The sequence below is a fragment of the Schistocerca gregaria genome, chromosome 1 (assembly GCF_023897955.1).
Source record: "Schistocerca gregaria isolate iqSchGreg1 chromosome 1, iqSchGreg1.2, whole genome shotgun sequence".
Taxonomy (NCBI): Eukaryota; Metazoa; Arthropoda; class Insecta; order Orthoptera; family Acrididae; genus Schistocerca; species Schistocerca gregaria.
In genome coordinates, this window is record NC_064920.1 from 159684489 (window position 1) to 159816205 (window position 131717).

Genomic DNA, 131717 nt, shown 5'->3' on the forward strand with positions numbered 1-131717 from the left:
TGGCTGTTAGAAACAGGCAACTCCTTAGCCGCCCTCAGTGTGGACTCTGAAGATTTTGATCCACTGTCGACAATCTGGCGCTCCCAGAGGTGGCTATTCAGCAGGCTTTCCTCTGTAAGCATCACTGTATCAGCATATCCTTCGATATAAGTAAGGCATATGATACTACATGGACAGTCTGTTTCTCACACAACTGCATCAATGGGGCTCTTGTGGGCACTTCCCCTTCTTCATAGGGTCTTTCTTGTCTCAGCGGTTTTTTAGGACCCACGTTAGTGACATGCTGTCTGATCGATATGAGCAGAAGAATGGTGTTCCTCAGGGCAGTGCTTTAAGCGTTACCCTCTTTGCCATAGCCATCAACAGTATCACATGTACAGTAAGGAGTGCTGTACATTGTTCCTTATTTGTAGACAATTTTGCTGTTTTCTGTTCTTCCTCCAGTGTTGCAACGGCGAGCTGTTAGTTGCAACTTATAGTGCAGTGGTTAGAGGAGTGGGCTGCAAAGATTGGTTTTCAGTTTTCTGCAGATAAGTGTGTGTGTGTGTGTGTGTGTTCATTTTAGTTGTTCTTGTTCTTGTTGCCATTTTAATTTGCCTGCCTTGAATATGGGGGCACCATCCTACGTTTTTAGGAACACAGTGCTGAGGCTCATTTTTTACTCCGATTGTCGTGCTTATCACACCTGCGAGACCTGAAAAAGCCAGAGCCCTGAAGGCACTGAACACCATCAAGTACCTTAGCCACAGGTCTTGGGGAGCGGACAGGGTGCGTCTCCTTCAGCTTTATCGGGCTTTTGTGCGTTCGTGGCTCGACTATGGTTGCACAGTGTATGGGTCAGTGAAGCCCTCTTAATTGCGTATCATTGACACTGTCCATCATGAGGGTATTTGGCTGGCCACGGTTGCTTATCGGACCAAGTCCCATACCTAGAACCTGTGCTGAGGTGGGGGACCGCCACTTACTATCCAGTGACAGCTTCTCATGGTGCATCAGGCGTGTATGTTCCTTAGAGCTCCAACTTCACCCGCACACCATACTGTTGCTCGTTCACCTTTGGAATGCCTTTTTTCAAATCGTCCACAAGCCATTTGGGATCCGCGTGCAGTGTGTGTGCTGGAATTGCTCGGTGTGGAGCCAGTATGATCCCAAATCCAGTGTTTTAACTGCCTGCCACCCTGGTTACTGGAAAGCCCCAGATTGATTTTAGACTTGGTGCAGTACAGGAGAGATTGCACTCCTGCTTTTTTTAATGTGATACTATCTGATATTTTATCTGAGTACCATGACTATGTAGCTATTTTTGCAGTTGGGTCTTAGCAGGTGACTCTGTTGGTTGCTCTGTCGTTTTCCCAAATCGTGTCCTCTAGGTCACACTGCCTCCAGAATTTACTGTCTTTGACACAGAATTGTATGTGATCTTGCGAGCACTGCAGCAGATGATATGTTCTCCTGGTGTTAGATTCCTCGTCGGATGCCCTCCTACAACTACGATGACTGGGGAAGAAGGTGTCTTTCTGTTGGATACCTGGGAACATTGGAACTGTGGGAAATGAAAGGGCAGATCGAGCAGCCAAGGAGGAGTGTCGTGATCCTCTGGTATTTTGGTGTGCTATCCCCCAGCATTCTGTCACCTTACTGTCGAGGTTCAAAGTCGTGTGTCTATGGGAAGACAAGTGGCTGGCAGTGACCAATAACGAGCTTCATGTCATCAAGACCAAACTCATCTTCTCATAGGCCACAGCCCTGTGACACATGGCTTCTTACTCCAGTGGGAGGACCCTCCATTGTGTGGGGCTTGTGGCGTGCAGATCACAGTGCACCACATTTTATTGGGCTGCATTTTATTTGCCAACCAGTGGACTGCGGCAGATTTGCTGACAGATCTGCCATCTATTGTATGTAATGCTCAAATGAATGTGGTTATGATTTTAAAGTTTTGTAAATTGTCCAACATTTTTAACAAGATTTTAGAGAGATGTTCTGAATATAAATAAAAGGGTGGCTAGCTGACCTTAGATTTTTGTAAGCTGTCAGCCAGTCACATTTCCCTGTGCTTTTCTTTTAGTTCTTCTGTGTTTTAATTTCTTGATTAGCTCTCTTCCTGCCACACTGGATTAGCCGTGCGGTCTAAGTCCCATAAGATTTCACACACATTTAGCTCTCTTCCCTCCTAATTGGTTTTAGTGCATGTGGTTCAGAGTGACTGCGTGTACAACACTTTTAGTTCATTTTGTTTTTACAAGCGTAATGGTGCTGATGGACTCACCGATGGATGCTCATCAGATCCAAAAACACACACACACACACACACACACACACACACACACACACACACACACACAGCCAAAAAAAAAAAAAAAAAAAAAAAAACCGATGGATGCTCATCAGATCCAAACACACACACACACACACACACACACACAGTCAAAAAAAAAAAAAAAAAAAAAAACTTTTACAGTAAATTTTTAGGTGTGACCCAGGACGTCACTTGTTCTAGAGATCCACTTATTAATAACAAAAGGAAACTTGATTAGTTTTTACAAATGCTGATGTTTACATTACAACCTCTCCCAATTAAGTTGTGCTGTGTCTCTTTGGAGCACTGCAGTCACACCTGCTGATGGTGAAGTTACCTCTTTCTCGAAGCCGTTGCATAATTGTGGCAAAAAAGGTATGCAATGGACTCAGACCTTGTGGATAGTGGTTTTCATAAAGGCAAAGAGCAGCTCTTCCATTACAGTGAGCTTCGCCATACAAATTAATCATGTTAGTGTATTCTTTTATTATTTATTTACTCATCAGGTTCCAATCTCCAAGGTCATGGAACATGAAATTACAACATAAACGTAATGACAGATAAAAATAAATGTTTATGAGCCTTAAAAAAGTCAATCCATAAGTTTAAGTAAATGCGATCAGCAATACAATAAAAATCAGCTTAATTTTTCAGGTAACTCCTTGACAGAATAGGAGGAGTGACCCATGAGGAAACTCTTCAGTTTCAATTTGAAAGCACATGGATTACTGCTAAGATTGTTGAATTCAAGTGGCAGCTTATTGAAAATGGATGCAGCAGGATACTGCACACCTTTTTGCACAAGAGTTAAGAAAGTCCGATCCAAATGCAGGTTTGATTTCTGCCGAGTATTAACCGAGTGAAAGCTGCTTATTCTTGGGAATAAACTAATATTGGTAACAAGAAACGACAATAAGGAATATATGTATTGAGAGGCCAAAGTCAAAATACCCAGACTCGTGAACAGAGGTCGACAAGAGGTTCGTGAACTCACACCACTTATAGCCCAAACCGCCCATTTATGAGCCAAAAATATACTTTTAGAATGGGAAGAGTTACCCCAAAATATAATACCATACGACAATAGCGAATGAAAATAAGCAAAGTAGACTAATTTTCGTGTCGAATGAAACTCACTTCTGATACCGTTCTAATTGTAAAAATGGCAGTATTAAGTCTTTGAACAAGATCCTCAACGTGGGCTTTCCACGACAGTTTAGTATCTATCTGAACACCTAGAAATTTGAACTGTTCAGTTTCACTTATCAAATGCCCGTTCTGTGAAATTAAAACGTCAGGTTTTGTTGAATTGTGTGTTAGAAACTGTAAAAACTGAGTCTTACTGTGATTTTGCGCTAGTTTATTTTCTACAAGCCATGAACTGAGGTCATTTGAAACCGAGCTAATGTTGCTCACAACATCCTTTACTACCAAGCTAGTGTCATCAACAAACAGAAATATTTTAGAGTTACACGTAATACTAGAGGGCATATCATTTATATAAATAAGGAACAGGAGTGGCCCCAACATTGATCCCTGGGGCACCCCCACATCACAGCCGTTATCAACATTGTGAATAATGACCTTTTGCTGCCTGATGCTAAAGTAAGAAGTGGACCAATTGTGAGCTACTCCCTGTATTCTGTAATGGTCCACCTTCTGGAGAGCAATATTTTGTGATCAACACAATCAAATGCCTTAGTTAAATCAAAAAATATGCCAAGCGTTCGAAACCTTTTGTTTAACCCATCCAGTACCTCACAGAGAAAAGAGAATATAGCATTTTCATTTGTTAAACGACTTCTAAAGCCGAATTGTACATTTGATAGCAAATTGTGTGATATAAAATGATCATTTACCCTTACATACACAGCTTTTTCAATAACCTTTGCAAACACTGAGAAATAGGTCTAAAATTATCTACATTATCCCTTTCTCCCTTTTTATAAAGTGGCTTTACTACTGAGTACTTTAATTCCTCAGAAAACTGACAATTCCTAAAGGAAAAATTACAAATATGGCTAAATATGGGGCTAACATGTGCAGCACGGTACTTTAATATTCTGGTAGACACTCCATCATAACCATGAGAGTCCTTAGTCTTCAGTGATTTAATTATTGACTCAATCTCCCTCTTGTCTGTATCACAGAGGAGTATTTCAGACATCAATCTCGGAAAGGCATTTGCCAAGAAAGTTATGTGGTTTCCTGAAGAAACTAAATTTTTATTTAATTCACCAGAAATGCTCAGAAAATGATTGTTAAATACTGTACATATATCTGATTTATCAGTAACAGAAATATTTTTACTACGAACTGACTATATATCATCGACCTTGTGCTGCTGACCAGACACTTCCTTTACAACTGCACAACTGACCATATGGTTTTAATTTTATCCTATGAATTGGCTATTCTATTTGCATACCACATACTCTTTGCCTTCCTAATAACAATACCTATCGCGGTGCAGGCCATGCCTAGTGAAACCTGATCTACTGATAGAGCCAACTGGCACCACTGAGATGTGATCCATGACCTCTGCCGTCAGTTCCCACCCCAGCCCCACATTAACGCACCTAACAGCTGCATTAAGGTGAGATCGATCATGACACTGAAACAGTTGCATGAAATGCACATTAGTGCCACCAGTTTGAGTAGCTGTCTTAACCAGGTCAACACCTACATCATATTCCCTGTTCCTATCAAGACTGTTCCCTGCTCCACCCACTATCACTACCTGATCCTCCTCAGTAAAATTCCTACATAACTCCCCTATGCTGTCAGTCACCTGAGCCAACCCTGCACTAGGCTTCACAATGCTGGTGACCTGGTACTCACTCCCCAACACTTCCTGCAACTACTGGCCCACACCTCTACCATGGGAACTACCTGGCAGCAGAACCTCCTCCTTTCTGCTAGACTTTGCGACTAACCTAGGCCTCCTAATTGCTGAGGACTGCTACATGTTTCCTACATCTACAGCTACACGAGGCTCCTCTCTACTCAACTCTGACAACTCCTCAAATCTATTACATGTACGCAAAGTAAAACTGTGTGAATACCACCTCTTCCTAGCTGCCTTTTTGCCAACTGCCAGTTCCCATTCCCCACCACCATTCACCCTCTTAAACCTATCTAGTTCATCCTTTGCGCATTGTAACTGCACCTGAAGGGCATAGATCTTATGCTCCTGCTCCTCTATCAACTTATTTCTACTACAGGTTCTGCATTCCCAGGAGAGGATCTCACTAAAATGACCACTGGCTTCCCCACTGCATTCCCCCAATGAAAATACTTTAAACAAATCCCACACCGTAACCCACTACTCACAAACCTATGACAGAGCTCACACTTCTCACTCATGGTAAAATTTTACAGTTACTGAAAAAACTATACATCTACATTACCAAAGTTCATTTAAGGACTAACAATAATGGTCTCAAAATTCTCTGCCTATTGAGAAAGCAACTACTCCTATTAATACTACTACACTACTGCTAATACCAATAACAATAAAACTTCACAAAATTATTAGCTAAAACCAAAAAATTCAAACGGCCACTGGAACACTTAGCAAAGCTAAAACACTGAATGAAAATTTTACTGAAATATTTCACTAGAAACAATAATAAACGTCATTTGAAACCTAAAGCACGAAATTTACTAAACAACTTCGACACACAGAAAACTAAAAAAACTGTGAGCGAACGATTACAAAAGTGTATTAAGTCGTTATTTCACCACAAACGGCACGCAACACTGCTGCAAAATATTAAATTTAATAACTGTATTACAGAGCACAAATAAGTCTGTCAGTACTTAGCTTTATAACCGCTAGAGCTGCAGTGCAAGCTGCAAAATGTAAACACACTACTGAGGTGCAAGGCTTAGATGAACAACGCAAGCACACTCATGAATAATAGACCACTCGAGTCAATAACACAGGAAGAAAGACTGAGATTAATGATTATTCTACAACCATGTTGCTCTAACACTCACAGACTTGTGGATGAAGCTTGAACCAAGTTAAAGAGGTATGACTGATGTCAAATGACTTCAACCAATCTGATGTGGGCACCCGTGCCCCCTCCCCACTGTAACTACCCTCTTGCATACCTGCCCCACAATCATGTTTTCAAATGGCTGTAGCATGGAAGCGGTACATTTTCAGAAATGGGTTCCAATTCAAAATATTGTCTACTCAATCACCTCTGACCATCTTAGAAGTTTGTAATGGGAATTTCTGAACACCCTGTATTGTGTCAGTACACCTGCAGTCTTTTCCCTTTCTCTCCTCCCCAACCCAGCACTGCACAGCTTCCCAAATCTGTACCTACTTGGGACACTTGATGAGTAATGCAACACTTTTTTTTCTCTGCCAATTTCTGTTGAAAAAATGTGGAATATTGTGAAATATTCCTGCTTGTCCATATAGTTTCTTGGAAGTTCCAGTAGGTAGTGGTGCTATACATAGCTTTCAAAATGAGGCCTGTAACAGAAATGTGTTCCAAGCATAGAGCTGTCATTGAGTTCCTTTTGACTGAATACCAGAGCATCACAGATATTCATAGGCACTTGCAGAATGTCTACAGAGACCTTGCAGTTAAGAAAAGCATGGTGAGTTGTTGGGTGATGTGTCAGTCGCCATCACAATAAGGTTGCACAAACATGTCCAATTTCCCGTGTGCCAGCCAGCTGCACACAGCATAACCCAAGCAATGTTGGACTGTGCGAACACTCTCATTCGTGGTGAATTATTGATCACAATCAAGCACTTTGCTGCACAACTGGACATCTCTGATGGTAAGGCTGGCACACTTTTCCAACAATTGGCGTATTCAAGAGTGTGTGCCTGCTGGGTTCCTCGCCGCCTAACAGAAGACCATAAAGAGCAATGAGGAACCATCTGTGCAGAATTGCTTGCGCATCGTGAGACTGCTTGTGATAATTTTTTATCGAACATCATGACAGGCTATGAAACACGGGTTCATCATCTCAAACTAGAAACAAAATGGCAAACTATGGAGTGGCACCACACTACTTCTGCTCCAGACAAAAAGTTCAAAGCTGCTCCCTCAGCTTGTAAAGTTATGGTGACAGTCTCCTGGGACTCTGGAGGGGTTGTTCTGTTTGATGTCCTCTTTCATGGCACAACAATCAACTCTGAAGTGTATTGTGTTACCATTAGGAAATTGAAGAAACACTTCAGCTTGTTCATTGCCGCAAAAATGCAAATGAACTTGTCTTTCTATATGACATTGCAAGGCATCACACAAGTTTGCTCACCCGAGAGGCACTCACAAAACTTTACTGGACTGTCCTTCCTCATCCACACTACATCTCGGGTGTCATAACTTCAGAGTTCCATCTGTTTGGCCCAATAAAGAAAACACACTGCAGAAAGCAGTACATGGGTAATGGAGGGGATATTGATGCAACAAGACATTGGCTCCACCATCGACCAGTAGAGTGGTACCATGTGGGCATACAGGCCTTCCCAGTAAGGTGCCGTAAGGACATCACATTGAACAGAAATTATATTGAAAAATAAGGTTTTGTAGTTAACAGAGTGGAAAATAATATGGTATGTTGGAACACTGGGTGATACCAACCTGCTCCCAGGAAAAAAAAAATGTGTTGCATTACTCATTGAACACTTTTCATAACAGTCCTATCTTGTCCTTACCACATCCATGCTCATCTTCACAGGTGGCATGCTCATCTTCACAGGTAGCACTTCATCTTCCCCCATCCATAATACGCTATCTGCCCCCTCTGCAGCCCATGCCGCCTTCATACCTACAGAACTTACCTCAGATTGCTGTTCATGCCACGCACACTGTCCAATGTGCGCGCGTATGTGTTTTCTTTGTGTTTCTGATGAAGTACAAAATACTTTTTTGCCCAATAGTTTAAATGTTTAGCAGTCTTCAGTGTGACTGTCTGTGACTCGATGCCTTCTACGATACCTTCTACATGGTGAGTAGCAATCTATCATTTGCAGAATATTATTAGTCTATCATGGACTTTCAGTTGTTAGAACTGACATCACTGTAATACACTCTTTGTGTAAAAAGCAATGCACAGAACAGACAGCAGTGTTCTTTTAATTTGATGAGACACAAAATCAGGTGGTACATCAGACCAACTGCTACAAGATCCACACATATCTTTTCTCTTCAGCAACATGTGCCAAAGACAGCCAGGTAATACTCTTGTGGTCAGTGCAGGGTATTATTCTCTGCTTCCCTGCCCCTGTGAAACATGCATTCTATTGCCATCTCTGGTGGACTTGATGGCTGGCACAGCCTTATAAATTGAGTTAAGAAATGCACATTTGCTGCATTTCCCAGCTCTGGTGGATGTGATGGCTGAGGAGATGTCAATAAATCCAGGAGGAGAGTCGCAGGGAACATCAGTCGTAATAAAGGAGGACTGGCCACACCATGCTACTTTATCTGCACTCCTTAATGCTTGAGTTAAAGCATACATAAAAATTTTTGCTGATATTTTCATTCAAATATGCCAATTTTGTATAAATGGAAATACCCTTCAAAACCTTATATTCAGGTCATGCAATTTACTGTTCTGATTGTATTGTAATAATCAGTTTCACTAAAATGCAGTAGTTCAAAAGTTATTGTAATTGTAAAATTTTCTAGATCCGGCTATCCATAAAACCATTGCGAGCTAATACATTAAATTCAAAGGAAAGACACCATTCACTACAAAGAGTAATTTCCCCTGATTTTGGTAATGTAATTATATTTGGCCAAACGTAATTAGTTTATCAGATATTTTTAATTAAAGGTTTCAATTAGCCAAACTTTTGGAACAGATTATGACCAAAGTACTGTAACATGTCAGGATTTAGTCACATACTTTCGTTGATCTGAAGTTCCTGCAACCAATGAAACCCATGTTATGTGACAACCTTCACTAATTAAGAATTACATAATTTCCAGTAACTAAATTTCATCATTCAGTATGGATGCCATACTTATAATCCAGTCAACCTCATTGTGTATACATAGTTTGGTTCTGTGGAATTTAATAGTTACTGCTCATATCCAGTATTTATGAAACCAAACTTGACCATAGTTGCAACTGCCATTTAGGATTGAACATTTTACCATTCTGGGATTTTCAAACTATAACTGAATAACCAAAATCACCTAATATTCTAGCATTAGTGTATAAGGCCAACTCTCATGCCGTGTCAGTCATTCTACTTTTAATCTTAGCTTTGACTTTATTTTGGACAGTTCATACTGAGTCTCAGCTTTGCTTTCACAAGTCTTAGCAGTGTCATTGGATTACTTTTGTTATTCCTTCAGCACCATTTTTCAGTTACAGAAAAGTATGCAATGTATCACAAATTTGTGTTTATTTACATCAGCCTCGGGAACCATTATATTGCAATATAATGTTGCATACGCAGTACTTTGTGAACTCAGTTGCAGGTTGTGTACAGTATCTGTTAGAAAGTGAGTAAAACTCTCTGAGTATATATACAATTATTGCCATTGTATGTTGTGAGAAGATTAATAATATTTAGTGTAACAGTGTGGCGTCTTCTGTCGTCGTCCAGCGTCGTGACATGCTTGGGTGTTTGAAAGTACAGTGCTGCTGCGAAACTTTCCCACTGGACGTCAGAGACGTTATACACAAGTAACATTTGTTCTGTGTTTTATTCTTTGATTGTTGATTTCTGCTGCACGTTCTACTCCGTGGCGAAAGTGTGAATCCAAGTGTGTTAGATACGGAATAATTTACCGTACTGAACTTTTCTCATGCCTTCGCACGAGTTATCGGTTGCAGTGTATTATTGTCTGTTCCGACCACAGAGTTTCATTAATAAATTATTCCATCAAGCTGAGGCAAGCCAACTTCTCTTATTCAGCTTACAAGCACACGCAGATGTTAAACCGTAGATCGCAGTAATTCAAACCGGTACCAACAAGGTGGTGACCCCAGCGTGATCTCCTCCTTGCAAGAAATTGAGATCGCGAATCCACCAGAGCCGACAAATACTTCTGTGGTGTGTCTAGAGGTGCGACTGCCACCCTTCTCCATCCCTGTGGTTTGCGTGAGTCAAGGCAAATTTTTCCTACACGGGTATCATGGTCGATGCCACGAAATTTGCACTGGTGGTCAGCCAACTAGATCACCAGTACACTGCTGAGGTTTAAGACATCATAATTAGCCTGCCGGGAACGAACAGCTACGACTGATTGAAAGCAGAAATAATTTGGTGCGTGTCTGCTTCGCTAGAAGAACGAATCCGGCAGGTGCTTACCCAATAGGACATCGGTGATAAGAAACCTTCACAGTACTTACGTGATCTGCGGAGTAAAGCAGACGCAGGTACAGTCCTGGGCAGCTTACTGCACACGATCTGGAGCAGGCAGTTACCACCATCAGTGAAGGCAATCATAGTGTCACAGACTGATGCATTTTTAGATGCAGTGGCCGAATTAGCTGATAAGATCCAAGAGAGAATGACACCGTCAATAGTTAGCTCTGCCACTGTGGCGTGCAACTGCACGGCGACAACTGTCTCAGGCACGGTTTATGATGTTCTTGCCAACAAAGTGGACTTATTATCACGGCAAATCAGTGAGCTGTTACACTGCCCACACGGACAACAGGAGCAGACATTGATTCCGTTGTTGCTCATGCAGCCAATCATCGACAGCCTTGACTATGACAGGGACAGAACAAACAGTCTGTTGGTACCATTGCAAGTTTGGTGAGCAAGCACTTAAGTGTACGACACCCTGTGCCTACCCAAACGGCAGTGGCGATCCGAAGTGAGCGCCTCCTCTGGTTGCTGTCCGACATCCAGGTGCCTGTTTGTGAGTGACCGATGCTCCACCTGGAAGCACTTAGTAGACACTGGTTCCAATTTGTCAATCTTTCCTCGAACCATGCTATATCAGAAGCGACCATCTATGCCCATTTGCCTCACTGCTGCTAATAACTCCCGGATTACGATGTATGGCGCTTGGAATTCGACCTTGGGTTGCAGCGCGCTTTCGTGTGGAACTTTACCATCATGCACATCTCCGAACCAATCATCGGAGCCGACTTCCTCGCCCATTACAACCTGCTGCCTGACATAAGGAACTCTCGGCTGATCGATAACACCACCAGCCTAATAACTTCCGGATTCCACAGCGATGCCGCTGTCCATACTGCCAGGGTAATTCAGGTAGCAGATGGTGAGTACACGGAACTGCTGCGAGTGTTTCCAGCCCTGATGCGACCACCCGGAGCACCTAAGGAGGTAAGACTGTCCATTATATTGAGACTACTGGAGGACCCCCTACCTCTTGTAGGCCGCAACATTTAGCCCCAGATCGCCTCAAAATAGCAAAGGCAGATTTTGACTGTATGTTGCGCGAAGGTGTAATCTGGCCTTCCCCAACAGCCCTTGGTCCTCACCATTACATCTAGTGCCAAAGGAGGAGGGTGCGTGGAGGCCATGCGGCGATTATAGAGCTCTGAACGCCTGTATAATGCCCGATCGTTATCCAGTACCCTTGTTGTGTGATTACAATCATGCATTGAGCGGTTCAGTAGTGATCACTGTGTTTGACTGTGCAAAGGCCTGCATGCAGATACCTGTAGCCGAATGTGACATTCCAAAGACAGCCATCATCACTCCTTTTGGTTTATTCGAGAGCATGTTCATGACTTTTGGACTGAGGAATGCCGCACAAACATGGCAGCACTTCATAGATTCTGTGCTACAGGGTTCACCTTTTGCGTTTGCACACCTGGAGGACATTTTAGTTTTTTTGGCGTCACCTGAGGAACATCGCCATCACCCAACCGAAGCAGTCAAGCGATTGGAACACTACGGAATCATGCTCAATACCTCAAAATGTGTCTTTAGTCAACCTGAAGTAGACTTTCTCAGACATAGAATTTCTGCAGCAGGATCGCTACCACTCCCTGAGAAGGTGGAAGCCATTTCATGCATTCCGAGGCCCGCTACAGCCAAGGAACTACGGCATTTCCTGGGGATGTTAAACTTTTTCCGTTGCCATTTGCCACACTCTGCTGAGCTACAGGAACCTTTAGTTGCAGCACTAACTGATTCGAAAGCCAAGGGTAACACGCCTATAACTTGGACTCACAAAATGACTGTCACATTTGAAGCGGTCAAGAAAAGCATCGCCAATGCAGCCCTGCTGGCACGCGCTAGCTATGGTAGTCTATGCTAGCCAGACCCCAGTTGGCGCTGTGTTGCAACAACAATGTAGTGACACGTGGGAGCCACTTGCATTTTTTTTCACGCAAGTTGACAACCTGACAAAGACTTTGGAGCCATTTACGAATCTGTCAAGTACTTCAGACCGCAACTAGAAGCACATGACTTTGTTATCTTTACGGATCACAAGCACGCATTCCGTCAGAACAACATGAACTGTTCCCCCAGACAACACAACCAGCTCATGTTTATTTCTCAGTTTACCACTGATATAAGTCATGTGTCTGGGATCAACAATGTAGTGGCCGTTTGTTTGTCCAGAGTCAACAGTATCGCCAATACGATAGATTATGTCAACCTCGCTGCAGCACAGCAAGCTGATGCGGAATTACAAGCAATTCTGTCAAATGGTGAATCAGCGCTGGACCTGCAGCTGGTAGACGTTCTTGGAAGCGACGTAAAGCTATACTGTGGCATGTCCACATCGAAGCTGAGACCCTTCCTACCTCTGGAATTTGGGAAGGACGCTTTCCATTCGCTGCACAACTTATGTCACCCAGGCACACGAGCTATGACACGATTAGTAACAACGCACTACGTGAGGCCTGGAATGTAAATTGACTGCCACGTATGGGCGAGATACTGCTTGAAATGCCAGCATAGCAAGATAAATCTCCACATCCACTCACCGGTAGAAAGCTTTCCAATCACGACAGCATGATTCAAGCATGTCCACCTTGACATTGTTGGCCCACTGTCATCATGTGATGGTCACTGTTACGTACTTACGATGATTGATTGGTACACTCAATGGCCAGAAGCTGCACCAGTGGACAATGTTATGGCAGAAACTATCGCATTCACCTTCATCACACACTGGGTGTCATGTTTTGGTTGCCCGCTGCACATTACGATGGACAGGGGACCTCAATTAGAGTTTGATTTGTTTTGAGAGTTGACAAAATTTTGTGGCACACTTTACCACCGGATGACGAGCTATCACCCTACCAGAAATGGTTTAATAGAATGATGGCACCATACCCTAAAAGCTGCCCTAATGTGTCATGACACTGGATGGACCAAAGAACTTCCTGTGGTATTACTTGGATTCCGAAGCACATTCAAGCCAGACATGGATGCTTCTTCAGCGAAATTGGTTTATGGTGAAGCATTACGCCTGCTGGGAGAATTCACGGTTACCTACACTCCGAAACCCTACGGGTGACCAGCCGGAATTTCTCCGATAACTGCAACAACATGTGGCTCGCCTCCGTCTGCAGCAACCTCACCGACACGGGACTTCTGCCACATTTGTCCATCGTGACCTATCCTTCTGCACACACGTCATGTTATGAACGGAATGTATTAAACCCTCACTCCAACCACACCGTGTCGTAATCAGAGGAAGCAAGACCTTGAACATCTTGATCAATGGGAAACCGACTACAGTCTCCATTGACCACGTGAAACTGGTGTACGTCTTTCTGGAAGCAATGACGCCTGCCCTACTACGACTTCTGCCTCACTCAGCAAACACTCCATCAATGTTGTCACCGACACAGACACAGCTGGGAGCCACAGTTGACCCACCACCACGCATCTCAAGATATGGATGACATGCCAATTTTCCAGAACGCTATTTGGAATGACGCTCCGCTTCCACCATGGGGGCAGACTTGGCATCTTCTGTCATCGTCCAGCACCTTGACATGCTCAGGTGTTTGGAAGTACAGTGCTGCGAAACTTTCCCGCTGGATGCCAGAGACGCTATACACAAGCAACATTTGTTCTGCGTTTTATTCTTTGAGTGATGATTTCTGTTTCACGTTCTACTCCGTGGCGAAAGCGTGAATCCAAGTGTGTTAGATATGGAATAATTTACCATACTGAACTTTTCTCATGCCTTTGCCCAAGTTATCGGTTGCAGTGTATTATTGTCTGTTCCGACTGCAAGGTTTCATAAATAAATTATTCCATCAACCTGAGACAAGCCTACGTCTCTTATTCAGCCTACAAGCACACGCAGATAATAAACCGTCGATCGCGGTAATTCAAATTGGTACCGACAACCTGTAATGTACTGGTACTTAAAAACTGCACACATCGTTGTTAATGACCTGCTATTACCACAATTAGTAAGAATTTGTAATAGTCACTTATGTACAGCAGAAGACCTGGCATTTAATAATCTTTTGCATAATTTGCAACATAACAGTTTCCCTTACCTGTTAGAAATGTTTAAACAGTATAAGACCTGGTCATCATGTGTAGAAAATCAGTGGCATAAATAAAAATTGGAAGAGTTTTCTATTTGAAACTATATGGTAGCTGTTAGACTTTTCATTTATTTAGACATAGAATAATGTTACATAAGTCTTCAGAAGGTGAACCCTTGTGAGTATAGCTACAAAGTGCAGAAACTTCTACAGGTAGGTGCCAGAATGTGACACAGTGACTAAGTAAACCAAGACAAATCAGCCGTACTGAGCACTGCTGCAAATATAATCATTAAATGAAGTACATTGAAACATACTGCGATTAAACACAGAGTTCCTGTACAGGACGCAATTCTTTAAGCTTACATCACATCTGCCAAAACTTAGAAACGTTGAGAGATTGTGTGGTTCACAGAATATCAGTGCAGGTTCTGATAAACAAAGAATTAAAGGGCACAGTGGGTGTTGGGGAGTCAAGTTATGTAGAAGACCAATAATTGTTGTCTGGTGGAGTCTAGGCAGCAACAACACAACAGCACAACCCACAGCAACTGAAAAAACAGTCAGGTCAGTTATCAAAATATTTAGCATAAAACAGAAACAGGGACTCAGATGAACTCTTGGAAGCACACCATTGATCAATCACACTACAAAAAATCTGAGATATCACAGAGAGAATGCTCAACATAACAGCATATAAAGTCATTTCTAAAAACAAACTACATACAGCAAACATATTGTGGGATATCTGCAAAAGCTGGTAAATATTAACACTTTCAGGTGTTTGTGACATTGATTACATATTGTTGACAGAAGAAGGTGGCCACTGTGTCTCTGTTTTTCCTGTCTGAGCTATGTAAGTATGTCCATGGAAGAAATATTCAGAAAGACTGGTATGTCATTGTAGAAGTTTCAAGTGAACAGTATAATGTAAACACATTTGGAGATATTTTCACTGTGTTGGAGCATTTTCAAGGTTCATTATTGTCTGCAGAACTGACCACTATGTAAGTTGTAGCAATATGAAGTTCTAAAAGAATTATGTTTAAAAATGTGCAACAGTGCAACACTGAAATGCAGTGGTCTGGGCCTGTTTTTCTTGTGTTTAAACTTGGACCCTTAGTTCTGATGAAAACATTTCATATAATATTGTGAACTGAAAATTGAACTGCTCTGCTGCATGGCTCAACCCGAACCCAACTTAACATCTTTGCAATGAAACAAGCCATTGGTGATTGGTGGTGTGTCTAACTCTTGCTCTGGAAAACCAGGTAACAGCTGGCTATTCATCATGATTTACAAAATGAGCAAGTTGGCCCAATGGTTAAGATTGGGCTTGTGTTGAGGAGGGAAATACCTCAAATTCATGTTTGACTAGCCACAAGAAGTCTGCTAGTATCAAGCACCAAATATCACAAATTGTTGCTCCTGGGGTGAGGAATTCTTTGCAGAGTGGGCACAGTCAAAAGGACTTACAAAATAGTGAAGTGACAGTTAAGAACACACGTATACTTTGTGGATGAGTGGAACTGAGGTTAGAGGGAAGTGGGAACTAAACTTCACTTCACAGTTGTGAAGTGTGTTGTAACTGTGACCGGGACGGTCGTGGGGTAGCAATGACGGAAAGCGCGGCAGGACCCGCGGTGAGGCCAGCGAACAGCAACACAACGGGACAGGATGGACACGACCAACAAAGGACAGAATCAATACAACAAGATCGAACAATGTAGGCACAAGGAAACAAACATGTCCACTTGTACACAGAACAAGAAAGTAAACTGTCTAACGTGAGGTGAGGTGTCAACCGACGTACGCGTGATTAGACTGGCTGGCTGAGCGAGAGGCAGGCGCTTAAGTACCTATCGGGGGCGCCGCTATTGGCCGCTGGAACCACGTGTTCCACTGTGGCACCCTCACACTAAAAGCGGGCAAGGAGGCACGCACCGCCACAGCTTACGGCCCGATGGTGCAGAGACCTCTATGGGTCTTTGACGTCCGTGACGTTTTGCGCGGATTCAAATTCCGTGGCGCGTGGTACCAGAAAGTGAACCGTAAAAACATTTCAAGTGACAAAAAGGGTGCCCAGATGGAGTAGGACCAAGTAAAGACTTTTTGTGATAGAATCAAAGTTTTATATGACACTGCACAACTTATGTGGAAGGAAGCAGATGCCATAATAGAGAGAACATCAACCAGTAGGAGGACGAGGGCATCCAGCACCATTTGCAGTAGGGCATAATAACTAATAGGTGCAGAGTCAACCTGTCTATGTAACATGACAGTGGAGAAATAAGAGTGGGTATCTACCAGGCAGCAATACTGATGGTAGCAACATTGTACATTGAGACAATAGAAAGTAAAGTGTTACTGTTGTTAATTGTGATCAAACATTTTTTTCAAAGTGAGTGACAGAGAGGAAAACAATGAAATGTTAATAGTTAGGGACAGGTAGTAAACATTAAGAAGGAAACTTGTGATGATTTTGTGAATGAACAGAATGTAATTGTTAACCCTTTCACTACTACAGATGTGCTCTTTGCATTCTGTGCTGAGGTGGCTTTTGTTATGGCTGTACTACTTGTTAAATGCTGAAACCTGTGCTGAGAGATTATTATCATCTAGTTTTTCAAAAACTATCAGGTGAAAAAGTTTGGTCTTTGCACATCTTAGAGTCTGATATCTTCACTCAATAAACAACTGAATTTCATTTCATAATCTGTCATACTTAATGTGCTGCATAAAATTAAGTAAAACAGTGCATAAAATTTTAAAGAGATTGCACAGGTAAAAACGCGTTGCATAAACTTTGCATATGGTTGATTTTATCTCATACATTGTAGTGAATGAAATGAAGATAAATCGATTTTTTAAAATTGAAATCAGAAGAATATCTCATCTTGTTCTTGAGTTATTGGGTTTTATATCTGCAGGACGGTTGCATGCAATGTGCCCATCATTATCATAAAAATCATAATAACCCATTAACGATTCAAGATATCGAAAGGAGCATTTTTGCAAATTATAGTGGACAATGAGCTACATATGTTGTATGATAAATACTTGAAACTTTTTTATTCACCAAGATAAGGAAGGAACTTGCCCACAGCAGTGAGAGGAGAGGTTGGCAGCTCAGAATGCATTCAGATGTCCATAGCACAGTAGGAAACTCCAAGTAGTGGGTGTATATATGTCCACAACGCCTGCAGAATGGTGTAGCAGGATATGTGTACACTTCCACAGCAGCAAAAGGGTTAGATTCGCAGAAGAGCTTCTGTAAAGTTTGGAAGGTAGGAGACGAGATACTGCCAGACGTAAAGCTGTGAGGACCGGGCGTGAGTCATGATTCGGTAGCTCAGATGGTAGAGCACTTGTCCGCGTTCGGTCGAGCACACAGTTTTAATCTGCCAGGACGTTTCATATCAGCGCACAGTCCGCTGCAGAGTGAAAATCTCATTCTGGAAACATCCCCCAGGCTGTGGCTAAGCCATGTCTCCGCAATATCTTTCTTTCAGGAGTGCTAGTTCGCAGAAGAACTTCTGTAAAGTTTGGCAGGTAGGAGACGAGATACTGGCAGAAGTAAAGCTGTGAGGACCAAGCGTGAGTCGTGCTTCGGTAGCTAAGATGGTAGAGCACTTGCCCGCGAAAGGCAAAGGTCCCCAGTTCGAGTCTCGGTCGGGCACACAGTTTTAATCTGCCAGGAAGTTTCATATCAGCGCACACTCCGCTGCAGAGTGAAAATCTCATTCTGGAATCTTGAATTGATATGAATTCCTGATGTTGCATGGGAATTGCATGAAGAAAATCAAGAGGTCCGAGAGCAGTCTGTAGCTGAGAACCTTAAGAAATTGTTGACAATAATAATGAACTTATGACAAAAATAAAGGGTCATTAAAAAAGGTGTTGGTGGTTCAAGAGCAGAAATGAATAAAAATGGTAGTGTCACTGGAAAAAAAAAACTTTGAAAAAAGACATTGTTAATTTGAGTGCCAAAATGGACAAAAATTTGATGTAATTAAAATTAATCTAAAAGATTTAAACATAAAGATGGACACATTGAAAATTGTTTTGAAAATAAGGAATTTTGGATCAAAATCAGATGTGTTTGGTACTGACAAGTTATTAAATGAAAATCTAATTAAGAAACCTCTGTAAGATGAGATTGCAAGTTGCTTGTTAAATTCTTGCCAGGATAAGTCAGAAGTAATAGTTATTTATTCTAATGGTGGTAATGATACTGTTTCTGGAACAACGCAAGTACATAAGGCTGATGTTGATTGGTTGGTGGTAGACCGAGAAAATGCAGAGCATGTAAATAGTGTTAACATTTGGGATCTGAGGACTGAGATGGAAGTTGTTGCTTTAAATGTTGTGTGTTTTATTTATTGTGCCTGTCTACCGGCGCTTTCCCGCTTGGTAAGTCTTGGAATCTTTGTTTTTAATATAATTAAATAATAAATTGGATGTTCAGAATGGAAGTTAAAGAGTGTTAAGTGCTAAGGTAGATTCACAAAGTAAAGACTTAAGTAATTTATGTGAAGGCACTGGAAATTTGAAAACTGAATGTGATGCTTTAACTACTAAAGTAGAAAATTTTAAAATAGATTTCAAAGGTGAACTTACTAGTTCTTTAAGCAGACAAATAAATCAACTGTTCACGGACTTATTCAGAAACAGAATGATCAATTTCAGGATTTAACAAAAAAGTTAGAATTTGATATTGAAGATAAATATAATAATGTAGAATCAAAACCTATTGAAAATTTAGAATCTTTAAAAGATGTGTACAATAATGAATACAATAATGTAAGACAAGGTTTAAGTACTTTGAAAGAGAGTGTAGATCAGCCTAAGGAATTAACGTCGATTATTCAATCGCAAATTATAGGTGTCAGTACGCAAGTTCTCAGTTCACGAGTAGGTAATGTAGAATGAATTTCAAAAAGAATATATCTGACTTTGATATTATAAATGTATGTATTTTGGAGAAACCATATGACGAAACGATGGGTCGAAGAGTTGCCGCGAGAGTAACCTCCAGAAACATTTCGACTATTGCTTCTTACAAACTTAATAATACCAGCAAGGTTACAGACAACTTGTGGATGGAATTCGAACTGATCCAAAACAAAGTAGAGAAAAGTGTATTGTCACCTAATGTTGTGTTACCTAGTGAAGTGTTGATGAGACTTTCAAACAAAATTTAACGAGAAGTACTAGTCTGCACTTGCTCAAGTGAACTTAATATCAAATCCATGGGATACGGGCAGAGTTATCTATCTCTCAGGGATATTAACCCTTGGTGTTAATGGGCGGAATGACGACCATTGGATCCCAAGTTGTTTTCGGTGTTTCTTCTGTAATAAAATTTTCCTGCACTGAATTCCCTTCAAATCTTAAATTATTCTGTAATCTATTCCTAAAATCATAAACTATGCTATACTGTTAGCACTTAGAAAACTGAATAAGACTGTAATATAAAGACTGGTTTAAGAGAATCACATATAAACAGTGATCTCTAGGTGAAATAAATGGAATAAGAATATTAAGTCTGTGTAAAATATAATGTAATGTGACAAAGTGAGCAACAGTTATACCGTAGTGTATAATTTTCTAGTTTGTATAGAATGTTTTATACCTTTTGTGAGATGTGATGTAGACGGGAGGATTTGTATTGATTTCAAAAGGAGTAAGTAGGGTAGGTAAAAGCATGATTTACACTAACAGATAAATTATGACAAACACAAAACACACATCACACCTTTCAAACAACCCTCACAAACAAGTGTGCCTGATTCTTCACCATTTGTTGTTTCCATAGCGCTGCTAAGATTTTCTTTGTGGGCCTCATGGGTGAAGGTGGGAATTTACGTTCTGTAGGAGACAATTTAACATCATACCTTCTCCAGCTTCTCACTCAAGTACTGGTGAGGTATGGATCGTGGGGAAGGCGGGTGGGAAGGATTTCCTGTCTTTGGGGCTGTCTTATTTCTCTTCTTCAATCTTAGCAACCACATCTACCTTTTTTCCTTTCTTACTTCTCGTTTGAGGACCTATCTATTTTTCCCTCTTTTCCTTATTCATCTACTAAGATTATAGAAGAAGAGAAGTGGAAGAGGACTCTTAAGGTATTAGAAGAGGTACTAAGAAGTGAGATTAAAGTGTAAAATTGATTTCATTTTACCAGGAAATATTTAATTATAGTGTACATAAAGATGTATACTAGGGCAATGAACCATGAGGCCTATTAATAAAGGATAAGGGGGACATACCCGGCATTTGCTAAGGATATAGGGCAGGCATACCTACAGAGAGATAGGATGACCTGTGGCATGATGAATAGGGATGTTTTATAAAGGGGCATACCTACCAGAGAGGAAGGAGGAAGTGCATTCATAGGGTCAAAAAATGTTCAAATGTGTGTGAAATCTTATGGGACTCAACTGCTAAGGACATCAGTCCCTAAGCTTACACACTACTTAACCTAAACTATCCTAAGGACAAACACACACACACACACCCATGCCCGAGGGAGGACTCGAACCTCCGCCGGGACCAGCCGCACCAAAGGGTCAACCCACATGTAAGGTATAGGTACTGATCCTAGGAGAAAAGAACAGTATTGTGACAAAAGTCACACATTTAATAGGAATTATTCTGGTAAGTTTGAATTCTATGTATCACTAGCCTTATTTTGTTTTATGTGAGTTTACAAAAGGCGAAAAGAAAACTTTCAGTTGCCCAGAATTCCTACAGACATAAACTACAAGCATCACTCCAAAAGAAATGCACACAACTTTTTTTTTTAAAAAAAAAAAAAAATCTGTATTTTATTCTACATGTTTGAAAGTTTTACAGTGTGTAGATACATCATTTAGGAACAATATTTTCATTTCTCTACATAATTTCCATCCTTCTCAACTGCCTTATGCCATCTTGGAACCAGCGCCTGTATACCCGCAAGGTAAAATTCTGGACCAACCTGTTGGAGCCACTGTTTGGCAGTGTGCACAAGGGAGTCATCATCTTCAAACCTTGTTCCATGACGAGAGTCTTTCAGTTTCCCAAAGAGATGATAGTCACATGGAGCCAGGTCAGGACTGTAAGGCGGCTGTTTCAGTGTTGTCAATCTCAGTGTTGTCAATCTGAGTTTTGTAAGCCACTGTCAACATCCTGGGAATTCACCTGGCACAAACCTTTTTAACGCTAACGCTTTCAGTATACTACAAACACTTCCTTTCCCTATCCCAACGTAGCTTGACAGTTCATTCACTGCGATGCGTCTGTCAGCAGTCACCAATTTGTGAGCTCTCCACATTGTCTGGAGTGTGTGTAGTATGAGGCCTGCGGCTCTAGTGCTTCGAGAATTTCCGCATAAATTCTAGAACCACTTGGCCTTCCTCCATCTCGAACACACAATATTTTAAATAGAAGTGTGAGAGAGATGAATCCGACCTATTGCGCATTGCATGTTTTTGTGTAAAACACTCACGAGCAAAATGTGGACACGGCGACCGACAAGTACCTGCTGCACAATCCATAGAGTTTCACTTTAGAGAAGAGCATGTGTTACTCTTTGCTGGTTTAGTGACTGTGATGATTGTTAAGGACAAATGAAGAAATGAGATTAGATTTTCATGTATTTCATGTGTTGGACTTGCTAGAAGCAAATATGTTCATATTTTCTGGTGGTTATGAAACCAACCCTGTTGTAAATGTATCTTAATAGAATCTAATGTTTGACGACTTGGTTGACTTGCATGAGATTGAATATTTATTTGAGAAATGGTGAATTTGTTTTGTGGAAGTTGAAATATACTATGACTGAACTAAAAGTATCCTTCAAGTACCAAATTATTTCTAGACTAGAGAGAGAGTCTGATAAATTCCCTTAACCAGCATTATACTTCGGAGAAATTTTTGGAGGTCGATGTGGCCGGCTCTTCAGAGAAGAAGATTAGCTGTGCATGCCAAGTAAGTCAACCTATGGAAGGGAGGTGGGAAGCTTGCAATCCAGCTTCACATTGCTTCTTGTCATCTAAAGCGTTAGAAGTTATAAGAGTCAAGGGGCATGAAAGGGAAGCAGTGCTTGGGAAGGGAGTGAGACAGGGTTGTAGCCTATCTCCGATGATATTCAATCTATATACTGAGCAAGCAGTAAAGGAAAACAAAAGAAAAGTTTGGAGTAGGAATTAAAATCCATGGAGAAGAAATAAAAACTTTGAGGTTCGCCAATGACATTGTAATTCTGTCAGAGATAGCAAAGGACCTGGAAGAGCAGTTGAACAGAATAGACAGTGTCCTGAATGGAGGATATAAGATGGACATCAACAAAAGCAAAAAGAGGATAATGGAATGTAGTCGAATTAGGTCGGGAGATGCTGAGGGTATTAGATTAGGAAAGGAGACACTTAAATTGGTAAATGAGTTCTGCTACTTTGGGAAGCAAAATAACTGATGATGTTCAATGTAGAGAGGATATAAAATGTAGACTGGCAATGGCAAGGAAAGCATTTCTGAAGAAGATAAATTTGTTAACATCGAGTATAGATTTATCTGTCAGGAAGTCTTTTCTGAAAGTATTTGTATGGAGTGTAGCCATGTATGGAAGTGAAACATGGACGATAAATAGTTTAGACACAAAGTGAATAGAATCTTTCAAAATGTGGTGCTACAGAAGAATGCTGAAGATTGGATGGTTAGATTACGAACTAATAGGGAGGTACTGAATAGAACTGGGGAGAAAGAGGAGTTTGTGGCACAACTTGATTAGAAGAAGGGATCAGTTGGTAGGACATGTCCTGAAGCATCAAGGGATCACCAATTTAGCATTGGGGGGCAGCGTGGAGGATAAAAATCGTAGAGGGAGACCAAGAGATGAATACACTAAGCAGATTCAGAAGGATGTAGGTTGCAGTAGGTACTGGGAGATGAAGAAGCTTGCACAAGATAGAGTAGCATGGAGAGCTGCATCAAACCAGTCTCAGGACTGAAGACAACAACAACAACAACAACAAGCAATACAAAAAAAATGACCAGAATTGTGGCAAAACCACTTGTGGAAATTGCATCACGGTAATGCTCTCACTCACACCTCAGTGCCTGTTCATGATTTTTAGGCAAAGAACAAAACTTTTAAGTTGTCTCAGTGATTGTATTTGTCAAACAAGGCCCCCTGTGGCTTCTTTCTATTCCTGAGGCGGCAGAAAACCATGAAAGGGCATTTTTATGCCACCACTGACGACACAAATCAGAATTACTGAAGGAGCTTAATGCCATAGTGAAAAGGTAGTTCCAGCAGCATTTCCAAGATTGTAAAAATTGCTGTTATCCAAGTGTTACATCTGAGGGGAATTACTTTGAAGGGGACAAAGTTGTTAATAAAAAAGATAGAGATAATTTTAGCAAAACAAAATTTCCCATTACTTTTTCAACTCGCTTCGTACATGTAGTGATGTTATGATGTGTCTAAGAGAGTGTGTTGCTTGAAGACAAGTCTGTGATTCTAAGCAGTCTCCTCATTGCTGGAATGAAAACTTTAGTATTCATCTCATGAAATTGGGCTTCCAGAGTAACAACACTGATCCATATCTTTTCATGAGACAGGTAAGCTTTAAGAAAATATTCTTTGCACTTTAGTTCAATGATGGTTTGATGGCAGATTGCAGTGAAGAGGAACTTCAAGAATTTGTCAGTGATTTAATCGAAGAATTCAAAATTACTTCAATACCTGCTTCTTTTTTCTTAGGTCTGGAAACTGGTCAACAAGAGGCTGGACCTGTATGCTTACATCAAACTCATTACACAAACAGCACTTCAACATGAGGAACTGTAATGCTATACCTACTCCTGCTATAAAAGACACTGATACAGAAGAAAATCTCATAATGCTTAATTTTCATAGAGACCAGCTGATGTTAGTTAAAAGGATCCTATGATACCTGAAAGGCAAACAAATTATGCACTTATTTCCAAAATCAGATCTAAAAATTTGATTTTGTAATGTTACAGTCATTCTGATCATGGTGGTACAGGGTGATTCATGAAGTTATGCAAATATTTCAGTATGTTACTCTATAAGTAAAACTAAAGGAAAAAATCCAACAAACATAGGTCCGCATCTTGTGAATCTAATAAAACATGTCCCACACATGTATCTGTAGTACTTTTTTCAGAACATTCAGGGAAGCAAAGAAGTAATTTCGTAAAATTTGTAATATATTAACTACTTGGACCAATTTTGTTGTAGACAATTTACTTTTGGAAAAATGATGGTAATAATGTTAACTGAAACTGTGTGAATGTGTTAGATAATCTGCTTTTATTAGTACCATAGCATAAGTGAATTCATGTTAAACCAGAAAAAACAAAGCTCATTGTTAAGGAAGTGGTATAGTGTACACACAGTATCACAATACATTCACAATAAATATTCAAAAATGTCTCCACTGAGTGCAATGCATTTAGCTGGACTTGTATGAACAGATTTTGTTGCTCATTTCAGTTTCAAAGAGTTCTTCTTAATTTTGTCTATTGTATTCAAAATGCAAGCAAGTAATGCCTCACGTGTATTGACTTTGTCCTCATAAACTATGTCTTTCATCCATCCCAATATACAAAAATCCATTGGATTGCCACGGACATGTAGTACCATGACCAATCCATTTCTGGGGAAAATGTTCATTTAGATGTGCAGTAGTGGCATTGGTGAAATGTGGAGGTGTTGAAAATACATTTCCAATCATCTAGCAAGTGGAACATCTTCGAGCAAGTGGGGCATTTCCTCTTGAAGGAATTGTATGTATGTCTGGCCAGTTAGATGTCCTGGGAAAATGAATGGTCCAATAAAGTGTGTGTTGATTATACTTCACCACACAGTTATCCTAAATCGGTGCTGGAAATTGTGTTGCACTGTTGCATGTGGGTTTGCTTCAGACCACACGTGCTCGTTAAGTAAACTGTTTATATCATCTCGAGTAAACTGCACCTCATCAGTAAATAAAATGTATTTGTGTAACTGCCAATTAGTATTTAACCAGTTGCACAACTCCAAGTGAAGGATGGATCTCCTGGATGTAGGTGATGCACTATCTGTTTATGGTAAGGATACAGATTATTGTACTTTAGTGTATGCCATGTCTTAGGTTGTGAAATGTCTAATTGTGTACTGGGACCCGGGCAACATTGAACAGCACCCATAATATCCTTATCATCGTCTTAATGTATTGAGAGCTCATGCTGATTATGAATGATAGGTAGAGCGTCTTTCTCCTGTAAAATTTGAAATACTCCCTTATTGGTTCATGCATTCAGAATCCTCTGGGTTGGATAAAGTACGTGGCATTTGTTAATTGCAGTTGTAGCATTACCATCACATTTGTCATAAATAAACACCATATTGGCATATTCTTCTGTCATATTTGAAAGGCATCCCTATTTCATAAATAATATACAAACTACAACTATGTGGTTTCACTTAAATACACTGATGTTATTATGTTCTTTAACTGAACAATACAAAAAACTAACTCATTTCAAGGTTAGGAAACGATTGAAATAACTCACTAATGGTTGCTAACAATGACAAAAAACGTTTCTACATTCGTAATGGAAAGTAAACAAATTTACTTGTATAATAATCTTTGCTTCTCTGGTGTTCTGGAAAACTACTGCAGATACACATCTGGGACATGTTTTGTAAGATTTACCTGATCAATAACAACAAAATAAATGGAAATCATGCTTTACCTTAACCTTGTACAGTTTTGCGATGCCTTCATATTAGCGAAGTTGCTAAATTTCAGGCAAAATATTTTATTAGCCATAACTCCATTAACTAAACATTCGCAGACCTATGTTTATAGGAACTTTTTTCTTTGGTTTTCCTTGTAGAATAGCATATTAAAATATTTGCATATCTTTGTGAATCACCCTACATATACAACACAGCCCAACTCCGATGCAGGCATACAAGCACTCACATTCATGCAAAGGATCAGTGAGGAATTTGTGCCTTTCTGATGCGTATGCAGTAAATGCAGAAACATGAAGTTGATGACATTGTTACCAAATGCATCCATACAGGACCAATGTGCTGTTATTCTTTTCTTGGCCAAAAGTCTAAGAGCAATAGACAGTCACTGGAGAATGAAGAATGGGTGTGGACCAGCTTGTATGTCAAAAAACACCACTGTGGAATGGCGCATGATGTGGGGTGCTACTGCTTCATGATAACGCATGTTCCCACATTGCAAATGTTGTAATGCAGAAGTCATACCAACTAAAGCAGGCAATATTCAAGCACCTGCCCTCCAGTCGTGATCTCTCCCTATGTGATTATCAACGCCTTTGGTCCCTTAAAAAGGGCCTTGGAGGGCTGATAATTCATGTCAGACAAGGATGTGCAGCAGGCAGTAACAGACTTTGTTACACAGCAAAACAAAGTGTTCTGCCAAACTGGTATCCTCAATCTGATGCATTGGTGGGGTGATTTCCTCAATGCTCATGGCAACGATTCTGGACTGCACGGCCTTCAAACAGAAACTTTTTGATCACCCTTTATGTGTATTTTACCTCTTTGGTGTTATTTAATAACTGAAGCCTGTGAATTACTTTTCCAGATGGCAAAGTTCTCACTATTTAATTGTTTGTTTATTTTGCTATCATTGTGTTAAGCCAGTAAATACTCCATTTAAATTCACATTCAAAGAAATAAACTCTCATACCCATGACAATATCTGATCAATATCTGATCATAATTTTTCTCTTTGCTTTTTGAAGCTTTATAGCAAGCTGGTGGCTATTATTTTCACATCTTTTTATTCTAAATGGTCAGAGTCCCTAATAACCATTACACACAAACCTTTGAGGAACCACATTTATTAATAGTGGTAATCATAGTGCCTTTAGCAATGAAAAGGTTGTGACAGAATTCATGAGCTTTTACCCAAAAGGCTGATTGAGTACTGTTATATGCACATTGCATATTTGACATAGTCACTTCAGAAGTGGGCCGGCCAAGAGCTTTTATGAATAATTGCTTACATTATCAAACCAAATGTCTAACTGTGGTGACATCCTTTGCAGCACCACCACAATATTCTTCAGCCTTTCATGAATGTGAGCTGGGGTTTCACCTTAAACATGCAGGAATGTTATCACTGCTAACTGTCTAATACATGTGCTGTGGTAGTACATCTAGGGGGAAAAATCATCTTTCATCTTTTCCTTATGATCAGGTGAGAGATGTTTGTGTAAAAACGTTATTCAGGAAGTTAGTATTTATAGAACTTCCCACTGAGCGCACTTTGTGTTGACATATGTACAGAGAGGATGAAAGAAGCATGGGCACGGGGCACCATCAAAGTGCAAAAGTGATCAAGCGTCTCCATCTGCTGTGAAAGGGTTACTTATGATTTGGCATCATTGCTTGATGGTGTTTTGGAAGGCAGAGAGAAAGAGGCATTGCCTACAATGTCAATGCCCAGAAACAATCAAACAAAGCAGAAGAGAAATGTCACTCTCTTCTGTGATGTTATGTGATTCACTTCAAAAATGTTGATCTAGTTAATATGAGATCTGCTTTGTATATAAATGTTTCACTAGAGCAACAAAATATAGAAGAATTCTTTAAAAGGCAGTTACGTCATTTTGCAGCTTGAATATTATACGGCTCTCTTACAGCTCTCTATTCTGTGCAAATAGAACGAAGTCACATGGCGAGAGTTGGTGGCACTGCATAACAAGCCCACAGCATCAAGAAACTATGAGAAGGCAACCGTAAGAAAATAGTCAAGGTAAACGTTCATGGGCAGCATCACGGGACAGATCGTTGAAATGTAACAGCTAACTGCTAACACACATGCCAATGTCACCCATCTCTTCTCAAGATGCCAGCATGTTATTGCCGCTGTGTAGAAACATTTATAAATTCCTTCATGATATCTTTAATGCAGTATACTGGCCACTTTTAAAGCTTGAAAGTCTAAGTATAACATTTTAAAATAGATCAGCAACCAAGAAACTCCTGTAAACAAAGCACCATTCTGTGATAAGATGCTGTGTTATTTGCAAAGAGAATCATTACCAGGACTGATTAGAAAGAGTCAACAATTTTTCCTTGAACTGTTGGAGGTGCATCTCTGAATAACTCTTTTTTCTGGTACACTATTTGACTTGTCAGATCTAAGAGCAAGAACATGGGTCATGAAGAGAGAGACATTCACTTCTGACTGTGTGCGGCAGTTAACATGTTAAATTATCGTTTTTACATGAGAGACTGTACTCTGTTTTATGTAATGTTTCATCAATGAAGAGTATTATGAAGGTGAAGTGTTCAGTTATACTGCACATAACTTTGACAAGGAGATAGGTTTAAAACACTAAATAATTTCTGTACATTTATTTAATGCATCAGAAGAATCATTTATATCTCATTCATTTCTCAACAATTTTTATGCCATCTATATATTTCTTGATTTATCTAATCATATAAATACCCTGAGAGAGTGTTCTCGAATGCCTGTCCTGTTATGATCCACTGTGATGAGCTGAAACATAGAACTGAAGTTCTTCATTCAAACATTTGCAAAGTATTCACAATTTTTATCAATTCTACTTGCATCATTTCATTCAAAAGTTACATATTTGCTAATTTATTACTCACAGAGTGATTATCAAAATCGTTCAAATTGAGGGGCATGAAAGGGAAAAAGTGGTTGGGAAGCAAGTGAGACAGGGTTGTAGCCTCTCCCCGATGTAATTCAATCTGTATATTGAGCAAGCACCGAAGGAAACAAAAGAAAAATTCGGAGTAGGTATTAAAATCCACGGAGGATAAATAAAAACCTTGAGGTGCGCCAATGACATTGTAATTCTGTCAGAGACAGCTATGACTTGGAAGAGCAGTTCAACGGAATGGATAGCGTCTTGAAAGGAGGATATAAGATGAACATCAACAAAAGCAAAACGAGGATAATGGAATGTAGTCGAATTAGGTCGGGAGATGCTGAGGGTATTATATTAGGAAATGAGACACTTAAAGTAGTAAAGGAGTTTTGCTATTTGGGTAGCAAAATAACTGATGATGGTTGAAGTAGAGAGGATATAAAATGTAGACTGGCAATGGCAAGGAAAGCGTTTCTGAAGAAGAGAAATTTGTTAACATCGAGTATAGATTTAAGTGTCAGGAAGTCATTTATGAAAGTATTTGTATGGAGTGTAGCCATGTATGGAAGTGAAACATGGACGATAAATAGTTTGAACAAGAAGAGAATAGAAGCTTTCGAAATGTGGTGCTACAAGAGAATGCTGAAGATTAGATGGGTAGTTCACATAACTAATGAGGAGATATTGAATAGGATTGAGGAGAAGAGAAGTTTGTGGCACAACTTGACTAGAAGGGATCGATTGGTAGGACATGTTCTGAGGCATCAAGGGATCATCAATATAGTATTGGAGGGCAGGGTGGAGGGTAAAAATCGTAGAGGGAGACCAAGAGATGAATACACTAAGCAGATTCAGAAGGATGTAGGTTGCAGTAGGTACTGGGAGATGAAGAAGCTTGCACAGGATAGAGCAGCATGGAGAGCTGCATCAAACCAGTCTCAGGACTGAAGACCACAACAACAATATTTTTTCTACTTACTTGTACTAAATTTCTCAAACATTTTGCACACAGAGGGCATTAAGTGGCTTAGCCACCTGTTTTTCTTCTGATGAGAAAACATTGTTGACAGCATTATGAGTATCTTTCTTTGTTCCCTTGAAGGGATACTCAGGATGGTTTTCAACCCTGAAATTGCACAGACTTATTAGAATTAGATCATAACATACAATGTTCATTGTTTAATGATTATAAATAATGAAAGGATTAAAAGTAACATCTCACCATACAGTTGAGATAATTAGTAGTCAATAAGCATACTGATAACATTGCTAATCTTTTGGGCAGGTCCTTCTTCAGAGCTAAGTAGTTAAGAATAAACATACACATACACTGATACATTAACAGTAGATTCAATAAGTTCATACCATTACATCTGGTGAACTGATTTTCAGTTCTTAACACAGCCACAGTAAAGTCTTGTATATGATTATAATGTCCTGAGCAGCTATATTGTACTGCACTTCAACTGGGGTGTGACATTAGTTAGTTAGTTAGTTAGTTACTTGTTTCATAGATCAAGTTCATGATAAATGTTATGATGTGTAATGTTTCAACAGAACAAATATAAAACACCTTGTTTGTAATAAAAAGAAGGACAAGACAGATTGTGATCATTGTTTACAGACTGGCAGATAGTGCCACATCTACAAAATGATTACACTTTCAACTCTAAAGGACCAATATGCACTGTGTCACAAAATGTTTATGTTAGCATAGCACCAGGTTGTGAATCCAAGCATTCAGATATTGCAGCATGGAGTTTTACAGATCTCAGATGCAGTCCTGTGATAATACAGCCCATGCTGCTCACACCTGAGCATGCAGTTGCTCCAGGTTGATGGATGGAGATGGAGTCCTGATGACACGCTTCATGTAACCCCCCCATTTTGCGATTGAGGGGAGAGTTGGTGATGTGAATGGTAATGGAAGAGTTTGCACAGCTGCCAAGATATGCTCAGGAAGTGGCAGAAATATGAGGACAAGCATTGTCCTGTTCAAATAGAGCATGGGGTGGGTGTTCACGAACAGCAAAGCCACCATTTGCAGGACCCCATCCATATACCGTCTGTCTGTCATGGAGCCCTTTAGGAACACTAATGGTGTAAAGCGAGCAACATGGGATGCACTATCACAGGATTACACTTGAGATCTGTATTAGTCAATGCTCTGATGTCTGCACACTTGTATTTACAACCACAGGGGCCTGACACCATACTAACATGAACGGGCACCATACGATATTGCTTCACACGCCATTGCATTAAGCTGGCAGGACCTGTGATGAGAGAGCACTCTTCGTGGTGCACCCCCACTGCACCTCCAGATGAAGACCTGCCTCTGAGGCATAAATGGGACTTCTCACTAAAGATGACCTGCTGTCAACCTGCAGGGGCCCATGCCCATTGTTGCTGATGACAGGTGTGTGTGTGCGCGGGTGGGTGGGGATGAGGGAATGTTAGGTGTGCTCAACAATGAGTTTATCAGCACCCACAATGAAATTTTTAGGAAGGAATTTGGGTGAAATTGAGAAAATGTCAGGAAAGAAATAAAAAATTATCTGAAGTAAAATGGTACTCACTCTCTCCCAATTGGCCGGTGAATACCCACACAACTACACTAGCTCACATATTGAAATTGTTAAGATGTTCTAAAACTGTTATGTGAATTGAAACAAGACAAGAGGAAAGCTACAATAAATACCCAGGACTATGTGGTGGGTGATCACTAAGAAGAAGCATGGATGAGCCAACCACCCCAATAACACCTTAAAAACATCACCTTGTAATTTTACGGAACAAGTGAAACAGTTCACGAAGGTTTCAAAACTTTAACACATTCATTTGATAGTTAGATAAAGTAGGGGTCAAATCTGTGGACAAATGAATTGCCCCCTTTGGTCTGGAAATAAAACACAGACTAGTAAAATGTGGCATCCTGAGATCTATACATCAAGGGCAACACACATTGGAGAGTTCTCTCACCAGAGCTAGAAGCCACACATCATACAGCTGTGGCCTATGTGAAGGTGAATGAGGAGGACCTAATCCTACCTGCATGACAGGAAGAAGGTACAACAGGACAGCATTGTGAACTTATAAGATGCAGCTTACTGTTGTCATTTACAAGTCACTATTCTTCTCATTGACGCATGACTCTGCAAGGTCATAACATGTAACGGCATCACACACTGAAGTATCTGAAGACACGACATGCCTCCTTGGCTGCTACATCCACTTTTTCATTCCCCATAGTACCCATGTGCCCTAGTACCCAACAGAAAGTCAGCTTCTTCCCCAGTCTGGTGACATCCTGGACTACTTTATCTGCTGGGTACAGGTGTTGTAGAGGGTGAAGGGCACTCTGAGAATATGAACAGACAAGGAATTTAGCACTCGAACCACGTTTCTTTTCCTCCAGCTCCTGCAAGATCATGCATAATTCTGCATAGCAGATAGTAAAGTCTTGAGACAGTTGAATCGTGAAGACATGATCAGGGAAAACAACAGAGCAACAAATGGAGTCCCATGTTTAGAGCCATCCATAAATGCAGCTACATAGTTATGGTTCTCAGCTAAAATGACATAAAATAATATATTAAAAAATATCCAGGAATGCAACCACACCACTACCGCAGTAAATCTAAAATTATTCTGGGCCTCTGCAGCTATCAGTATCTTGAGACGAGGCAAGTAGGGCACAACACTGTGGGAGTGTGTGTGACAGGCATCATAAGAATCAGCATGCAGCAAACCCTACTTCATGCAACCATCTACCAATGGTACTAGTGCTTATGGGATGTTGCATAGAAGGCAGGACAGAACACTGAATAGACTCCACCATAACTGTGGGATCTGTTTGAATGTGGTGCACAATCTGTTGGTCCTGCCTGCTTGTAGTGCATATTGGATGTCCAGATACTACATGTTATGTGTGCGTTGCTGACAACAGCCAGTGGTAGTGTCTGTACGATTGGCATGGCACACAACACAACAACAGGAATACTCAGCCTCTGCAGCCCCACTATACGGCCTATGTTTAACTCTTCTAGCTGGACAATCAGCTGTTGAATGTGTCGCCTGGTCACAGTGCATGTTCAGATGACGCAATAGTGATTCTACCCGCTGTCCTACAGGCTGGCATGGCTGTTTTGGGGCTGACAGATCATTGATTTTAAACCTCATGGGGCTGACAGATCATTGATTTTAAACCTCGTGGATTTTAAATCACTTGACACAGCTGGAAGTTCAAGAGAATTTTATTGGTATATATTTCTGCAAACGCATGTACATGTATAACCTGAGTTAATCATGCATTTCACAAGTGACTAAGAATGTTACAAGGTATAAAACTTTGCTTCCACAATTTGCCGATAGGTGGCGACAATGGTAAGTAGCGGTTGAAAGAAATAGATCGCAGACATCAGGCAGTTTGTTTAGATCTTGGTCAACACAACCTCATTCAAACATTAGTCAATTTGTCTCTGCATTATAAACTTGTTCTTGATTGAAAATGTTAGTTTACAGGCCTAATTCTCATCATTTGCAGGAAGTGTTACTGTTTTGTTTCAATATGAATAAACGGTGGCTGATTCCCATTGAATACACTCAAGTATGTACGGTAAGGACACTATTAGTGAAAGAACATGTTGTGAGTGGTTTCAATGCTTCAAGAACGGTGATTTTAACGTCATAAAACAGCATAGTGGTGGAAGAGAGAATGTTTTCGGTGATGCAGTATTGAAAACATTGCTGAGTGAAGACTCGCGTCAAACTCAAGAAGACTGGCATGATTAGTGGCAGTGACACAGAAAGCCATTTCAAAACGTCTCAAGGCTATGGGCATTATTCAGAAATAAGGAACTTGGATACCGTTTGAGCTGAAACCAAGAGACGTTGAATGGCATTTGTGTGTTTGTGAACAGTTGCTTCAGAGGCAAAAATGGAAGGGATTTCTGCATTGCTTTTTAACAGGAACGAAAAATGGGTTCATTACGATAACCCTAAACGCAAAAAATCATGGGTATATCCCATGCATGCTTCCACGTTGACGGCCAAACTGAATATTCACACTCCAAGATCGTACTCTGCATTTGGTGGGACCAATTCGGCATCGTGTACAATGAGGTGTTAAAACCAAGTGAAACAATCACAGGTGCTTGTTATTGAACACAATTAATGCATTTGAGCAAAGCATTAAGCAATACAGCGAGAGGCACAATAAAGGAATTTTGAAGCACAACAACACTCGACCCCACGTTGCAAAAGAGGTCAAAACGTACTTGGAAATGGTGAAAATGGGAAGTCCTACCCCACCTACCATATTCTTCAGACATTGCTCCTTCTGACTATCACCTGTTTAGATCAATGGTGCATCGCGTGGCTGACCAACACTTCCGATCTCATGAAGAAGTCACAAATTGGATGGATTCATGGATTGCTTCAAAAGAGGAACAATTTTTTCGACACGGGATTTGCACACCACCCGAAAAATGGGAGAAAGTAGTGGCCAGCAATGAAAAATACTTTGAATGATACATGTGTAACAAATTTGTTCCATTAAAGCCTCAAATGTTGAAAAAAAATGGTGGAAGCAAAGTTGTACACCTTATACATAATATAGAGCCATAACTTTTTAGTGTCTTATTGGAAATTTTGTGCTCCCTACATAAACTTTGTTTTTGGAGTGATTATGATCTCCCTTTTTTCAAATGGGGATGTGAGAATGTGAGGTTAATTTTTAATTCACTAAATGTCTTCTGCATTGCTTCATCAGTGCACTGTTTTACTGTCTTTTCTGGACTATTTGCACCAATTTTCTCACCTATTTTTAAAAAGTAATTATAAAAATATCTGCTACACATGAATCTCCCTTTACAACGTTACCACTCTCTTTTAAAGAAATATTACTTCTCTGTCTCACTTTTAACAGTACTCAATATTAATTTTATTATTTGAACTGTCAATTTCTGACAAGATGTGCATACTCCTGGACGTTTTTCTGCAATTTTCGTAATACATTACGGTACTGTTTATAAGTATTTTTGCATGATTAGCTGTTCTCAATATTTTGTGCATGTCATTTTTTTCCTTGTGAAGAGACTGTTATGTTCGTAGCAATCCTAGGTTTCTTCAGTGACTTGCCATCAATGCATTTAATTACCTCCTTGGGAAAACTACTTTCAAAAATGGATACCAACTTTTTAAGAAATATGTTTAATTTAGAGTTAGCATTAGACTCAGTGTAAACTTACTTCAGTCAGAATTCTTAAGCTTTCTTTAAAAATCTATAGTTCAGCCCTTAATCAGCTTCACTGTTTTCTTTGGGTGAACTACAAATAGAGCTAGCTGGTTGTGATCTGACAATCTGTTTACTACCAGCTAGGCACGTGTCACTTTAAATCCTACTTGTTGAATTAATACATTATGTACACTAAAGTGTCAAAGAAACTGGTATAGGCATGCATATTCAAATACAGAGATAAATAAACAGGCAGAATACAGCACTGCGGTTGGCAACACCTATATAAGACAACAAGCATCTGGCACAATTGTTAGGTCTGTTACTGCTACTACAATGGCAGGTTATAAACATTTAAGTGAGTTTTAATGTGGTGTTCTAGTCGGCGCATGAGTGATGGGACATAGCATCACCGAGATAGTGATGAAGTGGGAATTTTCCCATATGATCATTTCACGAGTGTACCATGAATACCCTGCAAGAACGGGACCAATGATGTGTGAAGAGAATCATTCAATGTGGACAGAAGTGCAACCCTTCTACAAATTGCTACAGATTTCAATACTGGGCCATCAACAAGTTTCAGTGAGTGAACCTTTCAATGAAACATCATTGATATGGGCTTTTGGAGCCAAAGGCCCACTTGTGTACCCTTATTCCGCCTCAGTTACACTATGTCGGCGATTGCTGCGCAAACAAGTTCTCCATGTAGGCATACACCATTACTCTACCACGCAAACATAGGGGTTACACTCGTCTGGTGTGAGATGTTCCCTGGGGGGTCCACCGGGGGCCGAGCCGCACAATAACACTGGGTTCAGTGTGGGGCAGCAGGGGGGTGAAGTAGACTGTGGTAGTCGTCGTGGGGTTGTGGACCACCACGGCGGGGACGGAGCCTCTCCGTTGTTTCTAGGTCCCTGATTAACATACCCTTGTTGACTGCACGACACAAAGCTTTATGCCTGTCAACACCAACATTGGACTTTTGATGACTGGAAACATGATGTCAGGTCAGATGAGCCTCATTTCAAATTGTATGGAGTGGATGGACGTGTACAGATACAATCCATGGACCCTGCACGTCAGCAGGGAACCATTCAAACTGATGGAGGCTCTGTAACAGCGTGGGGATTGTGCAGCTGGAGTCATATGGGATACCTGATGTGTCCAGACACAACTCTGAGAGGCAGGGGCCTTACACAATATTATGCAGGTGTACCAGTTTCTTTTGCTCTTCAGCATATAACGACAGTACTGACTGTCTTGAGCAACTTGCCTAGGGTAATTTATGACTGATATCAAATCTATAAGTGGCTAGAAGTACCTCTGGTTACTTTTCCTCTCAGATTCCTTCAAGAATCACCACAAATTAACACAACACCCCCCCCCCCCCCCCCCCCCGCCCCTCTTTCTGTCTGACACATTGTGTTGGATGGAGTGGGTGAGCGGAGAAAGGAAAGGAGGTGACAAGAAGCAGCAAGGGTTGGAGGGAAAGGTGGCTGATGGCTGAAGGGGATGGCAGGTGCGTGTGGCGCGTAGAGGAAACAAGTGAATGATGAGACTATGGGAGCAGAGAGCTCACCACAGAGTAAGCAGGAGTTGGATGTTGCAGGCAATGAAGTGAAAGAGTAAATTGAGAGGGGAAGATAGAACAGAGAAAGATGAAGTCTTTGTTGAGGAGAGTATGAGTGTAGAATATGTGAAGCATGTTGTATGGGGACAGTGTTGGAGGATGGTGTGGGACAAGATTTAGTAGAATTTGAGGCCAGGTGGTTTGCAGGATTGATGGATATGTCAGGACAATTCCCATTTATGTTATGTAGAGAAGCTGGTACTGGGGGCTTAGATCCACTCTTCAGATAATAGGTTGTGAATCAAACACTGATGTTAAGCGTTATGTGCTCAGCACCATGTTCCACCACTGGATGGTCGGTGATGGTCAATTTAGCTGTGATCATCAATAATCCATGCTATCTGCCCCCCCCCCTTTCCCAAAAGGAGTTTCTCTGTACTGCATGGATAGTAATTCTCATTACAACACATGCTTCAGTGCCACCACCCTGCTGGCCTCAGTCTCTGTAGCCCCATTCACATGTCCTCTTCCAGCCTGTCTACATGACACTGCCCTACCTGCTCCACACATTCTACACTCCCACACTCCTCTGTTTATTTCCCCCTCTTGATCTACTCCTCCACCTCATCACTTTATCATGGGCCACACACAACTCACCAAACTCGAACCAAGTGGAGCTTATGGATGCCACATTCAAAATTCCATTCCCTTGTGCCTTTCTCTCCTAGTACTCAGCCACCCTTCCCTTCATGCTCAAAGCCTCTTTTCTCCCATCGTCCAGTCCACCTGATACAACATGTCACCCAGATGAGCTACAGTCCCAATAAAGGGTGACCAGTGTATCCCTTTACAGATGCAATTATTGCATTGCAATTTTAATAACACCTACACTTATGCACACCACCATTATACCTATACAGCTTGATACATCTCCATGTCCTCACCACTTTAACAGCTAAGTCCATTTTCATGTGGAGTTGCAATGTGCTCCTGCTAATTCTAAGTTCTGGAACCCTCTTTCTAGTCAACTTACAAGGCGAATGCTTCACTGACACACCAACTTTAGCACATGGGGAGCATCCAAACCACATCCTAGGTGAAAAGATTTATTCTCTCACGTCATCGAAGTCCTATGACCTTGTGGCTCTTCACCAAACTGTTCACAAAACCTGTTGATTTTTGTCATACTGCTGTTCATGGGCCCATGTGCTTGTTACTGTTCGTGGACCCACATGCTTGTTACTACGTGCCTCCCCAAAAGTGAAGCCACTACTATCTGCCACTGTTCTTACCAAATACCGAAAGGTGAACAATGAACTAATCAGTGCAGAGACTTTATTCTCCTCCCTGGGCAGTTGTGTAGCATTTATGCGGCAATTACATTAAGATGGCGGTGAAAAAAGGTACGCGAAATTCGAGTTCCGTGAAAATCATGAAACAAAATGAGTTTCTATGCAACCAGTGCAGAAAAACTAGTTTAATCCAACCAGGGAAATGTTATTGCTGTAAGTTAAAAGTAAAAAACGTACATGAAAACATCACAAGATCGAAAGCAAGTGAAAAGACAGAAGCAAGTTCAGTGCACGACAAGTGTAAGCATTGTGACAACTTTCGTATTGTGATATCCGCAAGAAATAGTGAAATAGAAGAACTAAAAAGGACTGTAATCCAACTAGAGAAACAGTTGGAAAATCGGGACGGTAATAATTAAGAAGAATATTATTAACACAAGCTCCAAACAATATTGGACACCAGTAAAGTAAACGAAAAAAGTACAGCAGCCTCAAGCACAAAACTTGGACATATCAAAGTAAATGCTTAAAAAAAAAGAAAAAAAAGAAAAAAACTCCAAACAAATCTGGGAACAGTGTAGCTGAAAAACAAGTGAGTCCAGAAACTATTAAAAAACAGTAGGAGTCACGTTCTGTGAAATCTACTACTGTTTCAAAACATGACCAACACAAAAAAGACAAAAAAGTACTAATTTTTGCCAATAGTCAAGGCCGTCAACTGGCGGAAAAAGTGACACACACACAGTCAAACCTAAGTGTACAAGCCTTTATAAAGCCAGGGGCAGGAATGGAAGAAGTTACAAAGACTCTTGCAAAAACATGTGAAAACCTTGACTTTAATGACTGTGTCGTAATTTGTGCAGGCGCAAACGACGTTGCCAGAGATAAAGGTAAAATACTCATTACAGTTCTCGACAGTGTGCTGCCCAAATTAAACAAAACAAACGTAACTGTGGTAAATTAATCCCATAGGTATGACTTGCCCTGGTCATGTGTAAACAAACTGGCTCAAATGGCTCTGAGCACTATGGGACTCAACTGTTGTGGTCATTAGTCCCCTAGAACTTAGAACTACTTAAACCTGACTAACCTAAGGACATCACACACATCCATGCCCGAGGCAGAATTCGAACCTGCGATTGTAGCAGTCACACGGTTCTGGACTGCGTGCCTAGAACCGCGAGACCACCGCGGCCGGCAAACAAACTGATAGAAAGAGTGAACATTGAGATAAATGAACTGTGCAAAAAAATATCCTTCTGTGAATCTAATAGATGTCAGTACATTAAACAGAGACATGCATACCAGTCATAGCCTACATTTGAATTACTATGGCAAACAGTTCTTGGCTGAAGAAATCTGCCGTCTTGTAAACAAGAGTGACAAGAAGCACAAAAAGATTGCAAATCAGAGTACCTAGGAGAAATGGATTACTAGGGAAGGCTCATCTCGCCCAACTAGAAGAAACATCAAGCAGCCTCCTCATCTGAATGACTTTTTACTGTCAAAAGCAGTAGCTGCAAATTGCACAAACAAGAAACATTTAAACTGAAGGTAGGTAAAGATCTTTCACCAAAATGTTCAGTCCCTAAGGAATAAAATAGAAGAACCAAATATTTTATTAATGCATGAACTAGAGGATATTTTCGTAATGTGTCTTTCAGAACACTGGCTTAACGAGAACTTAATTAAATCTATTTGCCTACACAATTTCACTCTGACTGAGTACTATTGTAGACCTAGTGGTCACTATGGAGGTGTAGCCATATATGTAAAAGATAATACAGAGGTTACTAAAATAGATAATGTCACCTCCCTAAGTTGTGAAAAAGACTTTGAGATGACAGTGATAAAAATTCCAAAATTAGGTTTGAGAATAGCTACAGTGTACCAAAGTTTGAGGTATTTTTAGAAAAAATGGAAATTACCTTAAATAAGCTGCATAAAACAAGGTGTGATGTTGTAGTATGTGGTGACTTTAACATAATTTTCTTAGTAAATGTAAACAGAAAACCGCCCTTGGCAATCTCATTAAAACACATAACCTTACAGCCACAGTTAAATTTGCAACAAGAATAACACCAACCAGTCAGACAGGTTTAGATCAAATCCTGATTGATAAAGAGAAATTGGAGTGGTCAGTAAAAGTGTTTAACACAGGATACAGTGACCACAAAGCTCAAATACTTACCACCACAAAGGAAGGAAGACCGGTTAAGAATAACTTACTAAAGGTCAAGAGAAGGATCTACAGGCAGAAAAGCATTGACCACTTTAACTCACTATTGCATACTGAAGACTGGTCTGATGGCTACAAAAAGCAAAATCTGAATTCGAAATTCAATATTTTTCTAGAAAATATGGTAAAGCATTTTGATACAGTCTTCCCTCAAAAAATGGTAAATATAAGAGAGAAGACAAGAGGAAAGGGTTGGATTACTAAGGGAATCAGAACGTCTTGCCAGAAAAAAAGGGAGCTCCACAGAAGAAAATAATGCAACTGAGGAAATGCATACTCACTACAAAACATACACTAAAATCTTACAAAAGGTCTTTAAACAGGCAAAAAGAATGTACAATGATTACTACATAAATAATTCTACAAATAAAGTGAAAGCTATGTGGGACATCATTAAAAAAGAAACTGGCAAAAATAAGAGAACTGAGGAGAACATTGTCTTGATAAACAACAATAAAAAGAGTTTACAGCCTAGAGAAACAGCAAACATATTCAACAAATACTTCACTGGGATAGCTGAAAATTTATAAACTAATTTTAGTTCAACTCGCCATCAAGCGGTAAACAAGTGCAACAGTAATAAATTTTCAATGTTTGTGGACCAAGTAAGCAGGGAGGAGACATTGAAGGCTGTCAGACAACATACTCAGCAGGAATTGATGGTATACCGAACAGAATCCTAAAACTCTGTATCCCAAATATAACTGACCCCCTTACTCACTTATGCAACTGTTCCCTAGAGTCAGGCATCTTTCCAGATCATCTAAAAGCATCAAAAGTCATCCCTATTTTTCAAAGCTGGGGACAAAGATGAAGTAATAAACTATCGTCCCATTACATTAACACCCGGTTTCTCAAAAGTAATAGAAAAAATTATGAGTAAGTTGTTAAAGTTTACAAACAAAAATAGTGTGCTATCTAATACTCAACATGGCTTTAGAAGCAAGAAATCAATGGAGACAGCAATCTATGAATGCATATCTACTGTATTAAAAACAATAGATGAAAAGCAACAAACAACAGGTATATTTTTGGAACTAACCAAAGCCTTTGATATGGTAAACCACAAAACCCTATTGAAGAAGCTAGAGCACTATGGAATTAGGGGGTTGGCAAATGATTGGATTCATTCATTTCTCAGCGACCATAAACAAAAAGTATCCATCAGACATATAGATGATAAAGCACGAATAATCACAGAATATGTATCATCGGAAAGCCCAATCACTTACGGGGTACTGCAAGGATCAGTAATGGGACCCCTACTTTTCTTGTTATATATCAATGATTTGGATATACATATTGATTCCCACAAAGTAATACTGTTTGCTGACGACACAACAATACTGGTAAAAGCAGCAAAAAATTAAGATATACAAGAAGAAGTAAATACAGTTACAAAACATCTAAGTAATTGGACAGCAGAAAATCAGTTGATAATAAACAACAACAAAACAGTAGCCTTAAATTTCCATAACCACCAAAACACCACAGTGATATACCCAGAAATAAAAATCAATCAACATCCTATTGTAAATGATGAGGCTACAAAATTTCTCGGCAACTGGATACAAAGAGACTTAAAATGGGACAAACACATAGAACAAATTAATGTCAAGCTGAGCACGGGCTGTTATCTTCTTAGGGTTCTCAAACGATGCATAAATGAACAGGCACTATTGTGTGCCTATTATGCATACTTCAATGTCCATCTCAAGTATGGACTCACATTCTGAGGAAATTCCCCAGCAGCTCAAGGGACTTTCAGAACACAAAAAAAGAGCCATTAGCATTATGACAGGGAGTGGTGCTCAATAGTCCTGCAAACCAACATTTAAAGCACTGAATATACTACCTCTACCATGTATGTTTATTGTTGACACACTAATGTACGTAAAAAAGTATATGATTGGAAACGATGATAATACTTCAAAAAACAAAGATATACATGATTATAATACTCGAATAAAATATAACTTGCATGTACCCCAGCCAGTACCAGTTTGTATCAGAAAGGTACATGCTATCTGGGTATTAAACTCTATAATATCAAATAGTATAAAATGCTTACAAAATATTAGTGCTTTTGAAAGATCTGTCAGAGAATATCTACAGTACTGCTGTTTCTACTCAATAAAGGAATACTTGGACCAGAATAACTGTTAAGAACTAAGGCTACTGTAATTTGTAACATTGTATCATTGTAAGAACTACAACTATTGAAATTGGTATCATGTTGAAAAATGATTATTTAAATATGTATCATTTTGAAGTTAGTAATAAGTCCAATATTATCCTGTACATTGTACTACATACGATCAAAGGACCCAATAATTAAAAAATTAAAAAAAAAAACTTACTTGAAAACCACTGTTGCCATATCAGTGATCAGAATGAGCAGTTCAAATCTTAAATATATTGCTATCTCATCACGCCAGATACATTTAGTTCAGGTGCAAAAGGAATGTCGGGCCACATTTTACATTGTAGTCAGTCGAAATGAAATAGCTGTCAATGAGTATTTTGTAATAATAAGCTCTGAAAAATAACACTGTCCAAAAGTTTAGCAATGTTTTGTTTATGTGGCTGTTGTCTGTTCCATGCCTCCAGTTCTATAGCGCATTACTAGCCTGAATGGTCTCATGGTTATTGTACTATCACAGTGTTTCATAGTTGAGGAAGAACACTTTGAAATGGGGAACACCTTTCCAGATAAATATCATCAAAGAGATAAACAACTTTTATAGACAGCACTGATAACTAAAATTAATGATATTGTCTATACTCTATATAGGCTTAAAAGGCTGCATGCTAGCATAAAAGCTGCTGTCTCTTTACAGATAGGCTGTGACACTGTGTGATATTTGAAAAAGTTTTCACAATCAGGTACCGTAAAGACATACCCTTTGAAGAAGCCAAAATCCAAAATACGTCCTTGTTCTCCATGGTCCAAGTTGTTTAATATTTCCATCTCTTCTGGTGTTAACTCAAAATCGAATATCTGCAAAGGATAACATAAACCACAATAAGCCTTTGTTTAAGTAGGTAAAGTATAGCAATGTAAGTATAAATTTCAAGATAAATAGAAAAACAAAGTAGAGAATGTTAAAGATAAAAGTACAGTTAGTGATTACTGGTTGATATTAGAACATTTTCTCCTGAGCAAATATATTTTAAAAATTGTAGATACACTTCAGATAGTTTAGTTGATGGAGTTTTTCACTTTACTGGACTGAAAATGCTAGTATAATGCTTACAATCATTAAAGTTTCTATTAATGTTCCACACCAAAAAAACAACAGTCAGTGACTGAGACAGACTTGAAATGACAAAATTCTGTTAATTAGGGAAAGAATAGATTGCTGCCCACCATGTAGAGGAGAAGTAGTTGTGGACAGGCACAACAAAAGGACTGCTATACATTTTAGCTTTCAGTCAAAAGGCCTTCAAACGGCCTTCTTCTGAAGTAGAAAGCACACACATGTTCATACAACTACAACTCACACATGTGTGACCACAACCACTGCCTCTGGCCACAGCAGCCTGTGTGTGGAGCACTGAAGCCACCAAAATAAAAGGTGATTCATGTTTTGTATAGCTACCTTTCAATGAACTACTTATATTTTGCAAAAATGCAAAATTCACTAAAGTGTAGTAATGTGCATATTTTTTTACAATTATTGTCAGCAAACCATTATGAGATATAGTTTTAGAAACTAAAAATGGCAACTGAATAATGACTGCCTGATCTAAGACAATGGTATCATTAAATAAGAGATTCATCATGTGCAAGCGACGCAGAACATTTTGATGTATTAGAGAAGTTTATAGTGGTGGTATAATATTCACCAACTGATGTCGACCAATCACTACCAAACACATTGATTATGCATTTTATGAACTTTGCACGTACCAGACCAATCTGAATCAATAAACAGTATGCAAACCAGTCAATTAGCCCCAGAAAGTGGCTGGCACATAACCTACACAGTATCATAGTACAACTGCAGGCAGACTGCTTATGCATGCTGACTGACCAACTGGGGACTACATGGCTCCGGTTTTGCAAGATACAACTTCATCCTAACTTTTGTGCCAGTTTATTCTAGGACAGTATCTGACAAGTGACTGTGACGGCTGAGAGAGGTGCAGTGGACATCAAAGACAGTACCAGCTCGTGTAAATGTAACTAACAGATTTGTCCATAATGGGAAAAATATCAGTCCATATATAGAGAACAGGTTTGGCTGCCTTGATTAATAACTTGTACAAGAACACGAATAACAAATCTGAAAGCTTAAACAATGATTTAAACAAGGATGCTGTGGCATTGGATGAACAGTTTGAATATCTGAACCATGTGGCAAAAGAGTTCAGAGGAAACAAATTTTAATGATGCTGACAACAACCAAGAAGATGTGAACGGAGTGTTTCCTACAACAAGTACAAGAATAGAGAGGAAACTTAAACTATTGAATCATCCCATGTAGGCTTTCACGGCCGGCGTCTTCATCAGTAAACACTTCCGGGCTAAATTGCCGTGATCGATCTGTAGAACTTCTTCTCCCTGACGTTTCGTTCTCAACTACTGAGTTTCTAATAGCAAAAGACAATGGGAAGCAGCTGCATCCAGCTTCATAAAATTAAAGCAAAACAATGTATACTAATGATGCGAGAAAAGACAATTATATTGTTTAACAGGGACCATGTCTTTCAGCAACTAATAAAGAAACAGGAAAAAGTTGCAGAGTTGTCACTGCACAACGCAGCATTAGGAAGTAATGTTAATAGTAAGATGGTGGTAGCTGAATCAACACCCATTTCCATTGGGCTTGATGAAGGTGCACTGCGCAACAAAGTCCAAGATCTAATGACAGGATGAGGATACATATTTTTGTGATACAAGAACTTTCAATCGTGTTGGGCAAGAGGGATACACCATATGGAGCTGTAGAACAATAGAAACTTCAGGTTGGAATATCAACAATGCTAGGAAAACATAAGACTGCTACTTACCATAAAGATGACACATTAAGTTGCAGACAAGCACAATTAAAAGATACTTACCTTTAGCTTTTGGCCACAGCCTTCATCAGAAGAAGGAAGAGAAGCACACACACATTCATTCATGCAAGCAAGCACACGTCAAGCAATTATGACTGTCATCTCTGGCAGCTTGGACGAGAATGTAACTATTACATAGAATGGACTGCTTCTTCCATTCCACGTGACAGTTGCATTCTGGCCCAAGGTGCTGGAGTTGGCAGTCATATGTGCATGAGGTTTGCTGGCTTGTGTGAATCAATGTGCGTGTGTTTCACTTTCTTTTTCTGACAAATGCTTTGGCTGAAATCTAATGCCTAAAGGTCTTTTAACTGTGTCTGTATCCTACTTTACATGTCATCTTTATGCTAAGTAGCAATCTATCTTCTCTTTACATTTTAGATATACACGTAATCCTGTAAACTATTTAGTGATGAGAATAAGTGACAAGGAAATGGGAGCACGTAGCTTATCATGAAGAGTCGACAGCCTGAATACTAAGTTACTAGAATTTACACTGTAATGCAGGTATTGACCACTCTAGAGCAGAAAAAGTAAATGATCTTAGTGCCACAATTGGGTAATTATCATTTTTCCTTTCACAGCAATCTGTGCACCTGAGCAAAACATGCCACCACATGGTAACTACACAACAAATAGATCAAATGCCACAGCAATGCTTTAAGCCTCCATCTGAAATCTGTGTCCCACTGTAATGCAGTTTTGTTGTTCTTTCAGTTTAACATTCAACTTGGATTTGTATTTAGTGAAACTGATGTCCAAGCTTTCAGTTTAACAGGCAGTGAGAAGGACAAATGGAATAGGAAGCTGAATCATGAGTTACGAGTCTGTGGGGAGTCCTACACTACTCAATAAAAACCTATAACAAGAAAGCAGCAAAGTATGCACCAACAAACGAGGTTAACATAAATTTCTGTGACATCAGATCACATTTCAATTTAAAATGTCATAAATACTGCCAGGCCATCTCAAACCTAATCTCCAGGTTTTAGATATGGTAGGACAAATTTTTTCTGACTCTGACAGTGCTACAGAAAAATTAGTACACTTAGAGGCTTGCTATTAACCATGATTCATGACTGAATCACTAAAGAAGATACAAGAGTCATTTATTACAAGAAAAGCCATAGTGACATCCTTCAGAGGGAGAAGCAGTTTATTCTGAAATGAGGAATCACTCTCCATAAAGTGCAGTAAACATGCTCGCCTTCTGAAGTAACCTTGAGTGAAATGAAGAAAAAGGACATTTACTTTAGGTTTGAATTTTTAGGAATGAAAACTAGAGTTTTATAACAGCATTATAAGTGCCTAATAACTTTTATGGATTTCAAAACTCAACAAGATCACAAAATTTTTTTATGACTTTCAAAATTTGTAAAGTTATTCAATCTAAGTTTTTGAAAATTGTTACTTTACATGAGAATATGCATCATTCTCGACAGTTAACAAAAGAATAAATAAGGATCTTGTTTACAAAGCTTTTTCCATTCCATGAAAAAAAAATGTTTTTGGTATCTAGATAAATCAGGTTTTTCCACTATGCATTTACTCTCAGGTACCTCAATGAACAAAAACTTGTGGGAAACAAATGAGTTGGACTTGTACTAAAAGGGCAAGGAGGCGATAAGATAATAAAAGTTATTCTTCACATGTTTTAAACTGCACAGGATAAAAGACAAGAAAGATATGATAAAGACTTGTTTCAAGAAAGCAGATGCAGCTTCTGTATCTTTTGCCCAGTGTCATTCCATGTGAAATCAACCAATACAAAAATAAATTTTAATCTTGATGATATAGAATTTTGTAATATTCCCTTTTTCAGAAAAGTTCCAGGACAGGTCTTTTTTATTTTTGAGTTTGCAATGCTAAAAAGCAACAAATGTTGTTCCTATGTTACCTTCTATTGGGGGGGGGGGGGGGGGGGGGGAGGAGTCCTGAGGTGCAGATCAGTAACAGGGGCTTCTCATTCAAGGAAATTGAACGACCACTCAATGATTGCAAAGCTTCAATAGGAGGGGCTATAATCAATGCTCATCATAGTGAAGAGGATTTGACAACACAAACTGAATATGAAGGTCCTGCACTATCCTGCAGAGGGCTACTGACAAGATCTAAATCTAGTATGATGTAATTGGTTCCTATTTCTCCAGGAGAGGGGAGAAATATCATGAGTTATGCTGAATGTATAGTGGAGTACTTGGCATCACCACATGGTGTGCTACAGGTAGCCAGTTCAGCAAATAATTGTTACTTAGTATTTCTCATTTACAGAAAATTCTCAAAATTTCTTGTACTTGTAGTGCTTGCATATCCTGGAATACTTGAGTGTTGTATTTCATTGATGACTCTACTTTTGGATTTGGACTTGATTGTATATATAATGTGACAATATTACTCTTGTTACTTATCAAAAGTAATTAGTATTGTAACGTAAATTCTTTTTGACAGAGCTGAGAGTTTACAGCCTACAGATTATGAATGCTTAGAGATCGCACTTGTTGTTGTGATCTTCAGCCCAAAGACTGGTTTGATGCAGCTTTCCACACTGCTCTATCCTGTGCAAGCCTTCTTCATCTCCAAATATTTACTGCAAACTCCATCTTTCTGAATCTGCTTGCTGTACTTATCTCTTGGTATTTACCTCTTGGTCTCCCTCTACGATTTTTCCCCTCACTTTTCCCTCCAGCACCACACTGATGATTCCTTGGTATTTCAGAATGTGTCCTATCAACTGATACCTCCTTTTAGTCAAGTGTGCCACAAATTTCTTGCCTCCCCCATTTTATTCAGTACTTCCTCCTCATTAGTTCCATGATCGATCAATAATATTCAACACTCTTCTGTAGCACCACTTTTGAAAGCTTCTATTCTCTTTTTATCTAAACTGTTTTTTAGTGTCCATGTTTCACTATTACACATGCTATCAGGTGAAAAATAAGATGAGTATAAACAGAGGTCACGAAAGTAGATTAAAGGCAGATGCAAAGTTACTTAGACACACAAGGAGGCACTAATGCACCCTGTCGATAACCAATGCTAAATTTCAGTAGGGAAAGGATAAAGCTGGCTTCATGAATAAAAATAGCACAGGCGACCATGTGATTATACAGAATGTTTCAGTGGGTAGGAATTACCATTTTGCCTAGATTCAAAATTCTGACTGAGAAAGCTATTCACTCTGTCCCAACACAATCTATAATAACAGACCTTGAGAAAAAGGGATGATACAACTTATATTCACATACTGAATAATGTAGAGGCCTATATCAATACAATAACTTCCACTAGAATTCATAGGGAAAGTCAAAACTGAAAATGGAAATGTTGTACTAATGAATTTTTTAAATGCTCTCCTAATGAATTTTTCAAATCCGTAGTAAGTTATTTGTCAAAACTGTCAATGGAGATAACTTTTATAATTCAAGTCATGAACTGATAGGTTTAAAAAGTCAACATTTTTATCTTTGCTTTGGGATCAATTCCTTGGTCGTACAGTAATAATAAACTTTGTGAAAGAAGGCTAAAAAGGTGTTTTGTTTAGTTGCTACAATATAAAATGTTTAACCAAGAACTTACTATTACATCAGTTAAAATGGAAAGAGGAGTTAGGCAAGGGTATTCTGTATCACTGAAAAGTATTCTTGGCAGTCCTAGAGGAAGTTTCTAGATCCTTAAAGTGGAAAAACAAAGAATTTTTAATGAAATATAGACCATTAATGGGAAAACAATTCAAAACTGAGGGTTGCTCATGAAGCAATGGGACAGGGAACAGATGTGTGTGGAAGTTTTAATTATACCTACACAATAAAAAAAATGTAATGAAGTTAAGCAGAACAAGCAACCAGTGATTGAATTGTAGGTGGGCCAAGGAAGTTCATTGCTGTATTCCAATGGACTAAGATGAGATGAAGTACTGTATGTCAAATGATTATAGAAGAAAACTATTGAAATGAATGGGTCTTTAAACTATATAAAGTTTGTAGCAGCAGAAAGAAATTCAGACTTAAAAGTGGCAAAACCCCCACCACCAACTTCATTGGAAAGAGCTCCAGAAGTGTGATATTTTGTTGATAACAGGGCTTTGCTGGAACTGCTAAACATGAATTAAATTTTTTTATGAGAAATCTCTACAGAAACTGTGCAGAGTTTATTTTTCATTACTACTAGTCTTATATGTGAACCGAAAGACTTCTTTTGACAAAGTGACTAAGTATTTGTTAAATTTTGCTATGTTTTGTACTAAAAGCAGGAAGAGTAGCTTTCAAAACCCTGGCAATGATGCAGTCATTAGAGACTGAAGGATTTTACTGGAAAAAATTTTGGGTCTCGACCAGATTGTCCTTGGCAACATATCAATACTGATTTTGCTGGTACTTTATGGTCCATTATCATCGGCGTATACAGCAAATATCTTTTTCTTATTCCAATATACTCAACTACCAGTTCTAGAATTGTAGAAGTACTCATTTCCTTCTTTTGCTTAGAAGGTTTGCCATAGACAATTGTTTCAGAAAATGGTTCCCAATTTTCTTCATCAGAATTTCAACAATTCTACCAACAAAATGGGATATGTGATATACAAATGGCGCCATTGTGTTTTCAATCAAATGGTGAAGCAAAACATTCTGTTCACACATTAAAGGCTCAGATGTACAAATGTTGAGCTTTGCATTTGAGGGAAAATGCTTTGTTGTTGTTTCTGAACACCTATACTTGTTCATGACAATTTGCCAGCATAAATCTTACACGGCCGTCACCACTGCACTCTGCTGCATCTCTTTTACCCTTGCCATTTTGTTTCAGATCCTAACTTCATAATGAAGTTCCATACGAAAGACAAAGTTTTCTTTTGTATACGCTAAAAAACTTCGCAACTGGGAATCTGGCACTCAGACATCTGGTCGTGCTCATTATACCTTCACAATATGGTTGTCACCCGTTGATAGCACAAAGACCAATTTTGTTTCCATGATTATTATAGTGATCCTGCTGTAGATTTTCCTTTTTCAGACACACTGCCTGCAACCTAGCCTGCTGCTCCAAGCAGCCCTTACTGGTGTCTGATCCCGGGTGCATGGAGTCCCAATGATTCTGCATGGAGGTCAACCTCTTCGCATCTTCATGGCCATTGTCACTGCACCCATCGCCATTTGCAGTAACAGCAGTAAGGAACATCAAATCTGCATCAGCTGTCCAGCCTCTGATGTCCTCGGCAGCACCAATACTGCACCCACCTGTGCCAATGGATGGATGCCCTACCTCCAGTTTCCTGGCAGATGTTCTCAGTAGTTTTCAAAATGAATGTCAGGTTGCAGATTGGTTGGCATCATCTCCCATTAATTCCACAGGCAACCCTATCAGCAGCACCGTACCACAACTCCAACATCTGTCCCCCATTTATTGTCAACATCCTCACTATTCGCGTTTACAGTGTGCAATTATGGGGAGGGGAAGCAATGTAGTATTATAACCATCACCACCAACTAAACTCAACATGTTGCTCACAGCTATGTGACAGATGACACTTTGTAATCTACCATTAGTGTACGACTGGGTGAGGCTGTCCTTTTACTGATCGCTGTGTACAATGAGGGGTGTCATGCATACACACCACTAAAGGATGTAAATCATCTGCACACATCTCTGATTGGCTGGTGCATTGTTTTAAGCCACAATTTTGAGCTTGCCCCCGATTGATTTTGTCTACAGAACGTTAATGTGGAGGACTGCAGTGGGGAACACTGCATCAAAGTAGCAAAATACTACTAAGCATTACAAACATTCAAAAACTTATATACATGAATTAGCATTCGAGACTATTTCATTTTATTGAGTTAGCCCCTCTTCCCACTATAATCTATCATAGATTCTTATATGTGTGCCGGCCTGCCGTAATTTGCAAAGGTAACTGATAACTCTAAGGTTCTCCATTTGTGAGCCACTATGTCTTCCCTTTGTGTATGAAACACTTATCTCATTTTATGAATGGTGCAGATTACCAGCTTTTGCTATCACGAAATTCATTTTATGGTGTGAATCTAAGAAATCAAGTAGACGACTATTTTTAACTGTAGTCCAACTTCCTATTGGCAGTACACTGAATAGTCAGTCCTGTTCATCAGATTAGCTGTCAGTTAAAAGAAAAGGAACTCCAACAAAGAAAAACACAATGCTCAAAATAAGACCAAACTATCATTCAATAATAAAGTAAGAATCATTACCAACTTCATGTAGTAACTAACAACAGTAAGATACCTTAAGGTGATTGTTGGCTTCTTCCCAAAGACAGAAATGTACATTGCAACTAAAATGTAAAAATTACGATGACATTTAGAAAACTCTTTATAAATCTTCAACTTACCTTAAAGTTCTGCTTTATTCGCTCTGGACTGGTACTCTTTGGTATGACAACTATGTGTTGTTGCACAAGGTGCCTCAAGAGAACCTGGGCAGGTGTCCTTTCATGTGCATCTGCTATTTGCTGCACTGCTGGGTGACCCAGAAGATCAGGAAAATTTTCTGGGCTGCCACATATTTCCAAGTTAACAATGTTGGTTGCAATATGTAAATTATAGTTAAGTCTATTTAAAGTTATTAATTCTCAAATGACTGACACACTGGTTCCAAAATCTAACATTTGTGACTGCATCAAGGGAAATTTCACTTCACAAAACTATATGATTATAAGACAGATATCTGACCAATATCACAGGTTGAGAGGAACCCATCTCTTGCTGTCATCTAGATGGAGGCAAGGACTGGCAAACCATTCTATTCCATCCCTTCATAATTTTTGCTTGTGTCACTTCAAAAATAACAGAAGTTTTCATTATATATCTTCATGCATAAATTTGTAACTGAGTAAACCAATTCTGACGTCAGAGGAAGGCTAGGTCCTATAGCCTACAATAAGACAAGAAAATGTAAAGTACAACTGTTACAACTGCTTTGGTTATTATTCTTGACTAAGAGTTTATGCTGTGACGAGACCAGCATTATTAGCTCTGGAAATAATCAATCTTACCTATATTTCTCTAGTTAACACAAACAAATTTCCTATGTATTGCTTGATCAAACTGCATATGAAATTTTTGTATAGTTTATTGCCTGATTAGTGCTGGAATGTGGAGAAAAATTGTGTCACGAAATTTTAACCCTTGATAGCTGATGCCAGTAGGAATCAAAATAACTAATGTTGTGTAGGTCGACAATGCACAATTTTTTAGACTACGGAAACTTGGCACCTCGCTCTCTTGACTGGCTGCGGAACTGCCCTGTCAAAACATGACTGCGAATGCTTTGCCTGCCAGAGATCGCAATGTATCCAAGGCAGCCTGCATGCTCAGTGGTAGTGCGCCAGCCTTCAAATCTGGGGGGCAATCTTAGTGCGCCAGCCTTCAAATCTGGGGGGCAATCTCCTGGGGTCCCGACACTTTCATTGTAGTTTCATGATAAGACAATGTACTGGCGACAAACCCATCAACAGCTATTAGTCCATGTACAGAAATTATTTTACAAATTGTGTCGGCCCTGAAAAGGGCCTTTTTTGTAGCTAGGACATTATTTACTTAAAGCAGGTGCTGAAACTGACGACCCTCTGACACGACAAAACCTTGGTAATGTCAAACAGTGTTTTGCCGAATTCTTTCAAAGATTCCTGGCATTGCCCTAACATGATTGATGACACTTTGACTACATTAATTCCTCTTTGTTTCTAGGTGGTTTGCATCTGGGAGGTGAACTAGAACCTTGAAGAATACCCACAGGAAAAAGTCCAGTGGCGTGAGGTCTGGTGATCGCGTGGGCCATGTCCTACGGGCACCTCTGCCAATTACCCAGCTGTCAAAAAGTTCATTTAAGTATCCATACACAACACGACTGTTAAGTGCAGGTTCCCCGTCATGCTGCTATCACATGCATAACCGTATGTCCAGGGGAACACTTTCCAGCAGGCCGGTTACAGTTTCTTGCAAAAAGTGAAGGTAATTTGCCCTGGTAAGTTGAGGAGGTAGACGGACTGGTCCAATAGATGGTCACCCACAATGCCCGCCCAAATGTTGAGCGAAAAGCATTCCTGATGTCCATGGACATACATGACGTGAGGATTTCCTCTTGCCCAGTAATGAACATGTTGTGTTGTAAAGGCCACCCTGATGGAAGGTGCACTCGTTGGTAAACAACACAATGGCGGGGAAGTCGGAATCTCCTGCAACATGTCACAGAAACCACCAGCAAAACCCTACCTTGTGTTCATAGTTTGCCACAGGATTTAGGTCTTGGACAGGGTGAAACTAAATGGATGCTGTCCGTAATCCCTCAGAACCTCCCAGACCAACCAATGAGTAAACCCCCTGTCGTGTCCAACTGCTCGAGTACTTGTCACAGGTGCTTCTTCGAAGTGCTTGAGCACAGACTCTTCAAATTCAGCATTATGTTGTGTTCGAGGTCCTCCAGCATCACCATGGTATCCTACTAATGATCCTGTTTTGCCAAGTAGTCGGTGAATGAATGTAAACATTTGCAGGTGTGGGTGGCATCTTGCCGGGTGCCGTTCTCATACAACTGTCAAGCTCCATGCACATTACCGTCCGATAGTCCATAAACAATAACCATATCTCATTGTTCTTCAAACAAATACTGTGGTGCCATGTTGCTGTATGGCTAAATTGCAGGACATGTGTGTGGGCTCCGAAGTGAAGCTTACATATGAATGCCTCTGACGTGAGGTGGAGAGAAACAGCAAGTCCTATTCATGTGCGTATCATGTTGGGGCAGTGACAAGGTGAGCGACGTTTGTATGTGTGAATTGACAACCATAGTGCTGCCCATCTACCAACGAAGAGCACCAGGGATCCCATGGCCAATCAGAGTGCGTGGCGCCAAGTTACCGTAATTTTAAAATGGTGCAATGTCGACCTTTACAACTTTAGCAATTTTCGTTCCTACTGGCATCAGCTATCCAGGGTTAAAATTTCGTGACACAATTTTTCTCCACTCTGTGGGTCAAGTGCTCTACCATCCCAAGTATGAGTCATGAACTGTCCTCAGAGCTTTATGTCCACTAGTACCTCATCTCCCATCTTTCAAACTTCACAGAAGCTCTCCTTCAAAACCTGCAGGACTAACACTCCTGGAAGGAAGTATATTGCAGAGAAATGGCTTAGCCATAACTTGGGGGCTGTTTCCGGGATTAAATTTTCACTCTGCACTGAAATCAAATATATGACTATCGTTAACAGAAGTCTTAACTTCCTATCGGCAATGCACTGAACAGAAACAAATAGTACAGAAATTCACAACATTTTATATTCCAGTTGTCAAAGAAGGTACTTACAGCTTAGCTTATGGGAAATAAGATACGACTGTAGTTTCAACTTCATGCAAATGTTAAGATCAAAGCAATTTTTCATAGTGGAATCACCCTTACAGAATTTGTTTTTTTTTTTTTTTCATTTATTTTCTATAATTTCATATTACAATGGCTTCAGAAACATATTTCCCTGTCAAACAATGGATGTCTTACTTAAATTTATGCAGTGTTGTTTTATGCATGAAATTCTGACTGTCATCTTATTTTCTTGTAAGAAGTGAAAGACAGTAGCTAGCTCTCGGATAATGAAATTCTCTTCAAAGTTGCTTCAGGATTTTTCACATAGTTGGTGATAATAAACACTTTACAAAAGTCAATATGTGATACACACACTAGTGCTTGAGTGTATACAGGAAATTGACAGACTGCTATGAATGTATGACAAATTCTGTTTATCGTATGCACTTTCCCTTATATTTTATTTGTCTGTAATACACATCTTTCTCATTATTGCACGTAAATAAGAAAATATAGAGTTTTGGAGGTGCTGTAACAAAGGTGAAGAGTAAATCCCCGACTTGGAAAATACCGATAGCTACTGCTCTAATTAGAAAACATCTTTAAGTTTTTCTCATCTATTCGCCTATCAGCATTTTACCTTCTGTTGGTCTGGCCTTAAATACTTGTTTATGTTCCATCTGAACCTCCATTATAGTGAAAACTTTTATTGGGACCATTAGATTGAATTATGAGTTATAAATTTATAACCGCATGTAAAACTAAGATATGAAAATTTTTATTTGAAAAGTTTGCAATTCTTTTTCAAAAACTTTTTTTTTTACCTTTGTGATCGACTTCATTCTTCTTTATAAATTAAGATAAACTTTAACACAGAGATAGATTTGGAAACAGAAACAGCGAGAGAGAGAGAGAGAGAGAGAGAGAGAATGAGAGAGAGAGAGAGAGAGAGTGCATGGTCAGAATTGACATGAATATGGAGTATTGAGTGATAGTATGTGTAACTCCAGCAAATACTACTAGTGACCAATAGGACAGAGATACCTGATGCAATTGCAAGCAACTGAAAAAGGGTATATTTGTATTGTCTTAAAAGCATTATCACCACTATTGGGGGGAGGGGAGTCAATCTGAAACAAACTGCAACAATGAAAACCATAATCGTTTGTACAATGAATGACAATAAGTGAACATGAATATTTGTGAAAACCAAGATTATAAGTTTCATTGCTGCTCATTTCACTTGCAGCAATTTATGTTATGCTATTAGGTCCCCAATCTAACCACAACCTCTGAAATCATGACTTATTTTTAAAAAATGCCAAATATTTGTGAGAACAAAGATTTTTTTAATGAGCATTTCTCAATGGCTATCATAAATTATCATCTGATTGGCTATGACCATAAGTTCAATCTGTGCACTTTCCTTCCAAGGTCAACCATCCTGTCACCGTACACATTTTTTCCAACTATGTAAGGATGGAGAAAAAGTAGCTACTTCCAACAGGAGCAGACTGGTAATTTTGCATAAAGGGATGGTTTTTAGAACCTTGACACTATTTCTCTGTCCTTCTGAAGGAAGGAAGAGGATGCTAATCCAGGAGCCCTGGTTAAGTAATACCGCACAATAGGTTGAATTAGAAGTAGAAACAAAATGATAGACCAAAGATTGGAACAAACAAAATGAAAAGATAGCAGAGACAGAAAGGGCCTGCAATAAGTGAGTCGAGGCCTGAAGATGACTGTAAAATATTTGTGAAAAAAAAACCACACACACACACACACACAGATCCTTAACAAAGTGTTGTACACTAAGCTGTAATAACAAAAACAATCAATTACTGACAAAATAATTTTGACTCTATTCTGTAAGAAGGATTATTCAGTTTCAGGTGCAGACATACTGTCTGTATACACATTCCTATCACAGTTTTATGACTGAGAAAGAGAAGGCTGAACATTGATTATTATGATAAAGTGTCACAACTATCACTGTATAACTCTCCCTCTCACACAGACATATTATTGATGACAAAATATGTAAGATGGGGCATATATTCTCTTATTCTCTACTTATATTTGCTATGATTCTCAAACTTAAACTAATAGCTTGTTTTCCTTTTAGTTCTTCAGTGTCTCACAACAGAGGAAATACATCAAAACTTCATTCAGGTATCACTTGAAGCTCTTCTGCTTATCCTACTTTGAATCTATCAATTAGTTTTCCTGTTTTTTTTCCTGAGTTATGCAATGAAATTTTGCTCACATTACTAAGATTCTCCTTGTAATAACCTTTTGTCAATTTCATGAACATATCTTAAAAGTCCATTTTCATTCCCTATAAACTGCTTTAAAGAAGTTTTGCTCCATCTGCTTACCTGAGCAAATGTTTGGGCTTACATTTGAAGAAGTCAAGGAATTAAAGTAAAAGCCCTATGAAACTAAAAATTAACATTACCATGAAATTAAGAAAAAAGAACAAAACAGTAACCAAAATAAACACAATCCGTGCAAAAGTGCACATCCATAAATCAAAAACTGCTGCTGGGTTACATTCAGTACCATTTGCTCCACCTCACACTATTAACATGCTTAGATTGTTCTGAAAATGATGTTCTCAACATGTTTGTGATGTCACCTGTCGAGGCTGACACACTCTTTGATGATGAACCTTCTGAAGTCATTTAGGATGCAAAAAAGGTTCCTTCAATGATACACCACAAGTTACAACCCCATGCTTAATAGGATCATTCATGTCAGTAGATACTTCAGGCAATTCCATTTGAATGATTCCTGCTCCGGGGGAAAAGGTTCGACAATACTGGCACTGTGTGCTAGTATATCTTTGCCTAAAAAGGTGAACCTGTCACCAAAATGTTGGCTGTAGGGTTATACAATAGACAGGAGGCTCTTGTTCCAATGCAGCATAGGCTTCAAATTGTCCTCAATTGTGATGAGAGGTGTACAATGTCTGTACGTAAATGGCCTGTCCATCTGCTGGACCTGGGGAACCGATACCTGAGATGTGCCCCTACAATCAGCTGATGCCAGACAAATCATACAGTCATCATCAGTAAAGAGAATCTGATACTGCTTATCCACATTCAGTTTCAGACGGTCCCTTGTCAATCTGAGTTGACACAGCCTTCCCAGCTGCCTCCAAAATGGCAGCAAACAGACCTTTTGTGTTTTCCTTGGGTTGCTTACTAGCCATTAGTTGCAGGTTGATCATCAACTCCGATAGTTGACAGCAGGCAGTCACTACAAGTAAAATCTCAAATGTTTTTTGTCTCTCAATAACCCCCAAAACTTCAAATGATATCAATGTCGCAGGCACCAAATGCAACAAGAAACTTCCCTTGCTTACAAGCCTTGTTGCTATAAAGTGACAGAGCATGCATAGTCTAAGCCTGAAGTTACCCTTTGAAATACAATGACAGCCTAAACAGTGTATGCAAGCAGTGTCATCCCATTCATAATTGAACACAGTAGACACTACTGAACTGCACTGAGACTGTAGCTGGTCTTTCACCTGTGTTACACAGATGGCTGTGTATAGTGATTTCCTATGGTCAAAAGAATACTGAGAAAGAGATTTTGGAGCAAAATACACAAACTATTTAAGTCATGAGGCTGGTGCAAAATGTGTTTTGAGCAATTCAGTTCATCACTTGAAACTGCTGCTATTTTTAAAACCTGTCCTATATACACTTCTACGTAGTTATTCAACATCATCACTCATTTACTTCAGTGAAGGAAACAAATGATGTGAGTGAGGGTAGATTACAACATGGAGAGTCACAATGTCAAGATACTCCTTAAAATACCAGGATAGATTGCTATGAATCAAATAGAGGAGTTATTGAGTTGCAGACAGAAACAATGAAAAGACTGCTAAACATTTATGCTTGAAACAATGATGGACTGCAAATGAATGTCTCTTCTGTGTGGTGAGTAACAATGCACCCTTTTCACTTATATTGTTGTTATTCTGTATCCTTTTCATTTATGTTGTTGTTATTTCACCCAGGACTTCCTTCATTACCCTTTTTTCGCTTTTGTTCATATTCAGCTCATAAACTCTTTTTAAGCCACTATCCAGTGCTTTCAACAGCTCTTCTAAGCTCTTTGCCATCTCTGACAGAATTACAGTGTCATGCAAACTGCAAAGTTTTTATTTCTCCTCCCTGAACTTTAATTCCCTTTTCAAATTTCTCCTCTGTTTTCTTCACAGTTTTCTCAATGTAATGAGTGAAATAATATTGGAGACAGTCAACAAACCTGCCTCACTCCTTTCTCAACTATAGCTTACTTTTTATGTCCTTCAACTCTTACAGCTAGAGCCTGAATTTTAATGATAAATCATACTTTTTTTCCAGGACTTTAGGATTTTGTAAAGTGGAAAAAATTACTTTTATTGTGCATGTTAAGTCATATTTACACCTTTTTCAGTTAACAGGTCATATTTTAGTCAACTTCAGCAATAATAGGTCCTATTGGGGCCAACTTTTGCCAAAAATGCATGTATTTGTCATATATTTAAAGACATAAAAATAAAATTGTGAAAATGTTGCCCACATGACAAATTTCAACAAAGGTGGCTTCCAACATAACAAACACTGCACATGGCATAGCACTATTTAGTTTGCGTGCAAACTGTACTTTTACATCTACACTCTGCAAAACCACTGTGAAATGCATCACAGAGGGTACCTCCCTTTGTACCAGTTATTAGCATTTCTTCAAGTTCCATTCAAGTATGAAGTGCAGGAAGAATGACTGCTCCGATGCCTCTGTGTATGCTGCAATTATTCTACTCTTATCTGCAAAATCTCTATATGAGTGATACACATGGGGGTTGTAGTACAGCCCCAGAGTAGTCATTTAAAGACAGTTCTTGAAAATTTGTTTGTAGACTTTCTTAAGATAGCTGTCTGTCTGTCTTCAAGAGTCTACCAGTTCAGTCCGTTCAGTATCTCTGACACTCTTCCACAGATTAAACGAACTTGTGATCATTTGTGCTGCCCTTCTCTGTATATGTTCAATATGACCTATTAGTCCTATCTGGTATGGGTCCCACACATTTGAGCAATATTCTAGGATTGGTTGCATGAGTGATTTGTAAGTGATCTCTTTTTCTAGACTGATTGCACTACCCCAGTATTCTACCAATAAACCAAAACTCTACCACCTGCTTTACCCACAACTGAACCTATGTGATCATTCCATTTTCTATACCTACAAAGTGTTACACCCAGTATTTGTATGAGTCAACTAATGCCAACTGAGACTCATTGACATTATAGTCATATAATTTTACACTTCTGAACATTTAAAGCAAGTTGCCAATTTTTGGACCTCTTTGAAATGTTATCAAGATTTGATTGAATATTTATGCAGCGTCTTTCAGGCAATACTTCATTACAGATGACTGCACCACCTGCAAAAAGACTGTGACAACTATTATTTTTGTCTGCAAGATCATTAATATACAATGCGAACAGTAAGTGTCCCAACACATTTCCATGAGGCATATCTGAAGTTACTTCTACACCTGATGATGACGCTCCAACCAAAATAACATGTTGTGCCCTCCCTACCAAAAAGCTCTGAGTCCTGTCCCAAATTTCACTTCATACCACATAAGATCTTACTTTTGACAATAAGCATAGGTGTGGTGCTGAGTCAAATGATTTTCAAAAATCAAGAAATATTGCATCCATGCTGGTTGGGGTTGAGGAGGTCACTCTATTCAAGATATCTAATTATGTTAAACTCATAATGTATTCTAAGATTCTACAGCAAATTCAACAAATTGATATCAAAGTATTGGGAGGTAGTTTTGTGGATCACTTCTACTACCCTTGTAGTGGATGGGTAAGATCTGTGCTTTTTGCAAGAACTGGACACAGTGTTTTGTTTCAGGGTTCAATGATAGATTATAGCTAGAAGAGGGGATAACTCAGCTAAAATTCAATATAGAATCTGATCAGGATTCCAATGGAGCTTTGTTACATTTTAACCATTTCAGCTGTTTCTCAACACCTTGGACACTAATACTTATTTCACTCATCTTTTCAGTAGTATATTGGGGCGATTCCCCTGGGTTTTCCTTTGTAAATTAATATTTGAAAACAGAGTTAAGCATTTCAGCTTTTGCTAGGGATTGGACACAAACTTTGGTGCTACTAACAGACTTTACATACGATCAAAATTTGTTTGGGTTTTGTGAAATATCATTTGACAATATGTTGCAATGGTAGTCATTGGAGGTATCAACACACTGCCCTCTTGACAGCCAAATGTGTTTCATTCAGCATCTCTTTTTCTATAGCCCTACACTTTGTTTTCCACATATTAAGCAATAATCTGTTCTGGTTCCACATGCTGAAAGTAAAGTGCTCCTACAGCATAAAGTAGCTATGGTTTGTTTGTGATTTAGGAGGAAAGTTCTTCAGCACTGATGGGGGAATATTATTTTTTAAACTATGTAAGCTAGTTCAGAAAGGCACTTTACTGTGCAACAACACTGTAATTCCACCAAACACAACAGCTGTTTGAGTAGAACTGAAAATGATGGCAGATAAACTCTATTATTTGAGCAGACAGGTTCATCTTCAACCATACAATCATTTTTCAAGGACTTGTGTCAGATGGTGTCTTGCAGCATCCCATTGGAAAAGCCGAAGCATCCAGACTTTAGACAGTTCCTAGAGAAGTACACAACACATCCTATTTCAGTCTAATCTACACTGAGAAAGAACTACTTATCTATGTGATATAAGGAGGTTCTCAAGAAAAAATGACTTAGTGTCACTGACCAAAGGTCTGGGTATCAATAGATGAAACAACCGATGTGGGTGAGTGTTATGTTGAAAATCTTGTTGCTGGTGTTCTAAAAGTTGACCGGCCTGGAGAAATGTTCCTGCATGAATCTCTCTCGAGAGTAAACAACTTGACAAATGCCATTTTGTTTGACAAGTGTACGAAGTTACTGTGAGCAGATGGTGTGAAGAGAGGCAATGTTTTGCTGCTATTGAGAGATGATGTCTCAAACAGGCTAGTACAGCCAAGGGGCTGTAGATTCTGTACCCCGTTATGGTGTATGTCACTTGCCTTGTGCTTGCGTTACAGAGAGTTTAAGAAGAGTTGCAACCAGATTATCCTGATATGAACAAACTAATTTCCTGTGGCATGAAAATCCATGTGAAAGCTCTGCCAAGGATGCATCTATCATCGATCCCTGGAACAAACAGACATGCCCAGTTCTTGTAAAAAGGCACATGTCATGCCCATCTATAAGTAGGGTAGTAGAAGTGATCCACAAAACTAGTGTCCAGTATCCTTGACATTGATTTGTTGTAGAATCTTAGAACATATTCTGAGCTCAAACATAATGAGGTATGTTAAACAGAATGACCTCCTCAATCATAACTAACATGCATTTCGAAAACATCGATCATGTGAAACTCAACTCGCACTTTTCTAACATGACATACTGAAAACTTTGGATCAAAACAAGCAGGTAGATGCTATATTTCTTGACTTCTGAGAATGATTTGACTTAGTAGCACACCTATGCTTGTCCTCAAAAGTGCATTCACATGGGGTTTTGAGAAATTTATGACTCAATTGAGGACTTTTTGATAGGGCGGATGCAGCATGTTATCTTCGATGAAGAATCTTCGTCAGATGTAGAAGTAACTTCAGGTGTGCCCCAGGAAGTGTGTTGGGACCCTTGCTGTTCATGTCATATATTAGTGACCTTGCCGATAATATTAATGGTAAAAATCAGGAAATGTGCAAATGGTACAGTTATCTATAATGAAGTACAATCTGAAAAAAGCTGCACAAATATTCAGTCAGATCTTGATAAGACTTCGAAGTGCTGTAGAGTTTGGCAACTCACTTTAAATGTTTGGAAGTGTAAAATTATGCACTTCACAAAACAAAAAGATGTAGTATCCTATGACTATAATACCAAGCCAACTCATAAAAATACCTTTGTAGGTACCGGCATATGAAATGGAATGATCACATAGGTTCAGTCATGGGTAGAAGCAGGTGGTAGACTTTGGTTTATAGGTAGAACATTGGGGAACTGCAATCAGTCTACAAAGAGATTGCTTATGAATCACTTGAGTGACAAGTTCTAGAATATTGCTCAAGTGTGTGGTATCTGTACCAGTTAGGACTAACATGGGATATTGTTTGTATACAGAGAACAGCAGCATGAAAGTGTCAGTGATGATGAAATTTACTCTGTGTAAGAGGTGGCTTTCTCTTCCTTTCCTACCCCCAGTCCACGATCTCCTGCTATTTTTTCATTCTCTTCCTTTTCCTATTCTGAATCCAGTCATCCACCACAATTTTTTATCTTATAATACAGTCATTCAATCTCTCCATCATCTGTGGAGAAAGCTGTGTGGGTGTTGGCTTCATATCTAACTTGGCTGTGATAATATGTGCACTATATTGTTCATAGGAGCTTACCTGTATACCTATTTTCATATTCATTATTAGACTTATTATTGCATTACACATATTGGATTTTGTGTTGATAACTCTGTACACATCTGACCAGATGTGCTGTTCTTGTTGCCACTGTATTTCCCTAATTACCAACATATCTAACATCAGCCACTTCGGCCAGTCAATCTCCCTTTGTGTACACCGTGAGATCTGAATAGGGAACTAATTTATCACGAAAATATTCTAGCCGAGAGGATGCGGTCATCAGTATCCCATACAGTAAGCTGCATGCCTTTGGGGAAAAAATAATGGCTGCATACTCTAATTAAAAATACTTTGTGATTGACATTTCAGTGATCTGAGTGGCAGGAGCCAGGCATCAGCCAACTGCAGCTGTTTATCTGGTTCCACATGCTCACTGTGTTGCCTGATCTGTAAGCACAAACTTTGTGAGGTGATACAGGCTGAAGAGGCTGGGAGGGGGCCAGGCAGAGCTGGCTGCAAGGGTGGGGAGGAAGGGAAAGGACCACCAAATGTGTGGTGATTTTTGATTTGTGGCACTAGAGAAATATTTTTATGCCAATAAGGCAAAAACATTCCTGAATCACCAAGTACATTTTTGTACTTCAGGAATATAGAAATAGAAGTGACTTAAGATTGACATAAACAGGAAGTGCAGGGAAACTAAGGTGAAATGGCTACATAAAAAATGTGAAGAATCGACAAAGAAATGTTTGTCATAAGGATCGAATCAGTATATAGAAAACCCAAAACAGCTTTCAGTGAAATTAAAAGCAAGGACAATAACATTAAGAGAGCAATGGGAATCACACTGTTAAGTGCAGAGGAGAGGTGAATAGGTAGAAAAAGTACATTGAGGGTCTCTATGAGGAGAGGTGACGTTACAGTAGGAGAAACAGGAGGTGATAAAGAAGAGAGAAGGAATCCAATATTATAGTCAGAATTTCAATGAGCTTTGTAATGCTTAAAATCAAATAAGACAGAAGGGATAGATGACGTGACATCGGAATTTCTAAAATCATTGGGGAAGTGGCAACAAAACGATTATTTACCTTGATGTGTAGAATGCATGAGACTCGTGATATACCATCAGACTTTTGTAAAAACATCATCTACACAATTCCCATGACTACAGGAGCTACCAAGTGCAGTAACTATCAAAGATTCAGCTTAACAGCTCATGCATCCAAGTTGGTGACAAAAATAATATACAGAAGAATGGAAAAGGAAACTGAGGATCTGCTAGATCACAATCAGTTTGGGTTTAGGAAAGGTAAAGACATCAAAGAAGCAGTTCCGATGTTGTGGTTGATAATGGAAGTAAGACTGAAGAAAAATCAAGACACATTCATAGGATTTGTTGGTCTGGAACAGTAAGGGTGGAAGACAAAATCAAAGTGTTTGATTTAAAAATGGTGGAAAACAGGGATGTAGTCTTTCGCTCCTGCTGTTCAGTCTATATGTTGAAGAAGCAATGACATAAATAAAAGAGTCAGACTGAAATTCTCAATGTTAAGATTTGCTGGTGACACTGCTATCATCAGTGAAAGTGAAGAAGGATTACAGGATCTGTTGAATGGAATGAACAGTGTAATGAGTACAGAATATGGGTTGAGAGTAAATAGAATAAAGATGAAAGTAATGAGCAGTAGCAGAAATAAGAACAGCCAGAAACTTAACAACATAATTGGTGATCACAAAGTACATGAGGTTAGACAACAAAGTAACCCATGATGGACAGAGCAAAGAGGACATGAAAAGCAGACCAACACTGGCACAAAGAGGTATTCATTGCCAAGAGAAGTCTACTAGTATCGAACATAAGTCTTAATTCGAGGAAGAAATTTCTAAGAATGTATCTTTGGAGCACAGCATTGTATGCCAGTGAGACAAAGACTATGGGAAAAAACAGAACAGAATAGAATAAAAGCATTTGAGATGTGGCACTACAGAAGAATGTTGAAAATTAAGTGGACCGATAAGGTAATGAATGAGTATGTCCTCCAAGGAACTGGCAAAGAAAGAAAGAAATGGGAAACACTAACAAGAAGAAGGAACAGGGTGATAGAACATCTGTTATGAGATCAGGGAATAACTTCCATAGCACTAGAGAGAGCTGTAGAGGGGTAAAAACTGTAGAGGACAGAGATTGGGATACAGCCAGCAAATAATTGAGGATGTAGGTTGCAAGTACTACTCAGCAATGAAACAGTTGGCACAGGGGATGAGTTCATCATAAGTCTCATCAAACAAGTCAAAAGATTCATGACTAAAAAAGAGAGAGAAAGAGAGATAGATAAAGAGTGAGCGAGAGAGAGAGAGAGAGAGAGAGAGAGAGAGAGAGAGAGAGAGAGAGAGAGAGAGAATGCAAAAGTATGTCTGTTGCTGATGTTAGTCTTTGGTAAACGTTTTAGTTTCTGCACAAAAATATTGCAAAGAAGAATGTCAATTACACAATACAAAATCTTTCTCACACAATAATACTTAAACTGCTCGTATTTGGTTAAAAGCTTCGACTCTTTCACAGCTTATAGTCTCACATTGTAGCCTCTCTTTTAGTTGCCCTGAAAAACTTTAGTTCATATGTTGCTGTACACAAAATGCAGCCATCATGCTGAAATTGTTTTTAAGCATGGAAGGAGAGTCGTATCTCACTACAATGTAGAGTAAATGTAATAAGCTTACTGTTCTTTTTCTCTAAGAAAACTGTGTTCTCCTCTTAATGAGGTCATAAAATTAATAGCTCAAATATTAATATAATATTTTTATCAGTGTAGAAAACTTTTATTTTATTTCTACATCCATGAATGTATAAAAGCAGAGAATTTATATAAATCATTATTCCTTGGTTTTAGATGGTGATCGATGTACAGGGTGGTTATAATTAAACTTCTGCTACTTGAGAGGGCTCCCATGGAAACAAGTGACCATAGAATAATGAAACTTTATAGGGACATTTGTAAGGACATGCAGTAGAGAAATAACAAATAAACCTCACAAACATCACTCATTGTGATGACCATCTGCATCCATGACAGCCTGGAACCACACTAACATTTGCTCAACTGCTGCCCGAAACATTTCAGGTGAACCATTTCAGGTTCAGCTGTAACGGCACATCTCATGCACTGCTGGAAGATTGCATATTGTACCCAGAATTTTCAGCCATGGCAACAGTAACTTCTTCAAAAATTTGTGGCACTATTGGTTGCTGGCCTCTTCCCAAAGCAATTTCCAAATCACCAGTTAATTTGGACTTGTTTTTTAAACCCTAGGGGTTTAATTTGTCAATACTCATAAAGAGCAGCAGCATTTTTTTTCTGCTTATTGCTGTTATTTTGATGAGGCAGCTTTATGAGTAAAGCCCTGCTCACCTTGTCCAGACTTGTGTTGACTTTCTGCAACTGTAAGGCACACTGATGCTTGTGTTTTGACCCTCCATCTGTGTACCAGTAGTGGCACCTAACGGTAAGTCATGGGACTGACACTAATAACAATGCAAATCCTGCGGTGCACACTCTAAGCGTCATTCCTATAAGCTTTTGCAAGTCCATCCTTTCGACTGGAGGTCCTGGGGACCATGGCTGTTCACTTGAGTAAACCTACAGTAATAATTATGGGAAACACCTCATGTACTTCGTTTATCCTCCGTGAGGCACCTACAGTAGCTTTCAGAAACAGACATTATTGACTTGCTACAATAAAACATTCCCATACCAGACAACTGTAAAAACGATAAATTACTGCATCTTGTGGCTCAGAATAAACCTCTCAGTCTCTGTTGTAGATGAAGGGGCAGAAAGTATGGCCACAGAGTCCTCAATCCCCATCACATCACTGTCATTTCAATTGTATTGAACTTATGTGGGCTCGGCTCAAGCTAAGGGTTATGTGGCAAGGACCAACAAAAAATGTACATTGGTAGAAATAGAAAGACCGACAAAGGATTCTATAAACCAAACTTCATCATAGATGGGCACAGTGTTGTAAGAGACACAAAGGAATTAATGATTTAAGTACGAGAGAATGAATATGTAGTGGAAAAGAATGTAGAACAACTTATTGTTTCAGTAAATTCTGACAACAATGCTAGTGATTATATACGTGATAGTGAAATTGATTCCATTAGTGGTACATTGTGTTACCAAAAATTCAGTTGTTTTCACCCCTTACAATTTTTTCCATTTATTTAGATAATCTGTTACTCTGTCACGCATGTATGACTGAATGGTCATTTTATTGCTTTTATCTGTTTATAACAGATGATTACGGCATCTTAATACATCACCATTGCCACAGCAGCGGCGTCCCCCTCCCAAAGTCCTTTCTACAATCTACAAAACGTTGGTGGCAGTCAATAAAGTAGATAACTTGTTTGATTTTTGGTGCACATGCAACTATCAATTGCACGAGTATGTGGCCCACTGCATACAAGCCAGTGGCTCTGATCCTCAGGACTGCCACCTGGCAATCACAAACTAATTTCAATCAGAATATAGTTTCCCCTTGATTTTAGCCTAAAGATCTGCCCAATAAACTCTGAAACATTTTTAGAGTGATCTCCTTCCAGATCTTTGTATTTATAACACCTAGTTGTGATAGTGGTTGGGCTACCACTATACTGCCATGTTAAGAGCTTAAGTTCAACAGCAAGAGAGAGAGAGAGAGAGAGAGAGAGAGTGAGTGAAGGAGGAAGATCTGCACTGCAGCATACATGGTGGATGCTCCATTGTAATATCCTACTAACAATCTATTCGTACAGCTTAATGTGCAGTGCACCAACTTGCACGATAGACTCCCAAAATGAGTCTACAAGACTGACTAATAACCACTGATCTAATACCATCTGATCTCATTGTAGATGTTAATCAGTACACCACATTTATCGAAGGAGCTTCTCAGTTGGTTGCCAATCTCTTTATAATTTTCTATTTAACTGTCTTGATCACAAATATTTTTGAACAGTATTGCTGGTATCAGCTATACAAGAAACATCTTCAGAACCTCTCATTCTGCTGCACTGCAGCAAGTCATAACTGCATAGAAATAAAGTGAGTGCAGCAGAACGATAGATTCTGAAGATGGCTATTGTATAAACAAAACCATTTACCCTGTTCAAAAAACTTTGTGATTAAGATATTTAAGTAAAAATTATGTACACCATATGATCACTTTCTAAATTACCACTTGATGTCAAATTCTAACCAATATCTTCATCAGAAACAAAAATCACCAACACTCTCAGTATGTCTATGTTCAGAACAAAGTTTATATGAGTCATGGGAAGATGGTACACAGAGCTTTTCTTTGTTATGATATGTAATGTTCTTGACAACATAAAAGGCATCCAAGCACACAATTGCCAAACTGTTGCTGGACCACAGCCCAGCACAACTTCTTGTCACAGATAAGATGAACTCTGGAGAAAAGAAGAAGGGGAATAGCCTAGTTATCTCTTGGGTGCCATGACTTGAGTATGGGCTTGTTTTGCCCTGGAATAAAAAGGACAGCCAAACTATTTAATAAATCTACATATTGTCTGAATTTTAACATTTCCCTCTGCAACAGTATGTCAAACAGATTCAGCTCTTCAGTCTTTAAACATAGCCACCAAGAGTATGGGAGATGGATCAATTTCATTTAGTTGCCCCCAATGATAAAACCAACTTGTTTCAAAAGTAACTTTTCTGAAACAAACTTCTTTTGCAAATATAATTGACACGTAACAATTAATGCTGAAATAAACAACTAAACCATTTAATATAAATTAGGAAGTTTGTTTGCCGAGGCTCAGAAAGTTTACTTTCATTACAACAAAACTTTTTGCTAAAAGAAATTGTTGCATTACTCAATGCATCATCCTTATAATAATATTACAGTTGATAGTGATAGCCCATACCTGTAATTATATTTCTTCTGCCAATGTTGCTTAGCTCCTGGTGATCCCAGTGGTGAATATGCTGTGACCACAATTCCATTTGTTTCACAAAATATTCTTAACTCTTTTTGTTGCAAGTATGCGTGCATTTCCACCTGAAGATTAGCTGGATGGATACGAGAATTTACAATCAAACGTTCCATCTGAGAGATGTTGAAATTTGATATTCCTATAGCTTTGGTTTTACCAGCATCAACTTGTTCTTCCATGGCCTGCAGGAGGAAGAAGAAACAGAAAGAGATATTTGTTATATAGTGGACAGGCACAGACAAAGGAAACACCAAAAAATTAATTTTGAAGTTAAATAATTTATTTACAAAAAAGTAGTTCACTTGAGAATAAAATAAAGTTATGCCATGAAAAATTAGAAGACTTCTTCAGGATGAACGAACAATGAAATAAAAATAATAATAATCATATGCTGAAAGTCACTGGGAAGCAAACATTGTTGCATTATACAATTACATTTATAAGTGAACTACATAAAAAGAATTTACGACATTTGCCACAAACTTTCACCTATTTCACCATCTTCTTGAACAGTAAAACCTTTATTGTATTTCAATACCTATTTGAATAGCCTTCCTTCATGCCATGTGGCAGCCAGTCTATGACAATAGCTTGTATATCTCATCATCTGCAAAATGTTTAACAACCAGATGTTTCTTCGTCATTGTGTCAGGTGCAGTCTATATGATGATCACATTCCCTCTGGTGGCATTCATCATGCACCAATGTTGGTGTATGGATGGATGGATATGGTGTCATGGGACCAATGTTGGTGTCTATCTGGTGGAATGCAAGTACACTGTGTGATGGTTCAGTACAATGTTACATAAAAACCTGTCCATGTGGCAATTCTGCATGGATCACTAAAGATACCAAAATACCACCATCATCAATATTTATTGTTATTTTAAAGAGATCAATTATCAATTAATACAGCCACTTGATTATACCATCTGTTTCCAGATCCATCTATTTTTAGAATGAAGTAATTTATTCAATTTTATGTGGTTTTTTGGAGAATGATGTAAGGACACATTGTGGGCAACAATTTACTTCTCAAGATATAAACTTAATTCCATTTTTCATTTTCAGTGTTAAGTTTTGCCAATGAAAGCCCTACATAACTTTCACGAAAATATCTAAGCAACAGTTGTTCTTGCAGATAAATTTTCATACCTGGTATGCTCACAGTGAACAGTCAATTATTAATACAAACATCTAATGCCATTTTCATTCACAACTGTGTGCAATATTTCTGGGTACTGACATGAACTTAAATAATCACAAACATCTGCTTCAAAGACAGTGTCAAACTTTTTTTTTTCTGTGCACCTGCAATGGCAGCAGATCACCTCTGTTAATGCAAGAATATAAGTTTCACAACTACTAAACGCTAAGCAAAACTCACAGACCTGACATTCATAATATGTCGACTAAACAGTGCTACAATTCTTGAATGAGTGTCACCATATCCAACATTCACTGCATGCATTCTTGAATGAGTGTCACCATACCCAACATTTGCTGCATGCAATATCCGAATATTCCCTTTCACTCAATGATCACAAGGCCTGGAATTTGCTGTATTCCTTGTCACTGCTAAGTCTGGAGAATGTACTGTACAAGAATGACCTCTACACCTGCCAAACATAGACAATGAATCCAACAAACCTGCTGTACAGGAACTTCAATCAAATATTGTTCACTTTCTGAAGAGTCTTTGCAATATAGAGATGTTTTTGTGGTAACGTGTTGATCTTCAAAGGTTGACAGAGAGGATGTTTGTCAGCATGAGTAAATGTAGGAATATTTACATGAAATGTGCAAATATTCTTATGCCGTCAGACCGGCTTGTGCTAGTTCGAGGTTGTTTTGGTTTGTTGTCACACGATGTTCTGCCTTCATTAAACTGTCGCACCCACGATCGCACTTTTGCCACATCCATAACTCCATCACCACATATCTCCTTCAACTGTCGATGAATTTCAATTGGTTTCTCACCAAGCAAATTCAAAAAACGAATGACTGCACGCTGTTCAAGTAAGGAAAACGTCACCATTTTAAGTATTTAAAACAGTTCTTATTCTCGCCGCTGGCAGTAAAATTCCATCTGCCGTACGGTGTTGCCATCTTTGGGACATATTGACAATGAACACGGCCTCATTTTAAAACAATGCGCATGTTTCTATCTCTTTCCAGTCTGGAGAAAAAAAATCGGAGGCCTTAGAACTTGAATGCACCTCGTAGCTTAAGTCTGACAGGGGGAAGATAACCATATCATGAAACCAGTTGGGGAATCTGCTAACATGTAAGGACACATCATGCAGGGCTGGTAGCAATGAAGATATCCCAGAAAACATTCAACTGCAGAGGAACAATGAGAACTTTGTTAATGTGTTCATAAGCTTCACTGATTAAATAATAAACTATTAAATAATTTGAAAGCCAAGAATAATTAGATCAGGCATTTGACTATTTATGTTTGAAAGCAGTGTGCTGGTCCTGCTCCCCCCCTCCCTCCTCCACTCGCATGCTGCATCCAAATGAAATCATTACCAGAGGATGACACAGTGGCTAAGTATCACAAAATGGTTCTCAAGGGCAGGAACATAGAGTCAGTATTTGGCTATTTATGAGTGGTATTTGCCACCAGATTCTGCTAACAGCTGTTGTCATAAGCATGCAAACCACAACTTTCAATGGATCTTTCTCTAGGAAGAGCTCTCCACAGTTCACAAAGTAACTCGACACAGAGGAGCCTACATGGCATTAGTAGATGGGTAAAATTATAGTGAACAATAACAATAAATCTGTAACATTTGTTGAAAAGCAAAATAAATAGCAGAACAATTACAACAACCCTTCCTTTTTAAGCAGCAGTTTGGTAAGAGTTTATAGGGCAATCTAATGAGCATACTCGCCATACCTAGTTACTTAACACTTCATTCAATATGTAGCGTTCAATAATCAGCAAAGACTGAGCACAAAGCAAACTACCTGACATCTCCTTGATAAGGCATGCAGTGAGCTGCCTTCAAAATAAGTGAACCTATCACAAGAGCCATTACACTACATTGTCTGCCATGGAACTTGGTATATCCTGTGTCTGTGGCAAAAGTTATTCTTATTGCTTCTTTAATTTTAAAAAGTTTTTTCTGTCAGGTGACCCCTAGCTTGATAGAGTAACAGGAGTATGCGACAAGTTATTCATTTTGCGAAGAGGACACCATCTCTACAGTAGATACTACTGACCTGCCCTGTGGCGGCTGGCTGCATACCGACAAGTGTTTTCAACTCTCCAGTATTACTTAAAAGCCCTATTTTGTTGTGCTAGCAGCTATGAAAAGCTGTTTTAATTAACATGCCTTTATTAACAGGAAACAGATATGGGTGACATTTTTCCATGACAGACACTTGTTCTTGCTAAAGGGCTACAGCAGTAACCTATACTTGGAATACTCTCAACCTCCCACAGTAGCAAAGTTATATGGTCTCAAATGCTAAATCCATTTTCTCCAGCCTCACTTGTCAGTGACTGAATGACATAGCAAAACTACTTCATACGTTGTCTTAGTGATCAGGTATTTGTGTTTCATTCGTCTCGTAACATACATTTTATAGAATATCTGATCGTACTGCACAGGAGACAAAGTCAACTTTTGACATTTATAAAAGAATAAATCAAACCAATATAGAAAAGTGAATATTTAATTTTGCCATCAGCTTCCGTGCATTATTGAATACAAAGAAAAATAATCACTTTTAAACAAATTAGTGAGGGATGTGAGTACTATGAAGGAGGCAATACATTCATTGTAGGTGTATGGTGAATACTTTATGGCAAGTGTAATTATTCAGAGATGGACAAAAATGCTTATATTTACTAAAACTGGTGACCCTTTTAACCTAATGTATTACAGGGATCTGGAAACATAGATCACGTGATCACATGACTTCTATTGAGTTGTAAACCATAAGTTTTTAAGTTCTGGGAGATCTGTGATTTTTTGGTGCCATTTCTAAAAACTGAATTTTTTTTTCGTGTAAGGCATGTGCTCAACACATTTGAACTTTGACAAACAATAATAAAATGACAATAGGGCAGTTTTGATGATTGAGATGGGGCACGTGGTATCATAGTTTTAAAAACCTGAACACGAAGCAATATATGTTCATACAAAATATGTAATTGCAGTTTTCTGCAAAAAAGGAAAGGAATTTACTGTATATCTGTTGGCATAAAAGTCACAAGGATGAACATAAAATATGTAACAAAACTAAGATTACAGTATCATTCAATATAATAAAATTAATAACAAATAATTTTTAAACATATGTATGTCCAAAAATAGCATACCTTCCATACTGCATTATGATCTGTTTTAAGGTCCAGTACAAAACTTCCATCTGCATTTATAGCAGGGACATCACCAGTAGCATCAGGAATAAAGCCAAAAGGCATATGCACTAAATAAAGATCAATATAGCTCAGCTGCAATCGTTTCAATGATTTATCAAGGTACTTTGGTACATCACTAGCACGATTACCAATGTGTGGCAGCTAAATAGAAATAAATATTAGTTAACAAACATGAATTTATTTAAAAAAAAACACACAGACGGAATAATGATAATGAATGCTTTTATTTCTATCTGATTATATTTTTACTGTACGTATTGTTTAACTAACAGGTATTTAGTAACTGAAGTTTAATAAATATACTGCATATTGTCAAACTTTAGTCCTTTCTTAAATGATTACTTATTATAGAGCAATTGTGTAATAGCAGATTTGGCCAAGGAACAACTGAATGGCTGCAAACAATAATCTCAAGTGACTTATGATTGAAATTAAAAATATAGGCAAACATTCAGATGATACCTTTGGTCAATGCTTTATCCTCAGCATATCAGATTAGTTGAATATGTTGTGAAAAATGAAATCCACAAATCCTTTTCCAAGCTATCTCATCCCCAGTTTCATTTCTTGCTTTTGTAAGAGAATGTCATTGTTGCTATATGCCTTCTTCTACTAATTCAATGTATTTGCAGTTAGTTGTGTCATTAAACAGCTAATGGACATGGGGGCATGCAAAATTTTTCAACAGAGTCATATGTTTGATTTTGATCTGTTTGGAATTTTTCAGCTTTTAACTGATTTTGGGATCAATCCACTAAGGAGCTTTCATTTTATTACCTTGGAAACTTCTAAATAATTACCTTGTGTTAAAATAAATTGAGTCTTAATTATATATGGATAAAATCTCTATTTCTACCAGTATTAGTGGTAATAGAATTGAGAACATCACCTTGTGGTAAAAAAATCTCCAAAAATTCAACTTTTGTGGTCTGTACGACACAAGTCTATGACCTATCATTGTGTTCCTTTCTTTTTAAGAAGCACTCAATGGAAAGAAATGAGCAAAATTGACAGGGGACTTCAAATTTAGGTATTCTCTTATACAAGTTCTGTGATGTTACTGTGAAATGGAAACAACACGGAAACACTAACCCTAATAATTAATCTAGTAATCTATGGAGATTACATGATTAATTGAACAATTAATTACAAGATAAGAGGGCTAAACATTTCTTGCTAAGCTACTGCCCAGAAGCCACCGGATGAGTGATAGTAAAATGTCATTGGAGTGGTGTGAACTGGGAACAGTGAAAGGTTTGGTGGAATAATAAATAATGGTACATGGTGTGACACTCAGATGGGGTTGTGTGAAGGTGGTGGATCAGTATTTGTCCAAGTTTGTTGTTGCTAATGATATTCATGAAAAAGTTTTAGGTAATAACACTCTCATCTCACCATAACAACATCTGAAATCAGATTTTTAATGTATCTGCTTGAAAAACAACTTGTCAACAAAGAGGAATCTATTGCATCATGAATTGAAGAAAATCAAGTGGCACTGTCAGACTGGTCTGCTCAAAGCCATGCCCTAAGTCACCTAAGTCGCATCAAACACCATTAAAATGAATAAAAGTGCCAGTAATACATGTAATAAATTTGTCCAAAAACCCAGAAACAACTATTCACCATTTAATGGAAAGCATTTCCTAAAAATCAAAACCCATAAGAGTAGCAAACAAAAGGAGGACCAACATACATGGCATCTTGGGAAAAGCAATGAGTTATTGGAAATTTTGACTATGTAATCTAACCATGTGGCATCACCTTTACTCCTGAAACAGAGCTTCTTCCATCATTTACCTACCTGGCTCTATCAAACTACACTCATAAGGTTAAGGAAACGTGTAAGATCATGTAGGCGTCATGTGGGCTTTTAAAATATTTTAAGTAGCAGTATTTCCCAGCAACTATCAATAGCTTGACTCTTTTTCAGGCAGTGATCTATGGCATCCTCTTTACTGGGATTTCACTGATTTTGTATTGACCTCAGTATTAAGCCATATTACTTACATTTTTGGTAATTTATTGTGTGGACAGTCTTGTTTCGCACATTTACTAGATAATACATACAAGTCCAAAGTGAAAATGCATAATCTAGTGTAGAGGTGCTATTAATTCTCAGAAATCAAAATGAAATTAATTTCATGCTCTTGTGGCCACTCATGAGATTACATATACAAGCCTACAGAAAAACATTTGTTGTCTGTGAGGCTATGTTATGTGATACTTTGAGACAACAAATTTAAATTTTCTGTCACTGTGTTTACCAGTTAAGACAGCTTTTGTTTTCAGTTGCCAATAAGTACATGAATTTACTTCTTGGTAGAAGAGTTTAGTTGACAGTTACGATTCCAGTACAACTGTTTTTTCTGCATTTAACAAGATTGGGAGGATGTAGCACATTATCTTGGTTGGAGAGTCATTGAGTTGGTTGGAGAGTCATTTCCTGTCCCAGGAAAGTGTGTTAGGACCTTTGTTCTTCACATTTTATATTAATGACCTTGCAGATGATAATAATAGAAACCTCAGACTTTTTACAGATGATGCATTTATATCTAATGAGGTATTGTCCGAAAGAAGCTGCATAAATATTCAAATCTTGATAAGATTTCAGAGTGGTGCAAAGATTTGCAACTTGCTTTATACGTTCAAAAATATAAAATTGTGGACTTCACAAAACAAAATATATACTATCATGTAACTATAATATCAATGAGAATTGGCCAACTCATTCATACTTTAAAGGGATATGAAATGGAATGATCACATAGGCTCAGTTGTGGGTAAAGCAGGTCATGACTTTGGTTTATTGGTAGAATGCTGGGGAAGTGCAATCAGTCTACACAGGAGAATGATTACGAATTACTCATGTGACTGTTTCTAGAATATTGATCAAGTGTGGGGGAACCATACGAAATAGGACTAACAGAGGATAATTAACATATACAGAGAAGGGTAGCACAAATGGTCACAGGTTTGTTTGATCCATCGGAGAGTTTCACAGTGATACTCACAGAGATACTGAAGAAACTGAATTGGCAGACTCTTGAAGACCGACGTAAACTATACTGCGAAAGTCTACTAACAAAGTTTCAAGACATGGTTTTAAATGATGACTCTGGGAATATAGTACATTCCCCAATGTAAACCTCACACAGGGATTATTAGGATTAAATTAGAATAAGTGCAGCATTCACAGAGGCATTCAAACAATCATTCCTCCCACACTCCATACAAGAATGGAACAGGATGAAATCCTAACAGGTAGTACAATGGGATGCCATGGACTTCATGATGGTTTGCAGAGCTTAAATGTAGGTGTAGATGTAGAAACGGAGTCATTCCAACCAAAATCAGTTTCACACTGAGAAAGTCACTGGACATTGTATTTATGGAAGTACTGGATTTATCTTTAACTAAAGATGTCTGAAGAAAATTAGAGCAAGCTTTTGAGGGTGGTGAGTTAAACACAAAAGTGTCATTATTGATACCTTATTACCACTATTTTAGAATCATCTAGAAGAATTAATTATTATGTGAGCAAAATCATGTAAACTACTCATAGATTAATAGATATTAAATTTTTTGTCAATGATGTAGGGCTTGAGACATTCATATTTGTGGGTTTGTCTGAAACATACAAGTCAATGATAACGGGAATTAAAAGCTAAGGAATAAGAACCACTGCATACCTAATAATAACAAAGCTTTTAAGGTGCGCAAGTATAAAGTCAGAAGTGTTCAGCATTCTTCACCCAGAGAACACCTGTTCATGGAAAACTTGTGAATAAGGAAAAACACACCAAAAATAATAAGAGGCGGCAGTGCTTTAATTTCAACAGATGCAGTTACATTGCCAGAAGTTGCCACGTAATGAACAAAAAGACATCACTTCGCTTTCACTTAATTCAGATATATAGTATGTGGACTCAGGTGCCTCAATGTGCATAATAAATTAATGACGCGATGTGTGAAGTATGAGGTCCACCAGCATCTGACATAATTGTCAGAGAATCTACTTCCTGTAGGAAATGATGGGACTAGTCAACATGATTCTGAATGTTGATGAAAACAGAAGAATTCAGATAAAGATGTATTGTGTGTACCTAATCTTGATGCTGAGCATTTGTAAGTTAGTATTGTGGTTAAAAAGAACTGCAAAGTAAATTTTAGGCAGGATGTTTGTGATATATTCAACAAATAGGGTGCATTTGTTTGTTCAACAAAACTGATAAATAACTAGTGAAGCTGTCTGCTGTTGTATTGTAGCACTAGTGCAAGCAACAGATGTTAATATGTTACTAGAATGAGCCAAGGGAGGTACACTTGCCAAAGCAAAGAAAATCAGATTGTCAATCAATAATGGTTCAAAAATTCAATACCACTACAGTTGATTCACACTGAAATGTGTTCCTTGGAAGCTAAATCACTGGGAATTATAAATATTTAATTATTTTCACAGATAATTTATTTTCTAAATGTGCACATATATTTTATAACAGATAAACTCAGTATAGGGATTTCAGAGCTTACTAAAACCTAAGGGAAAATGAACTGGACAAGAAAATAAAAATCATTTGCTGAGGCAATGGTGAGAAGTGCTGTAAAAAAGATATTGAGAACTCCTGGAACAAACAGCACTGACCAGCACGAAAAACACAACACTTGAATTTCTTACAAAAACTAAAATTTATTTTAAATCTTTGACACTTTAATGACCCTAATCCGCTATCTTGTGATTGAATATTGTGGTACAGTCCCATCTAAGCGTCCAACAAAGAAAAAACAAAGACAATTGCACTACAGGCCATTAAAATTGTTACACCACGAAGATGACGTGCTACAGGTGCGAAATTTAACCGACAGGAAGATGTTATGATATGCAATGATTAGCTTTACAGAGCATTCATGAAAGTTTGGCATCAGTGGCGACACCTACAATGTGCTGACATGAAGAAAGTTTCCATACACAAAAAAGATTTCTCATACACAAACAGCAGTTGACCAGCATTGCCAGGTGAAATATTGTAGTGATGCCTTGTGTAAGGAGGAGAAATGCGTACCATCACGTTTCCGACTTTGATAAAGGTCAGATTGTAGCCTACCACGCTTTCGGTTTATCGTATCGTGACACTGCTGCTTGTGATGGTAGAGATTCAATTACTGTTAGCAGCATATGGAATCAGTGAGTTCAGGAGGCTAATACGCATCGCTGTGCTGGATGGCCTTGTATCACTAGCAGTCGAGATGACAGGCATCTTATCCGCATGGCTGAAACAGATTGTGCAACCTTGTCTCGATCCCTGAGTCAACAGATGGGGACTTTTGCAAGACAACGACCATCTGCACGAACAGTTCGATGACGTTTTGCAGCAGCATGGACTATCAGCTCGGAGACCATGGCTGTGGTTACCCTTGACGCTGCGTCACAGACAGGAGAGCCTGCGGTGGTGTACTCAACGATGAACCTGGGTGCACTAATGGCAAAATGCCATTTTTTCGCATTAATGCAGGTTCTGTTTACAGCATCATGATGGTCGCATCCGTGTTTGGTGACATGATGGTGAACGCACATTGGAAGCGTGTATTCGCCATCGCCAAACTGGCATATCACCCGGCATGATGGTATTGGGTGCCATTGGTTACACGTCTTGGTCACCTCTTGTTGACATTGACGTCACTTTGAACAGTGGACGTTACATTGCAGATGTGGCGACACCTACAACGTGCTGACATGAGGAAAGTTTCCAACCGATTTCTCATACACAAACAGCAGTCGACCGGCATTGCCTGGTGAAACATTGTTGTAATGCCGCGTGTAAGGAAGACAAATGCGTACCATCACATTTCCAACTTTGATAAAGGTCGGATTGTAGGCTATAGCACTTGCGGTTTATCGTATCGGGACATTGCTGCTCATGATGGTTGAGATCCAATTACTGTTAGCAGGAAATGGAATCTGTGGGTTCAGGAGGGTAATACGGATCACCGTGCTGGATCACAATGGCCTTGTATCACTAGCAGTCGAGATGACAGGCATCTTATCCGCATGGCTGAAACAGATCATGCAGCCATGTCTCAATCCCTGAGTCAACTGATGTGGATGTTTGCAGCAGCATGGACTATCAGCTAGGAGACCATGGCTGCGGTTACCCTTGACGCTGCATCACAGACAGGAGCGCCTGCGATGGTGTACTCAACGATGAACCTGGGTGCACTAATGGCAAAATGTCATTTTTTCGGATGAATCCAGGTTCTGTTTACAGCATCATGATGGTCGCATCCGTGTTCGGTGACATCATGGTAAATGCACATTGGAAGGGTGTATTCCTCATCGCCATACTGGCATATCACCCGGCGTGATGGTATGGGGTGCCATTGGTTACACATCTTGGTCACCTCTTGTTCGCATTGACAGCACTTTGAACAGTGGACTTTCCATTGCAGATGTGTTACGACCCATGCCCCTACCCTTCATTCGATTTTGCAAAACCCTATGTCTCAACAGGATAATACACTACTGCATGTTGCAGGTCCTGTACGGGCCTTTCTGGACATGGAAAATGTTCGACAGCTGCCCTGGCCAGCACATTCTCAAAATCTATCACCAATTGAAAACGTCTGGTCAATGGTGGATGAGCAACTGGCTCATCACAATACACCAGTCACTACTCTTGATGAACTGTGGTATTGTGTTGAAGCTGCATGGGCAGCTGTACCTGTACACGCCATCCAAGCTCTGTTCGACTCAATGTCCAGACGTATCAAGGCCTGTATTATGGCCAGAGGTGGTTGTTCTGGGTACTGATTTCTCAGGATCTATGCACCCAAATTGCATGAAAATATAATCACATGTCAGTTCTAGTACAATATATTTGTCCAATGAATACCCATTTATCATCTGCATTTCTTCTTGGTGTAGCAATTTTAATGGCCAGTAGTGTATGAACAAATTTAACAAATTAGACCAGGGATGCACTTCAAGGCAATTTTGAGTAAGCTGCTAAAGTTAATACATGTCTGTTTTGATGTTATACACTTCACACTTTACTTCACAGACCTCTGAGACGATCTTGAAGACCTCTGTTCGCATCTTCTAAAGTGTGTATTGCCAGCTCTTGCACCAATGATGGCATTCAATCTTCCAGGCATGATCCTGATTAATGTGGTGATGTCCTGTTGATGAATCATATCCCATTCTTCCAGGAGGGCATTTTGTAGATTCCATAGGGTCTTTGAATAGTGCCGGAGGGTTCTTCTCCACAGCTGGTACAAAAGATGCTCAATAGGATTCAAAACAGAGCTTAAAGTAGTTCAATCCATAGCATGAATCCCTGTTCATCCAATAACCCTTGCACAATTCTCATAACATGCAGGAGTGCACTGTCATGCATTAGAGCGGAATCATCATCAATAAATGGAGTGAAAGGCACAACATGGTTCAGAAGGATTTCCTCCACATACTGATGTGCAGTATGTCTCCAATGCTCCACAAAGACCAAACCCATCCTCAGAGCAGTATTGATTCCTGTCCACACCATCATAGAACCCCCCCTGAAAAGGCGTCCTGGATGAGAATGTGCAGGGATAATACCTGTCCCTGGCCTTCTTCAGACCCTCTCTCTTCCATCAGGTGATCAGAGGCCAAATAGTTACTCATCAGTGAACAGTTCTTTCACGAACAGGTGACACTTCGAAGGTGGTAGAGTCTATTTCGTACTTCAATAGTAGTGGTGTGGCAGTTGTGGAGAACTTAAAGTTCTAAGAAGTGGTCATCTCGTTTCGAAGTTGCTCTTCTTGGACCTGTTCCTGGTTTCTTTGCAAAGCCTCCAGTTCCCCTATACATGTGGTAGGAATACTGTGAACTGCAATGTAAGAAAATTGGCTGAATAGGGCACCTGGAATGAGACTGCAGACAAAAGTCTAATGGGGCAGGTGGGGATAGTAACCCACCATTAAACAATAATTACAGCTCCAGAGCCTAAACCTGACATTACCAGTAAAAATAAATACAATCAAAATTTGTGTACTGGTGTAATTTTGCTTAGACAGCTTCAATGGTGTCGAGTTTTGGTTTGGGTGATAAAAATTTCTAGTTTACTATGGAAGTTTTGTTTCGTATAGACAATAGTTACTGCACAATTTTAGGATTACATCTCTAGCTCGAACACTGCACCAGACTCAGCCTCGATCAGCACATGGTAGAACTTAATGGGATATCATTCCATTTGGGAGAAACAGCCAATTGTGCCACACTGCCATGCTGTTCATCTCTGGCATAAAGGAAGCCACTTAAGACCATGTGCACATCCACTAAGGATCACTTCGCAGGACAATATACCACAAGTTACATGAAAATTACTGTGTGTGAGTGTACAAACTAATTCATCAGTAAACATATTGTATGTGGTGGAGCAGCTATAGGAACACAGAAAATTGCAGAAGTGTTGAGCCTTTAGAAGGAGCTAGATGATGAGCAGATAGTGTCCATTAAGATACACAATCTTGGGTCTGTACATGTGAAATTGTCCACGGGATTTATGGTTGCCTGATTAGAGATCTTGCAGAAAGATTATTCAAATACAGCAAATTTGGCCCCAATCCTCAAGCAAGTTGTCAGGAGCAGTTATTGTTAGAATATGAGGATCAGCTTAATCCTTGTTGGCCTTTGACAGTGATCCCAGGGGCACAGCCTGGATTCCGAACTGGAAATGAACTGCCTCTATATCGTAAACCATAATGTATACCATATCACCTGCAACCAGTCTTATAACTGAAGTGTGAAGATGCATTCAGTGAGTTCAAAGAACTGTTTACGACTGAATTGGTATCAGATTTCCCAAATTAACAGAAGGAATTTTGTGCTGTTGTGTGAAGTGAGCAATCATGCACTCTGTTGTGTGTTAAATCAAGAAAAAGACATGGCAGAACTGTCAGTTTTCTATGCCTCACAACAGCTGATCAGAGTAGAAAACAATTGCTCAACAATGAAGAAAGAGCTCCTGAGTTTTATAATGGCATAACATATTTTACATGTTATTTGTGTGAGAGAAGATTTTGATGTAAAAATTGATTAGGACTTGTTTTGGGTTTAGCTCTGTATGAACAACATTCAAATGGAATTGGGATGACCAGTTTCACTGACATGCAGCATATGAATGTTAGCACAAAAGAATTAATGAAGCAAATAGATCATTAGAAATGAAGACTAGTGCAGTTGGAGAAAATGGGTAAAGCAACTGACCATAGTATGTTGAAGAAATCAGCCCCTAGTTTTTGTACCTTTTAAACATTTGTAGACTGTTTACGAAAAAATATTAGTACACTTCTATCTAGACCAGCAAATATAACTTCTGGCTTGAAAATTCATCTATCAGCTGGTGTCAACAAGCTGTTCACAACCGTTGGAGAAGATTCTGATTAATCTTCGATTTAAAGCAGCATAATCAGTTTCTCTTGCTCTGCAACTTGACACTAAGCAGCAGGATCAAAACATTAGGCGGCCATATTATTATCTGCTCGACTAACCCAATGCAATCTTTCATTTAAATGAACTTCAGAACCCTTAATTACATCCAAATAATTTCTCTGGCATGGACTTCTTATCAGGATTAACACCAGACCTCTCAATTATGGTCTGTTAGTTCAATAACGATACTGTTATGCCTCTATTTAGTTCCATGTGACGCACAGCTTGACTTCACATAATTGCAGAAAATTATAAGATTGTGATTTTTTGTCAACTACATCTGAGAGTATCCCTTACAAAAATTTTAGAAAAATGCACTGTATTTAACAGCATTCAGCAGAATATAACTACACCATTCTGTTGTCATTTCTACATTAGGCAAATGTGTTCTTCCAGAAGACCAAGTCCTGTGTAGATACTGCAAGATGTTCATTTCCTCTTTTGGTGGGCATGGTCACCAGATCTGACATCCATCAAGGATGCCTTCTCTAGTCTGCTTGATCATCTGTAACAACAGGTGGAAGCTGCATTGAAAATGTCCTAAGGGAACCATATACTGCATCTGTGGTCATCTCTATCAGTGGCTGCAGGAGAACGTTGTAGGTAAAAGCTATACTCAGTTATGAAAATGCTACCAGAGAGTTTGTCCATATGTGCCTGTTGGTTGATGATAGATCTCACACTCGGCGAATCATAAATTTCCGGACTTGTGTAAATGACTGCAGTATATTATAGAATTATTGTCAGATTTGTTACACACTTTATATGTTTTTGCACTCTGGTAAAAAAAAAAAAAAAAAACTGCCTATAAAAATTAGACAATTTCTGAACATTGTTAAGTCAAAAACACAAGTTATACAGATGCCTGTAGCTGAATGTGTAGTGTGGTGCTTTGGTAACAGAATAGGCCTAGTCTTGTTTGAACCTACTTTACAGTAATTTTTTATTTAAATTCTATATTTTTCATCACAGGGAAATTATAATAAATAAATACTTTATGTTATTTTCAATTAAGGTCATATGAAACAAAATTTGACACTGACATTTTAAATGACTTCTATAGGCCCACATTAATATCTGCAGTGGAGTGTGTGCTGAAATGAATTAGCCTTGCTGTGCTGGTACTGCGAACGGCTGAAAGCAAGGGGAAGCTACGGCCGTAATTTTTCCCGAGGGCATGCAGCTTTACTGTATGATTAAATGATGATAGCGTCCTCTTGGGTAAAACATTCCGGAGGTAAAATAGTCCCCCATTCGGATCTCCGGGCGGGGACTACTCAAGAGTATGCCGTTATCAGGAGAAAGAAAACTGGCGTTCTACGTATCGGAGCGTGGATTGTCAGATCCCTTAATCGGGCAGGTAGGTTAGAAAATTTAAAAAGTGAAACAGATAGGTTAAAGTTAGATATAGTGGGAATTAGTGAAGTTCGGTGCAGGAGGAACAAGACTTCTGGTTGAACGGCTGAAAGCAAGGGGAAGCTACGGCCGTAATTTTTCCTGAGGGCATGCAGCTTTACTGTATGATTAAATGATGATGGCGTCCTCTTGGGTAAAATATTCCAGAGGTAAAATAGTCCCCCATTTGGATCTCCGGGCGGGGACTACTCAAGAGTATGCCGTTATCAGGAGAAAGAAAACTGGCGTTCTATGGATCGGAGCATGGATTGTCAGATCCCTTAATCGGGCAGGTAGGTTAGAAAATTTAAAAAGTTAAATGGATAGGTTAAAGTTAGATATAGTGGGAATTAGTGAAGTTCGGTGCAGGAGGAACAAGACTTCTGGTCAGGTGACTACCAGGTTATAAACACAAAATAAATAGGGCTAATGCAGGAGTAGGTTTAATAATGAATAGGAAAATAGAAATGCGGGTAAGCTACTTCAAACAGCATAGTGAACGCATTATTGTGGCCAAGATAGATATGAAGCCCACACCTAATACAGTAGTACAAGTTTATACGCCAACTAGCTCTGCAGATGACGAAGAAATTGAAGAAATGTATGATGAAATAAAAGAAATTATTCAGATAGTGAAGGGAGACGAAAATTTAATAGTCATGGGTGACTGGAATTCGGTTGTAGGAAAAGGGAGAGAAGGAAACATAGTAGCTGAAGATGGATTGGGGCTAAGAAATGAAAGAGGAAGCCGCCTGGTAGAATTTTGCACAGAGCACTACTTAATCATAGCTAACACTTGGTTTCAGAATCATGAAAGGAGGTTGTATACATGGAAGAACCCTGGAGATACTAAAAGGTATCAGATAGATCATATAATGGTAAGACAGAGATTTAGGAACCAGGTTTTAAATTGTAAGACATTTCCAGGGGCAGATGTGGACTCTGACCACAATCTATTGGTTATGAACTGTAGATTAAAACTGGAGAAACTGCAAAAAGGAGGGAACTTAAGGAGATGGGACCTGGATAAACTGACTAAACCTGAGGTTGTACAGAGTTTCAGGGAGAGCATAAGGGAACAATTGACAGAAACAGGGGAAAGAAATACAGTAGATGAAGAATGGGTAGCTTTGAGGGATGAAGTAGTGAAGGCAGCAGGCGATCAAGTAGGTAAAAAGACGAGGGCTAGTAGAAATCCTTGGGTAACAGAAGAAATATTGAATTTAATTGATGAAAGAAGAAAATATAAAAATGCAGTAAATGAAGCAGGCAAAAAGGAATACAAACGTCTCAAAAATGAGATTGACAGGAAGTGCAAAATGGCTAAGCAGGGATGGCTAGAGGACAAATGTAAGGATGTAGAGGCTTATCTCACTAGGGGTAAGATAGATACTGCCTACAGGAAAATTAAAGAGACTTTTGGAGAAAAGAGGACCATTTGTATGAATATCAAGAGCTCAGATGGAAACCCAGTTCTAAGCAAAGAAGGGAAAGCAGAAAGGTGGAAGGAGTATATAGAGGGTCTATACAAGGGCGATGTACTTGAGGACAATATTATGGAAATGGAAGAGGATGTAGATGAAGATGAAATGGGAGATATGATACTGCGTGAAGAGTTTGACAGAGCACTGAAAGACCTGAGTCGAAACAAGGTCCCCGGAGTAGACAACATTCCATTAGAACTACTGACGGCCTTGGGAGAGCCAGTCATGACAAAACTCTACCAGCTGGTGAGCAAGATGTATGAGACAGGCGAAATACCCTCAGACTTCAAGAAGAATATAATAATTCCAATCCCAAAGAAAGCAGGTGCTGACAGATGTGAAAATTACCGAACTATCAGTTTAATAAGCCACAGCTGCAAAATACTAATGCGAATTCTTTACAGACGTATGGAAAAACAAGTAAGAAGCCGACTTCGGGGAAGGTCAGTTTGGATTCCGTAGAAATACTGGAACACGTGAGGCAACACTGACCTTACGACTTATCCTAGAAGAAAGATTAAGGAAAGGCAAACCTACGTTTCTAGCATTTGTAGACTTAGAGAAAGCTTTTGACAATGTTGACTGGAATACTCTCTTTCAAATTCTAAAGGTGGCAGGGGTAAAATACAGGGAGCGAAAGGCTATTTACAATTTTTACAGAAACCAGATGGCAGTTATAAGAGTCGAGGGGCATGAAAGGGAACCAGTGGTTGGGAAGGGAGTGAGACAGGGTTGTAGCCTCTCCCCGATGTTATTCAATCTGTATATTGAGCAAGCAGTAAAGGAAACAAAAGAATAATTCGGGGTAGGTATTAAAATCCATAGAGAAGAAATAAAAACTTTGAGGTTTGCCGATGACATTGTAATTCTGTAAGAGACAGCAAAGGACTTGGAAGAGCAGTTGAACGGAATGGACAGTTTCTTGAAAGGAGGATATAAGATGAACATCAACAAAAGCAAAACGAGAATAATGGAATGTAGTCGAATTAAGTCGGGTGATGCTGAGGGAATTAGATTAGGAAATGAGACTCTTAAAGTAGTAAAGGAGTTTTGCTATTTGGGGAGCAAAATAACTGATGATGGTCGAAGTAGAGAGGATATAAAATGTAGACTGGCAATGGCAAGGAAAGCGTTTCTGAAGAAGAGAAATTTGTTAACATCGAGTATAGATTTACGTCATTTCTGAAAGTGTTTGTATGGAATGTAGCCATGTATGGAAGTGAAACATGGACAATAAATAGTTTGGACTAGAAGAGAATAGAAGCTTTCAAAATGTGGTGCTACAGAAGAATGCTGAAGATTAGATGGGTAGATCACATAACTAATGAGGAAGTATTGAATAGGATTGGGGAGAAGAGAAGTTTGTGGCACAACTTCACCAGAAGAAGGGATCGGTTGGTAGGACATGTTCTGAGGCATCAAGGGATCACCAATTTAGTATTGGAGATGAATACACTAAGCAGATTCAGAAGGATGTAGGTTGCAGTAGGTGCTGGGAGATGAAGAAGCTTGCACAGGATAGAGTAGCATGGAGAGCTGCATCAAACCAGTCTCAGGACTGAAGACAACATTATTATATACCATACAAAAATTGGAACACTTTTTCGTTTTCTCAATAACTGCAAGCAACCTGGATGATAAAGTTCATATGTTATTGTTATGTTACCTTATGAAACTTTTCCTAACAGGAAAAAGAAAAAAACTCTCTTTTCCCAAGAAATAATGATTATTTCAATACACTTGTAAAACATAATAAAGAATCTCATATTTATATTTGAGTAACTGCAGAATACTAGCGGTTTAGAACATTGACGTACTAATGAAACTGATTTAAGAGAATTTGCAGAAGAATATTATACTATTTTGTGAAAATGGATTGAAAATCCCATTTTAACGTTTTTACAAAAATCTTCAGCTTTGCTCTTATATTGTACACTATTTGAAAGCAGCAGGAGAATTAAATTTTGTATTTTACGACCTTGAGATGGTACATTACCATATGCAAAGTTTCGTATTTATCAAGTACCTGCTTCTGGGGATACAAAACGCTAAATTTCACATTTTTTTTTTTTTTTTTCAAACAGCCGTTTACCAGGCAGATTTTACTTCAAATTATTGATATGAAAATTGCTCATGAAATCTTTTTTATTGTTATTTTAAGCAAGGCAGTGTAAAAAGTTGTACAAGGTAGCCTTCTCATTCTTTCAGGAAAATAATACCGACCGGGATCTCTGCCAATTGCCGGTAGCTCGGAGACGCACTGTTGAAAACTGTGTTATGGGATCAGACAAATAATACACCTCGGCAAATAATGAATTCGCGATCCCGAAGCTTTACCAATGTTTATTAGAAACGTATGCTTATGTCCACAAAAAATTTCAACGAAATACATGATGGTCATGTAAGATTCTCTAGGCCATGTGGCATGAAATGTCCCATGTACGACTAGTGATTTGATGAACATGATAAATGGCGTATATATTAATTGAATCAATGAAAGCAAATCATTATAAACACGCCGTTTCCGAATAAGTTAAAATACGGTACACCCTACTGTAACAACGAAATCGGAAGTGTTCAGCTTCCATTAAAAGAAAATGCTGAAGACAGTCCACCTGACTTAAATTTTTCGCAACATCTAATATCACTCAATTTAACATCGATTCCAGCAACATTTGATATTAATGCTTTCGTGCAATGAAAAAAATGCGTGAATCAATAAAACTACCATTATAAGCTTTCTGTGTTTTCAACAATGGACGTCTGACGTCAGAATTATAGCTCGTCGGCTGAACTATTAGCGTTCTACTGATAAGATTAAAGGCTGTTCAGAAGGAAGCATCGTAATTAAAAGTTTTTAAACAAATCCTCCATAATAATTTAAAATGTAACATTTTGCTGATAACGAGGTATTATTACCATCCACCAGTTCAGTGCGTCAGTGAAAGCATTAAGCGTCTGGCAGCTAAATGATCATAATACTGACGGACATTGACGCAAATCGGTAGTAGTTTGCTCTCTGCTGCTTGTACCTAAATAACACTGAAAAAAGTTTTCCTTTACCCTAATGATTATTATAATCGTTTTTCCAATTCTCAGCATGTCCGAACACATATTATTACAGGTTTTCGAATACAATTCGCAGTCGTATATATTTCTACACACGTTACTGTTCTCTATTAGTGCCACACGATGAACAACAACCCCAATTATTACAGAATGACCTCCAGTACCAGTGCCAGAAAATATGCAGTTAACATAGAATACTTAAGTAATTTTATATTGTGTTGTAGAGAAGTCTCAGAAACAGCAGTGCAATAGTGCAACAAAGCTAAATTAACGGTTACATTCACTTCAACTACCCAGTTCCCCTTTCCTTGATGTCAATGGGCCATCAGTGACATGTAGCTCATATACCTCTAGTACTGTTATAGACATTACTATTGAGCAAACAAATGATAGCGAGCATAAAAATTAAAACAACAAAGCAGAAAACACTAGGCGAATCCCTCGTTACATCAAGCTGATTCAGCAGTAATTGGAAATCGGCAAGCATAAATACTTATCGAATATATACATAATTACTAACCTTAGTCACAATAAACAAGTCTTCCCTTTTAACTTTTCCGGCCTCTATCCATCGTTTTAACGTATTACCAATAGCTTCCTCATTGTTGTAGTTAAATGCAGTGTCGAAAAGCCGGTAGCCGGCTTCGAGAGCAGCCTCGACAGCCCGTTCAACTTCTTCAGGAGCAGCCTATGGGCAAAATCTATATGTCAATTTCATTTCTTGTGCGGATCGTAAACTAACCTATGTCAACGGAATATTATGCGTTCCGTGCTAAGCCTTAGTGCATCTCATCTGCGACCGTCAGCAAGCAGTAAATCTGTTATTTACCTGCCACGTTCCCAAGCCAACCAAGGGCATTCGCTGTCCAGTTCGTAAAACTACAGATCCCATGGTTAAATTTAAGAAAGTCCAACTGCACCCCAGCTACGACAACATCTAGTTTGCGCACCACACAACGGTTAGCTATTTTCAGAACCTTCGGGTTTTTTTCCTCTGCGTCGGTGGCGCTAGGTGAGCGCTCGGCGAATCGATTTCGGGTGACCTGCCTCAAGCGCCTGTACGTTGCGGAATACGCGGGTTACTTAAATTTCGTTTTTGCTAAGATAACAATGTTGCCGAAATGCGTTATGTCTTTGTTTAGCCATCAGATAATTTGTGTTAAATTTCGCTGGAACTGTTCCCGGGAGCACTGTCACAAATGATAGTCAGGAATGGCAACCAGCTACAGAAGCAAAGAAAATGTCTGTATATTTCAGCTGAATAATAAAACAGTTACTTGGAATGTAAAAAGTACTTGGAAAATTTCGAATTCGTGACACTATTTTATACAAAATTATCTAATGAGTTCATATTATCATGGAAAGCAATGTGTCTTTTCGTTTATAGATCGGATCCGTCCATCAGTGATGATACCGTAATGTTTCGATTTCTGTGTTGGCAAGGTTACGCAAGTTCGGGACATTAAATCGTCCTACCAACCGCAAAGTGCGTATCATATGAATATGAAAATAATCAAATACAAATTCAATGCATGTCCCTTACAGTAGCCTATATATTACAAAAATTATCAAACTTGGCTCGTTCCATACCCGTACACTTCTTTTGTCTACTGGATCAATGGAACACGAATAAATAAATAAATAGAATAATTAAAGGCAGGAAATAGTGTAGCATAAGGAATCTATAAAAAAACGAAATTCAGTGTCTTCCATTCCGACAAATAGAAACAACTAACGATCACAATGACGCATTTGAACAACAGATCTGTATCACTGAAGATTTAAAACATGATTTATATATCTATGAAAGAATTGTTTCTTTATTAGTTCTGGGAAGCATGGTGGTAGCAGTGTAAAAGCGTACACCGGCTAATCAAAACAGCCCGTTGGAACCTACGTTACGGTACCACCAAAAGCCACACAGTAGTTCTAAAAGATCATTTCGAAATCGTACTATTGCAACGAAAGGGAGCAGTGTGTTCGCTTAGAATGCTGGCAGAAGAGATCAACATGTGCTTCCTAGCCAATCTGATGTAACTTAAACTAGGCAGCAGCCCGAGAAATACACCACGTTGAAGTTCGTTATTTGAGAACTACGTGGATTTAATTTCGCTGCTGGAAGGCAAGTGCCTCAACGTAAGCGCAAACGCAGTTCTGTAGGCCTACCGTACTACCTTGTAGTTAGCAAGTTAATCGATATCATCGACACCTGCACGACAAAGATGTTTGACCAATGACAAAATAATCAGAGGTACATAAAATAAATCCAGGATGTTCCCCAGATCTGAGGACGAGTATGGTGTTAGAAATACGACATACCTTGGTGATGAGGACTCCTTTTCGTTCACAGCTGCAACAGATAAAAAATCTGTGCAATACAACAGTAGAAACGTTGGAATGTGTTGGCCACATCCAAAAAGGCTTGGTGGTAGGCTTCATCGTTTGCTGAAAGAGAAGAAAGAAGAAGTACTTGAGGTTGGAAAACCACTAGGAGGAAAAGGCAAGCTTAATCTGAAAGAAATTGATTCTCTTCTGTTATTTTATGGGAAAGCTATCAGGAAAAACACACATAATTTACAGGTAATGAGGCATGCTGTGTGGGCAATTTTTTTCGTCAAACTATCCACATATCAAACACCAATGCACAATCTGTGTCCAAAGGACGATTGGTGTAAGTTCACATAAACACTCATTACCAGAACCTGTTGTGAATGCAATTAAGCCCACATTCAGGTTTTTTACAAACGCTAATTTATTGAGGAAGTGTCTTCATGGAAAGACACAAAGTGCTAATGAAAGCATTAATAATTTAATTTGGATTAGGTGCTCAAAAAGGACGGATCCGCCAGGGTAGCCGAGAGTGCTAATGTGCTGCTTCCTTCACTTGGGTAGGAACGCCCGGCGGATTAACAATGTGGACCAGTCTGCCGGCCAGCCAGGATGTGGTTTTTAGGGGGATTTCCACATCCAACTAGGTGAATACTGGGATGGTCCCCACGTTCCACCTCAGTTACATGACTCAGACATTTGAAAACGTTTGCCCTATTCCATGGCTTGCATTAAAAACAGACATATATTGCTTCCCCCTACTTATACCTCCCGAGGAGATCACAAATGTAAAATTAGAGAGATTTGAGTGCGCACGGAGGCTTTCAGACAGTTGTTCTTCCCGTGAATCATACACGACCGGAACAGAAAAGGGAGGTAATGACAGTGGCAAGTAAAGTGCCCTCCGCCACACACCGTTGGGTGGCTTGCAGAGTATAAATGTAGATGTAGATATGTAGATGTAGACAGTTGGCGTACACTAATTCCGTCCCAGGGGGTTCAGGGTGGCGGGAAGAAGAGCATCAGGCCACACTCTTCAACTAACACTGCCAAATCAATAGTAACCTGGCCTACCTCGGGTTGAAGCGGGACAAAGGCCCAAGAAGGAAAGAACAAAAACTCAAAAATGACATTCTGCACACTTGAAGTACTCAAAATATGTGTCTACGACGCAGTTTTATGTCACAATGACGTAAATAATAGAAGAACTGAAGTGCTGAAGAGAGTTGGTATGGATCCTGCTGTGTTTACAACAAAAGCATTTTCCACCATCGACGAGAGCAAGGTCAAGGAAGCTAACAGGTCAGTGTCTTATCTGCAAATACAGGCCAGGAAGATATGAAGAAGAGAGAAGAGAAACCTGGAGGATGAGTAGTATCAGTACGGAGGATTTTAAAATCGAGGTAAGCTTATTACATGTAGAAGTATGAGAAGAAAATCTTTGAACCTCATTTTCTCTGTTTTACATTTTTTTACATTATTAGAATCCTTTTCTCAAAAAGTATATGCGCTAATGCTATAAAATTTTCAAGTACTGTTTGTAACGAGCTGCTGCCTCCCTGGAACTAAGAAATATGCGATCCAGCAATTACATTCTGATTTTTAGACAATTGTATGTAGAATAAAAGTTAATTTTGGATGTGCAAAATTAAAAACTCTGTTAATGGCACAATTTGTACCATAAATTAGTAACTGTAGTTCAGTAGTCTTACAACCTTCTCAGGACACTACAATAAAATTTTTAGATTAATTACTTGATTAAAATTTGGGTTATGGATTAATAAAAAAAGACAATAAAAAATCAAATTTCTGGCAAAATATTAATCCTGCATATTTTATTATATTTTTCCATTAAAACACAGGTATTTTGCTTTACAAGTGCAAAATTTTTGATTTGTACATTAATAAATTTGGCTGCAATGATTTTCTAAAATAAATGTTTACATTTTCCGTTACCCCCCCCCTCCCCCCTTAAATTCCAAGCCATCAAATACAGCAACAAGGCAGTCGTTGTAGGAGGTTCACAGTCATGAATTTATACCACAGGATCAATTTATTTTTGGTGTATTTCCACCAATTCCTAATGGACAGATGGGTGAAAAAGGACAGAAAAGCTGGAAATTAAGAACATTTCATCAGAAGAAAGACAGCAACCCACATATTGTGAACCAGCAGGCCATACATCAAACACCATGAATGCCATCCCTGGAAAACATGAGGATTTTTTCCCACTAAGTACACAAGTCAAATAGTGAGATATGTGATCAAGCAAGAAATGATTTACTCTCTGTATCTAATTTTAAATTACTCCATCAAAATATTCAATCACCCTTGAATAAACTATATTAAATAGAAATAATGTTAAATGACCTAAATGATATTTCTGTGCTATGGTTTGCAGAACACTGGCTCAAACGAGATACGTTAGAGCAAACCTACATTTCTCAGTTCAATCGTGCAGACATGTTTTGTAGGAAAATATCGAGTCATAAGGGTTTCTGTGTATATGATATAGAAAATATTGAATTTAATAGTGTAACTAAACAGCACAAATGGTCCTGTGAAGAAGGTGTAGAACTCTCTATAGCTGAACTACCAATGCAAAATACAGTTATTATTTGTGTATACAGGTCACCAGATGAGGACAAAAAAGTGTTTTACAATTGTGTGGAAGAAATTCACTCTCCCAAGAAAAATATCATTATATGTGGTGACTGTAATATTGATTTTCCAAAATCCAATAAATTCAGAGATCTACTACAATTGTTCAACATCAGTGCAACCGTAACTGAACCAACTCAAGAAACACCAACCTGTGCATCTATTATTGATCAGATCTTGATAAATACACGAAAATATGCCTAGAACATACAAGATGTAAATATGAGTTTTAGTGATCACAATGCTCAAATTCTTGCAATGAATATTTCAGGACACTAAATTCTTAGTAGACTACAATACACTGTAAGGAATTTTAGTACAAAAATGTTGAATATTTTTGTTCTCTCCTAAAGGGTAAAAGATGGAAAGATGTATATGGCTGTAATGATACTAATGAGAAATATGATAAGTGTATGGCTATTTGGCGCCTCTGGTGTAAAGCGCCATATCTTTGTACTCTAGCGTCTTTGTACTACCTTTCTTCTATTTGTACTCAGTCCACAACGTTTGTACTGCCATGTTGTTATCGCTTACTTCAGTGCTAAATCAATTTATAAACGACATCTAAAGTGTACTATTACCACCCTACGATACGTGATAACCACAGTGGTGACCCAGACATCAATGTTGTAAGTTTGTGAGTTATTTCATGCTTCTGTTCATCATTAGTGGACTTCGTGTGCCAATTTCGTGTGTCATTGTCTTTGGAACAATGGATCTACCAGTGTCTTTTGGTGCTAGTACTATGCATCCTATTAACTGTGCTTATAACCAAGAGTGGTCAAGTGTACCTAATGTGCTTTTAGTTAAAACTGAACAATCTCTACACCCAGCCAAGCTGGTGGCCTCTTACCCTTAACCAGCTCAATGTGGCCACTGTCAAGTGCAACTACGCAACAAAGGCCACTACATGGGCAGTGCACGCTGTCTAGTGATACTGTGAACGACAACCCAGTCAAGGCCGTTGTAGTTTACCCATTGGCTATGCAGTCTACATCGGTTTGGTTTGATGTGCCAATGAAGTTCCAGAACTGTGAACCGAACATTCCATTGCACGGGATTGACTCAACCATGCCAGTTTCCACAACTGTCACTCCGTGGCTACACCACGATTGCATTCTGCCCACTTTCGTTATGGCACCAGCCATTCCACCTGTGCTGATTACCTGATCAGCCTCCCCCTGGCTGCACCACAGCCACCTTTCGCCTGCTGTTGCAATGGCACCAGCCATTACACCGGCGAGTGTTTGTCGTCGGGCCTGCAATTGGGACACATTGTACTGTCTGTTGCGCCTGCTCACCTCACATCGTGTACTACTTGCGGCCACCTCCCCACGCAGACCTCAGGCGACACACCATCCACCACTACTGCACTCCTTGTGTTGGGGGCTTCCTGTCTCACATGCACAGATCTTCACCTGCCAGTGCTGCACAACATATGTTACCCGGCAGGTTTCCTAAGCTACCTGCTTTGCAAAAGGACAACACTAAGACTTGGTTCGCATTGGTGGATCACCTACTGAATATCCACGGGATTTTGGACAATGACGCATGTTTTGTCTGCCTTGTGAGTCACCTCCACACTCATCCAGACCTCATTAGTGATCTGCTCCTCTCTCCACCCGCCTCGCCCAAGTATTTGACAGCAAAAACATTGCTCGTCGAGTGCCTTTTTCGCCCACTGGTGGATGCCTTCAACCACTTTATTCACGATGAGCACCTCGATGACCGCACACCTCCACAGCTTTGGTGGCGCCTTCATGCATTAATTGATGATCAAGCATTACATGACACAGCACTTTGGACTTTGTGGATGGTCAAACTGCCTTCGGACCTACAACTTCACCTGCTATCTTATGCCACTGACCCTCTTGAGGTTCTCCTATGCATGGCCGACCAAACCTACACTATCATTCATCACTGATACAGCCTGTCATGGACGACATCTCCATCACCATCAGTTGGCACACCTGCACCTTCTGTTCTGCACTCTGCCAACAGAGGCCAACACGTTCGCCTCAGCATCTCAGAGGCTTATCAGGAGGTGCCACATAGTGGTCTACAGGAGGTACTGCCTACAGCCTACTGAAACAGCTGACCCTGCCCGAGCAGCAGTCCGAGCGGCAACAAGCAATGTCGCAGTCAGCTGCAGCCTCCTCTCACTCCTCATCGCCTCTCCTTCAAGATTATCCACTATGCTGGTGCCGTGCTACTTATGGGGATGCTGCACACAACTGTTGAGCTCCTTGCGCCTACCCAAACGATTCCATTGGGCACGTTTCTGCACAACATCCCACATCCTTCACTGTGTCTACAGTCCGACACCACATGACTCGCTCCAGCTGCGCAATGTCTCTACGTCACTGACTTGTCATAGGGCACGTGCTTCCTCATCAACACCAGCGCTGATGTCAGCGTTATCCGGGCCAAGTAAGCAGGCTACGTGCCTTGCCCTGCTAACCTCAATTTGATTGCTTCTAATTATTCTCCTATTGTGGTCCTTGGCTCCATCAAGATGTCACGTTGCCTATCATCAGTCGCCACCTTTCCTTGGACTTTCCATGGCTCTGATGTGGATGAACCTGTTCACGGCCTGTCCGCAGAGCCGCAACAAGAGGAACCGACACTCACATCTACTGTGTCTTCGCACTACATTGCTCAATCTTTCCTCCACCTAGTGCCATTTCTGCTTCACTGCAGGTTATTCTACACGACGATCGTGTTCTCAATTCGCAGGATTCCTCATAGCGTGTAGCAGCTGCACTACACCCCACCCTCCCTTGCCATCTGCAGCCAATGCCCCACCCGTGCTGTTCGGGCCCAGCAAGGTCAGTGAACTGTCGTTGCATCTGCCCCCTCTCTTGCCCCCTGCCTGCCTCCCTTCATGGGTAACAGCCATCACCAGTGGCACATGTCACAGAATCCACATCATGGGCGGTCCACCTGTATGTTATAAATCTTATAAAGCTAGGTGTCTTAACACTTCCAACCTTATGCATGCAAAAGAAATGGTTCAGGATTTATTGACCTCAGGCGTGCTCCGACAATCCAACTGCAACTGGTCTTCACCTTGTCCCTAAGAAGGTGGTGGTGGTGGTTAGTGTTTAACGTCCCGTCGACAACGAGGTCATTAGAGACAGAGCGCAAGCTCGGGTTAGGGAAGGATTGGGAAGGAAATCAGCCATGCCCTTTCAAAGGAACCATCCCGGCATTTGCCTGAAGCAATTTAGGGAAATCACGGAAAACCTAAATCAGGATGGCCGGAGACGGGATTGAACCGTCGTCCTCCCGAATGCGAGTCCAGTGTGCTAACCACTGCGCCACCTCGCTCGGTGTGTCCCTAAGAAGGACAGCTCCTTACGCATATGTGGAGACTACAGGTGCCTTAATGCTCAGATGATTATTGATAACTATCTCATTCTTCATATCCAAGATTTCACGCAATTATTACATAGCTTCAAGTCTGTCTTAGATTATTCAAAGAAGTATCACCAAAACCCTATGCACCCACTGGATATTTGGAAGATGGCCATCATCACACCCTTGGCCTATTTGAATTCTGTATCATGTCTTACAGCATGAAAAATTCTGCGCAGACCTGGCAACGGTTCATTGATTCCATTTTGCTACCTCTGTCTTTTGCTTATTTGGATGACATTCTGGTCCCTCCTCTGCCGAGGAGCACCAGGTTCACTTTGATGCTGTCCATTCGGCCCTCATGACCAACAGCGTGGTGATCTACATCAGTTACATTCCTAGGCCATACTGTCTCTGCCGACGACCTCTGACCAATGGATTCTCATGTCAAATCCATTCTCGCCCTGCCTCTGCCTGAAGATTATGCCATATCCCTCAGGCTGCCTCCATCCAATCGGCCCTCAGTGACGCCCTCTCTGGCAAAGAACCACAGGGAAACGGAAATTGGACTGGGCCGAACCCACGCTCGATGCATTTGATAATCTCAAAACTGCCCTCGCCAAAGGTGTCACACTCGCCCACCCCAATTCAGAGGCCCATGTTTCTATTACAAATGACGCTAGTGACTCAGCTTTGGAAGCTGTTTTACAACAGCACACTATCGACTCCACACAGCCACTCCGCTTCTTTTACTGACTAAGAGCCAGGGTAAGTGATTGGCTTTCAACCGCGACGTTCTCACACTTTATGAGACAATCAAACACTTTCAGAGTGACCTCTAGGGGCGACCTTTCATGATCTAATCAGATCACAAGCCTCTCATGGACGTGATACACAACCTGGCTAAGGACTTTCCCCTGAGACGTTTTTGCCATATGCATTACATTTGTCAACATTTCTCAGTCACTTACTACATCTGCGGCTTGAAGAACGTTGTAGCTGACTATCTATCTCGTATCTCAGTGCTTACCACTCCCTTGAACTTAGATGACCTCACCCAACTCCAGACCAAAGACACCAATACACAGCGATTGGTTTCGGACAGAGAGCCATCGCTCGCTATCCAATCTCTAGTCCTGCACGGGTCAACAACCCCAGTCCTTTGCACTCCTCTCCCCTTGGTACTGGCCTCTTTTCAGCACAGGATCTCCAATGCTTAACACAACTTGGCCCACTACATAACGTCAGCCATGACAAGGCTAGTCACTAAACGCTTTGTGTGGCCTGGCGTGCAGTACGACTGGTGCACCTGGACCAATGCATGGGGCCTGTGCCAGTGTAGTAAAGACAAGCGCAGCCTCCACTAGGGCTTTGGCATGTCCACATTGACGTGGTTGGACCAGTCTCCCCTTCCAAGGGGTACAAATACATATTATCTATGATCGACCATGTAACTCGTTGGGTTGAGGCAGTCCCTCTTGTCAGCATAACAGCAGAGACCATCGGTCACTCTTTCATATCCACGTGGGTTGCAAGGTTCAGCTGCCCTCATTCCCTTACTACTGATCAGGTACAACAGATCGAATCCAAGCTTTTTGCTTGACTGTGCGAGCTGTGAGGTGTAGCCAGATTCCACACCACGGCCAATCACCTGCATGCAAATGGCCTGGTCAAACTGTGGAACCGAACTTTCAAAGCTGTGCCCATGTGCCGCTGTGGGTTATGATCTGAGGCCCTTTCTTGAGTCTTACTCGGCATCCTCTCCAGCCATTAGGAAGTCCTGAATGCATCACTAGCGGAGATTCTATTTGCAAAGCCCATTCTCCTTCCATCAGAATTTGATGAGGCTGCACCGCCAGCTGCCGCCATCAATCTTCTGGACCTTGTGGAATTGGTAAGTACACACGTCACTCACCTGCACACCCCCCTGCCTCGCACTCATTCCACACTGCCAGTGTTCATCCACTAGGACCTTGCATCATGTGAGTTAGTGATGCTGCACGATAACTCGGTGCGAGTGGCCTTGCAACCACCTTATTTGGGCCTGCACCGCATCTTATGTCATGGAGTGAATACGTTCATAATTCATCTAAATGGACGACCTCAAACAGTTTCTGTTAACCGCTTATAATCGGCTTGATCCCTCTCCGGCCTGCTTTCCAATGCTTCTGATCTGCCTGCCATCGCTGCCGCTCCACCTCCCAACGCTGTAGCCACTTTGAAGAACGTTCCACCACCTATGCACCTGTTTGATGCATGAGACCCCGGCAGCGCATTTTCTGACATGCTCACTTCTCGCCGCACTGGCACGCTGGTTACGAGTTCAAGTGAGGAAGCTTCCCTCTGCTGTGTCCACACTGCCGGAGGGAGATTGGAGGGGGGGGGGGGGGGGGGGGGCACTCTGTGGTGCCTCTGGAGTAAAGTGCCACATCTTTGGACTCTAGTATCTTTATACAATTTTTGTTCTATTCACACTCTGCGCACAACTTTTGTACTGCCACGTTCTCGCTTACTTCGGTGCTAAATAAATGTATAAACAACATCTAAAGTGTATTATTACCACCCTCTGATATGTAATAACCACAGCTACATTCAAACATTTTTTTTTAAATGGCTTTTCCCCAGAAAATAACTATGTTTAACTCTACTCAAAAAACAAAGAAGTGGATTACAAAAGGGATAAGGACATCATGTCAAAATAAAAGGAGATTTATGACTACTCCAAGCAAAACACTGATCCTGACTTTATTACATATTTCAAAAGATGCAAAAGAATACTAACATGAGCTATTTCAAAAGCAAAAAAACTAGAAAATCACAAAATATTACGTAATTCCAAGAATGAAACTAAAGCACCCTGGCAAATGGTAAGGAAAGAAATGGGCAGCGGGCTAGTGATTTTGACGATTATTTCTCTAATATAGCACAGCAGCTAATAAAAACACACCTTGACAAACAGCCAGCCAGTCACTCAGATCAAAAACTTCATCCAAACACATTTTTCATGTATCCAGCAACACCTGAGGAACTGTCAAGAACTCTAAAGGAATTACCTAATAAAATACTCACTGGGTGTTGATGAGATACCAAGTGCTATTATCAAAGTTAATGAAACATTTATTGTGGAACCACTATCAGACATAGTAAATTCATCTTTGGAGAGCGATGTGTTTCCAAATAATCTAAAAACTGAAAAGTAACACCTTTGTATAAGAAGGGTGCAAAAACTGATATTGTTAACTATAGGACAGTTTCAGTATTGTCAGGCTTAAGCAAAATTATGTAAAAAATGTTCCTTAGGAGAGTAACAGTTTTCTTAAATAAAGAGAGGGTGATAAGTAACTCCTAACATGGGTTCAGAGCTGGAAAGACAACTCAGACAGCAAATTTTGCCTTCTTAAATGAAGTATTAAAAGCAGTGGATAATAAGCAAGGTGTAGCTGGGATATTGCTGGATCTAAGTAAAGCCTTTGATGTTATTGATCATGGCATTCTCTTGTGTAAATTAAGTAATTATGGAATTTGAGGCCAGTCTGAAAGATGGCTTCAGTCATACCCCAGTAATCATCAGCAGATTACAGAAATAAAACACAAAGATAGTGAAACACATAAAATTTCTATTTTTTACAGTGATGAGGAGAAAATCAAGTATGGATTGCCAGGAGGGCCAGTTCTGGGACCTGTCCTATTTCTGCTGTATAGAAATGACTTGGCAAGTAAAATACTTGATGGAACCGTGTACTCTTTGCAGATGGCAATAATATTCTAATTATATCACAGGATGAGGAAAATCTGCAGGAGGCTGCAATATCAGTTATGCATACCTTAATACACTGGTCCAGGATCAATAGGCTCATCATATATTCTGAAAAAACTCTGGCAGTTAACTTCCACACCACACAAAACCTCCATCCTGCAAACCCTGTTTTCACTATTGCAGGAAAAAATGTGGCGAAGGTCAGTCATACAAAATTTCTAGGCATTCATATTCAGGACGATCTGAAGTGGGAGGTACACCTAAACAGTTTAAATAAGAGACTGAATTCACTAGCATATGCTGTTAGGATCCTCACTCAGAATACCAGCTGCTCATCAGTGCTGACAATGTACCATTGTGGTGTAAGTCGCTACTTATGTACTGAATAATTTTTTGGGGGAATTCCACAAATTCTACAAAAATATTTAAAATACAGGAAATGATTATTAGGATGATTAAAAAATCTAAATGCAAGGATTCCTGTAGACATCTTTTTAAACCTCTCAAAATATTGGTGCTGCCTAGCTTGTATATATACGAAATAGTAATTTTCACAGAAGGGAAAATCTCTTCAGTCATAACTATGATATACACACATATGAAACTAGGCAGAAGATGAACAAGAAATGCCTGATGTGTTTCTGAATAACCAAGAGCTTATGTGTGTGGACTCCGTCAAGTTTCTTGGCATATGATTTGAAGAAAATCTTAAGTGGGAGACTCACACAAATTATATCTCAAAAAAGCTATCAACTGTGTGTTACATTTTAAGGATAATCAAAAAATCAATCACAAAATCTGTTCTCATACATGTATATTATGCTTACTTCCATTCTACATTACAGTATGGAATCATATTTTGGGGGAACTCACCTGGACGTAGATAACTTTTCAAAATGCAAAAAAAGGCAATACGCATAATATGTAATCTAAGACATAACGAATCATGCAGACAACATTTCAAAACAAATGGCATTATGACACTGCCCTCTGCTTACATTTATAATATTGTCTCATTTGTCAAGTCATACTGGTTAAACAATGACTGCACACTAAAATTCAATGGAGATATTCATAACTATGCAACAAGGCAGCAATCTGACCTACATATGATTCAGTCAAGAACTACCTGCTACCAAAAAAAGTGTTTTAAATGTTGGGATACAAATGTATAATTTACCAAATGAAATCAAAGCAACAAAGAACCCAAGAGACTTCACCCATAAGTAAAAAAATATCTCTTGGACCATTGGTTTTATGCAGTTGATCATTATTTTTGAAAGGGGTTAAAATTGTAAACAATTTTATGATAAATATTCAATTAGGTCTGAAAATTATATACTGTGCATGTCTATGAAATATAATGGATTATTATATACTGTGCATGTATATGAAATACACTAGACTACTTTACTATTACATTTGTATTGGCTGTTTGTATTTACTGTTTTGTTAAAGATAGCTAACTTCCTCATTACAAAATAATGTAAAATTAATTTATTAAAAATTACTTGCAAATATGTTCTCTTGACCTGTCCAATATCGTATGTACAAGCTTACAATTCTATGATTTGTATTAACTGTTTTGTTTAAGATAGATAATTTCCTCGCTACAAAATAATGTAAAAATCAATTTGTAAAAATTACTTTTAAATAGCTCTCTTGACCCGTCCAATGTCATATGTATAGCTGTACAATACTATGATTGCCTGGATCAATAAAAATACAGTACAGTACAACCTACACATGAAACACAGTAAATACAAACTTATGCAAAAGAGGAGTGTATCATACTGGAGCTATGCTATATAATCATTTGCCTTCTTACCTGAAATGCATACAAACATTAAATGCATCTAAAATAAAGTTAAAACAGTTCTTGCTTGACCACTGCTTCTGTTCTTTGTCTGAATTTATGGAACATCATAACAAGTAAACCTCATTTACCAAATTTTACTAATTGTCAATTCATAATATAGTTTACATTGTGCTTATCATGTAGTCTCACTTCATGACTGCTATAATCACACGCAGAAGTAATGGAGTACACCAGCCTACATTGTTATGCATTTTGAATATGTCAGAAATGTAGACAAAATGACTACTGTATTGTAAATTAACTAGGTTTACCGCTGTCCTTTATCACATGTACAAACAATGTACTAATTTGATTCTTGGACAAATAAACAGCAGTATGTTAGCTTGATGTCAGAACAACAGTTCAAGACTGTTGTGCTGAACCAACAGAGGACAGAAATGAAGAGGATTTTTTGTACACATGTCACGGTGGTAGTAAGCAAAAATGGCTGTAGTGCAAAAGTGTCAGCCCAGTAGACAATCCAACACTTGATGACATTCCTCAACTGCAAGCAGATAATATTGTTATGTGAGAAAACAGAGAAGTTAAAATAAAGAAAATGAGGCTTTGCATAAAGTAATAGATCATTTAAAGGGCAAAAGAATGAAATGGTTGTAATACCACAACCCCTTTTGGGATCCTGTATTATGTTCGAGTATCATCTCCACTCTCCCAAAGAGGGCATATATCTAATATTAGTAATTTACAATGATTTAAACTGTTGTTTTGACATTGTCTACATTGTGTCTCACCAGTGTATAGAATGAAGGAAACATGTTGTATTAAAAACTAATGTACCATCATAATTTACACACAATACAAACTACAGGCACATGGTAGGAATAAAATTGCTCTTGTAATTATGGAGTATTTAATTATTAAATTTCTGATATTTCAAGTCATCAAGAGACAGCTATTTTTATGTTTTTTAAGTCAGAAATTGTTCATTCCCCTAACAGAAATATGACACGATGATTTTTCAGAAAGAATTAAAGATGCACATGTTCTAATTGGTGTTGTTAATAGAACTGTAGTTACATCTATATAGAAATGTAAAATCTTACTTGTACAAAATTTAATTCATTGGAACTTTCATCAATAAAACTAATCACTATGCTCTCCTGAAAATGATAGGATGATTTTACTTTAAGTTAGTAAACTAATATATGCAAATTAATGCAATAGATTGTTGTAATGATAAAACATGTAATTTATAGTCTTGATAGAAACAGATCATTTCCTGTATTTGTATGAAATTATTCACTGTTATTCCATCTAATTGTCTGTGTGTTTTTGGGAAGATGTATGTAAAAACTTTAATTGTTAAATATACAAAATTCAATATCTAACAATAACGATAATTGTTTAAAATCATATAAATAGAGGCAATTTGTACGCCATCGTACACAGTCTTGAACCGAATTTTCTATCGACAGCATGTAGTCAGACTTTGTGAACAAGAAGTACTGAAACTTAATTAAATCATTACATGATTCCCAAGTGGCGATGCAGTAATATCAAGATGAAGGTAGGGCAGCATCAAGAAGCAACATCCTGGAATACACAAGATACATATTATGTTTTTGGTGGAGAATATCTGTAATAAGACATGGTGTATTGAACATTGTTTTTCTTGTGTTAAGCAATGATACACATCCCAAACTTCACTACAAAAAATATTTTTGCCAAGTTATATTACACGGCCTACTTCTTGTTGGTGCTATTTCCGCCACGCAGGATAGCTATGCAGTCTAGGGCGCCTAGCCATGGTTCACGCGGCTACCCCCGTCAGAGGTTCAAGTCCTCCCTCAGGCATGGGAATGTGTGTTGTCCTTAGCATAAGTTAGTTTAAGTTACATTAAGCCTATGGACTGATGACCTTAGCAGTTTGGTCCAGTAGGAACTTACCACAAATTCCCATTTTCCAAATTTTCCTGCTATTGCCTCATTGGTGGCTCTGTTTTTGGGTACATCAGAGGAAGGTGTATCAACCTTTTTTGATAGTTTACAAACACTGTTGAAGTTAGGGAACTGGAGCAGTGAGCAGTTGTTAAGTGTGGCTGGTTCAATATTACTAAGGGATGCTAGAATATACATAATATGCAATGAGAATTTGTGGGATGCCCAATCTTTTACAGAAATTCAGGAAGGGTTAGTAGATCACTACAGAAGAAGAATTCAGATGTATAGTACAAAAACATGGGGAATCAGTACAAAATTTTGTAGACAGTATCAAGAAAATTAATGTTGATATATGTGAATTGACAAATTATGATCATGCCAGTGAGGGTGTTCTGCAGGAAGCAGAGTGATGGGTGGTTGACACATTTTTAGGGAGCTACCAGCTGAGATGTCACAAAAATTTTGCATGGAATTCCCAAAAACCTTAAACGAAGCAGTAGCAGCTGCAGCAGCTTTGTCTGAAGTTGATTCAGTGCCTAGGCCAAGGGAGAAGTGAGTAGTTTTTAATACTGAGGTCAAAAGATACCAATGTGGCTCTCTGGGGCATATTCAGCAGTTTTGTAGGAAATAACAGTATGGCATAAGGGCCACTCAACCAGAAGACCCACAATCCTTCACATACCTGTGATATGCAAGTGGCCTAACCCAGAAGGGATTACATCAGCAGAAGAGATAACTTCAGTTATTCACATTGATAAGGCCAGCAGGCTGCAGTGCAAGTGCCACTAGAGGTTGTCAGCCTGTGGATCTGTTTGCTTCCATAGATCATTTGACTGCAAATATTTCCTCTAGGAGCCCTTTGAAGCCTGGGTATTTAGGGGCACAACACCACTCCAAGCCAGTCTTCTCTTGAGCTGTGGATCAGGCATTGCCCCCATGGTCCACAGTCAAAGTCTTATTTGGAATCTTCACTGTGAACAATGCCATGTCACTGTCAACCACCGCCAACCAGAGTTCTGCCAGGGTATGTAATTACCATCACCAGGACTTGGCCTCTTCATCGGGAGTGGCCAGGCTGTTGGTATCTGCTGGCAAACTTATCTTCGTACATCATTCTTGTTCTAAGTGAAGCATTGAGCGTAGCTTGTACTGTGACCAAGTGAATAGAAAACTTTAACTCTTTAACCAGTAAGGCCTTTACTCTACATTCAGATCATATATATTCACTGCTAATCATGAACATCCATAAAATATTGTCACTGATTAATTTTTCTTGAAAGAGGAGCTTCCGATTGATGCATTTATTAATAAAACAGTTATACATTGTTTACATGGCCTGAGTCTCATTGTGCCTCAACCAGTGGAAGACTTATCACACAGTGTCAAAGGTGCAAACAGTTCGATCCCTTCATTTAGAACCATCTACAGGCCCATGGAAGATGGAAATCAGAGTAACACTCACACATTATCACTAAATGAGATGGGGCATCGTGGACACCACACAACTCCCAGTTAGTTTGATGATGGGACATCCCTGTGAGAAATCAGTGGCAGACATTCATGTGTCCCGCTGTGTAAAGGGAGATCATTTAAGTTTTTGTTGGGTACAGAATCACAGGTATCATAGTGTATTTCATTCCATGAACTGAACCCTCCATATTGTAGACTAAATGGTATGGGCGGTGATGCTATTCACTTGCTCAGTTCAGCATTGTGAGGTTCACTGGTGGGGAGGACAATCTTGTGGGTGAGTGGAAGTTCTCCCTAGTCTAGGCATAAGCTATGATGTCATTCTTAGGATAGACTTCCTAGTTAATCATCATGCCAAATTTGATGTACAACAGCACATAGTGGAGCTAGATGGAACATTGTTCGAACTCAGTTTTACTGCTTAAAGAACTAAAATGTCACAAGGAGCACCTGAGATGGGTAAGCGAATTAAACTGCTTACATGCTCTCTTAGACTTGACTCATTGGATACAATACTGAAATATACAGGAAAGCTGCTTTGGTTGAACACAGCAGCTCATTGGTGCTTTGTGTGTAGTAGGGCCCTTGCCAGAAAAACAAAGAACTGGATCAGGCAAAATGTTTCATACAAAAAATATTTTGTGCATGAAATTGGTGGAAGACAGGCAGTGCGCATCATCATAGACAATTCTGCTTCAGGTGAAATGAGGCTATGAAAAAGTGCATTGATAGCAATCTTAAAGTGTTACAGGAAGATGAGTTGAATAGCGATTTTGATGTCGAATACATGAAGCCGGGACAGTCTGTCAATTTAACCACACTAATGGGAAAGGTGTCACATTTGATCAGATGTGATAGAGTGGACTTGGAGATTATTGGAGGTATACACAGAGTTATTTAACCTGCCTGGATCACTGTCTGCAAAGCCACATGTGCAGCATAGGGTTCCCACTGGAAATGAGCCACCTGTGTACAAGAAACCTTACCAGGTCACTCTTGTCTACAACCAGTGATGGAGGAGTTTATTCATTACCAGCTGCAGGGTGGAGTTATAAGAGAAAGTGCCAGTCCCCAGTCAACACCAGTTGCTGTCAACCCAAAGAAACCCTTAGATGGTATGAAGCCTTATAGAGTCTGCTATGAATAATAGGTATTTAAACAAACAAAACAACAATTGACACATACCCCTGCCAAACATTACAGAGACCTTATACAATGTGGGGCCATGCTGTTATTTTACAACAATGGATTTGTGAAGCACATACCACCAATCAGAAGTAGAACCAGAGGATCAACCTAAAGAAGTGTTTTCAGTCCCTTTTCTTCATTCCAGTACTTTTGGATGCCTTTTGGTCTGAAAAACATACTTCTGACTTTCCAGTATTCGTTAGATGGGACAGAATGGAGTCTACAACAGAAATAGTGCTTGTTTTACTTTGACAATATTGTTTTCTCCATCAACAGTCTGGAGCAGATGGTGTGTCAATGAGAGGTGTTTGGATGGTTATATGTGGCACACCTGACCCATAGGATGGGAAAGTTCCAATACATATTACAGGAGGTCCGCCGTTTATCAGGTATGATGGTCTATGAAATGACCCTACACATTATGCCCTTTTTATCATTTCTATTACATTTATTCTGGAATCTAACAAACTCACAATTTACACTTGGTGCCATCTGGAATAGTCTTGTCAGGTTCCAGTACTTGCGAGTTAAAGGCTGATAAGCACTTGGCCAAACATCATATCATGTCATGTCATGTCAAATCAACACATTCCACAATACATTTCAAATTGCGGCATTCACATAGATTGTCAGCTTCACAGAATATCATATCATGTCACCATCAATGTTTCTTCAGAAGAACATCAAAGGCATAACTTTGCATTTGTCTGTTAGCATTGGATGTTAACCTAGGTTGAGAAGACTAGACCAGCATGTGCATAGAATTGCAATGAAGCTCACAGTTTCTAGCATTTCCACAGGAATAACCTTGGTTCCCTTTTCTGAGTCAAGTGTAAGGACTGAATCAGAGACTTTGAGGTTTCTGTAACAAGAGAGGTTGTGACTACCTGAATTTGCACCATTGGCTTGAGAACTGTAGAGTTCCAATAAATGGGTCATGTGTGCACTACACATCGGTTGCTGCTACCCACTTAACTGACTGTGTGTGGCGTGCACACAATTTTTTTTTAGATTGAGGAATTCTCCATCCAGTCCAGGTAATGACAGCTGTAGCAGACCCAGAAGTAAAACTGTAAGGTCCAAAAGAATTACACCTACAGCAAGAGTATTAAAATCCTAGTATTCGACTGCCAAAGCATTTGGAGCCCAGTACCAGACTTCGAAGTGCTCCTGAAAAGCAGTGAAGGTCATATAATACTAGGTACAGAAAGCTGGCTGAAACCTGAAATTGATAGCAGTGAAACTTTTGGGGAAAATTTAAGTAGAGATGGTGAATTTGCTGCAGTAGATAAAAAACTCAAATCCACCAAGATAGAAACTGAAGTTGCATGTGAGATTGCTTGGGCAAGACTCAGTATCAAGCATGGCCGTAAAATGGTAATTGGGTCCTATTCTCCACCAGACTCACTTTGTGATGTAACAGAAAATGTTAGAGAGAACCTCAGTTCACTTGTATGTAAGTTCCTCAATCAAACTTTAATCGCTGATGGAGACTTTAATCATCCAACAATCAATTGAGAAAACTGCAGTTTTGTTAGTGGTAGGTGTGATAAGACATCCTGTGGAAAATTACTAAATGCATTCTCTGAAAACTGTCATGGAAATATATTAGAGCTAAGGGCAACAAATAGATCTGACCTCTTTGTGGATGTCTACATCAAAACTGGTATCAGCAACAATGACATGGTTGTGGCAACAATGATTACTTTAATACAAAGGACAACTGAAACAAGTAGAAAATCATTTCAGTAAACTGATCAAAAAAGCAATAGTGTCACATGAAAATGAGGAACTTTAAACTTTCTGCACAAGACAGGAGCATGTACAGGAACTGTGGTTCAAGTTTAAAAGAACCATGCACTGGGTAGATATGTACCTAGTAGAAAAGTTGACAATCGGAGGGGGCAATAGTATATAGTCACTGAAAGGAAGCTTCTAAACAAGCACAGACTATTGCATAATAGATCTAAAACAAAGCATAGAGTTATAGATAGACGGATGTTGAGGAATATGTTTGGCTGTCAAGAGAACAATGCATAAAATCTCCAATGACTACTGTAGCAGGATACTCTCCAATGATCTTTCACAAAACCCAAAGAAATTCTGGTCATATGTAAAGGCTGTTAGCTGCACCAGAATTAGTGTCAAGTGAATGAGATAGGAACTGAAACAGAGGGTAGCAAAGCAAAAGCTGACATGTTTAACTCCATTTCAAAATGCTCCTTTACAAAGGGAAACCTAAGGCAACTGCCCCAATTTAATCCTTCTACCACTGACAAGATAAGTGAAATAAGAGTTAGTGTCAGTGGTGCCAAGAAATAGCTGAAATGATTAAAACTGAACAAAGCTCCAATCTGAGGCTGAGTTAGCCCCGCCTTCTAACAATAATCTATTGTAAATTCATCAAACAAAAACTGTGCCCAGTAGTTGAGAGAAGGCACGGGTCTCACACATTTACAAGAATGTCATTTAAGTGATCCACAAAACTACCATCCATTATCCTTAACACTGATTTGTTATGGAACCTTAGAACATATTCTGACCTCAAAAATAATGAGGTATCTTGAAGAGAAAGACCCCCTCCATGCTAGCCAGATGAATTTCAAAAACATCAAAAAACTCAGCTCATGCTTTTGTCACATAACGTACTAAAGGAATTGGATAAAGGAAGTTAAAAAAAAGGCAATATTTCTTGATTTCCAAAAAGCATTTGACATAACATCACATCCATGTTTATTGTCAAAAATATGATCATATGGGGTATCAAGTTACATTTGTGACTGGATTGAGGATTTTTGGTAGGGAGGCAGTTTGTTATCTCAGATAGAGAGCCATTGTCACATGTAGAAGTAACTTTGGGTATGCACCAGGGAAGTGTGTTGAAACCTATGTCGTAATATAAATAACCTTGCAGACAGTAATAATAGTAACATCAAGACTTATTGCAGATGTTGCAGTTATCTATGGTTTATTGTCTGGAAGGAGCTGCATAAAAATTCTCTCAGATCTTGATAAGTTTTCAAAGTGATGCGAAGACAGGCAATTTATTTTAAATGTTCAGAAATGTAAAATTGCGCACTTCATAAAATGTAGTATCCTACGACTATAATATCAAAGGGGCAAAGCTGGAATTGGCCAATCCTACAAGTAAGTGGGTGTACCCCTTATAGTGATATGAAATGGAATGATCACATAGACTCAGTTATGGGTAAAGCACGTGGTAGACTTCAGTTTATTGCTAGAATACTGGGAAAATGCAATCATTCTACAAAGGAGATTTATTATAAATCATTTGTGTGACCCATTCTGTAGATGTGCTCAAGTGTGTGGGACCTGTACCAAAAAGGAATAACAGGTGATACTGAATGCATGCAAAGAATGGCATTACAAATGGTCACAAGTTTGTTTGATCCATGGGAGAGTGTCACAGAGATGCTGCACACACTGAGATGGCCGACTCTTGAAGATAGATGAAAACTATCTACATCTACATCTATCCTCTGCAAACCAACATAAGGTGCATGGTAGAGGGTATGTCCCATTATATCAGTATTTAGAGTTTCTTCCAATTCCATTCACATTTGGAGTGTAGGAAGACTGATTATTTGAATGCCTCTGTGCATGCAGTAATTATTGTAATCTTATCCTCAAGATCCCTTTGTGAGTGATATGTAGGGGGTTGTAGTATATCCCTAGAGCAATCATTTAAAGCCAGTTCTTGAAACTTCATCAACAGACTTTCTCAGGGTAGTTTATGTCTGTCTTCAAGAGTCTGCTATTTCGGTTCCTTCACCATCTCTGTGACACTCTCCCATAGATTAAACAAACCTGTGATCATTCGTGCTCCCTTTCCCTGTACACATTCAATATCCTCTGTTAGTTCTATCTGGTATGGGTCCCACACACTTAATCAATATTCCATGATAGGTCACACAAGTGATTTGTAAGCAATCTCCTTTGTAGACTGATTGCACTTCCCCATTATTCTACCAATAAACGGAAGTCTACCACCTGCTTTACTTGTGAATGAACCCCATATGATCATACTTTTGACAGTAAGTGTAGATGCAGTACTGAGTCAAATGCTTTTGGAAACCAAGAAACAGTGCATCTACTTGGTTGACATGATTTAAAGCTTTCAGTATGTCATGTGAGAAAAGTGCGAGTTGGGTTTGACATTATCAGTGTTTTCAAAATCCATGCTGGTTGGCATTGAGGAGGTCATTCTGTTCGAGATATTCATTATGTTTGAACTCAGAATATGTTCTGAGATTCTACAACAAAGTGACATCAAGGAATTGGAGGGTAGCTTTGTGGATCACTTCAATAACCCTTCTTGTAGACGAGTGAGACCTGTGCCTTTTTACAAGAACTGGTTATGGTTTTTTATTTGAGGGATCAATGGTAGATTACAGTCACAAGAAGGGATAACTCAGTCTCAAGCTCAGTATGGAATTTGACAGGGATTCCATTGGGGCCGGAGCTTAGCTCAGTTTTATTGATTTCATCTTTTTCTCAACACCACTGAGACTAATACTTATTTCACTCATATTTTCAGTGGTACAAGGATTAAATTGGGAAGATTATCCAGGATTTTTTTTTTTTTTTTTTTTTTGTAAAGGAAGATTTTCTAATGGAGTTAAGAATTTCAGCTTTTTCTTTGCTATCCTCAACTTCAGTTCCTGTCTCATTCACCAGGGACTGAACACTAACTTTAGTGCTATTAATAGCCTTTACATATGACCAAAATTTCTTTGGATTTTGTGAAATATCATTTGACAATATTCTGCTGTGGTAGTCATTGCAGGTATCATACATGGCTCCCTAGACAGCAAAATGTATTTCATTCAGTATCTCTCTATCTATGTCAGGGTGAATTCACACTGGACATTGGATATCATTCACATCACATCATTTTGCTCAAAAAACACACTACCTCCCTTTCAAAGCAGTGGCAGAAGTATGGGGATAGCAGCTTGTGAAGTTTAGAGGACACTGGTTATTTTATCCTGCAGAAACACCGAATGTGACCATGAGTTGTAACTTATGCATGCTTGAATAATTTTCGTCTAGCAAAACTAATCACTTTATAAAACATTCTTGGGTTTCAAGCCACATCGAGTGGTTTACTGGCCACAAGCTTTTGGTGGAGATCTCCTCTGCCATTGTCAAGAGGATGACTGTCGTGTGGTTGTCATTGCCGTGCTTATATAGCCGTGCCGTCGCTCATGATGTCACTGGTGCCGCACCATATATGGTAATGTTTTGACCATGCGACTGCCGGTCCCACTTCAACTCCCTCAACTCCAGATCCCATGCTGTACTCAGCTGCAATCCACCATCTCTATTGAAGATGTCAGCAATATTAATCTCTATGGCCTTGTTTATCACACTATCCCAGAAGCCATTAGTCCATTTAATAATAGACGTCTCATTGAATGTAATTCGGTGTCCATTTTCCAGAGCATGTTCTGCTACAACTGACTTTTCGGGATAGCGCAACTGGTAACACCTTTCATGTTCTATGCGGCACTGTTCAATAGTGCAAACAGTCAGGCCGACATGAACCTGCCCACATGCACACAGTATCTTGTAAATTCCTGGCATTCTGAGGCCTATATCGTCTTTCACAGATTTCATTAGTTGCCAGATCTTTGCCGGAGGCCTGAAGATTGTGTCTATTTTATACCCCTTCAGGAAGTGACTAATCTTCCGTGTCGTCAAACCACAAAACGGTAAGAATGCAACCTGCTTGGTGCCTTCTTGAGAGGTCTTTTTCCTTTGAGGCTTGGATGACACTGTTTGTGAGATCTGTTTGTTGTTGTAACCGTTTTCCTTAAAAACTTTGCGTAAGTGGCTCAATTCTCTTGACAAGTTTTCAGCATCTGAGATGATTTCAGCTCAATGTACTAAGGTCCTCAAAACTGACTGTTTCTGTGCTGGGTGATGGAAGCGGGTGGTGTGCAGATACCAGTCTGTGTGAGTGGGCTTGCGGTAAACGCTATGACCTAGACACCCATTGGGCTTATGATGCACAAGCACGTCCAAGAACGGCAGGGAACCCTCCTTCTCTACTTCTGTTATGAAGTTGATGTGGTCGTGGATGCTGTTGAGGTGTTCCAGGAACTCTTCTAACTTTTCTTGTCCATGTGGCCAAATGACGAAGGTATCGTCGACGTAGTGATAAAAACAGCTCGGCTTTGCAGGAGCCGTGTCCAAGGAAATGTCTATCAAATGCTCCAGAAAGGAGTTGGTTACTACTGGAGCTAATGGACTTCCCATCACCATGCTGTCAGTTTGGTTAAAATATTCTCGATCATGTAACAAATATGATGATGTCAGAGCATGCTTAAATAAATCTGTGATGGTGTCATCAAAGAGCTGGGGCGGATATCGTCGTGAAAGCATGGGACGGATATTGTCGTGAAAGCATGGGACGGATATCGTAATGAAAGCATGCATTCGTACAAAACTAATCACCTTGGAGGTGAGCTCCCCAGCCTCATCAGTGATCAGGAACACAATGGTGCCCAGCCCTTGCAAGGATGCACTGGTACATAAACAGAAATCTTGAGCCATATCAGAGTAGTGTAAAATATTGGCATTCAATAGGGCTTCCTCTTGCCATCAAAATCAGCCCGATACTGGTCAGTCCCTATCCATGGGTTGTTCTTTCTTAGAAGATTTATCGAGGAATCACTATTAAACGCTATTTGGGTAAAAAATTTCTAAAAATATACTTGGCCTAGATGTGCTTCTTATTCTGTGGCATAAGACAATGTTTGATTGCATCAAGTTTCTGTGGCCTGAGGGTTACCTTGTGGAGTTGTGGCCAAGGAATGTAGCCTTTTCTGTTCCAAAATGTTATTTAATTATTTATATACGAAGATGTAATCTGTTCTTTCGGAAGAACAGATACCATCGGTGACCATGCAGCTCATTATAATGAAATTACAACCCTTAGCTGCTTACAGATGTTGACACATGTCAATGGGAACAGATGGAAATGTGTGCCCCGACCGGGAATTGAACCCAGGATCTCCTGCTTACATGGGAGATGCCCTATCCATCTGAGCCACCGAGGACACAGAGGATAGTGTGACTGCAGGGATTTATCTCTGGCTAGCCTCCTGCGAGACTCACATTCTCAATGTATTGTCCCACACTACATTTGTAGTGCCCCCACCCATTATTCTTATTACTCGATTGCCGATTCCTGTAAGTGTTCGGGTACTGTTTGTGCAGCCGCAAAGAAGAAGAAAATTTTCAAGTGGCCGGTGAGCCTTAACTATATATACGAAGATTGTATCTGTTCTTTCGGACATTAGCTCAGATGGATAGAGCGACTGTCATGTAAGCAGGAGATCCTGGGTTCGAGTCCCAGTCGGGGCACACATTTTCATCTGTCCCCGTTGACATGTGTCAATGTCTGTAAGCAGCTAAGGGCTTTAATTTCATAGTAATTTCATTAGATTGGCATTGACTCCAAACTCTGAAAACCTGTATAGGACTTGCGCTAATAGTTTTAAATGCTCTACTGAGGTGGTGGTGGCTCTCACTAGATTGTCAACATAAACAGTGACCCTGATAAGTAATTCAGGCCCCACGACTCAATCCAGAATGGAAATGAATACACCCACACTTACATTCAAACCGAACAGCAGACACAGGATTTACAACTTCTGCCCCTGCACACAAAGGCTGTATATTTTTGACTATCCTTATGTAATGTGGTCTGGTAGTACAAGGTTCTCAGATCTATCATCGTGAGGTATTTGATGTTATGGAATTTTAAACATTGTTCCTCTAGGTTGTCATGGCGTGTCCTAACTGGTACAATCATTTCATTTATCCTTTCTCTGTCAAACATGAGGTGGACACTACCATCTGGCTTACCAACAGCAAAGATAGGACTACAATATGGAGACAAAGAAGGCTGTATAGTTTTCCAATTTATCATTCTATTCATTACCTTTCTCACTGCCTCCGTCTTCATACATGGAATGGGGTGTGAAGAGAAACAGAAAGTTTTGTGGGGTACAACCTCCATTTTATATTTATATTCTTTTATTATGCCAGGGTGTCTCCCAAAACCATTTGCATATCTTTCAGTTCCTGCAGCTCCTCTTTTTTAGCTTTGGTCAAACACATAGATTCACTTACCTTGTTGTGTACGGTGTCAGGATCTATGTCCTCTTCTGGTAGCTGTTCAACATCTTGTATATTTAAAGACATGACATCTGGATAAAATAATTCTATGTGTGTATTTGAGATGTGTTCTTGTTTATTTTCATTAGTGTTTGTTTTAACCTAATCTACTGAGAACTGTTACTCGTTTATTGTAAAATGGTATTTCCCTTTTCTTATATCAATTTGTGTCTGATATTTTCTAAAAGTGTCCATACAAATAAGGCAATTTACTATCAGTTTCTCAACCACTAGGAAAATACATTGTAAGGAATAATTTCCAATTTTAACAGGGATTAACGCTTGCAGCTTGACTTCCTTAGCATATAGTCTCTGAGCTATCATGTTAGTCATGGTGCCAGTGTCTAGTACCATAGGTATATTTAGACTGAATATCTGGGCGTTAACTATTGCTTACACTGTTTCCTCACCTTTCCTTTCATGGTTAGTTATGTTTTCCTGGCACAACTCACCATTTATTTTATTTATTTATTTTTTTTATTTATTTAGTCCTTCAAATCCTATATGTATAGAATATATACAAGGATATTGGACATGGTTAGGTATTTACAAGATAAAAATACAGTTTGTATTGCAATGCTAAGGACTAGATAGTCAGGTAATTTAGCACAGATTCTTAAATACAACAAACATCACAGGATATTGGACATGGTTAGGTATTTACAAGATAAAAATACAGTTTGTATTGCAATGCTAAGGACTAGATAGTCAGGTTATTTAGCACAGATTCTTAAATACAACAAACATCACAGGCAACATACAAAGTAGAATATTAGTAATGCATCTTTACTTTTGTTGTTTGCCTTTTATATATTCTGTCAGACTGTAAAAGCAATGATCAATCAAATATCCCTTTACTTCAGCCTTAAAACTACAGAGTTTACCTATTGATTTAATATGTTTAGGTAGATTATTGAAAATCTTTATCCCAGTATGTAGTGTGCCTTTTTGGCACAATGATGTTCTCACATGTTTCACATGAAGGTCAGATTTTTGCCTTGTATTGTGTGCATGTATATCTTCATTTTTTAATAAGTTATCTGCGTGTCTATCAATATATTGTTTGATGAAAACTGATGTTTCGTAGATAAAAATGCAGGGAAGAGGAAGAACTGACAGTTTTTTGAATATGGGTCTGCACGATTTCGTATTGTTTGCCCCTTCAATAATTCTTAGTATTCTCTTTTGCATCCTGAAAAGTTTAATATTTGTTGTTGTATTACCCCAGAAGATTATGCCATATTTAATTACAGAATGCACATAGGAGTAGTATACATTTAATAGGCTGGCTTTGCTGCAACAAGTTTTTAAGATCCGTATCATATAACAGGTTTTTGCTTAGTTTTCTTTGCAAATATTCAATATGTATCTCCCATTTTGTGTTGTTCTGGAGCCAGAGTCCCAGAAATTTAGTGCTGTTAACACTTTCAAGAACTCTGTCCCTAAGTTCTATTTCTATGTTTGGGTGGTGTCTTCCTTTTACATTATAGCAGTTCAGTGCTACTGTCTTTTCTTTGTTTATAATTAGCTTGTTGTATCTGAACCACTGTTCTACACTGTTCATTGTTTGTATAGCGGAGTCTTTTAGTTTTTCTTCTGTTTTAGCACTAATAAGGAAGCTTGTATCGTCTGTAAATTGGAGGGTAGTTTGGCAATACTTGTTGTACATAAGATCATTGACATAGAGGAGAAACAGGATGGGTCCTAATACTGATCCTTGAGGGACACCATATTTCACATTTTCATATCCTGAATAGAAGTAGCTGATTTTGTTATGGTCAGTATATTGCACTTCAACCACCTGTTTGCGACCACATAGGTATGTCTTGAGCCACTCATTGGATATACCTCTAATTCCTAACTGGTCAAGCTTCTGCAGTAGGGCATTATGGTCAATGACGTCAAAAGCTTTAGATAAATCAAGACATATGCCTGTCACAAACTCACTTGCATCCAGTTTAGCATAGATTTCATTAAGAAATTCAAATATTGCACTTTCAGTTGAATAGCCTTTCCTGAAGCCATGTTGTGAAGGAGATAGAATTTTATTTTTATTTAGGAAATCAGACAATCTCTTATAAAAAAACTTTTTCTAAAATTTTTGAAAATACAGGCAGTAGGGCCATTGGTCTATAATTTGAAACACATTCTGGATTTCCTTTTTTGAACAGTGGTTTCAGCTTTGCTGTTTTCAAGCATGAGGGGAAGGTTCCTGATGCCAGTGAGCTGTTGCACAAATGTGTCAAGGGTTCAGCTAAGGCAAGACAGCATTTTTTAATAATTGCATCTGGTATTCCATCAATTCCACATGAGCACCCTGTTTTCAAGGTTTTTATAACTGATAAAATTTCTTCAGAATTTGTGGGTGAAAGGAACAAAGATGTAGACACATTTCTCACACTGTTGCATGGTGGAGGTGATATTTTGTTGTGTTCTTCCAGTCCACTCACCAACTGTTCACTTACGTTTGCAAAATATTTGTTGAAGGTCCCTGCAAGTTCTGTTGGGCAAGAAATCGTTTGTCCTTCATAACATAAGTTCATATTTTTATATTGTTTAGTTTCACTTGTTGTTTGATTTTTTATAACTTCCCATATAGCTTTAGATTTGTTTTTTGAATTTTCAATGTATTTGTCATTTGCCATTGTTTTAGCTTTTCTTACAACATTTTTGAGGATCCTCTTGTAATTATTCAGGTACAAATGAAATTCAGGAGGCATGTTCTGTGTCTTTGCTATAGTGTGTAATCTTCTTTTCTCTGCACAAGATATTCTAATACCTGTTGTAATCCATTTGTTCTTTTTGAAGATCTCCACTTTGATCATATCTAATAAACAGTTTTAATTAGCCTTATGTTTCCATCCCCTCCATTGGTTGCAAATGGAGGCCTATTGAAAGCTGTATAAGTTTTCCTGGTTAAGCAGGATATTGACCTCCTGATTTAAAGTGATGTCATCTATGTTGTGGGTTTTCTTGCTCCAATTGCTGCCTTGTGCAGCTCTCAATTAGAAATCTTGATGGCCTTGCCCACTATTTGAAATGTAACTGTAGTTATGCTGACTATAATCAGCTATTGGTGGATTGTTTGATTGTATGTCTGTGTTATGTCCTTGCCAACTGCCATACTGGTTATTGCCATCATTCAGTGGTGCATTGTGTACCTTCTGGCTGTACCCTTTCTGATCAGTATAGCCTGATCAGGTAAAATTTTGTCCTTGTTTGTTCTTGTAACCTTGTATTTTTGGCCTTTCCTGTTGCCAAAGTGCTTCCTATTACCATTGTTGCAGGTTAGGTATGGTTGCCAACAAGTTGGTTATCATTACCATCTCCATCTTACTGTTCACTAAATATTGGGGGCTCAACGTGTGTGTTGAGATTTTGTGTTTGCACTGGCCCTTCAGCATAAATAAGATCAATGGAATCAAGTACTGACAGAAAATACTCCATGTCATGTTCTGGAATGGTAATTAGGGAACGTAGGACGCCAAATGGGCTGACCTGGAGCAGAAGAGGCACCACAGGTCATTTTAATTTGCACTTCTATACTCATACAAATAAATTCATAAAACTTTGTCAACATGACCAGGAAGGATTCAGAATTCACACTCATAGCAGTGGAAGTTCGAAAACATAACGAATTAATTTTTTTTTCATGTGAAATTTCATCATTTTTTCACTTACTAATGGCAGCATTTGTTGCTATAGGTACACTTTCCTTCATAAGTAAGAGAGATTATTCGATGAATTTTGCACAGCATGAAAACCATAGTTAAAGGTGTACGAAACTATAGAATTTTCCAAATCTATTAAAAACTGTGGTAAAAATTGGGGTGTGTTTTTCCTAAACATGAAGTTTAAAATAAAACAGCTCATTAGTTTTTTCATAAATTAAATAAATTCTAGAGAAAAAATAATGAAATTTCGCACGTATAGAAGAAAATTATTTTGTTATGTTTTCGAACTTCCACTGCAAAGAGTGTGAATCCTGAATCCTTCCTGGTGATGCTTATTTGTAAAAGTATAGACACTGGAAATTAAAATGTCCTGTGATGCCTCTCCCGGTCCAAGTTGGCTCGTTTGATGTCCTACGCCTCTTAATGTGGTCAGGCAGACAGCTTTACAAAATCTTTAACACGTCCACATGGGAGGTCAAACTCATTCAATACCAAGTATTTTCTTAGGCCCCCTGTTTGTTACTGAATGGTGATGGATTAAAAACTTCATGGTGCAACCTCTCCTGTATCGTGGCAGACCAAAATTCATCCAAAACCTCTCTCTAAAACAGTTCATAGCCCATAGCAAGACATTACCTTGCATGTATCCTACATTGTACATGGGCTTATATTCTCAGCTTTTCTTCACTGTAACTGCTCTTTGCTTCACTCCATTTTAATTTCCTACATATTTCATTGTCTTTCCCATTTACTTTTCACCATCTCTGTTACATACAGTGCACTTAGCTTCTCACTCTTATTCACCTCTGTTACATACAGTGCACTTAGCTTCTCACTCTTATTAACTCATGCATGATGTTTTAGTAGTAATCTTTGTCATGCATATTACCCTGTCTTCCACCTTTAAGCTCTCAGGTTTTCAAATCTCGTTTGATGCAGTCCCCAACAATCAGTCTTTTCTTCTCATCCCATACAGTAAGTCTCCCCTGACCTGGGTGACTTTGCCAAAATCTACGCCTTTTCCTATACCTATCCAGTCCTTTTCCTTCACCCTTCTTCCTTCCCCTTCAACCCTTTTGCCTGAAGAAGGTGCCTCTGGCTCCAAAAGCTTGCGAATTACAACAGTCTTTTAAGTGTATGTTCTGCCACAGCTTGTTGAGTAAATTAAATAGCATTATATTTGAGTATTCCTGTGCAACAGGCACAGTATTCACCAGGGTTTGCAGCATCTTGTAGCTCCTATCTGCTTTGTCTGACAGGCTTGAAACAAACTGTGGATAGGTACTAGGATTATCTACCAGGTCTTATGGCACTTGACTGCCTGACATTGGATTTTCTTTTACTACTTTTGCAACATTGATTAGGATACTCTACAACTTTTCCTCCACTGCTTTAATGCCTGAATCTATCCTGAGATTTCCTTTTCATTCATCACCTTCTCAACTACTTTCAAGTAAGTTCCACGTTCCTGAAATACCTTTTGCGCAAGGGTACTACCACGGCCTAGCATACCTACTTCACCCCTATCCTTTAATTCCTTTACATATTTGTCAGTTCTTTCCTGATCCTTTTATACAAATTGAGTGTTTAATTTGAAATTATCTAGTTGCAGTGACACATTCTGTACCTCTTCTGGTAAACCTTTACATACTGACTGCAACTCATTTCAGCACCTGTCAGGGTATCCCAATTCTTATATATTTGTGAATGTGCTCATACACCTTTTACTTATTTGCCAGTTCTCCTTGTGACTCATCTACTGATGATGCTCTTTGATTCAAGTTATTTATATCCTGAGACAAGTCAGGGAGCAAATATGCTTTTAATTCCTTCCTGGTGTTTACTAGTTTAGACATTAATTGACTGTGCAGCTCAGTATGTGAATTCTGGCTAAGGTCATTGAACTGCTGTGTTACATTAACTTTAAGACTATCAAACATTCATTTTTGTTCGTTTTTAAGTGTGTTAAACCTTGGTGTTTGTTTTTCAGCATTTCAAATGTTTGTTTCTTTTCCTTTGAAAATAATATTTCAAATCATTGAATTGTTTTGTTTGTGTATTGAATTTTGCATAAAAGTATCCTGTTATCTCGTGCATTAATTGTATCATATTTTGGGTTTTGGGTGTGCCCATCATGTTTCATTTAGTTATATTCCTTCCCATCAGGTGTCTGTGTCACAGGAAAAGTATAATTTGACGAATCTGTGATATTGCGTCTTTCATTCTCACCATAAAAAAAAAATGCTTGCCAGTGAAAACTGAGTAGCCATTACAACTACTATAATCACGGTCATCTGGGTCCATAGTATTTAAATGGTATAGTTGGCAGTCATCATGGCGACCGACACTTTCAACTTCTCTGTCATCTGTTATTATGTCCACGTCAGCGACACATTGTGTCTGTTTATTTGCAAATGGACTACCAAAAATGGACCTATCTGATGAACTCATTTTTGCTAATTTCAGTAAAATAATTAAACAACTGAAACTGTGTAATAAAATGTCCTTTTCAGAATTGTAATACCACTTCACAACCTAATCTGTAGTGGGTCACTGGCATACAATACAACTCATTGTTAGCATGACCTACCTGGATGCACACACTTCTCAACATCGAAATAATTTCTTAACATAAATATCTATCTTTTGGCAAAGAATGCTTCAAATCGGGATAAATTTTGTATCTTCAAGTCCTTCTTTTTGGTTTTCTTGATATTAATTCTCCAGTTAATTCTCTCTGGTTTATGCATACCACGTATCTGCCTCTCCTCCTCTATGATGGCAACAATATTCCAACTATGAAACGAAAAAAGGCAATGAGAATTCATGTAATGAAAGATTACAAGAATGAACAGCTATATCTTTCCGTAAGAGCTCTGATTTCCCTTAGTATATCATGATGATCATTTCATCCTATGTAGGTCAGTGTCAAAAAAATATTTTTGCATTCAGATGAGAAAGTTGGTGACTGGAATTTCGTGAGAAGATTCCATCGTAACGAAAAATGCCTTTCCTTTAATGATGTCCAGCACAAATCCTGTGCCATTTCAGTGACTCTCTCTCCCATATTTCGTGATAATACAAAACGCGCTGCCTTCTTTGAACTTTTTCGATGTTCTCCGTCAGTCCTATCAGGTAAGAGTCCCACACCGCGCAGCAGTATTCTAAAAGAGGGCGGACATGTGTAGTGTAGGCAGTCTCCTTAGTAGATCGTTTACGTTTTCTAGGTGTCGTATCGACACCTCCATGGTCGTATCGACACCTCCATGGTGGTACCAATAAAATGCAGTCTTTGGTTAGCCTTCTGTCACATTGAACGATTCCCTTCAGTCGTCATTGGTCCAGCTCTTGAGCATCTTCTTTTGGCCACAGCGATGTCGGAGATACGATGTTTTATTGGATTCTTGATATTTATGGTGCACTCGTGAAATGGTACTGCGGGAAAATCCCCACTTCACCGCTATCTCGGAGATCCCCGTGTCCCATTGCTCGTGCGCCGACTATAACGCCATATGGAAACTCACTTAAATCTTGATAACCTGACATTGTAGTAGCAATAACCGATCTAACAACTACGCCAAACACTTGTCTTATATGGGCGTTGCAGACCGCAGTACCGACTTCTGCCTGTTTACGTATCTCTGTATTTGAATACGCATACCTAGACCATTTTCATTGGCACTTCAGTGCAGGTGCGGTAGCTCAGCGTGTTCGGTCAGAGAGTATGTTGGCCTCTTGTGGAAAAAAAAAAAAAAAAGAAAAAAGAAATGAGTGGAACGATCAAAAAACGAACTTGACCGGACGTCATGTGACGTCCGTAACGACCAAACACAACGATTGTGACAGTACGTCACATATATGGACATTTGGAGAAAGGAAAAGGAAGTTTTTGTTGAGTGACTTGTGAATTATAAATAATTTCAAGACTGTACATGTGTGCCCAATGTATAAGAAAAATTAAAAAAAATTAAATAATACCATCAAAAATCATAAACATGACCAGAAACTATTGCTTTATTGAAAGCTCTCCTGTATTGATTTCGTCTAGCAGTAGGCCGTCATTGTAGTGCTGTCTGTTAATTAACGTAAGTTTTATCTGTATTTTTGAAAAATATAATAGAAATTGTTATTGGGAAGTGTGTATTATTGACTTACTTGTCGCCTCTCATGATCGCAACCATTAATTATAATTAACAATTTTTTTACAGAATTTCGTAGTGCAGGAAGCTCATCTCCCCTAGCAGGATTTAGTAGGCCACTACACTGACTATATTACTTGATTATAATTTCATGTCGTAATATTAAATGTAAAAGCGAGAGATTTCTCAATTTTGATCTTTCGGTAATTTCAAAGTTAAACAGAGTAAAAATACATTTCGTTTATTAAGATTTAGAGCACTGAGTGAGTTCATTTTGGCCGCCTAACGGCAGATGAGATTCTCTCCAAGAAATATTGGAAATCATTACATTCCGCAATATCTCAGTTAATCTTTGTGTAGTTTAGTACATGAATAACCAGTAGCCCCTTACAGTTTACGAAAGAATACGCATTTTTCTTTTCTAAATATCAGTGCTCACTCAAACTGTTTATTAGAACGCGGCGAGCCGCGTGTTGTGTTTAAAAAAATATATTATATCGTACGCACTTCGGGGCAGCTGCTGTTCGTACGAGTGTTATCACGGCATAAGTTAGCTAAAAGTCTCATGCTAGCCCACGACATTTAAAGCCACCCCAACCAAAATCATAAAATAATATATAATTTTAAAAACAAAATTATATAATTAACCTGTGATAAAGTGGCGACACACACATACATATACACTTATAGCGTGATACGATTAACAATGTACCAAAAAAAAACTAAAAAAAAAACGGTAAGGTGAACACTCGCAACAAGCAGGAAATCTGGGTTAGAGTCCAGGCTCAACACAAATTTTCGTTGTATTTCATTATACAGCTGATGGTTGTCCATATTCGCAACTCTAATACATTTCTTACAGTCTTTACTACAGAAAATGACCTTTCTACACTGCAAGAAGTGACAAATACATACTTAAGGAAGTTTGGGAAGGTATTAGGCTGAATAATTCCAGATTCTTTGCATTTTCACCACCACAAATTGTTCGAACTTCTATGTTGAACACAACAATATCATATCTTTTTATTCTAACAGCCCTGTCTGTGATAATGGCGGTGTCCCGAAAAATTTGCGCCCATACATTCCTGATCACTTCTTTGCTCAAATCCAGGTCGAAAGAAGAACAGTGTAATATGGCCTCGGAGGACGAAGAGAGACTAGAGTGGACTGCTCAATCCTAAGTAACAAAATTATATCTCTAATTGGTGAAAACTAGGAGATCATTGTCGAACAAAATGGTTTATCCTTCTCCACATAAAATTCCATATTTTGTGGAACAAAAGGCAGGAACAGTGTACCTTTACATTATGCACTAAAGACGAGAAAAGGAGATTAATATGCAGGCTTAATGTACAAAATATGTCACATTAAGTATAAAAAATGAAATATGCATAATGTATGAATGTGCTTCCTATAAGGTCAAAATATACAAACATACACGCAAAAATCATGGTTATATGATATTGTTAGGCCATGAAATGAATAATATCAGAATACGAGAAGTGTAACCAAAATACACAAAAACATGCATTTGCATGGACACCCTGGCGTTAGTAATGTATATAATCAAAGTGTGTTTGTTTGCAGGTTACATTATAAATACATTAACCTTTTAAATTTATTTGCAATCACTCATAAATTTTAAATACTGTTTCTTCAATTCAAATAAGTAAATGAGAAAATCATTAGTTGACTCGATAACAAAAAATACAGGGGAAATAATGATTTCACAAAATATATGAAAATCATCAACCTTAGGTAAACATGTGTTTGAATATGTTATCGAGATACCTAGACAGGTAAAGAAACAAAGTGAAAGAGACAACAATCCAGAGGACTTCTCCCGAAGTGCACTGTAGAAGAGTTATACTTCTATCAGCAATAATTGGACTCATTTCATATCTGGAGAAGAAATTACACCGAAACCAGGATTTTGTATCTTCAGTTGAATTAATGGAATCCATTAACTGCTATCAGGGGAATTTTGATAAGGTAATCGAACTGAAAGTTTACTTAGAAAATAGGGTATCGAAAACTGAAGACACTTATTGTGTGAGAAATAGTGTTACCAAGACAAGTCTCTCCTGGCTTGTGGTATTTGTATGTGCACATATAAAAACTTAATCTGAAGAAAATTACTGACTAATTCAATTACAGCAAAAATATTTTTAAATATGTAATTATCTAAGAAGTCCTTCTTTCCTGTAAAACAACAAAATGGTTGTTTAGTTGATAGACATATCTGATCTTCAATGAATATTCTGGTTTTATACAACACGTATAATGTAAGGAAATAATATTTTCATTTCCTTGTACAACATTAAAATATGATCAAAGACAAAAGAAATGAAGCACCACGAAGGCATTATCTTAATGGGATGGAAGTCGGTAGATTGATGTACATGTACAGACAAACAAATGATCACAATTTCAGAAAAATTAAATGATTTATTCAAGAGAAAGGGCTCCCCAAATTAAGCAAGCAATAATGAATGGGTCCACCTCTGGCCTTTAAACAAGTAGTTATTCGTCTTGGCATTGATTGATAGAGTTGTTGCATGTTATGTTTAGTGATATCATGCCAAATTCTATACAACTTCCACATTAGATCGTCAAAAATCCCAGGATGGTTGTAGGGCCCTGCTCATAACACTCCAAACGCAGTAAATTGGTGAGAGTTCTGGTGACGTTGCTGGGCAAGTAGGGATTGGCGAGCACAAAGATAAGCATCAGAGACTCTCGTCGTTTGGAGGCGGGACTTATCTTGCTGAAATGTAGGCCCAAGAGTGCTTGTCATTGTCTGTGGAGGGCAACAAATCAGTGTGTAGAATATCTCGAGGTACCACTGTGCTGTAAATGTGTTGTGGATGACAACCAAAGGGTGCAGAAATAAAATGGTAATATAGACCATATCTTCTGGTTGTTGGGTCATATGTTGGGTGAGAGTCAGGTTGGTATCCCACCACTGCCTGGGATGTCTCCAGACACGTCTTCAGCCTGGAATCGTGTTTAGTGGAATAGAATTGTCTTCAGTGATGAGTTCTGCTTCGAATCGTGCCCCAATGACCAGAGAAGACGGTGGCGGGATACCAGCTTGACTGTCACCCACCCAACGACCCGACAACCAGGGTTGGTGGTTCAGGGTGAAATTTCTTTTCATAGCAGGCACCCCTTTGGTTGTTTTACTGTGAAATGTATAATTCATAATATCTTTGGACTAGTGAGTCCAGACGTCGCAGCTCTTCAGTACTTGTAAATAAGCATCATGCAGGATTTTTGCAATTCATTTTATGCACTGTGAGAGGTAGTAGAGGGGACTTACTAGATCAAGTTTTACGTAGGAACTAAGATCTGGTAACATCATGCAACGACCCTCCAAAGCGTCAAAGTTATAGGCCCAAGATTCTGTAATTGTATATATCTGCAGGGTGATCCCGTGATAAAGTTACAAAGTTTCTAGGATGATGGAGAAGGATAAATGTATGAATTTGATGTAAGGGTCCCTGTACCGGAAACGAACGCGTCGAAAGCTTCAAGCGAAAACCGTCTGATACCTCTGGTAATGATATACATGTACTAATACTGTTGTTGCTAAGATTGTAAGGTAGGCAACTTTCAGAAGTGGTAGTATGGACCAGACCACCACAAAATATCCAGTAAACATAGACTCTTAAATGCATACCCTAAGGGCTATAAGTACTTGTTCAATAAAGACATGAGTTTCACAGTAGTAAAGGTGAACAAGTGCTCCTTCTCCATCATCCTAGAAATCTTGTCCAGAAAACGCAGAGAGATCGTGAGGTCGGGTTGTAACAATATATTTCTTAACGTTTTGACACAGTTAACTCAGACAATGCCCCTTGATTGTTCTGTTTTTCTTTCAAACAACTTAATTTGAGCACATTTTCCACAGCTAACTTTGTAATGCAATATCACAGTGCCCACATATAAATTTTTCCTGCTTTATTACTTATGTACATTTAAATTAAGCGTATAAATATGTTGTGTATATTATTATGGTGTACAGGATGATTATAATTAAAGTAAAACTTTCAAAATGCTGTAGAAATAACATCACTGGTCAGAATGACATCAAATCGCAACGGAATATTATCGGAGAAAGGGGAAAACTTATGGCAGAAGAAAAAAAATGTGTGAAAATTGATCAATGGATGGCACTGTATGTGTCAGAATACATAAATGAAAACATCTGTCGTGCGCACAGCCCATTGTAGTTGGTATAAACACGCCAGGTATATGGCTTTTCCTCCTTTTGCATCTAGGATGTTCGCCAAGATTGTCTCAATGCAGGATGGCGCTCTGGTTGTAAAGTCACCATGGCACTGTATGTGTCAGAATACATAAATGAAAACATCTGTCGTGCGCACAGCCCATTGTAGTTGGTATAAACACGCCAGGTATATGGCTTTTCCTCCTTTTGCATCTAGGATGTTCGCCAAGATTGTCTCAATGCAGGATGGCGCTCTGGTTGTAAAGTTGTATTACAAAAATGATGACAGTCCACACATAGCTCTGCAGAAGTTCTGGATACTGAAGGGTTTGAAAAAAAGTTCTGTTGTAGTTTGTCGACATTCTGAACAGTCGTGTTATATCTACAGTGGTCTGAAAGTTTAACTTTAATTATAATACCCCTGTATATATGTTTGAATAATTTCCTGTGTGCAAAATAACCAGTGAAAGAGAATGTAAAGAATCGTAGTAGACGCACTAGCCAAGTCAGGGAATATCGTTACGTAAACCAAGGAGGTTATTGTTGCTGTCGTACTGTCACTGGGTGCAAGAGCGCGGAGCAGTCGGGCAGTGTTATCAGGAGGCACTTGAGAGTCAATTAGCAGCCAGCGAGCGGGTCGGACAAAAAGGATAAATTCTGCTGCGAGAGGACACAAGAATTGCTTCATTGCAAGATCCCAAATACTGCATGGCCAGGCATAATGTGGAGAAGTAATTGGGCGCAGCGCAAAGCATCAATGTTATCCAGTGTTTAAGAAGAGTGCTGGGGGCCCAAAGCTAATGGTGACGAAGCGCCTGTGGCCTTACATTGTACGCTATGAAGTAAGACCCGACCAGTTTATCATTTAGAATTTAAAGGGCTTACCAGTGTTAGTTGCGAATCGTTCAATAACAAATACTTTAGCAGCTTATTTATGTTAACGTGTGTAATCCTAAGTAACAAATACCCAACAGGATCCTCCCTGTATCCATGATTAACCAAGTGAATCATTAATGAACGAAAGTAAATGATACAAGGTATGAAGTTTATCGAATTGACATATAGTTTAAACGAAAGTGAACAAAACTTTAGTTTTTTTGGACTTGCTAATTAAGTGCTCATTATTGACATGTTAGGAACGTAAAAATATATCACCTTACGATGATGAGTTTGCAACAATAGTGGAGAATGTGCCGAATATAAATTCCAACCAAAAGGAGGAGCTGTATGATATTTTAATTAACAACAAAGAGATATTTTCAGATAAACCTGCTCTGTATATGAATCTGAATATAAAATTGAGACGATATTCTATGAACAATTTTTTAGACCAGTTTATCAAGTACCAATAGCTACGAGGGATGTGGTGCAAACAGAAATAAACCACATGGATGAGTGGGGTGTCATAGAACGTTCTAAAAGCCAATACAACAACCTACTTGTTTTGTTGAATAAAAAAGATAACAGTATGGGTGTCGCGATAGATGCGCCCAGTCTTAACAAGGTTGTGAAGCGTGGGATGGATCGTCCTGAGTGTTTAGATGATGTTTTGCAAACGTTTCACAGCGTGCAGTATATGACAAGCCTCGATCTGAACACTGGATATTGGCAAATAGCCTCGAAGAAGAATCACAAAAAATTGACAGCATTCCTGTTTGATGGGAAATATTATCAGTAAAAAGTTATCCCTTACGGATTGAACACGTCAGTGCTGATTTTCATCTGAGCGCTTGATAATGTATTGGGCAAAGAACTCGGTGCCAGACTATGATCTATGTTGACCATTTGTTAATACTAGCGTCTTCATGGAAAGAACAATGTGAATTATTAACAGAAGTTTTCAAAACACTGAGACACCGAGGAATGGCACTAAAGTTAAAGAAACATGAATTTGTGAAAAAGGAAGTAGAATTTCTAGGTCATATCATAACAACTTCAGGAATAACTAAAGACCCACGTAAAGTAGAGGCGATAAGAAACTGTCCATTGCCCGAAACCAAAAAAACAACTGCAGGCTTTCATTGATTGTTGTAATTTTTATAGTAAATATGCAGAAGGGCAAGCTTTTAATGTCCCAGATTTAACGAAAAACAGTGCGTTTATTTGGACTCAGAAATGTCAAATAGCGTTCGGTAAACTGAAGAGTAACTAATAAAATATGTAGTATTACCTCACCCAGATTTGACAGTGCCAATTCACAAATATTTCAAGAAACAGTACAAGGGGAAAACAAAGAGTGTAGCTCCATTGCTTTTGCTGGTAGAACTCTGACAAAATACTATAGCTATAGTATAGTGATTTAAAATATTTAAAGATTCCTTATGGGGACACAAAGCCATAGTGCATACCGACCACAAGGCCTTGACAGTTTTGAAGACTCATTGGTTATTGCACGATAGGCTGAAAAGATAAGCATTTTATGTACAACAATTTTATTTCGAGATATGTCATGTGAGGGGTGTAGACAATTATATAGCCGACACGTTGTCTAGACTGCCTTATGATCGTGTTGGAGTAATTAGCAAAGAGGATGGAGAGGGACTGTTTAAAATAATGTACCTCAATGATGTTGACGGAAAGAGGAAAATAGGAAACTTGTCTAGAAACATGCGTCGTTACCAGAACAAAGACGGAAGCTTGAGGTTGGTTAAAACTGAGTCTGATGTTCGGAATGGCAGGGGTTATAAAGTCTATGGTGGTATCCTACACTCACAGAAGAATACAAATAAAGAAGAGTGGCATGTGAAGTGTCCATAAGAATATGTCCCAAAGTTCATCGATTATTTGGTCATAGTGGAGCGAAAAATATGTGGATAAGATCGCTGAATCTGTGCGTTTTGGGAATATGAATAGGAAGGTATTCGAACATGTGATAGGTGTCAAAAAGTTAAAGACTAGTCGTGGTCCTATGCAAAGTATACAAGCTGAGGATAATTTAGAGATTCTGGTAATGTGTCTTTGCAGTGAATTACCTAAAACAACAGGTAATTTTGCGTACATTCTGGTCGTATAGGATACACATTTTCAAAATTTGTAAAGCTGTGTAACTTATGTAAGGCCACAGCTAAAAGGTTGTTTAGCAAATTTCGTGAAAGTAGGAAAACCGAAGACGGTATTATCTGACAATGGGCCGCAATTTATACCCAAGGTATGGAATTAAGGCATGAAAGAAAGAGGGGTAGAGGTTATTCATATCTCGGCTTACCAATCATTGAGGAAACCTTCAGAAAGCCAAATGCGTGAATTGGGTAGATGTTTCGGAACACATTGTCGTAACAACCATAGGGCGTGGGGCAAGTTTGTAGCTGATATTGAAAAGATCATGAACTCGTTGTCTCATGAGAGTACAGGCTTCATACAGGAGATAATCGTTTTCCCACCACAACAAGAATTAGACATCAGTCAAAAGAAAGAGATGTCAGGGGATAATAGGAGAAAACGTGCTGAGGCACGAATTAAAAGTCACAATCACAATTTAAAACCAGTAAAATTCATGGCAGGTGACAGTGTCCTCGTCAAAATACACGCGAAA

The 131717-nt window shown here is 39.0% G+C and overlaps 1 protein-coding gene across 2 annotated transcripts; it reads right to left on the reverse strand.

Annotated features, from left to right (window-relative positions):
- Positions 1-29120: 29120 nt before the first annotated feature.
- On the reverse strand, positions 29121-91145 carry LOC126335394 (1,5-anhydro-D-fructose reductase-like). Of its 2 annotated transcripts, none has more exons than XM_049998623.1 (8): positions 90242-91145; positions 89933-90100; positions 73933-74136; positions 69528-69778; positions 52169-52331; positions 43647-43744; positions 30381-30527; positions 29121-29283 (listed from the first exon to the last, which is right to left on the reverse strand). In XM_049998623.1, the coding sequence occupies exons 1-7, from the start codon at positions 90302-90304 to the stop codon at positions 30395-30397; spliced, it is 1080 nt and encodes a 359-aa protein (XP_049854580.1). In that variant the 5' UTR covers positions 90305-91145; the 3' UTR covers positions 29121-29283; positions 30381-30394. The 2 variants fall into 2 exon arrangements, with proteins under 2 accessions (XP_049854580.1, XP_049854591.1); XM_049998634.1 differs by having other exon boundaries at positions 29121-29296; positions 90242-91024.
- Between the last annotated feature and the right edge of the window lie 40572 nt (positions 91146-131717).

Coding starts and splice junctions, on each gene's coding strand:
- LOC126335394 (XM_049998623.1), bottom strand. CDS start 90,304: ATGGGATCTGTAGTTTTACGAACTGGACAGCGAATGCCCTTGGTTGGC. Junction 74,137..89,932: donor ACTTGTTTATTGTGACTAAG/GTTAGTAATTAT, acceptor ATTTCTATTTAG/CTGCCACACATTGGTAATCG. Junction 52,332..69,527: donor CAGAAGAAATATAATTACAG/GTATGGGCTATC, acceptor AATATGTGGCAG/CCCAGAAAATTTTCCTGATC.